This window comes from Triticum aestivum, chromosome 3A (genome assembly GCF_018294505.1).
Source record: "Triticum aestivum cultivar Chinese Spring chromosome 3A, IWGSC CS RefSeq v2.1, whole genome shotgun sequence".
Taxonomy (NCBI): Eukaryota; Viridiplantae; Streptophyta; class Magnoliopsida; order Poales; family Poaceae; genus Triticum; species Triticum aestivum.
Genome location: NC_057800.1, coordinates 663,274,481 through 663,418,659, shown reverse-complemented (window position 1 = coordinate 663,418,659; position 144,179 = coordinate 663,274,481). Strand labels below are relative to the sequence as shown.

The 144,179-nt window shown below is 46.8% G+C and overlaps 2 protein-coding genes and 1 pseudogene across 3 annotated transcripts; 1 reads left to right on the top strand and 2 right to left on the bottom strand.

Moving 5' to 3' along the window:
• Positions 1 to 38,551: 38,551 nt before the first annotated feature.
• Positions 38,552 to 40,811, bottom strand: LOC123063059 (uncharacterized). The gene is made up of 4 exons (XM_044486793.1): positions 40,689 to 40,811; positions 40,386 to 40,609; positions 39,699 to 39,937; positions 38,552 to 39,593 (listed from the first exon to the last, which is right to left on the bottom strand). The coding sequence occupies exons 2-4, from the start codon at positions 40,565 to 40,567 to the stop codon at positions 38,809 to 38,811; spliced, it is 1,206 nt and encodes a 401-aa protein (XP_044342728.1). The 5' UTR covers positions 40,568 to 40,609; positions 40,689 to 40,811; the 3' UTR covers positions 38,552 to 38,808.
• A 60-nt stretch (positions 40,812 to 40,871) lies between these two features.
• On the top strand, positions 40,872 to 43,500 carry LOC123063060 (uncharacterized). The gene is made up of 5 exons (XM_044486794.1): positions 40,872 to 41,292; positions 41,377 to 41,476; positions 41,993 to 42,194; positions 42,875 to 42,946; positions 43,063 to 43,500. The coding sequence occupies exons 1-5, from the start codon at positions 40,946 to 40,948 to the stop codon at positions 43,227 to 43,229; spliced, it is 888 nt and encodes a 295-aa protein (XP_044342729.1). The 5' UTR covers positions 40,872 to 40,945; the 3' UTR covers positions 43,230 to 43,500.
• A 1,840-nt stretch (positions 43,501 to 45,340) lies between these two features.
• LOC123057112 (ras-related protein RABC1-like) lies at positions 45,341 to 125,053 on the bottom strand (annotated as a pseudogene). The gene is made up of 7 exons (XR_006426792.1): positions 124,886 to 125,053; positions 47,648 to 47,816; positions 47,437 to 47,505; positions 46,865 to 46,930; positions 46,362 to 46,483; positions 46,072 to 46,200; positions 45,341 to 45,733 (listed from the first exon to the last, which is right to left on the bottom strand). The product of XR_006426792.1 is annotated as a ras-related protein RABC1-like (transcript).
• Between the last annotated feature and the right edge of the window lie 19,126 nt (positions 125,054 to 144,179).

Sequence of the window (144,179 nt, the reverse complement as noted above, 5' to 3'; positions counted from 1 at the left end):
TCCTGAGGGCCATCCTAAGAGAATTGAGCAAGATTCTCAGAGAATTAATATTGATGCACCTAGTCCTTCTAAGAGGAAGAAAAAGAAAAATGATAGGACTTTGCATGCTTCTAGTGAACCTGTTGTATACACACTGATACGTCTCCGTCGTATCTACTTTTCCAAACACTTTTGCCCTTGTTTTAGACTCTAACTTGCATGATTTGAATGGAACTAACCCGGACTGACACTGTTTTCAGCAGAATTGCCATGGTGTTATTTTTGTGCAGAAATAAAAGTTCTCCGAATGACCTGAAAATCAACGGAGAATTATTTTGGAATATATAAAAAATACTGGAAGAAGAATCCACGTCAGGGGGGCCTCCACCTGTCCACGAGGATGGGGGGCACGCCCCCTGCCTCGTGGGCCCCCTGATGCTCCACCGACCTCAACCTTGACTCCATATATTCACTTCTGGGGAGAAAAAAAATGAAAGAGAAGGATTCATCGCGTTTTACGATACAGAGCCGCCGCCAAGCCCTAAACTCTCTCGGGAGAGCTGGTCTGGAGTCCGTTCGGGGCTCCGGAGAGGGGAATCCGTCGCTGTCGTCATCATCAACCTTCCTCCATCACCAATTTCATGATGATCACCGTCGTGCGTGAGTAATTCCATCATAGGCTTGCTGGACGGTGATGGGTTTGATGTGATTTATCATGTAATCAAGTTAGTTTTGTTAGGGTTTGATCCCTGGTATCCACTATGTTCTGAGATTGATGTTGCTATGACTTTGCTATGCTTAATGCTTGTCACTAGGGCCCGAGTGCCATGACTTCAGATCTGAACCTATTATGTTTTCATGAATGTATGTGAATTCTTGATCCTATCTTGCAAGTCTATAGTCACCTACTATGTGTTATGATCCGGCAACCCCGAAGTGACAATAATCGAGACCACTCTCGGTGATGACCATAGTTTGAGGAGTTAATGTATTCACTATGTGTGTTAATGCTTTGGTCCGGTACTCTATTAAAAGGAGGCCTTAATATCCCTTAGTTTCCAATAGGACCTCGCTGCCACGGGAGGGTAGGACAAAAGATGTCATGTAAGTTATTTTTCATAAGCATGTATGACTATATTCAGAATACATGCCTACATTACATTGATGAACTGGAGCTAGTTCTGTGTCACCCTATGTTATGACTGTTACATGATCGATCACATTCGGCATAATTCTCCTTCACCGATCCAATGCCTATGAGCTTTTACATATATTGTTCTTCGCTTATTTACTTTTTCGTTGCTACTGTTACAATCACTATAAAACCCAAAAATATTAATTTTGCTACTAAATACCTTGCTGCAAGTATTAAGTTTCCAGGTGTGGTTGAATTGACAACTCAGCTGCTAATACTTGAGAATATTCTTTGGCTCCCCTTGTGTCGAATCAATAAATTTGGGTTGAATACTCTACCCTCGAAAACTGTTGCGATCCCTTATACTTGTGGGTTATCAAGACTATTTTCTGGTGCCGTTGCTAGGGAGCATAGCTCTATTCTTTGAGTCACTTGGGATTTATATCTGCTTATCACTATGAAGAACTTGAAAGATCAAAGAACCAAGATTTTCCCCTCAACTACGAGGGGAGGCAAGGAACTGCCATCTAGCTCTGCACTTGATTCACCTTCTGTTTTGAGTAAACTTGCGACACCTGCACATGCTATTGATTCTGATAGGTCGCATGTTATTGATGATTCCACTTCTACTTTGCATGATATTTATGATGAATCTACTTCTATGCTTGATACTATTGTGCCACTTGGTGAATTTCTTGATTAACAACTTGCTAGGGCTAGAGAGAATGAAATTATTGAAACTGATAATATTGATGAAAGTGATGATGAAGATTCTCCCCCTAGATATTAATTGCTTGTTGTGCCTGAGGGTTATGTTATGGATGAAGAAAACTGCTAGAGACTTTCTTGCCTGCAATGATAGAAGTGATCTTAAGAAACTATTAGCAAAGCTTAAAGAAAAGTCTTTGAATGCTAGAATGAAATATGATCCTGCTTATGCTACTTCACCTATCTTTATTATTGATAAGGATTATGATTTCTCAGTTGATCCTGAGTTAATTACTTTGGTTGAATCTGATCCTTTCTATTGCTATGAATCTGAAACTATTGTGGCACATCTTACTAAATTAAATGATATAGCTACCCTATTTACTAATGATGAGAAAACTTGCTACTATTATATCCTTGAATTATTTTCGTTCTCATTAAAGGGTGATGCTAAGATATGGTTTAATTCTCTTGATCCTGGTTAAGTGTGTAGTCCCTAGGATATGATTTATTACTTCTCTGCTAAATATTTCCCCGCTCATAAGAAACAAGCTGCTTTAAGGGAAATATATAATTTTGTGCAAATTGAAAAAGAGAGTCTCCCACAAGCTTTGGGGAGGCTTCTCCAATTACTTAATGCTTTGCCTGATCATCCTCTCAAGAAAAATGAAATACTTGATATTTTTTATAATGGACTAACCGATGTTTCCAGAGACCACCTGGATAGTTGTGCTGGTTGTGTTTTCAGGGAAAGAACTGTTGATCAAGCTGAATTGCTATTGAATAATATGCTGAGTAATGAAAATAATTGGACACTTCCTGAACCAACTCCTAAGCCAACTCCGAAGAAAAGGGGTATTCTATTTCTCAATCCTGAAAATATGCAAGAGGCAAAGAAATCTATGAAAGAAAAGGTATAAAAGCTAAAGATGTTAAGAATTTACCTCCTGTTGAAGAAATAAATGGTCTTGATTCATTACCTATTGAAGAAACACACGGTCTTGATAAACCGACACAGGTAGTAAAGGTAAATTATCTCTATAGATATGATAAAGCTGAAATCCCTCCTGCTAAGTTTGCTAGCCAATGTTTGGATGAATTTGATAACTTTATGGTTAAGCAAGAAGATTTTAATGCTTATTTTGGTAGATAACTGAAACGCACTGCTGTTGGAAATATGCCCTAGAGGCAATAATAAATTAGTTATTATTATATTTCCTTGTTCATGATAATCGTTTATTATCCATGCTAGAATTGTATTGATAGGAAACTCAGATACATGTGTGGATACATAGACAACACCATGTCCCTAGTAAGCCTCTAGTTGACTGGCTCGTTGATCAATAGATGGTTACGGTTTCCTGACCATGGACATTGGATGTCATTGATAATGGGATCACATCATTAGGAGAATGATGTGATAGACAAAGACCCAATCCTAAGCCTAGCACAAGATCATGTAGTTCATATGCTAAAGCTTTTCTAATGTCAAGTATCATTTCCTTAGACCATGAGATTGTGCAACTCCCGGATACCGTAGGAGTGCTTTGGGTGTGCCAAACTTCACAACTGGGTGGCTATAAAGGTACACTACAGGTATCTCCGAAAGTGTCTGTTGGGTTGGCACGAATCGAGACTGTGATTTGTCACTCCGTGTAAACGGAGAGGTATCTCTGGGCCCACTCGGTAGGACATCATCATAATGTGCACAATGTGATCAAGGAGTTGATCACGGGATGATGTGTTACGAAACGAGTAAAGAGACTTGCCGGTAACGAGATTGAACAAGGTATCGGGATACCGACGATCGAATCTCGGGCAAGTATCGTACCGCTAGACAAAGGGAATTGTATACGGGATTGATTAAGTCCTTGACATCGTGGTTCATCCAATGAGATCATCGTGGAACATGTGGGAGTCAACATGGGTATCCAGATCCCGTTGTTGGTTATTGACCGGAGAGTCATCTCGGTCATGTCTGCATGTCTCCCGAACCCGTAGGGTCTACACACTTAAGGTTCGGTGACGCTTGGGTTATAGAGATATTAGTATGCGGTAACCCGAAAGTTGTTCGGAGTCCCGGATGAGATCCTGGACGTCATGAGGAGTTCCGGAATGGTCCGGAGGTAAAGAATTATATATAGGAAGTGCTATTTCGGCTATCGGGACAAGTTTCGGGGTCACCAGTATTGTACCGGGACCACCGGAAGGGTCCCGGGGGTCCACCGGGTGGGGACACCTATCCCGGAGGCCCCATGGGCTGAAGTGGGAAGGGATCCAGCCCAAAGTGGGCTGGGGCGCCACTTCCCTCTAGGGCCCATGCGCCTAGGGTGGGAAAACCCTAGGGGAAGAGTCCCCAAAGGGGAAGGCACCCCCTAGGTGCCTTGGGGAGGAGGGACTCCTCCCTTGGCCGCCGCCCCCCTAGGGGATTGCATCTCCTAGGGCCGGCGCCCCCTCCCTAGGCTCCCTATATATAGTGGGGGAAGGAGGGCCTCTCAGACTACGCCTTGGTGCCTCCCTCTCCCTCTCCAACACCTCCTCCTCCTCCATAGAGCTTAGCGAAGCCCTGCCGGAGTACTGCAGCTCCATCACCACCACGCCGTCGTGCTGCTGCTGGAGCCATCTTCATCAACCTCTACTCCCCCCTTGCTGGATCAAGAAGGAGGAGACGTCGCTGCTCCGTACGTGTGTTGAACGCGGAGGTGCCGTCCGTTCGGCGCTAGGATCATCGGTCATTTGGATCACGACGAGTACGACTCCATCAACCCCGTTCTCTTGAACGCTTCCGCGCGCGATCTACAAGGGTATGTAGATCCACTCCTCCCTCGTTGCTAGATGACTCCATAGATAGATCTTGGTGACACGTAGGAAAATTTTGATTTTATGCTACGTTCCCCAACAGTGGCATCATGAGCTAGGTCTATGCGTAGTTTCTATGCACGAGTAGAACACAAAGTAGTTGTGGGCGTTGATTTTGTTCAATATGCTTACCGTTACTAGTCCAATCTTGATTCGGTGGCATTGTGGGATGAAGCGGCCTGGACCGACCTTACACGTACTCTTACGTGAGACTGGTTCCACCGACTGACATGCACTAGTTGCATAAGGTGGCTAGCGGGTGTCTGTCTCTCCCACTTTAGTCAGATCGGATTCGATGAAAAGGGTCCTTATGAAGGGTAAATAGCAATTGGCATATCACGTTGTGGTTTTTCCGTAGGTAAGAAACGTTCTTGCTAGAAACCCATAGCAGCCACGTAAAACATGCAAACAACAATTAGAGGACGTCTAACTTGTTTTTGCAGGGTATGCTATGTGATGTGATATGGCCAAAAGGATGTGATGAATGATATATGTGATGTATGAGATTGATCATGTTCTTGTAATAGGAATCACGACTTGCATGTCGATGAGTATGACAACCGGCAGGAGCCATAGGAGTTGTCTTAATTTATTTATGACCTGCGTGTCAACATAAACGTCATGTAATTACTTTACTTTATTGCTAACCGTTAGCTGTAGTAGTAGAAGTAATAGTTGATGAGAAAACGTCATGAAGACACGATGATAGAGATCATGAGGATGGAGATCATGGTGTCATGCCAGTGACGATAATGATCATGGAGCCCCGAAGATGGAGATCAAAAGGAGCAATATGATATTGGCCATATCATGTCACTATTTGATTGCATGTGATGTTTATCATGTTTTTGCATCTTGTTTACTTAGAACGACGGTAGTAAATAAGATGATCCCTCATAATAATTTCAAGAAAGTGTTCCCCCTAACTGTGCACCGTTGCGACAGTTCGTTGTTTTGAAGCACCACGTGATGATCGGGTGTGATAGATTCTTACGTTCAATTCAACGGGTGTTGACGAGCCTAGCATGTACAGACATGGCCTCGGAACACACGCGAAACACTTATGTTGACTTGACGAGCCTAGCATGTACAGACATGGCCTCGGAACACAAGAGACTGAAAGATCGAGCATGAGTCGTATGGTAGATACGATCAACATGAAGATGTTCACCGATGTTGACTAGTCCGTCTCACGTGATGATCGGACACGGCCTAGTTGACTCGGATCATGTAATCACTTAGATGACTAGAGGGATGTCTATCTGAGTGGGAGTTCATAAGATGAACTTAATTATCCTAAACATAGTCAAAAAGATCGTTGCAAATTATGTCAAAGCTCGCGCTTTAGTTCTACTGTTTAGATATGTTCCTAGAGAAAATTTAGTTGAAAGTTGATAGTAGCAATTATGTGGACTAGGTCCGTAAACTGAGGATTGTCCTCATTGCTTCATAGAAAGCTTATGTCCTTAATGCACCACTCAGTGTGCTGAACCTCGAACATCGTCTATGGATGTTGCGAACATCTGACATACACATTTGATAACTACGTGATAGTTCAATTAAACGGTTTAGAGTTGAGGCACCGAAGACGTCTTGAAACGTCGCGAAACATATGAGATGTTTCGAGGACTGAAATTGGGATTTCAGGCTCGTGCCCACATCAAGAGGTATAAGACCTCCGACGATTTTTCTTAGCCTGCAAACTAAGGGAGAAAAGCTCAATTGTTGAATTTGTGCTCAGATTGTCTGAGTACAACAATCATTTGAATCAAGTGGGAGTTGATCTTCCAAATGAGATAGTGATGTTTCTCCGAAGTCATTACCACCAAGCTGCTAGAGCTTCGTGATGAACTATAATGTATCAGGGACATATATCATGATCCTTGAGATATTCACGATGTTTGACACCATAAAAGTAGAAATCAAGAAGGAGCATCAATTGTTGATGGTTTGTGAAACCACTAGTTTCAAGGAGGGCAAGGGCAAAAAGGGATACTTCATGAAACGGCAATTCAGCTGCTGCTCTAGTGAAGAAACCCAAGGTTGAACCCAAACCCGAGACTAAGTGCTTCTGTAATAAGGGGAACAGCCACTGGAGCAGAATTACCCTAGATACTTGGTAGATGAGAAGGCTGGCAAGGTCGGTAGAAGTATATTGGATATACATTGTGTTAATGTGTACTTTACTAGTACTCCTAGTAGCACCAGGGTATTAGATACCGGTTCGGTTACTAAGTGTTAGTAACTCGAAATAAAAGCTACGGAATAAACGGAGACTAGCTAAAGGTGAGATGACGATATGTGTTGGAAGTATTTCCAAGGTTGATCAAATATCGTACGCTCCCTCTACCATCAAGATTGGTGTTTGCGTTGAGCATAGACATGATTGGATTATGTCTATTGCAATACGGTTATTCATTTAAGGAGAATAATGGTTACTCTGTTTATTTGAATAATACCTTCAATGGTCTTGCACCTAAAATGAATGGTTTATTGAATCTCGATCGTAGTGATACACATGTTCATGCCAAAAGATAAGATAGTAATGATAGTACCACCTACTTGTGGCACTGCCACGTAAGTCATATCGGTATAAAACGCATGAAGAAGCTCCATGTTGATGGATCTTTGGGCTCACTCGTTTTTTGAAAAGTTTGAGACATGCAAACCATGTCTATTGGTGAAGAAAGTCCATGCAAATGGACCGTTTGGACTCATTTGATTTTGAATCACTTGAGACATGCAAATCATACCACATGGGCAAGATGACTGAAAGCCTCGTTTTCAGTAAAATGGAACTAGAAAGCAACTTGTTGGAAGTAATACATTTTGATGTGTGCAGTCCAATGAGTGTTGAGGCATGTAGTGGATATCGTTATGTTCTTACTTCACAGATGATTTGAGTAGATGTTGAATATATTTACTTGATGAATCACGAGTCTGAATTATTGAAAGGTTCTAGTAATTTCAGGGTGAAGTTGAAAGATCGTCGTGACAAGATGATAGAAGATCTATGATATGATCATAGAGATGAATATCTGAATTACGAGTTTAGCACTGAATTAAGACATTGTGGAAATTGTTTCACAACTAATACAGCCTGGAACACCATAGTGTGATGGTGTGTCCGAACATCATAACTGCACCCTATTGGATATGATGCATACCATGATGTCTCTTATCAAATTACCATGATAGTTTATGGGTTAGGCATTAGAGACAACCGCATTCACTTTAAATAGGGCACCACGTATCGATGAATGACACCGTGTGAACTATGGTTTAGAGAAACCTAAGCTGTAATTTCTTAAAAGTTTGGGGCTGCGACGCTTATGTGAAAAAGTTTCAGGCTGATAAGCTCGAACCCAAAGCGGATAAATGCATCTTCATAGGATACCCAAAACAGTTGGGTATACCTCCTGTCTCAGATCCGAAAGCAATAAGGGATTGTTTCTAGAATCGGGTCCTTTCTCGAGGAAAAGTTTCTCTCGAAAGAATTGAGTGGGAGGATGGTGGAGACTTGATGAGGTTATTGAACCATCTCTTCAACTAGTGTGTGGCAGGGCACATGAAGTTGTTCCTGTGGCACCTACACCAATTGAAGTGGAAGCTTATGATAGTGAGCATGAAACTTCAGATCAAGTCACTACCAAACCTCATGGGATGACAAGGATGCGTACTACTTCAGAGTGGTACGTGATCCTGTCTTGGAAGTCATGTTGCTAGACAACAATGAACCTATGAGCCATGGAGAAGCGATGGTGGGCCCGGATTCCGATAAATGGCTTGAGGCCATAAAATCCGAGATAGGATCCATGTATGAAAACAAAGTGTAGACTTTGGAAGAACTACTTGATGGTCGTAAGGCTATTAGGTACATATGGATTTTAAAAGGAAGACGGACAATGATGGTAAGTATCACCATTAAGAAAGCTCGACTTGTCGTTAAGATGTTTTCCGACAAGTTCAAGGGGTTGACTACGATGAGACTTTCTCACTCATAGCGATGCTAAGAGTCTGTTGGAAATATATTAGCGATTACTGTATTATTTATGAAATCTTGCAGATAGGATGTCAAAACATTGTTTCCTCGACGATTTTCTTGAGGAAAGGTTGTATGTGATACAACCGGAAGGTTTTGTCAATCCTGAAAGATGCTAATAAGTATGCAAAGCTCCGGCTGAAGGAAATATGCCCTAGAGGCAATAATAAAGTTATTATTTATTTCCTTATAACTTGATAAATGTTTATTATTCATGCTAGAATTGTATTAACCGGAAACATAATACATGTGTGAATACATAGACAAACAGAGTGTCACTAGTATGCCTCTACTTAACTAGCTCATTAATCAAAGATGGTTATGTTTCCTAACCATAGACAAAATAGTTGTTATTTGATTAATGGGATCACATCATTAGTTGAATGATCTGATTGACATGACCCATTCCATTAGCTTAGCACCCGATCGTTTAGTATGTTGCTATTGCTTTCTTCATGACCTATACATGTTCCTATGACTATGAGATTATGCAACTCCCGTTTACCGGAGGAACACTTTGGGTGCTACCAAACGTCACAACATAACTGGGTGATTATAAAGGAGTACTACAGGTGTCTCCAAAGGTAGATGTTGGGTTGGCGTATTTCGAGATTAGGATTTGTCACTCCGATTGTCGGAGAGGTATCTATGGGCCCTCTCGGTAATGCACATCACATAAGCCTTGCAAGAATTACAACTAATATGTTAGTTGTGAGATGATGTATTACAGAACGAGTAAAGAGACTTGCCGGTAACGAGATTGAACTAGGTATTGGATACCGACGATAGATTCTCGGGCAAGTAACATACCGATGACAAAGGGAACAACGTATGTTGTTATGCGGTCTGACCGATAAAGATCTTCGTAGAATATGTAGGAGCCAATATGGGCATCCAGGTCCCGCTATTGGTTATTGACCGGAGATGTGTCTCGGTCATGTCTACATTGTTCTCAAACCGTAGGGTCCGCACGCTTAAAGTTACGATGACAGTTATTATGAGTTTATGCATTTTTGATGTACCGAAGTCTGTTCGGAGTCCCGGATGTGATCACGAACATGACGAGGAGTCTCGAAATGGTCGAGATGTAAAGATTGATATATTGGAAGCCTATATTTGGACATCAAAATCGTTCCGGGTGAAATCAACATTTTTCCGGAGTACCGGGGGGTTACCGGAACCCCCCTGGGGGTTTATTGGGCCTACATGGGCCTTGAGGGAGAAGAGAGAAGGAGGCAAGAGGTGGTCGCGCGCCCCTCCCCTTCCTAGTCCGAATAGTACAAGGGAAGGGGGGCGGCGCCCCCCCCCCCTTTTTGTTTCTCTCTTCCACCTCTTTCCCCTCTCTCCTTGTCCAACTAGGAGTCCTACTCTCGGTGGGAGCAGGACTCCCCCTTGGCACGCCCCCCTTGGCCGGCCGCCCCCTCTCCCTGGCTCCTTTATATACTGAGGCAAGGGGCACCCTAGAAGACACACAAGTTGATCCTCGTGATCGTTCCTTAGCCGTGTGCGGTGCCCCCTGCCACCATATTCCACCTCGGTCATATCGTTGTAGTGCTTAGGCGAAGCCCTGCATCGGTAGAACATCATCATCGCCACCACGCCGTTATGCTGACAGAACTCATCCCCGAAGTTTTGCTGGATCGGAGCCCGGGGAGCGTCATCGAGCTGTACGTGTGCTAAGAACTCGGAGGTGCCGGAGTAACGGTGCTTGGATCGGTCGGATCGGGAAGAAGACGTATGACTACTTCCTCTACGTTGTGTCAACGCTTCCGTTGCGATCTACAAGGGTACTTAGATCATACTCTCCCCTCTCGTTGCTATGCATCACCATGATCTTGCGTGTGCGTAGGAAAATTTTGAAATCACTACGTTCCCCAACAGTGGCATTCGAGCCTAGGTTTTATGGTTTGATGTTATATGCACGAGTAGAACACAAGTGAGTTGTGGGCGATATAAGTCATACTGCCTACCAGCATGTCATACTTTGGTTCGGCGGTATTGTTGGACGAGACGACCCGGACCGACATTACGTGTACGCTTACGCGAGACCGGTTCTCCCGACGTGCTTTGCACATAGGTGGCTTGTGGGTGACAGTCTCTCCAACTTTAGTTGAACCGAGTGTGGCTACGCCCGGTCCTTGCGAAGGTTAAAACAGAGTCAAATTGACAAACTATCGTTGTGGTTTTGATGCGTAGGTGAGATTGGTTCTTACTTAAGCCCGTAGCAGCCACGTAAAACTTGCAACAACAAAGTAGAGGACGTCTAACTTGTTTTTGCAGGGCATGTTGTGATGTGATATGGTCAAGGCATGATGCTAAATTTTATTGTATGAGATGATCATGTTTTGTAACCGAGTTATCGGCAACTGGCAGGAGCCATATGGTTGTCGCTTTATTGTATGCAATGCAATCGCGATGTAATGCTTTACTTTATCACTAAGCGGTAGCGATAGTCGTGGAAGCATAAGATTGGCGAGACGACAACGATGCTACGATGGAAATCAAGGTGTCACGCCGGTGACGATGGTGATCATGACGGTGCTTCGGAGATGGAGATCACAGGCACAAGATGATGATGGCCATATCATATCACTTATATTGATTGCATGTGATGTTTATCTTTTATGCATCTTATCTTGCTTTGATTGACGGTAGCATTATAAGATGATCTCTCATTAAATTATCAAGAAGTGTTCTCCCTGAGTATGCACCGTTACCAAAGTTCGTCTTGCCCAGACACCACGTGATGATCGGGTGTGATAAGCTCTACGTCCATCTACAACGGGTGCAAGCCAGTTTTGCACACGCAGAATACTCGGGTTATACTTGACGAGCCTAGCATATGCAGATATGGCCTCGGAACACGGAGACCGAAAGGTCGAGCGTGAATCATATAGTAGATATGATCAACATAGCGATGTTCACCAATGAAACTACTCCATCTCATGTGATGATCGGACATGGTTTAGTTGATTTGGATCACGTGATCACTTAGAGGATTAGAGGGATGTCTATCTAAGTGGGAGTTCTTAAGTAATATGATTAATTGAACTTAAATTTATCATGAACTTAGTCCCTGATAGTATCTTGCTTGTTTATGTTGATTGCAGATAGATGGCTCGTGCTGTTGTTCCATTGAATTTTAATGCGTTCCTTGAGAAAGCAAAGTTGAAAGATGATGGTAGCAATTACACGGACTGGGTCCGTAACTTGAGGATTATCCTCGTTGCTGCACAGAAGAATTACGTCCTGGAAGCACCGCTGGGTGCTAGGCCTGCTGCTGGAGCAACACCAGATGTTATGAATGTCTGGCAGAGCAAAGCTGATGACTACTCGATAGTTCAGTGTGCCATGCTTTACGGCTTAGAATCGGGACTTCAACGACGTTTTGAATGTCATGGAGCATATGAGATGTTCCAGGAGTTGAAGTTAATATTTCAAGCAAATGCCCGGATTGAGAGATATGAAGTCTCCAATAAGTTCTACAGCTGCAAGATGGAGGAGAACAGTTCTGTTAGTGAGCATATACTCAAAATGTCTGGGTATAATAATCACTTGATTCAATTGGGAGTTAATCTTCCAGATGATTGCGTCATTGACAGAATTCTCCAATCACCGCCACCAAGCTACAAGAGCTTCGTGATGAACTATAATATGCAAGGGATGAATAAGACTATTCCCGAGCTCTTCGCAATGCTGAAAGCTGCAGAGGTAGAAATCAAAAAGGAGCATTAAGTGTTGATGGTCAACAAGACCACTAGTTTCAAGAAAAAGGGCAAAGGGAAGAAGAAGGGGAACTTAAAGAAGAACGGCAAACAAGTTGCTGCTCAAGAGAAGAAACCCAAGTCTGGACCTAAGCCTGAAACTGAGTGCTTCTACTGCAAGCAGACTGGTCACTAGAAGCGGAACTGCCCCAAGTATTTGGCGGATAAGAAGGATGGCAAGGTGAACAAAGGGACTACGGATTAAGCGAACACTGGCAAAGGACGAGGTGACGATGCACGTGGGAAATGGTTCCAAAGTCAATGTGATCGCAGTCGGCACGCTACCTCTACATCTACCTTCGGGATTAGTATTAGACCTAAATAATTGTTATTTGGTGCCTGCGTTGAGCATGAACATTATATCTGGATCTTGTTTGATGCGAGACGGTTATTCATTTAAATCAGAGAATAATGGTTGTTCTATGTATATGAGTAATATCTTTTATGGTCATGCACCTTTGAAGAATGGTCTATTTTTGATGAATCTCGATAGTAGTGATACACATATTCATAATGTTGAAGCCAAAAGATGCAGAGTTGATAATGATAGTGCAACTTATTTGTGGCACTGCCGTTTAGGTCATATCGGTGTAAAACGCATGAAGAAACTCCATACTGATGGGCTTTTGGAACCACTTGATTATGAATCACTTGGTACTTGCGAACCGTGCCTCATGGGCAAGATGACTAAAACACCATTCTCCGGTACTATGGAGAGAGCAACGGATTTGTTGGAAATCATACATACAGATGTATGTGGTCCGATGAATATTGAGGCTCGTGGCGGATATCGTTATTTTCTCACCTTCACAGATGATTTAAGCAGATATGAGTATATCTACTTAATGAAACATAAGTCTGAAACATTTGAAAAGTTCAAAGAATTTCAGAGTGAAGTTGAAAATCATCGTAACAAGAAAATAAAGTTTCTACGATCTGATCGTGGAGGAGAATATTTGAGTTACGAGTTTGGTGTACATTTGAAAAATTATGGAATAGTTTCGCAACTCACGCCACCCGGAACACCACAGCGTAATGGTGTGTCCGAACGTCGTAATCGTACTTTATTAGATATGGTGCGATCTATGATGTCTCTTACAGATTTACCGCTATCGTTTTGGGGTTATGCTCTAGAGACGACCACATTCACGTTAAATAGGGCACCATCAAAATCCATTGAGACGACGCCTTATGAACTATGGTTTGGCAAGAAACCAAAGTTGTCGTTTCTTAAAGTTTGGGGTTGCGATGCTTATGTGAAAAAGCTTCAACCTGATAAGCTCGAACCCAAATCGGAGAAATGTGTCTTCATAGGATACCCAAAGGAGACTGTTGGGTACACCTTCTATCACAGATCCGAAGGCAAGACATTCGTTGCTAAGAATGGATCCTTTCTAGAGAAGGAGTTTCTCTCGAAAGAAGTGAGTGGGAGGAAAGTAGAACTTGACGAGGTAACTGTACCTGCTCCCTTATTGGAAAGTAGTACATCACAGAAAACTGTTTCAGTGACACCTACACCAGTTAGTGAAGAAGATAATGATGATGATCATGAAACTTTAGATCAAGATACTACTGAACCTCATAGATCAACCAGAGTGAGACCCGCACCAGAGTGGTACGGTAATCCTGTTCTGGAAGTCATGCTACTAGATCATGATGAACCTACGAACTATGAAGAAGCGATGGTGAGCCCAGATTCCGCAAAATGGCTTGAAGCCATGAAATCTGAGATGGGATCCATGTATGAGAACAAAGTATGGACTTTGGTTGACTTGCCCGATGATCGGCAAGCAATTGAGAATAAATGGATCTTCAAGAAGAAGACTGACACTGATGGTAATATTACTGTCTATAAAGCTCGACTTGTCGCAAAAGATTTTCGACAAGTTCAAGGGATTGACTATGATGAGACCTTCTCACCCATAGCGATGCTTAAGTCTGTCCGAATCATGTTAGCAATTGCCGCATTTTATGATTATGAAATTTGGCAGATGGATGTCAAAACTGCATTCCTGAATGGATTTCTGGAAGAAGAGTTGTATATGATGCAACCAGAAGGTTTTGTCGATCCAAAGGGAGCTAACAAAGTATGCAAGCTCCAGCGATCCATTTATGGACTGGTGCAAGCCTCTCGGAGTTGGAATAAACGCTTTGATAGTGTGATCAAAGCATTTGGTTTTATACAGACTTTTGGAGAAGCCTGTATTTACAAGAAAGTGAGTGGGAGCTCTGTAGCATTTCTGATATTATATGTAGATGACATATTACTGATTGGAAATGATATAGAATTTCTGGATAGCATAAAGGGATACTTGAATAAGAGTTTTTCAATGAAAGACCTCGGTGAAGCTGCTTATATATTAGGCATTAAGATCTATAGAGATAGATCAAGACGCCTAATTGGACTTTCACAAAGCACATACCTTGACAAAGTTTTGAAAAAGTTCAAAATGGATCAAGCAAAGAAAGGGTTCTTGCCTGTGTTACAAGGTGTGAAATTGAGTAAGACTCAAAGCCCGACCACTGCAGAAGATAGAGAGAAAATGAAAGATGTTCCCTATGCTTCAGCCATAGGCTCTATCATGTATGCAATGCTGTGTACCAGACCTGATGTGTGCCTTGCTATAAGTTTAGCAGGGAGGTACCAAAGTAATCCAGGAATGGATCACTGGACAGCGGTCAAGAACATCCTGAAATACCTGAAAAGGACTAAGGATATGTTTCTCATATATGGAGGTGACAAAGAGCTCATCGTAAAAGGTTACGTTGATGCAAGCTTTGACACTGATCCGGACGATTCTAAATCGCAAACCGGATACGTGTTTACATTAAACGGTGGAGCTGTCAGTTGGTGCAGTTCTAAACAAAGCGTCGTAGCGGGATCTACATGTGAAGCGGAATACATAGCTGCTTCGGAAGCAGCAAATGAAGGAGTCTGGATGAAGGAGTTCATATCCGATCTAGGTGTCATACCTAGTGCATCGGGTCCAATGAAAATCTTTTGTGACAATACTGGTGCAATTGCCTTGGCAAAGGAATCCAGATTTCACAAGAGAACCAAGCACATCAAGAGACGCTTCAATTCCATCCGGGATCTAGTCCAGGTGGGAGACATAGAGATTTGCAAGATACATACGGATATGAATGTTGCAGACCCGTTGACTAAGCCTCTTCCACGAGCAAAACATGATCAGCACCAAGGCTCCATGGGTGTTAGAATCATTACTGTGTAATCTAGATTATTGACTCTAGTGCAAGTGGGAGACTGAAGGAAATATGCCCTAGAGGCAATAATAAAGTTATTATTTATTTCCTTATATCATGATAAATGTTTATTATTCATGCTAGAATTGTATTAACCGGAAACATAATACATGTGTGAATACATAGACAAACAGAGTGTCACTAGTATGCCTCTACTTAACTAGCTCATTAATCAAAGATGGTTATGTTTCCTAACCATAGACAAAATAGTCGTTATTTGATTAATGGGATCACATCATTAGTTGAATGATCTGATTGGCATGACCCATTCCATTAGCTTAGCACCCGATCGTTTAGTATGTTGCTATTGCTTTCTTCATGACTTATACATGTTCCTATGACTATGAGATTATGCAACTCCCGTTTACCGGAGGAACACTTTGGGTGCTACCAAACGTCACAACGTAACTGGGTGATTATAAAGGAGTACTACAGGTGTCTCCAAAGGTAGATGTTGGGTTGGCGTATTTCGAGATTAGGATTTGTCACTCCGATTGTCGGAGAGGTATCTCTGGGCCCTCTCGGTAATGCACATCACATAAGCCTTGCAAGCATTACAACTAATACGTTAGTTGTGAGATGATGTATTACGGAACGAGTAAAGAGACTTGTCGGTAACGAGATTGAACTAGGTATTGGATACCGACGATCGAATCTCGGGCAAGTAACATACCGATGACAAAGGGAACAACGTATGTTGTTATGCGGTCTGACCGATAAAGATCTTCGTAGAATATGTAGGAGCCAATATGGGCATCCAGGTCCCGCTATTGGTTATTGACCGGAGATGTGTCTCGGTCATGTCTACATTGTTCTCGAACCGTAGGGTCCGCACGCTTAAAGTTACGATGACAGTTATTATGAGTTTATGCATTTTTGATGTACCGAAGTCTGTTCGGAGTCCCGGATGTGATCACAGACATGACGAGGAGTCTCGAAATGGTCGAGACGTAAAGATTGATATATTGGAAGCCTATATTTGGACATCGGAATCGTTCCGGGTGAAATCGGCATTTTTCCGGAGTACCGGGGGGTTACCGGACCCCCCCCCCCCGGGGATTTATTGGGCCTACATGGGCCTTGAGGGAGAAGAGAGAAGGAGGCAAGAGGTGGCCGCGCGCCCCTCGCCTTCCTAGTCCGAATAGGACAAGGGAAGGGGGGCGGCGCCCCCCCCCCCTTTTCCTTTCTCTCTTCCACCGCTTTCCCCTCTCTCCTTGTCCAACTAGGAGTCCTACTCCCGGTGGGAGTAGGACTCCCCCTTGGCGCGCCCCCCTTGGCCGACCGCCCCCTCTCCCTGGCTCCTTTATATACTGAGGCAAGGGGCACCCTAGAAGACACACAAGTTGATCCTCGTGATCGTTCCTTAGCCGTGTGCGGTGCCCCCTGCCACCATATTCCACCTCGGTCATATCGTCGTAGTGCTTAGGCGAAGCCCTGCATCGGTAGAACATCATCATCGCCACCACGCCGTTGTGCTAACGGAACTCATCCCCGAAGCTTTGTTGGATCGGAGCCCGGGGAGCGTCATCGAGCTGTACGTGTGCTAAGAACTCGGAGGTGCCGGAGTAACGGTGCTTGGATCGGTCGGATCGGGAAGAAGACGTACGACTACTTCCTCTACGTTGTGTCAACGCTTCCGTTGCGATCTACAAGGGTACGTAGATCATACTCTCCCCTCTCATTGCTATGCATCACCATGATCTTGCGTGTGCGTAGGAAAATTTTGAAATCACTACGTTCCCCAACACCAGCAATCCTTCTAAGGACTGGAGTAAGCATCTCGGAGTTGGAATGTACGCTTTGATGAGATGATCAAAGATTTTGGGTTTATACAAAGTTTATGAGAAACTTGTATTTCCAAAGAAGTGAGTGGGAGCACTATAGAATTTCTGATGAGTATATGTTGTTGACATATTATGGATCAGAAATGATGTAGAATTTCTGGAAAGCATATAGGGTTATTTGGAAAGTGTTTTTCAATGGAAAGCCTGGATTGAGCTACTTGAACATTGAGCATCAAGATCTATAAGGATAGATCCAAACGCTTAATGGTACTTTCAAATGAGCACATGCCTTGACATGATCTTGAAGGTGTTCAAGATGGACCAGTCAAAGAAGGAGTACTTGCCTGAGTTGTAAGGTATGAAGTTAAGACTTAAAGCTCGACCACGGCAGAAGAAAGAGAAAGGACGAATGTCGTCCCCTATGCTTTTGTCATAGGCTCTATACGGTATGCCATGCTAAGTACCGCACCTGATGTGTGCCTTGCCACATGTCTGGCAAAAGGGTACAAAGGTGATCCAGGAGTAGATCACCAGATAGCGGTCTAAATTATCCTTAGAGGAATAAGGATATATTTCTCGGTTATGGAGGTGATAAAAGAGTTCGTCGTAAAGGGTTACGCCGATGCAAATTTTGACACTAAATCCAGATTATTCTGAGTAGTAAACTGGATTCGTATAGTAGAATAGTTATTTGGAATAGCTCCAAATAAAACGTGGTAGCTGCATCTAGGAAATGACATAGAGATTTGTAAAGCACACACGAATCTGAAAGATTCAGACCCGTTGACTAAAACCTCTCTCACAAGCAAAACATGATCAAAACTAGAACTCATTAAGTCTTAATCACATGATGATGTGAACTAGTTTAGTGACACTAGTAAACTCTTTGGATGTTGGTCACATGGCGATGTGACCTGTGAGTGTTAATCACATGACGATGTGAACTAGATTATTGACTCTAGTGCAAGTGGGAGACTGTTGGAAATATGCCCTAGAGGCAATAATAAATTAGTTATTATTATATTTCCTTGTTCATGATAATCGTTTATTATCCATGCTAGAATTGTATTGATAGGAAACTCAGATACATGTGTGGTTACATAGACAACACCATGTCCCTAGTAAGCCTCTAGTTGACTAGCTCGTTGATCAATAGATGGTTACGGTTTCCTGACCATGGACATTGGATGTCATTGATAATGGGATCACATCATTAGGAGAATGATGTGATGGACAAAGACCCAATCCTAAGCCTAGCACAAGATCATGTAGTTCGTATGCTAAAGCTTTTCTAATGTCAAGTATCATTTCCTTAGACCATGAGATTGTGCAACTCCCGGATACCGTAGGAGTGCTTTGGGTGTGCCAAACGTCACAACGTAACTGGGTGGCTATAAAGGTACACTACAGGTATCTCCGAAAGTGTCTGTTGGGTTGGCACGAATCGAGACTGGGATTTGTCACTCCGTGTAAACGGAGAGGTATCTCTGGGCCCACTCGGTAGGACATCATCATAATGTGCACAATGTGATCAAGGAGTTGATCATGGGATGATGTGTTACGAAACGAGTAAAGAGACTTGCCGGTAACGAGATTGAACAAGGTATCGGGATACCGACGATCGAATCTCGGGCAAGTATCGTACCGCTAGACAAAGGGAATTGTATACGGGATTGATTAAGTCCTTGACATCGTGGTTCATCCGATGAGATCATCGTGGAATATGTGGGAGTCAACATGGGTATCCAGATCCCGCTATTGGTTATTGACCGGAGAGTCATCTCGGTCATGTCTGCATGTCTCCCGAACCCGTAGGGTCTACACACTTAAGGTTCGGTGACGCTAGGGTTATAGAGATATTAGTATGCGGTAACCCGAAAGTTGTTCGGAGTCCCAGATGAGATCCCGGACGTCACGAGGAGTTCCAGAATGGTCCGGAGGTAAAGAATTATATATAGGAAGTGCTATTTCGGCTATCGGGACAAGTTTCGGGGTCACCGGTATTGTACCGGGACCACCGGAAGGGTCCCGGGGGTCCACCGGGTGGGGCCACCTATCTCGGAGGGCCCCATGGGCTGAAGTGGGAAGGGATCCGGCCCAAAGTGGGCTGGGGCGCCACTTCCCTCTAGGGCCCATGCGCCTAGGGTGGGAAAACCCTAGGGGAAGAGTCCCAAAAGGGGAAGGCACCCTCTAGGTGCCTTGGGGAGGAGGGACTCCTCCCTTGGCCGCCGCCCCGCTAGGAGATTGCATCTCCTAGGGCCAGCGCCCCCTCCCTAGGCTCCCTATATATAGTGGGGGAAGGAGGGCCTCTCAGACTACGCCTTGGTGCCTCCCTCTCCCTCTCCAACACCTCCTCCTCCTCCATAGAGCTTAGCGAAGCCCTGCCGGAGTATTGCAGCTCCATCACCACCACGCCGTCGTGCTGCTGCTGGAGCCATCTTCATCAACCTCTCCTCCCCCCTTGCTGGATCAAGAAGGAGGAGACGTCGCTGCTCCGTACGTGTGTTGAACGCGGAGGTGCCGTCCGTTCGGCGCTAGGATCATCGGTGATTTGGATCACGACGAGTACGACTCCATCAACCCCGTTCTCTTGAATGCTTCCGCGCGCGATCTACAAGGGTATGTAGATCCACTCCTCCCTCGTTGCTAGATGACTCCATAGATAGATCTTGGTGACACATAGGAAAATTTTGATTTTATGCTACGTTCCCCAACAACTGCTTATATGATTGAACACTTGAGTGATTATATGGCTAATGTTAAGGGTGAACTTAAACTTATTAGTAAACATGCTTCTATGGTTACCACTCAAGTAGAACAAGTACTTAAAGCTCAGAATGATTTGCTCAATGAATTGAATAGTAAGAATAATGACTTTGCTGTTAGAGTTGCAACTAGAGGAGGTAAAGTGACTCAGGAACCTTTGTATCCTGAGGGCCATCCTAAGAGAATTGAGCAAGATTCTCAGAGAATTAATATTGATGCACCTAGTCCTTCTAAGAGGAAGAAAAGGAAAAATGATAGGACTTTGCATGCTTCTAGTGAACCTATTGTAGACACACTGATACGTCTCTGTCGTATCTACTTTTCCAAACACTTTTGCCCTTGTTTTGGACTCTAACTTGCATGATTTGAATGGAACTAACCTGGACTGCCGCTGTTTTCAGCAAAATTGCAATGGTGTTATTTTTGTGCAGAAATAAAAGTTCTCGGAATGACCTGAAAATCAACGAAGAATTATTTTGGAATATATAAAAATACTGGAAGAAGAATCCACGTCAGGGGGGCCTCCACCTGTCCACGAGGGTGGGGGGCGCGCCTGCCCCCCTGGGCGCGCCCCCTATCTCGTGGGCCCCCTGACGCTCCACCGACCTCAACCTTGACTCCATATATTCACTTTCGGGGAGAAAAAAAATCAGAGAGAAGGATTCATCGCGTTTTACGATACGGAGCCGCCGACATGCCCTAAACTCTCTCGGGAGGGCTTATGTGGAGTCCATTCGGGGCTCTGGAGAGGGGAATCCGTCGTCGTCGTCATCATCAATGTGACGCCCCCGATTCAATCGTACACTAATCATACACGCAAACGTGTACGATCAAGATCAAGGACTCACAGGAAGATATCACAACACAACTCTACAAATAAAATAAGTCATACAAGCATCATATTACAAGCCAGGGGCCTCGAGGGCTCGAATACAATAGCTCGATCATAGACGAGTCAGCGGAAGCAACAATATCTGAGTACAGACATAAGTTAAACAAGTTTGCCTTAAGAAGGCTAGCACAAACTGGGATACATGTCGAAAGAGGCACAGGCCTCCTGCCTGGGATCCTCCTAAACTACTCCTGGTCGTCGTCAGCAGCCTGCACGTAGTAGTAGGCACCTCCAGTGTAGTAGGAGTCGTCATCGATGGTGGTGTTTGGCTCCTGGGCTCCAATGTCTGGTTGCAACAACCAGGTATAGAAAGGGGGAAAGGGGGAGCAAAGCAATCGTGAGTACTCATCCAAAGTACTCGCAAGCAAGGAGCTACACTACATATGCATTGGTATCAATGAAAGGGGTAGTATATGTGAAATGAACTGCAGAATGCCAGAATAAGAGGGGGATAGCTAGTCCTATCGAAGACTATGCTTCTGGCAGCCTCCATCTTGCAGCATGTAGAAGAGAGTAGATGGTAAGTTCACCAAGTATCATCGCATAGCATAATCCTACCCGGCGATCCTCCCCTCATCGCCCTGTGAGAGAGCGATCACCGGTTGTATCTGGCACTTGGAAGGGTGTGTTTTATTAAGTATCTGGTTCTAGTTGTCATAAGGTCAAGGTACAACCCTGGGTCGTCCTTTTACCGAGGGACACGGCTATTCGAATAGATCAACTTCCCTGCAGGGGTGCACCACATTTCCCAACACGCTCGATCCAGTTTGTCCGGACACACTTTTCTGGGTCATGCCCGACCTCAAAAGATCAACAGTTGCAGCCCCACCTAGGCACAGCAGAGAGGGCAGCATGCCGGTCTAAATCCTATGGCACAGGGGTCTGGGCCCATCGCCCATTGCACACCTGCACGTTGCGTACGTGGCCCGTGAGCAGACCTAGCAACCTCCATTACAAAGGAAGTTGCGTTACGCGGTCCAACCCGGCACGCGCCGCTCAGTCGCTGACGTCACGAAGGCTTCGGCTGATACCACGACATCGAGTGCCCATAACTGCTCCAGCGTAGTTGGTTAGTGCGTATAGGCCAGTGGCCAGACTCAAATCAAGTACCAAGATCTCGTTAAGCGTGTTATTTTGAAGTAATCGCGGACGCCGACCAGGGCCAGGCCCACCTCTCTACTGGGTGGTCTCAACCTGCCCTATCGCTCCGCCACAAAGTAACAGTCGGGGGCCGTCGGGAACCCAGGCCCACCACTACCTGGATGGAACCACCTGCCCCTTCAGCCCCCAACATCGGAATCACTCACGGGTACTCAACGAGCCGACCCGACTTTAGTCATAACATGTATTATGTGTAATATGTATAGCATATACCCGTGATCAACACCCAATGTGATCACGGCCCGATAGTATAGCATGGCAGACTAACAAGAATGTAGGGCCAGTGATGATAAACTAGCATCCTATACTAAGCATTTAGGATTGCAGGTAAGGTATCAATAGCTGTAGCAACAATGACAGGCTATGCATCAGAATAGGATTAACGGAAAGCAGTAACATGCTACACTACTCTAGTGCAAGCAGTAGAGAGAGAATAGGCGATATCTAGTGATCAGGAGGGGCTTGCCTGGTTGCTCTGGCAAGTAGGGGTCATCAACAATGTAGTCGGACGGGGCACCAACAGCGGCGTCAGTCTCGTAGTCTATCGGAGAGAAGAGGGGGAAGAAACAATGAATACAATACAAACAGATGCATAACGATGCATGACACGATGATTAGCGGTGCTAGGTGTGCCCTAACGCGGTATGAGGTGATACCGGTGAAGGGGGGAAACATCCAGGAAAATATCCCCGGTGTTTCGTGTTTTTGGACAGATGAAACGAAGGAGGGAAGTTGCGTGTTCGCTATGCTAGGGATGTGTGGCGGACGAACGGTCTGCGTATCAGGATTCGTCTCGTCGTTCTGAGCAACTTTCATGTACAAAGTTTTTCCATCCGAGCTACGGTTTATTTTATATTAATTTTAAAAGATTTAAATCATTTTTAGGATTTATTTAATTATTTTAAATCAACATTATCCAGAACAGTGCATGCTACTGGTCAACTGACGTGTGGGTCCCGTTCGTCATTGACTAGACTAACTAATCATGATTAATTAGTTTAATTAGTTGTTTAGTTTAATTAATCAAAATTAATTAAGTTAATTAATTCTTTAATTAATTAATTAATTATTTTTATTATTTATTATTATTTTAATTCCCTTTTTTTAACGTTCTGTGGGGTGGGGCCCCCGTGTCATTGGCCCAGAGGGGCCTTAACGGGCGAGTGGGCAAACGGGTGTGGGCGCTGGGCGTCAGGCCCCTGGGTTAACGGGCGGAACAGGGCTGGGCACCCGCGCGGGCGCTTCAGCCAGCAAGCGAAGGGGTGGGCGCACGGCTCGACGCCGACGGCTACAGGTAGCAGGGGGCGGTGGAAGCGCAGCCCCGGCGCGGCACGGGGAGGGGGACCGCGGCGAGCGCGATAGGGGGCGGCGCGTTGGGCATTGCGGAGCGGGCCAGAGCAGGAGGCGCGGTGGCCGGGCGGAGCAGCGGTGGCGCGAGGTCAGCGGCGCGGTGAGCACGATGGCGCGGGGCACGACCGGCGCAGCAGGACGGCGAGGCCAGGGAGCAGCAGTGGGGCGGCGGAGGGCGTGGTCAGCATGGGCGCGTGCTAGGGCAGAGCGGGCAGTGCGGTGGCGCGGAGCAGCAGCAAGTGCAACAGCAGGGGCGGAGGCACACGCGAGCGTGCAGCAGGGGGTCAGGCGGAGCGCGCGGTGAGCGTGCTCGTAGGGGGCGGCCGCGGTGGCGAGCAGCGTGGCAAGGGCGAGGCCGCACGGGACGCAACGCGGGCGCGCGATCTGCCAGGAGAGAAGAGGAAAAGAAGACGGTGGCTCAGATCGAGCATGCAGGGTATGGGGCAGTAGGGCGTGAGGGGGAAGATGGGGACGTCGGTGTTGGGGAGGCAGTCCAGCGGAGAGGTCCGGCGATGCGGCGTTCCGGGCGGAGGTGGAAGGCGAAGGGCGTCCGGGGCAACGGGATCGATCCCGATCCAGATCGGATCGGGAGGGGGAGAGGAACGACGTGGGGGGGGGGGAGTGGAGCGGTTGGGTTGACCGGTGGAGTGGGGAGGGGGGTTATGGAGAGGGAGTGGGGTGGATGGGCCGGCCGGCTGGGCCAGTTGGGCTGGTGCTCAGCTGGTTAGCTGGGCCATTCGGCCCAGGGAGAGGGAGGTTTCTTCCTTTTATTTTTTGTTTTGTTTTTGTGTTTTTATTATTTTCTTTTATTTATTTTCCTTTTATGTGTTAATTCAATTTAAAATATTTATGCATTTTCTAAACATGTGTTCATTATACCATATTTACATAAGCAAAATATGGCACCTCCCGAACATTTTTGTTTTAACTTTAGAAAAGTTTGATGTCTGACATTTATTTAAACATTTGAAATTGAAAAGTTTTGATCCAACGCGAGATTAGCAATAGTAACCGGGGTGACATGGCACTGTTAATGTGGGATTACTGTAGCATGATTATCCGGGCGTTACAAAACTCCTCCACTACAAGAAATCTCATCCCGAGATTTAGGAGGTAGAAGGAAACAGTGCGGGGTATTCATCACGCAGGCGGTCCTCGCGCTCCCAAGTGGCTTCATCATCAGAGTGATGCGACCGCTGGACCTTGAGGAACTTGATCGCTATCTGTCGTGTGCGGCGTTCAGCTTGGTCGAGAATGCGGACCGGATGCTCCTTATAGGAGAGGTCCTGTTGCAATTCTAGCACTTCATGATCCACTGCTCGGATTGGATCCTTGAAGCAACAGCGGAGCTGTGACACGTGGAACACATCGTGAACCCGAGAAGGGTTCGGTGGAAGCTCCAATTGATATGCCACTTTTCCACGCCTTTCTATAATAGTGAAGGGACCGATATAGCAAGGAGCTAGCTTGCCCTTGATCCCGAAGCGGTGAGCACCCTTCATTGGTGTAACACGAAGATAAGCCTTTTTGCCAGGTTGATACACCATGTCTTTGTGATGACGGTCATACTTACTCTTATGACGTGACTGAGCAGTCTTGAGATTCTCACGAATAATGCGGACCTATTCTTCGACATGTTGGATAATATACGGACCGATCGCATCCATAAGCACGTATGACTATATTCGGAATACATGCCTACATTACATTGATGAACTGGAGCTAGTTCTGTGTCACCCTATGTTATGACTGTTACATGATCGATCGCATTCGGCATAATTCTCCATCACCGATCCAATGCCTACGAGCTTTTACATATATTGTTCTTCACTTATTCACTTTTCCGTTGCTACTGTTACAATCACTATAAAACCAAAAAATATTACGTTTGCTACCATTACCACTATTATCATATTACTTTGCTACTAAATACCTTACTGCAGATATTAAGTTTCCAGGTGTGGTTGAATTGACAACTCAACTGCTAATACTTGAGAATATTCTTTGGTTCCCCTTGTGTCGAATCAATAAATTTGGGTTGAATAATCTACCCTCAAAAACTGTTGCGATCCCCTATACTTGTGGGTTATCAAGACTATTTTCTGGCGCCGTTGTCAGGGAGCATAGCTCTATTCTTTGAGTCACTTGGGATTTATATCTGCTTATCACTATGAAGAACTTGAAAGATCAAAGGGCCAAGATTTTTCCCTCAACTACGAGGGGAGGCAAGGAACTGCCATCTAGTTCTGCACTTGCTTCACCTTCTGTTTTGAGTAAACTTGCGACACCTGCACATGCTATTGATTCTGATAGGTCGCATGTTATTGATGATGCCACTTCTGCTTTGCATGATATTTATGATGAAACTACTTCTATGCTTGATACTACTGTGCCACTTGGTGAATTTCTTTATGAACAACTTGCTAGGGCTAGAGAGAATGAAATTATTGAAACTGATAATATTGATGAAAGTGATGATGAAGATTCTCCCCCTAGATATGAATTGCTTGTTGTGCCTGAGGGTTATGTTATGGATGAAGAAAACTGCTAGAGACTTCTTAGCTTGCAATGATAGAAGTGATCTTAAGAAACTATTAGCTAAGCTCAAAAAAGGTCTTTGAATGCTAGAATGAAATATGATCCTGCTTATGCTACTTCACCTATCTTTATTACTGATAAGGACTATGATTTCTCAGTTGATCCAGAGTTAATTACTTTGGTTGAATCTGATCCTTTCTATGGCTATGAATCTGAAACTGTGTGGCACATCTTACTAAATTAAATGATATAGCTACCCTGTTTACTAATGATGAGAAAACTCGCTACTATTATATCCTTGAATTATTTTCATTCTCATTAAAGGGTGATGCTAAGATATGGCTTAATTCTCTTGATCCTGGTTGTGTGCGTAGTCCCCGGGATATGATTTATTACTTCTCTGATAAATATTTCCCCGCTCATAAGAAACAAGCTACTTTAAGGGAAATATATAATTTTGTGCAAATTGAAAAAAAGAGTCTCCCACAAGCTTGGGGGAGGCTTCTCCAATTACTTAATGCTTTGCCTGATCATCCTCTCAAGAAAAATGAAATACTTGATATCTCTTATAATGGACTAACCGATGTTTCCAGAGACCACTTGGATAGTTGTGCTGGTTGTGTTTTCAGGGAAAGAACTATTGATCAAGCTGAATTGCTATTGAATAATATGTTGACTAATGAAAATAATTGGACACTTCCTGAACCAACTCCTAAGTCAACTCCAAAGAAAAAGGGTATTCTATTTCTCAGTCCTGAAGATATGCAAGAGGCAAAGAAATCTATGAAAGAAAAAGGTATAAAAGTTGAAGATGTTAAGAATTTACCTCCTGTTGAAGAAATACATGGTCTTGATTCATTACCTATTGAAGAAACACACGGTCTTGATAACCCGACACAGGTAGTAAAGGTAAATTCTCTCCATAGATATGATAAAGCTGAAATCCCTCCTGCTAAGTTTGCTTGCCAATGTTTGGATGAATTTGATAACTTTATGGTTAAGCAAGAAGATTTTAATGTTTATTTTGGTAGACAACTGAAACACAATGCTTATATGATTGAACACTTGAGTGATTATATGGCTAGTGTTAAGGGTGAACTTAAACTTATTAGTAAACATGCTTCTACGATTACCACTCAAGTGGAACAAGTACTTAAAGCTCAGAATGATTTGCTCAATGAACTGAATAGTAAGAATAATGACTTTGCTGTTAGAGTTGCAACTAGAGCAGGTAAAGTGACTCAGGAACATTTGTATCCCGAGGGCCATCGTAAGAGAATTGAGCAAGATTCTCAGAGAATTAATATTGATGCACCTAGTCCTTCTAAGAGGAAGAAAAAGAAAAATGATAGGACTTTGCATGATTCTAGTGAACCTGTTGTAGACACACTGATACGTCTCCGTCGTATCTACTTTTCCAAACACTTTTGCCCTTGTTTTGGACTCTAACTTGCATGATTTGAATGGAACTAACCCGGACTGACGCTGTTTTCAGCAGAATTGCCATGGTGTTATTTTTGTGCAGAAATAAAAGTTCTCCGAATGACCTGAAAATCAACGGAGAATTATTTTGGAATATATAAAAAATACTGGAAGAAGAATCCACGTCAGGGGGGCTCCACCTGTCCACGAGGGTGGGGGCGCACGTGCCCCCCTGGGCGCGCCCCCTGCCTCATGGGCCCCCTGACGCTCCACCGACCTCAACCTTGACTCCATATATTCACTTTCAGGGAGAAAAAATCAGAGAGAAGGATTCATCGCGTTTTACGATACGGAGCCACCGCTAAGCTCTAAACTCTCTCGAGAGGGCTGATCTGGAGTCCGTTCGGGGCTCCGGAGAGGGGAATCCGTCGCCGTCGTCATCATCAACCTTCCTCCATCACCAATTTCATGATGCTCACCGCTGTGCGTGAGTAATTCCATCATAGGCTTGCTGGACGCTGATGGGTTGGATGTGATTTATCATGTAATCGAGTTAGTTTTGTTAGGGTTTGATCCCTAGTATCCACTATGTTCTGAGATTGATGTTGCTATGACTTTGCTTTGCCTAATGCTTGTCACTAGGGCCCGAGTGCCATGATTTCAGATCTGAACCTATCATGTTTTCATGAATATATCTGAGATCTTGATCCTATCTTGCAAGTCTATAGTCACCTACTACGTGTTATGATCCGGCAACCCCGAAGTGACAATATTCAGGACCACTCCCGGTGATGACCGTAGTTTGAGGAGTTCATGTATTCACTATGTGTTAATGCTTTGGTCCGATGCTCTATTAAAAGGAGGCATTAATATCCCTTAGTTTCCAATAGGACCCCACTGCCACGGGAGGGTAGGACAAAAGATGTCATGCAAGTTCTTTTCCATAAGCACGTACGACTATATTCGGAATACATGCCTACATTACATTGATGAACTGGAGCTAGTTCTGTGTCACCCTAGGTTATTACTGTTACATGATCGATCGCATCCGACATAATTCTCCATCACTGATCCAATGCCTACAAGCTTTTCATATATTGTTCTTCGCTTATTTACTTTTCCGTTGCTATTGTTACAATCACTACAAAACCCAAAATTATTACTCTTGCCATTGTTACCACTACTATCATATTACTTTGCTACTAAATACCTTGCTACAGATATTAAGTTTCCATGTGTGGTTGAATTGACAACTCAGTTGCTAATACTTGAGAATATTCTTTGGCTCCCCTTGTGTCGAATCAATAAATTTGGGTTGAATACTCTACCCTCGAAAACTGTTGGGATCCCCTATACTTGTGGGTTATCAAGACCATTTTCTGGCCCCGTTGCCGGGGAGCATAACTCTATTCTTTGAGTCACTTGGGATCTATATCTGCTTACCGTTATGAAGAACTGGAAAGATCCAAAAACCAAGATTTTCCCCTCAACTACGAGGGGAGGTAAGGAACTGTCATCTAGCTCTGCACTTGATTCACCTTCTGTTTTGAGTAAATTTGCGACACCTAAACCTGCTTTTGCTATTAATTCTGATATGTTGCATGTTATTGATGATGCCACTTCTGCTATGCATGATACTTATGATGAAACTACTTCTATGCTTGATACTACTGTGCCACTTGGTGAATTTCTTGATGAACAACTTGCTAGGGCTAGAGAGAATGAAATTATTGAAACTGATAATATTGATGAAAGTGATGATGAAGATTCTCCCCTGGATATAATTTGCATGTTGTTCCTGAGGGTTATGTTATGGATGAAGAAACTGCTAGAGACTTCTTAGCTTGCAATGATAGATCCGATCTTAAGAAACTATTAGCTAAGCTTAAAGAAAAATCTTCGAATGCTCGAATGAAATATGATCCTGCTTATGCTACTTCACGTATCTTTATTACTGATAAGGATTATGATTTCTCTATTGATCCTGAGATAATTACTTTGGTTGAATCTGATCCTTTCTATGGCTATGAATCTGAAACTATTATGGCACATCTTACTAAATTAAATGATATAGCTACCGTGTTCGCTAATGATGAGAAAACTCGCTACTATTATATCCTTAAATTATTTCCGTTCTCATTAAAGGGTGATGCTAAGATATGGTTTAATTCTCTTGATCCTGGTTGTGTGCGTAGTCCCTAGGATATGATTTATTACTTATTTCATAAATATTTCCCTGCTCATAAGAAACAAGCTACTTTAAGGGAAATATATAATTTTGTGCAAATTGAAGAAGAGAGTCTCCCACAAGCTTGGGGGAGGCTTCTCCAATTACTTAATGCTTTGCCTGATCATCCTCTCAAGAAAAATGAAATACTTGATATCTTTTATAATGGACTAACCGATGCTTCTAGAGATTACCTGGATAGTTGTGCTGGTTGTGTTTTCAGGGAAAGAACTGTTGATCAAGCTGAAATTATATTGAATAATATGTTGACTAATGAAAATAATTGGACACTTCCTGAACCAACTCCTAAGCCAACTCCGAAGAAAAGGGTTATTCTATTTCTCAGCCCTGAAGATATGCAAGAGGCAAAGAAATCTATGAAAGAAAAAGGTATAAAAGTTGAAGATGTTAAGAATTTACCTCCTGTTGAAGAAATAGATGGTCTTAATTCAGCACCTATTGAAGAAACACATGGTCTCGATAACCCGACACAGGTAGTAAAGGTAAATTCTCACTATAGATATGGTAAAGCTGAAATCCCTCCTGCTAAGTTTGCTAGCCAATGTTTGGATGAATTTGATAACTTTATGGTTAAGCAAGAAGATTTTAATGCTTATGTTGGTTGTGATAGCCTGATTTTTGCCCTCTCTATTTTGCCTGAGATTCATTTGGATTTATTTTGAAAGTTGGGTTTTTAAAATCTTTTTGAGGGAGTCCTGGATTATGGGGTGTCCGGATGGCCGGACTATACCTTCAGCCGGACTCCTGGACTATGAAGATACAAGATTGAAGACTTCGTCCCGTGTCCGGGAGGGACTTTCCTTGGCGTGGAAGGCAAGCTTGGCGATACGGATATGCAGATCTCCTACCATTGTAACCGACTCTATGTAACCCTAACCCTACCCGGTGTCTATATAAACCGGAGGGTTTTAGTCTGTAGGCCAACATACACATCAACAATCATACCATAGGCTAGCTTCTAGGGTTTAGCCTCCTCGATCTCGTGGTAGATCTACTCTTGTACTACCCTATCATCAATATTAATCAAGCAGGACGTAGGGTTTTACCTCCATCGAGAGGGCCCAAACCTGGGTAAAACTTCGTGTCCCTTGCCTCATGTTACCATCCGGCCTAGACGCACAGTTCGGGACCCCCTACTCGAGATCCGCCGGTTTTGACACCGACATTGGTGCTTTCATTGAGAGTTCCTCTGCGTCGTCGCCGTCAGGCTCGATGGCTCCTACGATCATCAATAGCGATGCAGTCCAGGGTGAGACCTTCCTCCCCGGACAGATCTTCGTCTTCGGCGGCTTCGCACTGCGGGCCAATTCACTTGGCCGTCTGGAGCAGATCAAAAGCTACGCCCCTGGCCCGAACTGCGTTGAACTTATAGATTGTGGCTCCATTCTTTTACTTGTGAGGCCATTCATTCATGTATCCTTAAAATATTTTACTGGAACATGCATGCATGGCTCTGCCTTTTCATTTCAGTTTCAGTACTAAGAAACACGCATGTCTTGAGATTCAGAGCACGCATGATCTGTGATTGCCGAGGAGGAACATCAGCTACCTGCAAAAGACAAGACCTTCTTATAGTCTTCTTACATGTTACATCAACACCACTGTACCAAATACAAACCGAAACTAGTGAGTTTTTGATCATCCATTCCTTACACACATCAGCTGGCTGGTAGGTAACAAAGCTAGCTAAATCGACACGCACGCTTACAACCAAAGAATTCTGATCAAGTACCTGATACCATCTTCAGCATTTCAGTCAGCACAATAAGCACATGACATGAGCCTTCCGAATTCTGAAGTTTCCATTTAGGCATACTGAGGACATGACATGAGCCTTATGCACCCAAAAGGGATAAGTAAGTTGATCCTGGCTAACCATCGCTGGCTTATCAATACCCATAGACTAGCATAATGTGCCAACGAATCACCAGGTTAATTTGATGTTACAACCTATCAATAATGTCCTCAATGTTTCTTGCTTCTCTAGGATGGTTAACTCTAGTTTTGAATCCATTGAGTCGATAGAGAGACGGCAATCTTTTTTGTCTCCTTGCCATTGGATGACGACGTATTCTCCATTTGCTTTTAACCTATCATCCGGACGGATTTCATAATAGTGGCGCTGCGGATTCAACGTGATAGCTATTGGACCTGAATCGATAATCTTGCACGGCTACTCACGAAATTTCATGACCTTCTCAAACAGCTCACGGGTAGAATCACAGCGAAGCCCTTCAGCAGTTGACTCTTCGGTCCATGGCTCCTTGGTAAGTGGGAGCGTATGGGCCGAGCCATACTTTATCGACAGACCGAGAGCATACGCCCGCTGGTGCGGCTTCAGCACAACATCACTTGGGAGTAATGCTTATTAGTAAATGTGGTCGTATGCATCACGCTGATGTAGAGGCCAGGGATCTTCCCCTTTTTAAAAAAAACCACTTGGGGGTAAGAAAGTTGGGATATTGCTGGCCTCGAATGGAATTCCAATTTGAGTAATCAAAAGGGATATGTTATAAATACTTGCTTCAGTTTCCCTAAGGAACCCTCGGCCAGCAGCAGAGAGAATCAATGCCACTTGTTATCTCGATGCTATGCTAGTTGTCTTGATACTATCGCTATGTCGCGCTACCTACCATTTGTTATCAAGCCTCCCAAATTGCCATGTTAGCCTCTAATCTTTTCACCCATTCTAGCAAAGCGTTGTTTGGCTATGTTATCGATTTGCTCAGCCCCTCTTATCGCGTTGCTAGTTGCAGGTGCAGTTGCAGTTTGTTCCATGTTGGGACATGGATATCATGGGATTTCACAATATTTCTTATTTAATTAATGCACATATATACTTGGTAAAGGGTGGAAGGCTCGGCCTTTTGCCTGGTGTTTTGTTCCACTCTTGCCGCCCTAATTTCCGTCATATCGGTGTTATGTCCCTTGATTTTGCGTCCCTAACACGATGAGGGTTTATGGGCCCCTCTTGACAGTTAGCTTTGAATAAAACTCTTTCAGCAAGGCCCAACATTGGTTTTACCATTTGCCTAATAACAACTAAAACTTGTATAGGGACTTTCCGGACCCCGTGGACTTAATCAACCCCCCAGGCCAGTGCTCCTCATGAGTGTTTGTCCAAACTAGAGCACCTTGCGGCGTCCCTTGGGCAACTTGGGTCTCAGCGACCGTAAGCTTAGCTCATCCGTCGTGGCGTGAGACGAGATACGCGCGGCTACTATCAGGGTGTCGACACGTCAGGAGGTCTTGCTGGTTTTGTTTTACCATTGTCGAAATGTCTTGTGCACCGGGATCCCGAGGTTGATCGGATGTCCCGCGATGGAGGATTGTCTCCGCGGATCATGAGCTTGTCATGAGCTAAGTTGGCACACCCCTGCAGGGTTTAATCTTTCGAAAGTCGTGCCCGCGGTTATGTGGCAGATGGGAATTTTTAATATCCGGTTGTAGAGAACTTGAAATCAGACTCGAATTAAAATACACCAACCGCGTGCGTAACCAGGATCGTCTCTTTTCGAATGAGTTTGAGAAGAGAACACGGTGGGGTTATGTTTGAACGTAAGTAGTCCAGGATCACTTATTGATCATTACTAATTTGCGACTGATTGCGTAGTTTCTCATCTTATTCTTGTACTCGTAAGTTAGTCACCATACATTGCTTAGTCGCTTGCTGCAACCTCACCACTTACCCTTTCCATACCCATTAAGCTTTGCTAGTTTTGATACCCATGGTAATGGGATTGCTGAGTCCTCGTGGCTCACAGATTAATACAACAACAGTTGCAGGTGCAGGTTATGCGATGATCATGACGTGAGAGCGATGTTTACTTGTTTTGGAGTCCTTCTTCTGCTTCTTCTTCGATTGAGGGATAGGTTCCTGGTCGGCAGCCTGAGCTAGCAGGATGGATATTGCTTGAGTTTCTGCTTTGTGTTGCATCCGTAGTCGGATGTGGTTCTCAAGTATGATGTATTGTTGTATTCATGTGGCATTGTGTGCCTTTGTATGTATCCCCAACTATTATGTAATGGTACGATGTAATGATATCCACTTTACAAAAGCGTCTCCAATATACGTTTCTATCCTTGGTGGAACCTTCGAGTTCCTTTAGAATAAGGTTGCATATTGGACGTGACAACTATATTACACCTATTTACATATTATGAAATAAAAATACATGGTGGTTGTCATTTTTAAATATGATTACAAAGTTTCAAATCGGCCGACTTTTCTCAAACTCTGACCGGGTTTTGAAACTCTGACCGAATTCTGCTATTTTTCTCTTCTATTTTATATTTATTTAATTATTTTAAAATGTTCAGTGTGCATTTCAGAATTGTTTAATGTGTATAATAAGTTTCACTGTGTATAAAAAATGTTCATTATTTCATTTAAAAATTTGTGTAGTGTGTTCTCGAAAAAAATGTTCGTCGCATATTAAGAAATGTTAAGCTTATATTAAAAAAATCAGTGTGCAATTGAAAAATTGTTCATGAATAGTTTTTGAATTAGTGAGCATTTTTGGAATATGTGAACTTTTTAAAAAATTTGTGAACTTTCATTAACATTTTTTGAGGAAAATAAAACCAGACTTCAACTATTCTGAATATCAATGCGTGGAAACTCAGAAGAAGCTACGCTATGCTGTTACTAGGACGTCCATTGGCGTGAAGCCGCGAACTGTAGGCGGCCGCTAGGTATTGCTCATAACGTGCGATACATAGCATCGAGCAATCGTGATGTGCGGGGGAGTGAAACTGAGTGATGCGGTCTGGGCTCTGCAATTGGGCCCGTATGTATGTATGGCTCGATCGATTTGCCGCTTCAATCAGTTTGAGAACCTGATTCATACTCCCTTCGTTTCAAATTACTTGTCACAAGTATGGATGTATCTAGATGTATTTTAGTTCTAGATACATCCATTTTTGCGACGAGTAATTTGGAACGGAGGGAGTAAGTAGATTGTGGCTCCCTCCGTTTGTTTTTCAGTACTGAGGTGTCATTTAGTTTTGATTCATAAGTAGATTGTGGCTCCATTTAGTACTCCCTTTGTTTGTTTTTATAAGACATTTCAGGCAGCTTGCTTGCTTTGTACGTACAGTGTCTGGATGTCTAAAACGTTTTATAAAAATGAACGGAGATAGTATTTAGTACTAGTTTCACCTCCTTTTTGAAAAAAGAAGAAACGTTAACTAATTTGCCTAGTGTAGGACCGCCAAACATATTTGGAGGCAGCGCGATGTTTATCCTAGGACCGAAGAAAGTTAACTAATTTGGAATGGATCAACATCAGACGTACACGTACGGACCGACGACTCCGCCGTCGCGGGCAAAGAGAAGAAGGGCATCTCACGTCGACACCACCTTAAGTAGTACCTCTGTTTATTTTTACAAGATGTTTTAGACTTTCAGACACTGTTCAAAAACAGCACAAAGCAAGTTGTCTGAACGTCTTATAAAAACAAACGGAAATATATTGACCCATTCCAGGTCCAGGTGAGCAGCAGTGCGTACTCTTTTGTGTGCTCAAACCATCGAGAAATACAAAGGGTACACTCTCTTATTACAGGCGAAATTGTTCATCTCGTCAGACAGTTCACTCTCTGAATCTGAACAAGCAAATATATACCAAGGTGGCATTGTCTGGGAGCTCAGGCGGTAGTTCGTCTTGGGCTTGAGCTTGGACCCAATCCAATCCAATCCAACTCCATCTATTCAGAGTTAATCGCCAACTGCAACCAACCGTCTTGAGATTCAGATTCAGAGCACGCATGCAACATCAAGACCAGCCCACACTTGTTAGTCTTACTTGTCACATCAACACCACCTTAATTACACTACCAAACTCAAACGAAACTGAGCAATTAATTAATATGCTCCTTCTCAAACCATCCAAGAAATTTACATACAGCAGGTGGAGTCAAGTCCAGAGGGACAGATGAAATTAATTGTAAGTGAGTGAGTTCAAAGCTGCATGCATGCCCACCTGATTCTCTTATAACCAGGAAGGTCTTCTGGGAGCTCAGGCGGCACTTGGTCTTGGCCTTGGGTGTGCACCTGGCATCTGGTCCAGCAACCTCCCAGTGTTCCCAATCCAGCTCCATGCTGTCCAGTGCCAGAACGCCCTCCAGCAGCTTCAGCTTTGGCCTTTGGGCAATCCGCTGATCCGCTTCATCTCAGGGCACTAGTACACATTCAGCTCCACAACCCAAGGAAAGTTCTCCACATATTCTAGGACGCACAATGCATGGTTCTCAGATTATGCCTGCGGTCACTAGCAAGTCCTCGGGGAAGGTGTGTCAGCTTGCAGTCCCTGAGGTAGAGAAGCTCCAGAGCTGGCATGGCTATGACACTGCTCTGCTCTGCTCCTCCTCCCAGCCCCACTCCTTCCATCCGGACAGCCCTCGTAACTCCAATTCTCTCAGACTGGGGAATGCGACACCTCTGTCTCCCCTTGCTGCATCATGGGTCTGGAAGTCAGGCCCGACATGCTCGATGGCTGGAGCATCTATATCCAATACCCGTAGACTAGCAAAATTTGCCAATGAACCACCAGGTTTAATCGAGCTCATAGTCTATCAATAATAATGTCCTCAATGTTTCTTGCTTCTCTAGGATGCTCAACTCTAGTTTGGGATGAAATATACAGAGATGGTGAAATTTTTGGTTTTCCGAAAGAAGATTTCTTGTCACCTTCATCCTTGTGAACCACCAATGCTTCTTCCTTAGCCATAAATTGAGCAAATGAGCGGACGACATCATGCAAGGTGTACTCCCATATGTTCTCATTTGAATCATCGGGCTCCAAAAGATTCCTCGCGACTAACTCCCAATGATAATCAGCCCCAGCCCCTATTTGTTCGACATGATAATAGTAGGTCTGACCCCGACCTACCATCATGTTGAACAAACTCTTCACTTATCCACATGCTAATAACTGTATCCTTTTCAAAACCTGAACCCTTTGGCAAAAGTCAGTAGTACAGAAAGCATTGCTTCCACTTTGGAGATAAATCATCGTAGCTTAAGCTTACTGAGTAGTTTAGTTCCTCTTGTGACCCGTCTTCTTCTTTCCAGCCAAGATTCTTGTGTAAAACAATCTCCGAGTCACGTTCCATAGGATCTCTTCTGCTTAAGACTCCACCCATAACTTTAATAGCAAGTGGTAACCTGCCACATATTTTTACAACCTTCATCCCAATATCTTTCAGCTCATCAAAATCACTTCCACACCAACCTGCCAACAGTATAGGACAACTTAGTACTGATGTATGAGCTACATCTTTTTGGATAGAAAAGAAGAAAATTATCTTTGATCAAAACAACACGTGTAGTACTTCTATAGAAATATAATACCCCATAGTAAAATTTTGAAATTCTGTGGTGTCCATAAATATGAAAATACTACACATTTTAGATGAAAAACAGTGATATGCATAATCAGAATTAAAATTTCAAAATTTAGAAAATCTAGTTACATATTAAGTGCCCCATATTAAGCAGCACATCGACATACTACAAAGTACAAACTAATCTTTCAAAGAAAAAAAAGTATACTAGGAACACAGAACTAGTTGGGGTACTGTACTGATTAATCTGAGATTGACATATTAAGTAGCATAGCATACAAAGAGAAGAGAGGCCATCTCTTCTTACGTCCACACCACCCTAATTACCAAACTCAAACTCAACAAATCAGCAGCATTCAGTTTCAGTTTCAGAACCTGAAACTGACCTCACTGACTGAGGTGTCATTCAGTTTGAAGTCATAACTTATAGATTTTGGCTCCATTTATTTATTTGACCATTCATCTATCCATGTGATGTGCCCAAACGAAGCTTGCTCAAATTAAAATGTGTGTAGGCTGCTTCGCCACAGATTAAAATGGCAGCTAGTTGTCAGCCTTAAAAGATTTTACTGGAACTTGGCAGCTAGTTTGTCAGCCTTAAAATGAACAAACACCACTGTACCAAACTCAAACCATCCGGAAATTGTATTCACATAACCTCCCTTATTACATATCTTACTTGAGCATAGGGACGTCCGATGGCGTTACAGGCGAAAAATTTCATCTCGTCAGTGAGTTAATCGCCAACTGCAACCAACCATAGACGACTGCCCATGTCTTGAGAGTTAGAGCACGCATGCAACAACGGGGTGAGGAGGAACAAGATAGAGCTGACAGATGGGACCCACACCAGCTACCTGCAAAACAGAACACCATCTTAGTCTTGTTACTTCTCACATCAACGCCACTGTACCAAACTTAAACTGAAACTGAAACCGTACAAATCAGCAGCCAAAAGATTAGATTTTTTTTCGAACTACATGCTTAGACTGAACAATAAATCTACTGACCCAGCTGAGCAGCAATCAATCCTCGCGCTCAAACAAGAAATTTACATACAAGTGAAAGGACATTGAACACTCTTACTATAAATTTTTAAGCATACAGACAGCCTCTCGCCGGTGAGTTGAAATTAACGGACCATGGCCCATGGGAGGTTACTGACTAGATGCCAGGTGTACATCCCAAGACCAAGAGATATCAAGCCGTAACACCGGAGGTGTGTCAGTTTGCACTTCACACCAGATAATAAGACATATCATTTCAGGTAATAAGGCATTCCCAGCCACAGATGAGGACAAAATGATTCAATAGCTAAAGATGATGAGCCCACCAAGAAAAACAAAATGCTTCAGGTGTCATCACACATATTGTCCATCCACGTGCATAGCATACTGGAAATGACTGAAATGAAAAATGTGTATTTCCATTACATGTGATGCTTTGCTTTTCATCGACTACCAATGGGTTCAGCTCTACATAGTTCAGCACATACTAGCAAATGTAGCTAAAACGACATAAATAGATCAGGTTCCATCATCCAGAGTAGCTACTTCAGTGTGAATTTGATGTTCTTGAGGCCGCCCGGTGTGTAGTAGCCATAGAACGCATCCGGATCCATTAGATGTCGGCCAGGATTGACTTGGTCTTGTGGCACCGCGGCCTCATCTTGGTTTCGCGCTGGCGCCCTCACTGTATTCTCTTGATAGTTGAGGAGTAAACTCCGCACATCGCCTCCCGGGCATGCGTACCCGTACACTGTTACGACATGCCCTGCCTTTATCTCATTGCCGTTGGGTAACTTGATCATAATGTATTCTCCATTTGCTTTTAACCTGTAAGGCTCATCATCCGAACGGATGTCATAATAGTGGCGCTGCGGATTCAGCGTGACAGCAATGGGACCGGCATCGATGACCTTGCATAGTGACTCGCGAAATTTCATAACCTTCTCAAACAGGTCACGTGTCGAGTCACGGCAAAGCCCTTGAGCAATCGCCTCTTCGGTCCACGGCTCCTGAGTAAGTGGAAGCGTCTGGGCTGAGCCATACGTTATCGACAGACCGTGAGCGTACACCCGATGCTGCGGCTCCAGCACAACATCACTTGGGAATAAGAAAGCTGGGATGCTACTGGGCTCAAATGGAATACCAGTCTGAGCAATCAACAGAGATATGTCATAAATGCTTGCTCCTGTTTCCCTAAGGAATCCCTGGCCAGCAGCAGAGAGAATCAATGCCAAATGATCGACATTGAAGCCCCCGTCTTGACGGTAGACCAACCGTAACAACGCTGTGAGTGTTTCGCCATAGCAGTGCAAGGAGCATACTCCACCTGCAAAGGTTAAACCCGAAAAGAAGTTTGGAGCGGTGTCAGTGTCAATTCATGAAAGAATTTGGACCAAAGGTTTTTCCTTGGGATGGATAATCTGTTACTTACTCCATTTTGTCTTGTGTGGTTGTCTGGGGATGCGAGGCAGACTACTTGCGAGCTGCAATGTTGGTGGAGGTAGAACGTGATCCCAGTTGCGGTAGTAGTAAGACTTCCAATCTCTGTCTGCCTCCGGCAAAGGAGGAAGAACTTGCTGCTGCTGCTCCTCCTCCTCCTCCCCTTGCTCCTCCTGCTCCTCCTTCCCTTCCTCCTGCTCCTCCTTCACCTCTTCAAACTGGCCTTGCAACCTAACAGAGAATAGCACAGAACGGTCATGAAGGACTCACTTGCTCGGCGCGAGGCACTTGAACAAGATGTTAACATCCATTCTTCTGAAAATGGATCTGCACCAAGGCATGTTAATATCCATTCTTGAAGAAATCCTCTATTTCTATTTTCCTGATGAGAATACCCCGTTTCACTGATGAATATGCACTCTATTTACTTGCCGCTAAATGGCTTAGCGGCCGCAATAGCGTTGTAAACAGCATCACAGGAACCCAATGCACAAAGTGAATTCGATCAACCGATCGATCACAGAACTTACTGCCCCAGATCACCACCACCAAGACATCAACTCAATGCTGTTTGCTACCATATATACCACTAAGATGGACAAACACACACATAAGCAGGAAGGAAAATGCACACTTGCATGGAAAAAGAATAAAATCTGGTGGTCGTGTGTGTTCTTACTGTTGCTTGATGATATCCTCCTCCTCCTCCACCTGGACTAGCTTCTTCTGGTGCGCGTTGTAGAAGCGGTAGGCGGCGTAGCCGGCGCCGGCGACGCCCAGCCCCAGCGAGAGAAGCATCTTCCAGCGCTGCCGCGCCCCGAAGCCCTTCCCAGCAAGGGCGGGGGTCGTTGGCTCGAACATGGCGGCGCTCCACTAAGCAAAGCAGCCGCACCACCAGACTCACTGGATGAAATGCAAGGAGTCAGTAGGGCGGAATCAGGCAGGCTAGGGTTGGTCGGCGGAAGAGCTCGAATCGGACGACCTGCAGTCCGGTAAGCGGCGGGGAGGAGGAGGAGGAGGAGACGGAGATGGTGGTCGGCGGCAGGAGCTAGGTCTCGAGTCGTGGGCCGACTCGGGTCGTGGGCCGTCTCGGTCCGTGTGTTGGTTTATTTTGGGCCGACTCGGTCTCCTCCGCCGTGTCGTCTATTTACTTTACTCTGTCTGTCTGTGGCCGAATCGCACGGACGCAAACCCTAGCCAACAAAAAAAAATCCCCAATCCCCAATCGGAGCGAGAGAGATGGCCGGCGCCGCCGCGGAAGGGGAGGCCGTCGTCGGAAGGGGAGCGCGCCAGTCAGCCAAGGTCAAGGCCAAGGCCAAGGTCGCGGCCGCGGAAGGGGAGGCGATGGGGCCTCGCCTCAGCCTTAGCCTTTCTCCGGATGCTCTTGATCTGATTGCCAAGAGGGAGGCCTTGCTCTCGGAGTTGGCCTCGCTCTCGTCGGAGCCTTCGCCCTCGCCGCCGCTCCCTGCAGCTTCGTCGTCGCCCCTCTGGTCCCTCATCTTGTCCCGTTGCCTACCATCATCCCTACAGCCTGAGCCTGCTCCAGAGCCTGAGCAATTCGACAGGTTGGAACACAACTGGAACAGGTAACAAGACATTATTAACCTTCACATCTCCCTACTCCTCCTACCTAACTAACTCATCCGTGTTTATCTTGTAAATCTTGATAGTTCTATGATGATGTTGCCGAGCCCCTCCGAGGTAGCAGCAGCTCAAGATCATCAACTTGTCATGGAGGAATGCCTTCGCCACTATAACCTAAATCATCCGGTATGTATGTATATTTCTACTCCTCTCACTTTGCTCTTTTGCAGCTTGCTGCTTGCTTCCCATCCATGTATCGATACACCCGTATCTAGACAAATCTAAGACAAGAATTTTGGGACGGAGGGAGTATCTATCTATGTGCACACTGATTAAAATGGATAACCTCATTTTGTCGTCTCTAGCATTCGGCAAATTTGTCCCACAACCAAACAACCCCATCCTTATATGCAATCATTAATAACTCTTACAAAATCTCAAGTCAAGCGGCCTTCAAACAATTTCAATTTTGATCTCTCCTACTGTCATATCATATATAAAACAGTTATCCCGACAAGATGATGTTTGTGGCCACTGACTGGCATATACTTACAAGTTTTTTTTTTAAGTAGAAACTGCAAAACTGAACAACTTAACCCTAGTCATTCAGTCATTTTGTTCTGCTTTTGTTTTACCTTACTTATTGCTACATGTACTCATTCCATTTTCCATGGTTGCTTGGTTGGTTCGTTGGTTGCCCAGGAAAATGAGTACGTACCTGCCCCTGGCAAGGTGACCAGGTACAGCAGTCCTCACAATGGCTCTTGCTGGACTCATGGCAACTTCGTCGCTAGCCCCAAGCACTCCAGCTACTTCTCCTTACTGCCCCCTAGACCAACTCTCTTCTTTTATGAGCTTGTTACCAAAGATGGTTTTCAAGGAGTTGTTTCGTGCACCCCGCTAGGTATGTATGTACTATTGCTATCTTCATTCATCACATATCATACATACCACATGTTGGATCTGGAAGCTCAAATCTCTTTCAGTGCTAAAACCCAAACAACCACCATGTGGCATGCATGTCATCATAATCATATACAGGAAGGTAGCTAGTGCTTGATGCCGAAAACCACCTTAGCTTATTGTATATTTATATTCATTAAAATGTGCTCTGGTGACCACTGTTTTGAAACTTGTTTATGTTGTCTTTCTGGGGTGTGGTGAATCTGAGGTACTTGCAATGTTTTTACAATTATTATGCATTTTTTTTAGATTGTTCAATTGGGATAAACTTGTGGTATTTCCCTTTTTCTTCTTCTCTTTTTTGTGCATGAGGTGACTGATACATACTCCCTCCGTCCCACCATATAAGATTTTTTGCAAGCAAAAACGTCTTATATTGTGGGAAGGAGGGGGTACTTGTTTATGGGATCTTTCCTGGTACAATCAAGATGGCTGTTGTTACAAACCTAGCTAGGCTCCTGGTCTTTATTCCATATTGTTCCACTAGCTAGGTTATTACTTTGCTTTATAAAAATATATATTCATGGACCTACCTTGTTAGTGCCTTTGCTGTTACACCATGCATTTTCTATGCTGACTCCGCTTTGTTTATTTCCTTGCTTGTGTTTGTTTTACATACAGATGAGCCAGTTACTGAAGCCTACAGTTTGTTTGGCCTTCATCTTGGGTGGGGAACTCGTCGTGATGGCAGTTGTATGTCCTCGCTTCCTCTTTTTTATATATCCTTTGATTGATGACAGAACACAAGTGCACAATTGTTCTCTTGCTTATTGTGCATGTTTGTTGACTTAGTGTCTTTGTTTTTTCAGCGGATTGCCTTTGCAATACATGCAACCGTCTTGTTGATAGCGAGGTTCCTTGTGTGGGGAAAGCATTTCCGTGTGGACATTACAAGGCAGAGTGTGTTTGTCAAATGTGCTATCTTCAGTCTGAAGTGCTGCATCCATCGCCAGAAAAATTTGCGTTTGGAAAATGATGACCAGAGCTGGCTGAGCACCCAATCTATATATCATTTGTGGATACGAAAGACTTGTAATATGATGACATGCCTTAGGTTGTTGGTTGTGCTGCTGCATATTAATTATGTCTTCCCGGGTGGAATGCCCTATGTTATGCTATGCTATGTAGTAGTATTATGAAACAGATGATGGCTGTGGCGTAAGTACAATAAAATCATGTACGTATTTATGAGATGGTTGATAGCAACGCTGTGGATCTTCTTCTTAATTGGCAACTCAACTTCATCATACCCCGCTTAATTGGATCTTCTTCTTATAGCTCATGTCTTACTTATTCTCTTTGCATTCAGTCCAGGGTGTTGTACCATTCCTGTCAGGGTTGAGCAGCTAGTAAGCCTAGACACATTTCTACTACTATATTTATTAGTTCTATTACTAGTGATTGCAAAGCTATGTGACTTGATAGTTCTACAAGTCTTTCGTTGCTATTTCTGCAATCAGCTGGCTTTATTTTGCTATATGTTTAGAAGAACTGTTATTGTTGATGCACAGAGAGATAAAACGTCCCTGATTTTCCACGGTGTTCCCTACATTGGCACCATCTCGCACATACGTCGTCACTCGGTGTTTGGTCCTCGTCCGTCTGTGATGTCGCCTACATACGGCGTCTTCATGGTCCTCGTCCGTCTGTGATGTCGCCTACATACGGCGTCTTCAGCAGGCTATGTTGGTCGCTATTCGTTGACTCCTCTCGCGGCATCTATTCATGGTGGTAGTGCTCGCTCTACTTCGACTCCTCTTACGGCTTTTGCACGTGGTAGTGGCCGCTTTACGTCGACTCCTCTCGCGGCTTCCGCCCACGGATGTGGCCGCTCTACAACGACTTATTTGATGGCTTCCGCACGTGATGGTGACCGCCCTACATCGAGGAGGACTCCTCTGGCGGCTTCCGTACATGGTGATCGTCAATCTACACCGACTCCGCCGCCGGTGGCTTTAACATGCCGCTCTACGTCGACTCGCTGCTCTTCGTCGACACTACACTCGGCTTCCACGGGTGATGGTGTCCGCTCTTCATCAGCAGATATGTCTCTACCACGATCTCTACCGCTGTGTCTCTGCCTATGAATGAGATTGCGCAGCTGCGAGGCCTGCTTGACTGCTTGGGATTCTTCACTGACAGGTTCTGTAGGTCTTGTGGCTGACTCTTCTGACAATGAGAAACCACCTTCTACTCATTCAGGTACATCCCCATGGGGAGGTAGAAACTGCGGATCATTAAACGCATTTGCAAGCTCCAGTAATATAGTATGTATGAGGTCAAGAACTCCTTGTTGTCCATCAGTTGGGTTGTTATTGTACTTTGTCAGAGTTGTGGAACGGCTTCCTGCGCCAGCGCAGATGGACAAGACACAGGAACGAACGACCTTGGCTTCCTGAAGCAGCTCGTGCCACCCTTCCTCTCATGCAGATGCAGTCCACCTTCTGTGGTCTTGGCAATAATCTGAGCGAGCGTACTGTTTGTCATTTTCATTTGAACCCTAAACTAATGGCAGTTGGTTGAATTGAGCAAAATTGAACTGAGAGCAACTGTTGGTTCATGCACAGTGCTGGAATTGAGCAAAATTGAACTGAGACATGCAAAATGCAGGAATATTCTCTGAGCCATTTTGAAAGGAACTTGTCTGAAGATGCAAAAATCAAGACATGTACTCCCTCCGTCGTCCGGTGAAGAAATATAAGAGTGTTGTTTAGATTACTACTTTAGTGATCTGATCTAAACGCTCTTATATTCCTTTACGGAGGGAGAACTTGTCTGAGCATGCAAAAAAATTCATCTTCTCTGAACGTGTTTGGAGGGAGACATGTACTTGTCCTAACATGCAACTGTCCAAACATGTTCTCAAGGAACAAAAAAATAATGTCCAAGGACAAATAATTCCGAACTGATGGACTTGATGTCTCTCTGCAAGCACGAGTTCAGATTGATAGAGTTGATGCATACAAACTTGATGTAACAGGAAACTGATTAGCCTAGTATAGGAACTCGACCACGTCTGTTTGTATGCACGAGCTCACCTGGATGATTTTATAAACTAAATTTCAGCACAAATCAATTGTTTCCTCGTGACTAAATTTATAGAGCTTTTCTTAATAATACGTACGTACATTATAGAGAGAGCTGAAAGCTGCCAAGGTACTGTGTTTTGTTTTCAGATTCAACTTCAACATGAGGAGCATTGAGCGACCGACCGACTGACTGATTCATATACAGCAACACAAAAGCGAAATAAAACCGGCAGAAACAAACAAGCTGCCTAGATATCATCACTTTCTCCAACAAACGTTGTCATCCATCCTCCACTAAGATAGATCATAGATAGATGTCCGGGATTAGCATGCGTGAATGAAATCAACAGCAGCCGCTCGCCGCAGCATCAGCCTCTGGCGCCTTCTGCTTGAAGATGTTCTTCTTCGCCCCAGAGGATGCATCCGCCAACAGGCTCGGCGTGTCCAATATCTGCACCATCGTGCGGGCAACATTCATGTCAGTTTCAACACATGGGAAAGAAAAACTCCATTCAATACAGAAAATTTATACTGAATCATCTGCACTAGTAAATATTTCTATTCTATCTGTGAGAGTGTTCCACGTGTAAGTAACAAGACCGACCAACAAGAGCTAATTTATACTGGTCCTTTTCTAGACACATAAACAGAACAAGCAGCATTCCACTAGTGTGCACGGACACGCCTTGATGCATGAATAGCCGTTTGAAGTGCAGTTTCACAGTAGTACAACCATGCCAGATACAGAAGGAATCGAGAGCTGGAAGTCACAACATCATGTATACATACCTTGAGCACAAGCTCCTCAAAGCACTGCTCCACGTTCACTTTGGTTTTCGCACTGCATTCCAGAAATAAACACCCATACTCCCTGGCAAAGTCAATGCCTTCCTTCTTGGTGACAGCCCTCTCACTTTCCTGCCAAACCAAGCATTATCCACATTCAGCTCTGCTCTCAAGTCAACTCTAAACACAGACAGGAAAAAAAACATCCACCCGAGAAACCTACTATGCAGCATGCCTCGACACAAATACAGATAAGTGACATAAGAATGTAGAGGTGTGGACAGAAGCGGTACCTTGTCCACTTTGTTTCCGACAAGCATCTTTATACAGTCCTGGTTGGTCGAATACAGGTCAATTTCCTTGGCCCATATGTCAGAGAGATTGGTGAATGTTTCTCGGCGAGTAACATCGTACACTGAAAACAGACGAGACGTTTATTAAGTGGCATTTCTCCAAATTAGACAGCTCGTTAGAACCCAGCAAGGAACACACAAATAAAAGAAACAGCAACAAAAAAAAGAGGCTTTGCGACCCCATGTAGTGAAAAACTGTTGTACCCTCCTTGTATGAGGATCTCAAAAGTTGCAACAAGCCTGAAAGGATGCTCTATAGATGCAGTAATTTTCTGTCACGAAAGTCTTAAGCTGATGTGTAGTTTTGATAATACTGTATAAGGCAATTGACAGAGTAGTTTGGTTGCAAAACTAGGCTATTTAATGTGCCATCAAGTTGCATGAATATACATACATAGGACGGGGAGAAGAAAGGAAGGAGTATGAGACGGTAAACATACTACCCATGATGATCCCTTGTGCCCCTCTGTAGTAAGAGCTGGTCAAGGTCCTAAACCGTTCCTGTCCAGCTGCACAAGAGGCACACGGCATCAGCAGCTAAATCATGAGAACTCAAAAGGGTGAACTGGGGCATTTAAGAAAACGAGAAAAAAACTGAATCGCATTGCACACATAATCTACTCGGAAACAAAAGAAAGGGGAAATTCTACAAAAGCATCAGGCGGTCAAAATTGTCACGTGTTAGATGTGACATAACACTAAAAGCTTGGAACCAGGGACTATTCTTCCTTGCTCTACTTTGTTTAGAGGATAATATCCTAGATGACCCTCCACCCCAATGCGATGCAATGAAATAATTTTACTGAGGAGTGAGGGCAGGGGAGGACAGGACAGGACAGGACAATTTTACAGTATACTAGAATTAAAAAAGCAAGCAGAGAGTAGTGAAGAGATTGGAGAAACAGAGTATATGTAGTGTAGTTTCACATGACATGACATGCGAGCGGAGTGGAGTGGGCCTAAGCAATCGGAGACGGTTCAATGTAAGAAACTAGAGGAGATGGGAGTAGGGTACCGGTGTCCCAGACGGCGAGCTTGAGCTTCTTGCCGGCAATGTTAACCATCTTCACCTTGAAGTCCACGCCTGCAATTGCAATTGCATCTCATCTCATCTCATCTCATCAGGGATCCAATTAGGGATTCCATGGGTTTGATTGGATTGGATTGGATTCGATTCGATTTGATTAGATGGGGGAAAGAAAGAAAGAAATTAGGGATGTGCGTACCGATGGTTGGGGATAGGTCCTCGAATGAGTCGGATGTGAATCGGAGGAGGAGACTGCTCTTGCCGACGCCGGAGTCGCCGATGAGGAGGAGCTTGAACAGGTAATCGAAGTCCGGCTGCGCCTGCGCCTGAGAGGACGACGCTGTCGACGAGAGGGGCTAAGGCCCGAACTGTAAAAATATATGCGGTGGTTATCTTCTCACAAGAAAAAAATGACATATCTATACTATTAAAGTATTTCGGGTCACTTACGACTCGCGGGAGAATTGATCCCCCGCGGACTTTGTGCGGCAACGGCACCCCCTAAGGTAGGACCCTCTGTGGAAGACTTCTTCTCCCGTTTGGAAGCTTCGGCTTCCGAATCCCCGGGCGCAGTCCTTTTTCTCTTCTGCTTGTCTTCCTTCATGGAGACGCTCGCTCCCTCGGCTAGAATGGGCAGCGTTGGGGGCCCGCGTCCGCCCGCATTATCCTCCACAGTATCTTCCTTCAAGGGCTTCGGGCAAGGTGCGGTCTGGAGCATCTTTTCCAATACCGGATTTTCCAAATCCTCAGGAAGGGGGGCCGAACACCGAATCAAGTTCGCCTTTATTAGCCAGTCCTGGTCAAAAAGCAAACTCTCAGAAATAACTCCGTAACAAAGGAGAGATAGTATGTTCGGCCGGAAGATGCCTTACCTGTTCGGCGGCGCGGTTACTATTCAGGCCCACGTCCTCGGTGATTTCCGGACACTCCACCTGAGGTCCGAAGAATGACTTGTACATCTCCTCGTGCGTCAGGCCGAGAAAATTTTGAATGACACGCGGTCCCTCGGGATTGAACTCCCATAGGCGAAGAGGCCGGCGTTTGCAAGGCTGGACTTGACGAACCAGCATAACTTGTATTACCGCAACCAAACTGAAATCTCCATTGATGAGATCGCGAATGTGGCTTTGCAGTATAGGCACGTCCTTGGCCGGACCCCAGCTCAGACCTCTGCTGATCCATGACATCAGTTGTGGTGGAGGGCCCGAGCGGAAAACAGGGGCGACCACCCACTTGGCACTTCTAGGAGCCGTGATGTAGAACCACTCCTGTTGCCACAATTCAGACACCTCTGGGATGGAACCTTTGGGCCACGGAGCTCCTGCCATCTTGCGTATTGAGGCACCTCCACACGCTGCATGTTGCCCCTCGATCGTCTTTGGCTTCACTTCAAAGGTCTTGAGCCATAGGCCAAAGTGAGGGGTAACCCGGAGGAAGGCCTCGCACACGACAATAAATGTCGTGATATGAAGAAAAGAGTTCGGAGCTAGATCATGGAAGTCTAGCCCGTAATAAAACATCAGGCCCCTGACGAAAGGATCCAGAGCAAGGCCTAGACCTCGGAGGAAGTGGGAGACGAACACGACGTTCTCGTTGGGTTCGGGGGTGGGAACGGCCTGCCCTCGGGGAGGCAGCCGATGCAAAATCTCGACGGTCAAATATCTGGCCTCCCTCAACTTTTAGATGTCTTCTTCCATGACGGAGGAAGGCACCCATTGGCCTTGAAGGCTAGATCCGGACATGACTGAAGGTTCGGAGCACCTGACCTAAACTTCGGGCGTTTGAGCTTGAGGTGGGGGAACGAATCGATTGAGCACGGGAGGGAAAAATAAAAGCCTTGTCCCCTTTATAAAGAAGGTGAATATCAAGCGTCCTCTCCGTGTTCGTTTGGACTTGCCTATGATCTAGGAGTCCTAGAAGCGGCTGGGTTACCCACGCCCGCATTGATGAGAATCCCGGAATAAGGGGACATGATCTCTGCTTTAACAAGACGTGCCAAGGAAACCGCCTCGCATGACGCGCTGAGGTGGGATAATGAAACGACTCGAATAAAGGCTTGGCCGTGGTGTGTCACATTACGGAATATGTCAGCAGATTAGATTTGTGTAAATATTATTCTCTCTATGACAATATGTGGAAACTTATTTTGCAGAGCCGGACACTATCTTTGTGTTCAAAATCTTCTATGAAGTATTTGGAGGAGGAACCCGCCTTGCAATGCCGAAGACAATCTGCGCGCCGGACTCGTCGTCATTGAAGCCTGGTTCAGGGGCTACTGAGGGAGTCCTGGAGTAGGGGGTGTCCGGATGGCCGGACTATACCTTCAGCCAGACTTCTGGACTATGAAGATACACGATTTCATCCCGTGTCTGGTTGGGACTCTCCTTTGCATGGAAGGCAAGCTTGGCGATTCAGATATGTAGATCTCCTCCCTTGTAACCGACTCGGTGTAACCCTAGCCCCTTCGGTGTCTATATAAACCGGAGGGTTTTAGTCCATAGGACAACAACAATCATACCATAGGCTAGCTTCTAGGGTTTAGCCTCTCTGATCTCGTGGTAGATCTACTCTTGTACTACCCATATCATCAATATTAATCAAGCAGGATGTAGGGTTTTACCTTCATCGAGAGGGCCGGAACCTGGGTAAAACTTCGTGTCCCTCGCCTCCTATTACCATCCGGCCGAGACGCACAGTTTGGGACCCCCTACCCGAGATCCGCCGGTTTTGACACCGACATTGGTGCTTTCATTGAGAGTTCCACTGTGCCGTCACGGTAAGGCCTGATGGCTCGCCTTGTTGTAAGGGACAACGTTACCTCTGGGGGAGCCCTGGCTGTAGGCCAAACTCTCCGATTAGGCGGCTTTGTCGTGACCGCCCATCGGCCGTCGCGCCGATGATGACTTCTCGGGTCATCAAAAACAGCCTCTACGTCGGCTCGGGATTCACCGAGCAGATGGATCCAATGGAGCTCTCTTCTTTGAATGAGCTCTTGGATCGCATTGCCGCATTGGGAGTCGCTACGGACTATGATCAGATCGGGCTTAAACCCGGCCAAAGGGAGATTAACTCTCCGTCGGTTACCCATCAGATAGCGGTGGTGGAGGAGAGATGCAGCAATTCTTCCTCTATTTTGAGGACAAACTATGTCCGGATTCCCGAGCTCTCCGAGCCGGATACCCGTCTACGGGAGGACATGGCCCAAGCTTCGAACATGGAATCGAACAGCGGGTTAGTACCATTGGGCCATGTCCCAGAGCCCGAACTACCAAGCTCGGAAACTCCTTTGGGTCTCAGACCGGGCCAGGGTTTGGACTTAAATCTACCCACCCCCCCTCACATAAGTGATCTTTCCCATATTAGACAAGAGCCCCAAGAGACAGTACATCACTATTGGGCCAGATTCCTCCTTGCAATAAGCAAGGTGAAGGACTGTCGCGAGGAAGACGCAATTTCATTCTTTTGCAAAAATTGCACGGACAAGGGAATCCTCAACGCCATAAGTCACCGTGATATAACACACTTCGCTGACTTGGCGTCCATAGTACGGAAGTACTGTGTGATGGAAAGCACTTGGAAATCCCAAACACAATTCTGGGATCCTCCGGCTCTACCTAGACCCTCTGTCCGAACTAAAAGGGTGTACTCTCGTAAGTCACCCAATCCAATTACAAAGAAGCCAAAACCCACTACAGAGCGTAGAACCGTATTGGAGGGATGGCTCAATGGGCCATGCAAAATTCAAAGTACATCGGATACCATGCCAACACACAGCCTTAGAGCATGTTGGATACTCCGGCAGGTGGCCAGGAGCGGCGAGGACCTCCTCGTCAATAATACCACCGAGCACCCTCCCGCGGAAAATAACAATACAATACTGACAGTCTTCGAGACTTTCGCCTCAAACAATAGGCGCAAGCGGGCACTTCACAACCTCGCCGAAGTTTGCCACGTTGCAACAATAAATCCATGGAATGACACGGCCATAACCTTCAATGCCAGTGATGAACCTCAATTCTGCACAGCCCGAGCTCCAGCCGCTTTGGTCCTTAGTCCAATTGTGGACGGCTTCCGGCTTACTAAAGTACTCACGGACGGCGGCAGCGGATTAAACCTCATCTATGAGGAGACTCTTCGAAAAATGGAAATAGACAAGAGCCGCATTGAGCAAAGCAGCACGACCTTCAGAGGAATCATCCCTAGTCGGGAGGCACAATGTGCGGGAAAAATCACACTAGATGTGGTATTCGGCACGCCGGAGAATTACAGGTGCAAAGAAATCACATTCCAAGTGGCCCCGTTTAGTAGCGGATACCACGCCCTTTTAAGGCGAGAGGCATTCACGATCTTCCAAGCTATACCCCATTACGGGTACATGAAGCTCAAGATGCCTGGGCCCAATGGAATCATCACTCTAGATAGTGATCCGGACATAGCACTCCGTGCCGAAAACAAAACCGCCGCACTAGCTCTCGAAGCGTTATCCGAAGCCCTCGCGGCCGAAGAACTAACTGCATTGCGCTCTACAGTGGACAGGGACGACGTGATACTCGACAAAAGATCCAAGTACACCTCTTTTAAACCAGCGGACAAAATAGTCAAATTCCAGGTCCACCCAACGGACCCTTCAAAAATAGAATCCATCGGGGCACAGCTGAACCCCACAACAGACGCCGCACTGCGGGAGTTCTTACGCGAGAATTGGGACAACTTTTCCTGGCATCCTTCAGATATGCCAGGCATCCTACGCAGGCTAGCCGAGCATAGCCTAAACATTCTAAAGGGGTACAAGCCGATCAAGCAAACTCTTAGGCGTTTCTTCGAACCCAAGCGACAAGCCATGGGAGAAGAACTAGCCAAGTTACTCGAGGCCAGATTCATTAGAGAAATAAAACATCTGGACTGGCTAGCAAACCTGGTGATGGTACCAAAGAAGGACAAATCCTGGCGCCTATGTGTCGATATTAAGGACCTTAACAAGGTTGCCCCAAGGATCCCTTCCCCCTCCCCCGCATCGATCAAATTATCGATGCTACCGCGGGACATGACTCATTGTGTTTCCTCGATGCATACTCCGAATACCATCAAATCAAGATGGTGGAGCCCGATCAAGCTGCAACGGCATTCATTACTCCATACGGCCCCTTCTGTTTCAACACCATGCCTTTCGGCTCAAAAACGCCGGTGCGACCTATCAACGCATGATTCAGACATGCCTAGAAGCACAAATCGGCAAAACAGTGGAGGCATACATAGACAATGTAGTAATTAAAACCAGACACGTCGAATCTTTGATAGATGGCTTGAGGCTCACGTTCGACAATATCCGAGCATATGCCATTAAGCTCAATCCAGAAAAATGCGTTTTCGGCGTACTCGCCGAAAAGCTCTTGGGCTTCATCATTTCCAATAGAGGAATTGAAGCGAATCCGGCTAAAATCCAAGCTCTGCACAGTTGGCTATCCCAACAAACCTCAAGCAAATCCAGAAATTAACTGGATGCGTGGCTGCCTTAAGCCGCTTTATCTCCCAATTGGGAGAAAAGGCATTACCTCTTTATCGCCTTCTTCGGCACACCGAACACTTTGAGTGGACGGACGCGACTACGACCAGATTGGAAGAAATAAAATCTGCCTTGGCCAGCAACCCAATCTTGGCCGCGCCAAATATCGGCAAACCAATGCTGTTATATATAGCGGCAACACACCAGGTTGTAAGCGCTGTGCTCGTCGTCGAACGAGAAACGGGCGGACATAAGTTCCCGCTTCAAAAGTCGGTATACTACGTATCCACTGTCCTCACTCCATGCAAATCCCGGTACCCACATTATCAAAAGATAGCATACGCGGTCTTCATGGCATCCCAAAAACTACGACACTACTTTCAAGAGTGTTCAATTACGGTGGCCTCCGAGGTTCCACTCAACGACATTATAAACAACCGCGATGCCACGGGCCGGATTGCTAAATGGGCTATTGAGCTCCTCCTGTTCGACATATCATACAAACCATCGCGAGCCATTAAGTCACAAGTAATGGCCGATTTCGTCGCCGAATGGACAGAAGCCGAACTCCCTAAAGAATATGACGCGTACTCCAATTGGATCATGCACTTCGACGACTCTAAAATGCTGACGGGTCTAGGGGCAGGCGTCGTCCTGACATCCCCAACTGGAGATACATTCCAATACGTATTCCAAATATTATACACAGACTCCAACAATGGAGCCGAATATGAGGCCCTGTGCATGGTCTTCGGATGGCAGTCTCCATGGGCATTCAATGCCTAGAGGTGCGTGGGGATTTGAACCTCGCAATATCCCAGATAAATGGAGATTTTGATGCCAAGGACCCAAAAATGGCGGCTTATCGCAATGCCGTCCTCAAAATGTCAGCTCGATTCGAGGGGCTTGAATTCCACCATGTGGTCCAAGAAAACAATCAAGCGACGGATATCCTCGCCCGAATCGGCGCTAAGCGCGACCCTGTCCCACCTAATATTTTCTTAGAAAGGTTGTTCGAGCCATCCGTGGTGTGGGAAGGGGAGACCGGCAACAACAGTCCGGATTCGGCCACAACACCAGCCCTCGAACACTCTGACATAATCGGAGGCTCCGCCACTGAGATAACACATTCTTCCCACGTGATTATGACTGTCATCGCCCCGTGGACAGAACCCTTATTGGCTTACCTAAATAGGCAAGAACTCCCTGAGGACCAAAACGAGGCACATTGCATTGTGCGGCGGTCTAAAGCCTACAAGGTCTACGAGGGAGAGCTTTATAAGAAAAGTGCTACCGGAGTACTGCAAAGGTGCATCTCCGAGGAGGAAGGACGACAAATTTTGGCAGAAATTCATGCTGGACTCTGCGGCCATCACGCCGCAGCTCGGGCCCTTGTAAGTAAGGCCTTCCGTACAGGTTTCTACTGGCCGATAGCTCGAGCAGATGCACAGGACCTCATTCAACATTGCGTCGGTTGCCAGCTCTTTGCAAACCAAAGCCATATTCCACCTACCGCTCTCCAAACGATCCCCATTACTTGGCCATTTGCGGTATGGGGGCTTGATATGGTCGGACCCCTTAAAGGAGGAAGCCATAAGAAAAAGTACCTATTGGTCATGGTGGATAAATTCACCAAATGGATAGAGGCCAAACCAGTTAAAACGGCCAAATCTGGACCAGTGATAGATTTCATATCCAGGGTTGTACACCGCTATGGTGTCCCCCATAGTATCATCACCGATAATGGCTCGAACTTTACAGACGATGAGGTAAAAACTTGGTGCAGCAAAATGGGCATTAAGCTCGATTACGCATCTGTCTATCATTCTCAAACTAACGGTCAAGTCAAACAAGCAAATGGTCTTATAATGAGCGGCATTAAACCCAGACTAGTGCGGTCCTTGAAGGAATCAGATACGCACTGGGTCGAGGAGATCGACTCCATACTATGGGGGATGCGGACCATGCCAAATCGCAGTACCGGATACACACCTTTCTTTATGGTGTACGGCGCAGAGGTGGTACTGCCCTGCGACACCATTCATGACTCACCTCGCGTGCACATGTACGAAGAGAAAGAAGCCGAGCTAGATCGGCAGGATAGTTTGGACGCCCTGGAGGAGGAGCGTGATGTGGCAAAAGCCCGATCTGCATTCTATCAACAACATGCTGGACGATATCAAAGCAGAGAAGTACGAGCCAAAACTTATAATGTTGGCGAACTCGTTCTACGCCTACTAGAGAAGAAAAAGGACAAGCTCAAACCCAAATGGAAAGGTCCCTTTGTTATTGACAAGGTTTTGACTGGTGGAGCGTACCGTCTGTGGGATGCATTGGACAATCGACTCGAGCCAAACCTATGGAACGCGGCTAGACTCCGAAGGTTCTACGCCTAGCGCCGGACTCTGTGTTCGTCTCCTTACCTCCGTCAATTTTTTATATATTCGTTATCTATATTTTTCTGTCTTTCTTCCTTTTCTTCGCAGCCTTCAAAGGTTAAAATGTGTCTTGACTGCACAATTTGTACGCGCTAAGCGCGCTCATTATACCTGGGGGCTTCTTATATAGAAGCTTAATATAATTATGATCTGGGCTCTATGCCTGACGCACATGTGTTATTTTTACACATGCACCTTTTCTTTGCCATTATATGCATCGATATGACTTAAGTTTTGGCCAAGCTAGGTTGCTTGGCTCTTATGTTTATGCCCTACGTTCCCTTAATTCGGCTAGGGCATAAGGGGAGCACCTCTGCGATTGTTACTGCCGGGTCAGCCGGACGTGTACCTCAGACTGGGTGAAGCCGAAAGCTAGCGTTCTTAAGGGAATATTCGGTCGGCAAACAAAGGATGACATTTTTACTTATTAGAATACATACCCCCAGATGTTTATATCCTGCGTCTCTTGTCGCAGTTCGGACATGCACATTAATGCATGCGTACCCAGGGAAAGGAACCCTTAACGGAACTATTCTCCCTGGAAGATGTTTCTTACTATCCATGTAATATAACATAACTAGTTGGGTACTTGTCTGTTCAAGCACTTATGACCCCTACGCCTGGTTTCCAAGCGTACCTCAGTTTTTACATAACTGAGCGGGTATTCGGATACACTCCGGACTGGCAAGTCCGGAGGTTGAAGCGAAAAGGTCCGCCATGACAAATGATTTACAATCTGGCTAGGGACAATATATGTCACTCGAAGTACACAGTCACTTAGACTGACTAAATTCTTCTTCTATACCATCCAACAGGCTGTCTAGCCTACAATCCTGTTGGGAATACTTTGCGGCTAATTTCACTTGGTCATACACCAAGCTGACGGTGATCTCTTTCCCGTCAGGCCCTACAGGTCCGACCTCGGCCATATGGTTTGGGTCAGCCTTGGTATATCGAGTCTTCACCATGGCCCAGGCTTCCCTTGCACCTTGTCGGCAGGCAGATATCTTCCATAATCGGAAGCGCCGCCGCGCTCCCTTGAGTATCTCTACAAGCTCTCCCATGCCTCCTGGCAGGGAGGCAGACGGCCACAAGGCCTGGGAAAGGTCCTGCATCACCTGCCAAACTTGTTCGTGTAGTTGTGAGAGCTCTGGCAGAAGATCTCTTGCAGACCCGGGCATCTCCTCTCCGGGATGGCCCGTCAACATACCTATAGATATAGCTCTGTTAACTAGTTTCTTCACCGAACTCTATAGGAGTTCGCTCAAGCACTTACTGAAAATGCCGCGTCGAAGCCTTTTATTCTCCTTTACGGAGTCAGCCAGCTGGGCCCGAACATCCTTCAGTTCAACATCCAGCCGGGTATTGGCATCTTGGAGATCGTTTTTCTCCCGCCTTACTTGTGTAAGCACGCGCTCGCCAGCCTTCAACTGTCGTTGAGTATGTTGCTCCTCCGAATTCACTCCGGGATCATCTGCAGAATCTATTGATTAGATTAGCATGCAAGCCAAATATTAACTGGTACATCTCGTTCTTTTCGATAGGAACAAGGGTTACTAGATGGGGCCTTTTGGGACTCCTCCATTTTGGCAACTGCGGCCCGTAGCTGGGCTTTGCACTCCTCCAGCTCTTGAGACATCTGGGTATTCTTCTCAGTAAGAACCTATGCAAATAATGATCCTTAAATCAGTTGTGCCAACTGTTTCAAGTCTTAGGGGCTACTGGTATATATATAATTATTAGATTTTCTTACCCGTATATCCTTTACATACTGGTCCGTGGCTCTGGCAAGACCATTTTGAGCAGCTCAGATGTACGCATCCCCCGAGTTGAAGGCATCAAACGCCTCTTTAGAAAAACCGGGGTCGCGGAGTACGGCCCGGTGACGCCTGTGCTTCATGGCACTCTCCACTTCGGAATTTTTGGCGGACAGCCTATCCGCATCCTCGATAGGAGGAATATCCGGCATTGTCCCCATGTTAGCATCTGCGTCCAAGTTCGGCTCTGGAGCCCGACTGGTGGAGGCATGGCCGGCAGGCTCTCCGGATACGGTCTGGCGAGTGTTTTTCCTGGTTTTAACCACGGACATTATTATATTTTAAAGACAATAACCATAGAGCAGGGTTCTTTTTCATACCTCTGCGAAGGCATCTCAGTCCTGACCGCCTTCCTTTTAAGCCTACCCGGTTTCGGTGCCCCTTGTTGGTGAGTCACTGCGGGTTCGGCATGGCGCCCCGAGGGCCTTCCCTGCAAGACACCATACGTGTGCGGTGGGTGAAGTGCAAAAAAGGGGACCTTCTCGGAAGTTGGGACTCCGGTTTTACTTACATGCGATGTAGGGAGCAGTCCAGGATAATCGGCGGTGATGGCCACCAAGGCACCGTCGCAGCTTAACTGATAAAACGTCCTGTCGATGAGCTCCACGAATATGTCCGAATCTTCTTCGAGTCCGGGATCGAGGGCCCGATCAGGGTCCTCTGGCTGTGGAGATGGGCTGTGAATCTCCCTCACAGCTTTTCATAGTTCCTGCTATGAAATAGCAAGGTAAATATTTATGACAAAGAAAGCGGGAAGGTTTGGAGTAAAAAGCAGCAGCTCACCCAGTTTGGGGGGTTGTACATGGAGAATCCATCCCGTGGCTTAATACGGATGAACTCCTCTTCCTCTCCCTTATATAAATCGGACAGTATTTTCGCCAGAGCGGTGGCGGAGTCCGGACCTTTTCGACCGCAGCGGGTGGCATCATCTTCTCCATTGAAGTGCCACATGGGTTGTCCCCGATATTGAAGTGGCTGCACCCCCCGCATTATACATACTGACATAACCTCGATTATTGTCAGTCCTGATTCGACCAGTGTCTTTATCCGGCTCATTAGGTAAAGGACCTCTCTGTTATCTTCCTCCTGGGGGCTCCGAGGGAGCCAGCAATGGTGTTTCTTCAAAGGGGCGTTGTTGAACTCAGGAAGGCCCATCCGAATAGGGTCCGGGAGGGGAACGTCCTCCATATAAAACCACTCCGAGGGCCACTCTTCGGATGTCTTATTCGGAGTACCGGACAGGTATCCGGTCCCGGCGATGCGCCATATTTCGGCTCCGCCCACTTGAAATATTGACCCCTTCTGTGTACGGGGCACGAGGTAGAATAGCCTCTGCCATAGCTCGAAATGAGCTTCACAGCCCAGGAACAGCTCGTAAAAGGCAACATAGCCTGCGATGTGTAATATGGAGACGGGAGTAAAATTATGCAGCTGTAGGCCATACAACTCCAGGAGCCCACAGAGGAATGGATGGATTGGAAATCCGAGTCCCCTCAATAAATAAGGGACGAGGCATACCCGCTCCCCCGTGGATGGGTTGGGGAAGCTTTCCGCTTGCTCCCCGCCATTATAAGTGGCTAGTCTGGCTCGGACGGGGACCATGTACACAGGAGGGAGAAACCCCTAGGTCTGCAACTCCACTAGTTGGCTATGGGAAATAGAACACTTCTCCCAACTACCTGGCTTAGGGCTACGGGGGCGAGAGGAGGAGCTACGGTGGCCGGCCATGATGGGATGGATTTTTCCGGGCACGCTCCGATGGATACTCGCTGTGGGAAGGTGGTGTGATCTGGATCTAAAGATCCCCGACTGTTTAAATAGACGATTCATATACCTGGTTAGGTTGGTAAATGTAAAAATACCCCGACCTCTCACATTCGCTCGACACGTGGAAGATAGCCATCATTAAGACACAGAAGTCGAGGAGTGCAACATTCATGGGAGGCCGGACACAACTCGCTACGACAGGTACTCAGGACTTGGAGGAGAACCCACCTTGCAATGCCGAAGACAATCTGCGCGCCGGACTCGTCGTCATTGAAGCCTGGTTCAAGGGCTACTGAGGGAGTCCTGGATTAGGGGGTCCTCGGACAGCTGGGCTATATACTTTGGCTGGACTGTTGGACTATGAAGATACAAGATTGAAGACTTCGTCCCGTGTCCGGTTGGGACTCTCCTTTGCGTGGAAGGCAAGGTTGGCGATTCGGATATGTAGATCTCCTCCCTTGTAACTGACTCGGTGTAACCCTAGCCCCTCCGGTGTCTATATATACCGGAGGGTTTTAGTCCGTAGGACAACAACAATCATACCATGGGCTAGCTTCTAGGGTTTAGCCTCTCCGATCTCGTGATAGATCAACTCTTGTAATACTCATATCATCAAGATCAATCAAGCATGAAGTAGGGTATTACCTCCATCGCGAGGGCCCGAACCTGGGTAAACATCGCGTCCCCCGCCTCCTGTTACCATCTGCTTTAGATGCATAGTTCGGGACCCCCTACCCGAGATCCGCCGGTTTTGACACCGACAGGTGATGCTAAGATATGGTTTAATTCTCTTGATCCTAGTTGCGCGTGTAGTCCCCAGGATATGATTTATTACTTCTCTGCTAAATATTTCCCCGCTCATAAGAAACAAGCTACTTTAAGGGAAATATATAATTTTGTGCAAACTGAAAAAGAGAGTCTCCCACGAGCTTGGGGGGGGGGGGATTCTCCAATTACTTAATGCTTTGCCTGATCATCCTCTCAAGAAAAATGAAATACTTGATATCTTTTATAATGGACTAACCGATGTTTCCAGAGACCACCTGGATAGTTGTGCTGGTTGTGTTTTCAGGGAAAGAACTGTTGATCAAGCTGAATTGCTATTGAATAATATGTTGACTAATGAAAATAATTGGACACTTCCTGAACCAACTCCTAAGCCAACTCCGAAGAAAAGGGGTATTCTATTTCTCAGTCCTGAAGATATGCAAGAGGCAAAGAAATCTATGAAAGAAAAAAGGTATAAAAGCTGAAGATGTTAATAATTTACCTCCTGTTGAAGAAATACATGGTCTTGATTCATTACCTATTGAAGAAACACACGGTCTTGATAACCCGACACAAGTAGTAAAGGTAAATTCTCTCTATAGATATGATAAAGCTGAAATCCCTCCTGCTAAGTTTGCTAGCTAATGTTTGGATGAATTTGATAACTTTATGGTTAAGCAAGAAGATTTTAATGCTTATTTTGGTAGATAACTGAAATACAATGCTTATATGATTGAACACTTGAGTGATTATATGGCTAGTGTTAAGGGTGAACTTAAACTTATTAGTAAACATGCTTCTATGGTTACCACTCAAGTAGAACAAGTACTTAAAGCTCAGAATGATTTGCTCAATAAATTGAATAGTAAGAATAATGACTTTGCTGTTAGAGTTGCAACTAGAGGAGGTAAAGTGACTCAGGAACCTTTGTATCCTGAGGGCCACCCTAAGAGAATTGAGCAAGATTCTCAGAGAATTAATATTGATGCACCTAGTCCTTCTAAGAGGAAGAAAAAGAAAAATGATAGGACTTTGCATGCTTCTAGTGAACCTGTTGTAGAGACACTGATACGTCTCCGTCGTATCTACTTTTCCAAACACTTTTGCCCTTGTTTTAGACTCTAACTTGCATGACTTGAATGGAACTAACCCGGACTGACACTGTTTTCAGCAGAATTGCCATGGTGTTATTTTTGTGCAGAAATAAAAGTTCTTCGAATGACCTGAAAATCAACGGAGAATTATTTTGGAATATATAAAAAATACTGGAAGAAGAATCCACGTCAGGGGGGCCTCCACCTGTCCACGAGGATGGGGGGCGCGCCCCCTGCCTCGTGGGCCCCCTGATTCTCCACCGACCTCAACCTTGACTCCATATATTCACTTTTGGGGAGAAAAAAAATGAGAGAGAAGGATTCATCGCGTTTTACGATACGGAGCCTCCGCCAAGCCCTAAACTCTCTCGGGAGAGCTGATCTGGAGTCCGTTCGGGGCTCCGGAGAGGGGAATCCGTCGCCATCGTCATCATCAACCTTCCTCCATCACCAATTTCATGATGATCACTGCCGTGCGTGAGTAATTCCATCATAAGCTTGCTGGACGGTGATGGGTTTGATGTGATTTGTCATGTAATCGAGTTAGTTTTGTTAGGGTTTATCCCTGGTATCCACTATGTTCTGAGATTGATGTTGCTATGACTTTGCTATGCTTAATGCTTGTCACTAGGGCCCGAGTGCCATGACTTCAGATCTGAACCTATTATGTTTTCATGAATATATGTGAATTCTTGATCCTATCTTGCAAGTCTATAGTCACCTACTATGTGTTATGATCCGGCAACCCCGAAGTGACAATAATCGGGACCACTCTCGGTGATGACCATAGTTTGAGGAGTTAATGTATTCACTATGTGTGTTAATGCTTTGGTCCGGTACTCTATTAAAAGGAGGCCTTAATATCCCTTAGTTTCCAATAGGACCCCGCTGCCACGGGAGGGTAGGACAAAAGATGTCATGTAAGTTATTTTTCATAAGCATGTATGACTATATTCGGAATACATGCCTACATTACATTGATGAACTAGAGCTAGTTCTGTGTCACCCTATGTTATGACTGTTACATGTTCGATCACATTCGGCATAATTCTCCTTCACCGATCCAATGCCTACGAGCTTTTACATATATTGTTCTTCGCTTATTTACTTTTTCGTTGCTACTGTTACAATCACTATAAAACCCAAAAATATTACTTTTGCTACTAAATACCTTGCTACAGATATTAAGTTTCCAGGTGTGGTTGAATTGACAACTCAGCTGCTAATACTTGAGAATATTCTTTGGCTCCCCTTGTGTCGAATCAATAAATTTGGGTTGAATACTCTACCCTCGAAAACTGTTGCGATCCCTTATACTTGTGGGTTATCAAGACCATTTTCTGGTGCCGTTGCTAGGGAGCATAGATCTATTCTTTGAGTCACTTGGGATTTATATCTGCTTATCACTATGAAGAACTTGAAAGATCAAAGAACCAAGATTTTTCCCTCAACTACGAGGGGAGGCAAGGAACTGCCATCTAGCTCTGCACTTGATTCACCTTCTATTTTGAGTAAACTTGCGACTCCTACACATGCTATTGATTCTGATAGGTCACATGTTATTGATGATTCCACTTCTACTTTGCATGATATTTATGATGAATCTACTTCTATGCTTGATACTATTGTGCTACTTGGTGAGTTTCTTGATTAACAACTTGCTAGGGCTAGAGAGAATGAAATTATTTAAACTGATAATATTGATGAAAGTGATGATGAAGATTCTCCCCCTAGATATTAATTGCCTGTTGTGCCTGAGGGTTATGTTATGGATGAAGAAAACTGCTAGAGACTTTCTTTCCTACAATGATAGAAGTGATCTTAAGAAACTATTAGCTAAGCTTAAAGAAAAGTCTTTGAATGCTAGAATGAAATATGATCCTGCTTATGCTACTTCACCTATCTTTATTATTGATAAGGATTATGATTTCTCAGTTGATCCTGAGTTAATTACTTTGGTTGAATCTGATCCTTTCTATTGCTATGAATCTGAAACTGTTGTGGCACATCTTACTAAATTAAATGATATAGCTACCCTATTTACTAATGATGAGAAAACTCGCTACTATTATATCCTTGAATTATTTTCGTTCTCATTAAAGGGTGATGCTAAGATATGGTTTAATTCTCTTGATCCTGCTTAAGTGTGTAGTCCCTAGGATATGATTTATTACTTCTCTCCTAAATATTTCCCCGCTCATAAGAAACAAGCTGCTTTAAGGAAATATATAATTTTGTGCAAATTGAAAAAGAGAGTCTCCCACAAGCTTGGGGGAGGCTTCTCCAATTACTTAATGCTTTGCCTGATCATCCTCTCAAGAAAAATGAAATACTTGATATGTTTTATAATGGACTAACCAATGTTTCCAGAGACCACCTGGATAGTTGTGTTGGTTGTGTTTTCAGGGAAAGAACTGTTGATCAAGCTGAATTGCTATTGAATAATATGCTAACTAATGAAAATAATTGGACACTTCCTGAACCAACTCCTAAGCCAACTCCGAAGAAAAGGGGTATTCTATTTCTCAATCCTGAAAATATGCAAGAGGCAAATAAATCTATGAAAGAAAAAGGTATAAAAGCTGAAGATGTTAAGAATTTACCTCCTGTTGAAGAAATACATGGTCTTGATTCATTACCTATTAAAGAAACACACGGTCTTGATAAACCGACACATGTAGTAAAGGTAAATTATCTCTATAGATATGATAAAGCTGAAATCCCTCCTGCTAAGTTTGCTAGCCAATGTTTGGATGAATTTGATAACTTTATGGTTAAGCAAGAAGATTTTAATGCTTATTTTGGTAATCAACTGAAACACACTGCTTATATGATTGAACACTTGAGTGATTATATGGCTAATGTTAAGGGTGAACTTAAACTTATTAGTAAACATGCTTCTATGGTTACCACTCAAGTAGAACAAGTACTTAAAGCTCAGAATGATTTGCTCAATGAATTGAATAGTAAGAATAATGACTTTGCTGTTAGAGTTGCAACTAGAGGAGGTAAAGTGACTCGGGAACCTTTGTATCCTGAGGGCCATCCTAAGAGAATTGAGCAAGATTCCCAGAGAATTAATATTGATGCACCTAGTCCTTCTAAGAGGAAGAAAAGGAAAAATGATAGGACTTTGCATGCTTCTAGTGATCCTGTTGTAGACACACTGATACGTCTCTGTCGTATCTACTTTTCCAAACACTTTTGCCCTTGTTTTGGACTCTAACTTGCATGATTTGAATGGAACTAACCCGGACTGCCGCTGTTTTCAGCAGAATTGCAATGGTGTTATTTTTGTGCAGAAATAAAAGTTCTCGGAATGACCTGAAAATCAATGGAGAATTATTTTGGAATATATAAAAAATACTGGAAGAAGAATCCACGCCAGGGGGGCCTCCACCTGTCCATGAGGGTGGGGGGCGCGCCTGCCCCCCTGGGCGCGCCCCCATATCTCGTGGGCCCCCTGACGCTCCACCGACCTCAACCTTGACTCCATATATTCACTTTCGGGGAGAAAAAAATCAGAGAGAAGGATTCATTCCGTTTTACGATACGGAGCCGCCGCCATGCCCTAAACTCTCTCGGGAGGGCTGATGTGGAGTCCGTTCGGGGCTCTGGAGAGGTGAATCCGTCGCCGTCGTCATCATCAATGTGACGCCCCCGATTCAATCGTACACTAATCATACACGCAAACATGTACGATCAAGATCAAGGACTCAGGGAAAGATATCACAACACAACTCTACAAATAAAATAAGTCATACAAGCATCATATTACAAGCCAGGGGCCTCGAGGGCTCGAATACAATAGCTCGATCATAGACGAGTCAGCGGAAGCAACAATATCTGAGTACAGACATAAGTTAAACAAGTTTGCCTTAAGAAGGCTAACACAAACTGGGATACATGTCAAAAGAGGTGCAGGCCTCCTGCCTGGGATCCTCCTAAACTACTCCTGTTCGTCGTCAGCAGCCTGCACGTAGTAGTAGGCACCTCCAGTGTAGTAGGAGTCGTCATCGACGGTGGCGTTTGGCTCCTGGGCTCCAATGTCTGGTCGCAACAACCGGGTATGGAAAGGGGGAAAGGGGGAGCAAAGCAATCGTGAGTACTCATCCAAAGTACTCGCAAGCAAGGAGCTACACTACATATGCATTGGTATCAATGAAAGGGGTAGTATATGTGAACTGAACTGCAGAATGCCAGAATAAGAGGGGGATAGCTATTCCTATCGAAGACTACGCTTCTGGCAGCCTCCATCTTGCAGCATGTAGAAGAGAGTAGATGGTAAGTTCACCAAGTATCATCACATAGCATAATCCTACCCGACGATCCTCCCCTCATCGCCCTGTGAAAGAGTGATCACCGGTTGTATCTGGCACTTGGAAGGGTGTGTTTTATTAAGTATCTGGTTCTAGTTTTCATAAGGTCAAGGTACAACTCCGGGTCGTCCTTTTACCGAGGGACACGACTATTCGAATAGATCAACTTCCCTGCAGGGGTGCACTACATTTCCCAACACGGTCGATCCAGTTTGTCTGGACACACTTTTCTGGGTCATGCCCGACCTCAAAAGATCAATAGTTGCAGCCCCACCTAGGCACAACAGAGAGGGCAGCACGCCGGTCTAAATCCTATGGCACAGGGGTCTAGGCCCATCGCCCATTGCACACCCGCACGTTGCGTACGTGGCCCGTGAGCAGACCTAGCAACCTCCATTACAAAGGAAGTTGCGTTACGCGGTCCAACCCGGCACGCGCCGCTCAGTCGCTGACGTCACGAAGGCTTCGGCTGATACCACGACGTCAAGTGCCCATAACTGCTCCAGCGTAGTTGGTTAGTGCGTATAGGCCAGTGGCCAGACTCAAATCAAGTACCAAGATCTCGTTAAGCGTGTTATTTTGAAGTAACCGCGGACGCCGACCAGGGCCAGGCCCACCTCTCTACTGGGTGGTCTCAACATGCCCTATCGCTCCGCCACAAAGTAACAGTCAGGGGCCGTCGGGAACCCAGGCCCACCACTACCTGGATGGAACCACCTGCCCCTTCAGCCCCCAGCATCGGAATCACTCACGGGTACTCAACGAGCCGACCCGACTTTAGTCATAACATGTATTATGTGTAATATGTATAGCATATACCCGTGATCAACACCCGATGTGATCACGGCCCGATAGTATAGCATGGCAGACTGACAAGAATGTAGGGCCACTGATGATAAACTAGCATCCTATACTAAGCATTTAGGATTGCAGGTAAGGTATCAATAGCTGTAGCAACAATGACAGGCTATGCATCAGAATAGGATTAACGGAAAGTAGTAACATGCTACACTACTCTAGAGCAAGCAGTAGAGAGAGAATAGGCGATATCTAGTGATCAGGGGGGGCTTGCCTGGTTGCTCTGGCAAGTAGGGGTCGTCAACAATGTAGTTGGACGGGGCACCAACAGCGGCGTCAGTCTCGTAGTCTATCGGAGAGAAGAGGGGGAAGAAATAATGAATACAATGCAAACAGATGCATAATGATGCATGACACGACGATTAGCGGTGCTAGGTGTGCCCTAACGCGGTATGAGGTGATACCGGTGAAGGGGGGAAACATCCAGGAAAATATCCCCGGTGTTTCGTGTTTTTGGACAGATGAAACGAAGGAGGGAAGTTGCGTGTTCGCTATGCTAGGGATGTGTGGCGGACGAACAGGCGGCATATCCGGATTCGTCTCGTCGTTCTGAGCAACTTTCATGTACAAAGTTTTTCCATCCGAGCTACGGTTTATTTTATATTAATTTTAAAAGATTTAAATCATTTTTAGGATTTATTTAATTATTTTAAATCAACATTATCCAGAACAGTGCATGCTACTGGTCAACTGACGTGTGGGTCCCGTTCGTCATTGACTAGACTAACTAATCATGATTAATTAGTTTAATTAGTTGTTTAGTTTAATTGATCAAAATTAATTAAGTTAAGTAATTCTTTAATTTTATTATTTATTATTATTTTAATTCCCTTTTTTAACATTCTGTGGGGTGGGGCCCCCGTGTCATTGGCCCAGAGGGGCCTTAACGGGCGAGTGGGCAGACGAGTGTGAGCGCTGGGCATCGGGCCCCTGGGTTAACGGGCGGAACAGGGCTGGGCACCCGCGCGGGTGCTCTGGCCAGCAAGCGAAGGGGTGGGCGCATGGCTCGACGCTGGCGGCTACAGGTAGCAGGGGGCGGTGGAAGGCGCAGCCCCGACACGCCACGGGAAGGGGGACCGCGGCGAGCGCGATAGGGGGCGGCGCGTTGGGCGTTGCGGAGCGGGCCAGAGCAGGAGGCGCGGTGGCCGGGCGGAGCAGTGGTGGCGCGAGGTCAGCGGCGCGGTGAGCACGATGGCGTGGGGCACGACCGGCGCAGCAGGACGGCGAGGCCAGGGAGCAGCAGTGGGGCGACGCAGGGCGTGGTCAGCGTGGGCGCGTGCTAGGGGGCGGAGCGGGCAGTGCGGTGGCGCGGAGCAGCAGCAAGTGCAGCAGCAGGGGCGGAGGCACGCGCGAGCGTGCAGCAGGGGGTCAGGCGGAGCGCGCGGTGAGCGTGCCCGTAGGGGGCGGCCGCGGTGGCGTGCATCGTGGCAAGGGCGAGGCTGCACGGGACGCAACGCGGGCGCGCGATCTGCCAGGAGAGAAGAGGAAAAGAAGACGGTGGCTCTGATCGAGCATGCAGGGTGCGGGGCAGCAGGGCGTGAGGGGGAAGATGGGGACGTCGGCGTTGGGGAGGCAGTCCGGCAGAGAGGTCCGGCGATGCAGCGTTCCGGGCGGAGGTGGAAGGCGAAGGGCGTCCGGGGCAACGGGATCGATCCCGATCCACATCAGATCGGGAGGGGGAGAGGAACGACGTGGGGGGAGTGGAGCGGTTGGGTTGACCGGTGGAGTGGGGAAGGGGGTTATGGAGAGGGAGTGGGGTGGATGGGCCGGCCGGCTGGGCCAGTTGGGCTGGTGCTCAGCTGGTTAGCTGGGCCATTCGGCCCAGGGAGAGGGGGGTTTCTTCCTTTTATTTTTTGTTTTGTTTTTGTGTTTTTATTCTTTTCTTTTATTTATTTTCCTTTTATGTGTTAATTCAATTTAAAATATTTATGCATTTTCTAAACATGTGTTTATTATACCATATTTACATAAGCAAAATATGGCACCTCCCGAACATTTTTGTTTTAACTTTAGAAAAGTTTGATGTCTGACATTTATTTAAACATTTGAAATTGAAAAGTTTTGATCCAACGTGAGATTAGCAATAGTAACCGGGATGACGTGGCACCGTTAACGTGGGATTACTGTAGCATGATTATCCAGGCATTACAAAACTCCTCCACTAACAAAAATCTCATCCCGAGATTTAGGAGGTAGAAGGAAACAGTGCGTGGTATTCATCACGCAGGCGGTCCTCGCGCTCCCAAGTGGCTTCATCATTAGAGTGATGCGACCGCTGGACCTTGAGGAACTTGATCGCTTTCTGTCGTGTGCGGCGTTCAGCTTGGTCGAGAATGCGGACCGGATGCTCCTTATAGGAGAGGTCCTGTTGCAATTCTAGCACTTCATGATCCACTACTCGGATTGGATCCTTGAAGCAACAGCGGAGCTATGACACATGGGACACATCGTGAACCCGAGAAGGGTTCGGTGGAAGCTCCAATTGATATGCCAGTTTTCCACGCCTTTCTATAATAGTGAAGGGACCGATATAGCAAGGAGCTAGCTTGCCCTTGATCCCGAAGCGGTGAGCACCCTTCATTGGCGTAACACGAAGATAAGCCTTTTCGCCAGGTTGATACACCATGTCTTTATGATGACGGTCATACTTACTCTTATGACGTGACTGAGCAATCTTGAGATTCTCACAAATAACGTGGACCTGTTCTTCGACATGTTGGATAACATACGAACCGATCGCATCCATAAGCACATATGACTATATTCGGAATACATGCCTACATTACATTGATGAACTGGAGCTAGTTCTGTGTCACCCTATGTTATGACTGTTACATGATCGATCGCATTCGGCATAATTCTCCATCACCGATCTAATGCCTACGAGCTTTTACATATATTGTTATTCACTTATTCACTTTTCTGTTGCTACTGTTACAATCACTATAAAACCCAAAAATATTACTTTTGCTACCATTACCACTATTATCATATTACTTTGCTACTAAATACCTTACTGCAGATATTAAGTTTCCAGGTGTGGTTGAATTGACAACTCAACTGCTAATACTTGAGAATATTCTTTGGCTCCCCTTGTGTCGAATCAATAAATTTGGGTTGAATACTCTACCCTCAAAAACTGTTGCGATCCCCTATACTTGTGGGTTATCAAGACTATTTTCTGGCGCCGTTGCCAGGGAGCATAGCTCTATTCTTTGAGTCACTTGGGATTTATATCTGCTTATCACTATGAAGAACTTGAAAGATCAAAGAGCCAAGATTTTTCCCTCAACTACGAGGGGAGGCAAGGAACTGCCATCTAGCTCTGCACTTGCTTCACCTTCTGTTTTGAGTAAACTTGCGACACCTGCACATGCTATTGATTCTGATAGGTCACATGTTATTGATGATGCCACTTCTGCTTTGCATGATATTTATGATGAAACTACTTCTATGCTTGATACTACTGTGCCACTTGGTGAATTTCTTGATGAACAACTTGCTAGGGCTAGAGAGAATGAAATTATTGAAACTGATAATATTTATGAAAGTGATGATGAAGATTCTCCCCTAGATATGAATTGCCTGTTGTGCCTGAGGGTTATGTTATGGATGAAGAAAACTGCTAGAGACTTTCTTGCCTGCAATGTTAGAAGTGATCTTAAGAAACTATTAGCTAAGCTCAAAAAAAGGTCTTTGAATGCTAGAATGAAATATGATCCTGCTTATGCTACTTCACCTATCTTTATTACTGATAAGGATTATGATTTGTTAGTTGATCCAGAGTTAATTACTTTGGTTGAATCTGATCCTTTCTATGGCTATGAATCTAAAACTGTTGTGGCACATCTTACTAAATTAAATGATATAGCTACCCTATTTACTAATGATGAGAAAACTCGCTACTTTTATATCCTTGAATTATTTTCATTCTCATTAAAGGGTGATGCTAATATACGGCTTAATTCTCTTGATCCTGGTTGTGTGCGTAGTCCCCGGGATATGATTTATTACTTCTCTGATAAATATTTCCCTGCTCATAAGAAACAAGCTACTTTAAGGGAAATATATAATTTTGTGCAAATTGAAAAAAAGAGTCTCCCACAAGCTTGGGGGAGGCTTCTCCAAATTACTTAATGCTTTGCCTGATCATCCTCTCAAGAAAAATGAAATACTTGATATCTCTTATAATGGACTAACCGATGTTTCCAAAGACCACCTGGATAGTTGTGCTGGTTGTGTTTTCAGGGAAAGAACTGTTGATCAAGCTGAATTGCTATTGAATAATATGTTGACTAATGAAAATAATTGGACACTTCCTGAACCAACTCCTAAGCCAACTCCGAAGAAAAAGGGTATTCTATTTCTCAGTCCTGAAGATATGCAAGAGGGAAAGAAATCTATGAAAGAAAAAAGGTATAAAAGTTGAAGATGTTAAGAATTTACCTCCTGTTGAAGAAATACATGGTCTTGATTCATTACCTATTGAAGAAACACACGGTCTTGATAACCCGACACAGGTAGTAAAGGTAAATTCTCTCTATAGATATGATAAAGCTGAAATCCCTCCTGCTAAGTTTGCTAGCCAATGTTTGGATGATTTTGATAACTTTATGGTTAAGCAAGAAGATTTTAATGTTTATTTCGGTAGACAACTGAAACACAATGCTTATATGATTGAACACTTGAGTGATTATATGGCTAGTGTTAAGGGTGAACTTAAACTTATTAGTAAACATGCTTCTATGGTTACCACTCAAGTAGAACAAGTACTTAAAGCTCAGAATGATTTTCTCAATGAATTGAATAGTAAGAATAATGACTTTGCTGTTAGAGTTGCAACTAGAGCAGGTAAAGTGACTCAGGAACATTTGTATCCTGAGGGCCATCCTATGAGAATTGAGCAAGATTCTCAGAGAATTAATATTGATGCACCTAGTCCTTCTAAGAGGAAGAAAAAGAAAAATGATAGGACTTTGCATGATTCTAGTGAACCTGTTGTAGACACACTGATACGTCTCCGCCATATCTACTTTTCCAAACACGTTTGCCCTTGTTTTGGACTCTAACTTGCATGATTTGAATGGAACTAACCCGGACTGACGCTGTTTTCAGCAGAATTGCCATGGTGTTATTTTTGGGCAGAAATAAAAGTTGTCGGAATGACATGAAAATCAACGGAGAATTATTTTGGAATATATAAAAAATACTGGAAGAAGAATCAACGTCAGGGGGGCTCCACCTGTCCACGAGGGTGGGGGCGCGCGTGCCCCCCTGGGCGCGCCCCCTGCCTCATGGGCCCCCTAACGCTCCACTGAACTCAACCTTGACTCCATATATTCACTTTCAGGGAGAAAAAAAATCAGAGAGAAGGATTCATCGCGTTTTACGATACGGAGCCGCCGCCAAGCTCTAAACTCTCTCAGGAGGGCTGATCTGGAGTCCGTTCGGGGCTCCGGAGAGGGGAATCCGTCGCCGTCGTTATCATCAACCTTCCTCCATCACCAATTTCATGATGCTCACCGCCGTGCGTGAGTAATTCCATCATAGGCTTGCTGGACGCTGATGGGTTGGATGCGATTTATCATGTAATCGAGTTAGTTTTGTTAGGGTTTGATCCCTAGTATCCACTATGTTCTGAGACTGATGTTGCTATGACTTTGCTTTGCCTAATGCTTGTCACTAGGGCCTGAGTGCCATGATTTCAGATCTGAACCTATCATGTTTTCATGAATATATCTGAGATCTTGATCCTATCTTGCAAGTCTATAGTCACCTACTACGTGTTATGATCCGGCAACCCCGAAGTGACAATATTCAGGACCACTCCCGGTGATGACCGTAGTTTGAGGAGTTCATGTATTCACTATGTGTTAATGCTTTGGTCCGATACTATATTAAAAGGAGGCATTAATATCCCTTAGTTTCCAATAGGACCCCGCTGCCACGGGAGGGTAGGACAAAAGATGTCATGCAAGTTCTTTTCCATAAGCACGTACGACTATATTCGGAATACATGCCTACATTACATTGATGAATTGGAGCTAGTTCTGTGTCACCCTAGGTTATTACTGTTACATGATCGATTGCATCCGACATAATTCTCCATCACTGATCCAATGCCTACAAGCTTTTCATATATTGTTCTTCGCTTATTTACTTTTCCGTTGCTATTGTTACAATCACTACAAAACCCAAAATTATTACTCTTGCCATTGTTACCACTACTATCATATTACTTTGCTACTAAATACCTTGCTACAGATATTAAGTTTCCACGTGTGGTTGAATTGACAACTCAGCTGCTAATACTTGAGAATATTCTTTGGCTCCCCTTGTGTCGAATCAATAAATTTGGGTCGAATACTCTACCCTCGAAAACTGTTGGGATCCCCTATACTTGTGGGTTATCAAGACCATTTTCTGGCCCCGTTGCCGGGGAGCATAACTCTATTCTTTGAGTCACTTGGGATCTATATCTGCTTATCATTATGAAGAACTGGAAAGATCCAAAAACCAAGATTTTTCCCTCAACTACGAGGGGAGGTAAGGAACTGTCATCTAGCTCTGCACTTGATTCACCTTCTATTTTGAGTAAACTTGCGACACCTAAACTTGCTTTTGCTATTAATTCTGATATGTTGCATGTTATTGATGATGCCACTTCTTCTATGCATGATACTTATGATGAAACTACTTCTATGCTTGATACTACTGTGCCACTTGGTGAATTTCTTGATGAACAACTTGCTAGGGCTAGAGAGAATGAAATTATTGAAACTGATAATATTGATGAAAGTGATGATGAAGATTCTCCCCCTGGATATGATTTGCATGTTGTTCCTGAGGGTTATGTTATGGACGAAGAAACTGCTAGAGACTTCTTAGCTTGCAATGATAGATCCGATCTTAAGAAACTATTAGCTAAGCTTAAAGAAAAATCTCCGAATCCTCGAATGAAATATGATCCTGCTTATGCTACTTCACGTATCTTTATTACTGATAAGGATTATGATTTCTCTATTGATCCTGAGATAATTACTTTGGTTGAATCTGATCCTTTCTATGGCTATGAATCTAAAACTATTATGGCACATCTTACTAAATTAAATGATATAGCTACCGTGTTCGCTAATGATGAGAAAACTCGCTACTATTATATCCTTAAATTATTTCCGTTCTCATTAAAGGGTGATGCTAAGATATGGTTTAATTCTCTTGATCCTGGTTGTGTGCGTAGTCCCTAGGATATGATTTATTACTTCTCTGATAATACTTCCCTGCTCATAAGAAACAAGCTACTTTAAGGGAAATATATAATTTTGTGCAAATTGAAGAAGAGAGTCTCCCACAAGCTCGGGGGAGGCTTCTCCAATTACTTAATGCTTTGCCTGATCATCCTCTCAAGAAAAATAAAATACTTGATATCTTTTATAATGGACTAACCGATGCTTCTAGAGATTACCTAGATAGTTGTGCTGGTTGTGTTTTCAGGGAAAGAACTGTTGATCAAGCTGAAATTATATTGAATAATATGTTGACTAATGAAAATAATTGGACACTTCCTGAACCAACTCCTAAGCCAACTCCGAAGAAAAGGGTTATTCTATTTCTCAGCCCTGAAGATATGCAAGAGGCAAAGAAATCTATGAAAGAAAAAGGTATAAAAGCTGAAGATGTTAAGAATTTACCTCCTGTTGAAGAAATAGATGGTCTTAATTCAGCACCTATTGAAGAAACACATGGTCTCGATAACCCGAAACAGGTAGTAAAGGTAAATTCTCACTATACATATGATAAAGCTGAAATCCCTCCTACTAAGTTTGCTAGCCAAGGTTTGGATGAATTTGATAACTTTATGGTTAAGCAAGAAGATTTTAATGCTTATGTTGGTTGTGACAGCCTGATTTTTGCCCTCTCTATTTTGCCTGAGATTCATTTGGATTTATTTTGAAAGTTGGGGTTTTTAAATCTTTTTGAGGGAGTCCTGGATTATGGGGTGTCCGGATGGCCGGACTATACCTTCAGCCGGACTCCTGGACTATGAAGATACAAGATTGAAGACTTCATCCCGTGTCCGGGAGGGACTTTCCTTGGCGTGGAAGGCAAGCTTGGCGATACGGATATACAGATATCCTACCATTGTAACCGACTCTATGTAACCCTAACCCTACCCGGTGTCTATATAAACCGGAGGGTTTTAGTCTGTAGGCCAACATACACATCAACAATCATACCATAGGCTAGCTTCTAGGGGTTAACCTCCTCGATCTCGTGGTAGATCTACTCTTGTACTACACATATCATCAATATTAATCAAGCAGGACGTAGGGTTTTACCTCCATCGAGAGGGCCCGAACCTGGGTAAAACTTCGTGTCCCTTGCCTCATGTTACCATGCGGCCTAGACGCACAGTTCGGGACCCCCTACCCGAGATCCGCCGGTTTTGACACCGACATTGGTGCTTTCATTGAGAGTTCCTCTGTGTCGTCGCCGTCAGGCTCGATGGCTCCTACGATCATCAATAGCGATGCAGTCCAGGGTGAGACCTTCCTCCCCGGACAGATCTTCTTCTTCGGCGGCTTCGTACTGCGGGCCAATTCGCTTGGCCGTCTGGAGCAGATCAAAAGCTACGCCCCTGGCCGTCAGGTCAGATTTGGAAGTTTAAACTACACGGCTGACATCCGCGGAGACTTGATCTTCGACGGATTCGAGCCACTGCCGAGCGCGCCGCTCTGTCACGACGAGCATGATTTAGCTCTGCCGCCGAACAGTGCCCTAGAGGCCACACCCGCGTTAGCTCTGATCCCTAATTCGGAGCCGACTGCGCCGATCGAGGATGGGCGGTTGGACGCCACCTCGGGGGCTGCGACCCTAACAGCGATTGAGCCGAACACCAGCCCCGCACTCTACGAGACTCATGACTCCAGGGAGCCGAACTCCTCTCCGGACTCCGTACCCTCTGCGCCCCTACCGATCGAATCCGATTGGGCGCCGGTCATGGAGTTCACTGCCGCGGACATCTTTCAGCACTCGCCTCTCGGCGATATCCTGAAGTCACTAGAGTCTCTCTCTTTATCAGGAGAGCCCTGGCCAGACTATGGTCAGCAAGGTTGGGGTACGGACGATGAAGAAATTCAAAGCCCACCCATCACCCACTTTATAGCCACTGTCAACGACTTAACCGACATGCTCGACTTCGACTCTGAAGACATCGACAGTATGGACGCCGATGAAGGAGATGATGAAGAACCAGCGCCTACTAGGCCCTGGAAAGCCACCTCGTCGTATGACATATACATGGTGGACACCCCAAAAGAGGGAGATGGCGATGGAACAGCAGAGGATGACCCCTCCAAGAAACAGCCTAAGCGCCGGCGTCAGCGGCGCCGCTCAAAATCCCGCCAAAACAAACACGGTGATTCCAGCACGGGAGATAATAATACTCCGGAAAGCACCGAAGAAAACCCCCTCCAGCAAGATTTAGCACAGGAGGATGGAGAAACCAGCCCTCATGAGAGAGCGGCAGACAGAGAGGTCGAGGACGATAATTATATGCCTCCCTCCGAAGACGAGGCAAGCCTCGACGACGACGAATTCGTCGTGCCAGAGGATCCCGTCGATCAAGAGCTTTTTCAACGCAAGCTTATGGCCACGGCAAGAAGCCTCAAGAAAAAACAGCAACAACTTAGAGCTGATCAAGATTTGCTAGTCGACAGATGGACTGAAGTCCTTGCGGCCGAAGAGCATAAACTCAAACGCCCCTCCAAGAGCTACCCAAAGCGTAGGTTGCTACCCCGATTAGAGGAGGAAGCACTTGATGCGGCCGACCGACCACCTCGTGGCCGCGACAGAGAGGCCTCTCGGCCCTCCACTCAAGCCGCACCCCGTACCAAGGCACGGGAATATGCGCCGGACTTACGAGACATGTTGGAGGACAAGGCAAGGCAAACAAGATCAATCTACGAATCGCGTGGGCGGCCCACGGCTCGAGACGGCAACCGTCACGCCGGCCACAAATTCGGCAGGGCCGAACACAATAGACAAGGCTCACTGGAGCTACGTCATGATATAGCCCAGTATAGAGGTGCCACACACCCACTCTGCTTTACAGACAAAATAATGGATCATCAAATCCCCGAGGGTTTCAAACCCGTAAGCATCGAATCATATGATGGCACAATAGATCCTGCGGTATGGATCGAGGATTATCTCCTTCATATCCACATGGCCCGCGGCGATGATTTCCACGCCATCAAATACCTCGCACTCAAGCTTAAAGGACCAGCTCGGCATTGGCTTAGCAGCTTGCCAACAGGATCAATCAGTTGTTGGGAGGACCTGGAAGCCGCATTCCTCGACAATTTCCAGGGCACTTATGTGCGACCCCCAGACGCCGATGACCTAAGTCACGTAATTCAGCAGCCAGAGGAATCGGCCAGGCAATTCTGGTCACGGTTCCTAACAAAGAAAAATCAAATAGTCGACTGTTCGGATGCTGAGGCCCTAGCAGCCTTCAAGCACAATATCTGTGACAAGTGGCTGGCCCGGCACCTTGGTCAGGAAAAGCCGAAATCTATGGCAGCACTCACGACACTCATGACCCACTTTTGCGTGGGAGAAGACAGCTGGCTTGCTCGTAGCAACAATATGACCAAGAACCCTGGTAATTCAGACACCAGGGACAGTAGTGGCAGGTCGCGTCACAACAAGCAGAAGCGCCGCATTAACGGCGACAATGCTGAGGATATGACAGTTAATGCCGGATTCAGAGGCTCTAAATCCGGTCAGCGGAAAAAACCATTCAAAAGGAATCCTAGGGGCCCGTCCAGTTTGGACCGAATACTCGACCGCTTGTGCCAGATACATGGCACCCCCGAAAAGCCGGCCAATCACACCAACAGGGATTTTTGGGTGTTCAAGCAGGCAGGCAAGTTAAACGCCGAAAACGAAGACAAGGGGCTGCATAGCGATGACGACGAGGAGCCCCGGCCGCCGAACAACAGTGGACAGAAGGGTTTTCCCCCACAATCGTGGACGGTGAACATGATATACGCAACCCACATCCCCAAAAGGGAGCGGAAGCGCGCGTTAAGGGACTTATACGTGGTAGAGCCAGTCGCCCCAAAGTTCAACCCATGGTCCTCCTGCCCGATCACCTTTGATCGAAGGGACCATCCCACTAGCATCCGTCATGGCAGATTCGCCGCATTGGTTCTAGACCCAATTATTGACGGATTTCATCTCACTAGAGTCCTTATGGACGGCGGCAGCAGCCTGAACCTACTTTACCAGGATACAGTGCGGAAAATGGGCATAGATCCCTCGCGGATTAAGCCCACCAAAACGACCTTTAAAGGCGTAATACCAGGCGTAGAGGCCAACTGTACAGGCTCAGTCACACTTGAAGTGGTCTTCGGATCTCCGGATAATTTCCGAAGCGAGGAGTTAATCTTCGACATAGTCCTGTTTCGCAGTGGTTATCACGCACTGCTCGAGCGAACCGCATTCGCTAAGTTCAATGCGGTACCGCATTATGCATACCTTAAGCTCAAGATGCTAGGCCCTCGAGGAGTAATTACGGTCATTGGAAACACCGAACGCTCCCTCCGAACGGAGGAGCACACGACGGCCCTTGCAGCGGAAGTACAAAGCAGCCTCTCCAGGCAGTTCTCTAGTCCGGCCACTAAATGACCGGACACCGTCAAGCGCGCCCGGAGTAACCTACAACAAGACCGCCTGGCACGATCCGAGCAAGCATAGCAATGTGGCCCCAACCCCAACCCTCACAAAAAGGCGACGCGAGTACTTCGCGTACATAACTACGCTCTAAAGATACTATGGGCACAGGGGGAGGGGCACCATCACGGCACGCCCAAAACACGGCTTAAACCGTACCAGGGGCTGCCGATTTTTTAATTTTCTCTTACTTTCAGGACTCCACCCTTCGGAAGGCCTGTTCGGCAGCTCAATTGCCGCACAAACGATGCAAGAACCAGGGAAGCAGACAAGCCACGCCGCAGTACGGAACTCCCAGGTGGTCTCTATCACGAGCAGTATACCTGTTCCGCATAATATTCCGCAGCTTGCCCCTGGAACAGACATGTTAACTAGTCCAACCTTCCACTTATCGCATTATTTGTATCGTTCTGCTTTGATCGCAGCCCTTTTTAAACAATGCATAGCTTTCATCTATTTTTGCATTACCTTTTTCCTTTATATATGTTCCTTAACGACATGTTGCACCCGTACACATTGGTACGGCCAAAATACGCCGGGGGCTTTAGTACCCCTCAATATGGTGTGAGAAGTCCGAACACTTCAACAAGTGCGGCACCCCGAACTTATAGCATTATATGCATCGGCTCCGAATCATGTCTTGGGTCAATAGTTGGGTTTGCCCGGCTCCTATGTTTTGGTGCCTTACGTTCCGCTATATCGGCTAAGGTAGCACTAGGAGAACCACTGCAATTGTGCCCCAGTTGAGCTGGGTCGAGCACCTCAGTGGAGAAAGCTAAAACTGACTGTCCTGATGAAGCGAGAGCTGGTCGCTGTTCGAGAGGTTTTTTCGAGTCCCTAAAGACTTATGCCGCTTAGGGCGAGGAGCCGGCTCTGTCCGGCCAAGGCATGGATAGCGCCCCGAACTCGGTCTTCCGAATACTAGGGGCTTCGCCGAAATTTAAAATTATAGAATTCTATGGCTAAGTGAGAGTGTTCACGCATTATAGTCCGATTGCCTTGTTCGTTGGGCTGAGCGCCTCCCTCGAAGGACCCAAACATGGGAAAAAGAGCGCTCAGGTTTATCCCTGAACATCCCAGCACTAGCGGCACGGGGGCAGAAGCCGACGACTCGCCATCTCTCAGAATTGATAAACAGCCGCACAGAAGGTAATATTTTAAATTCCAACAGCATTGCTTAGCGCATATAAACAAGTTTTCAGCGCACAGGGCAAAACGAGCAAGTTTCACTCAAAAATTACATCCCTAGAACATTCATCCGCCATAAGGCAGGCACCCTTCAGAACATCCTTATAGTAATTCTCGGGCTTGCGATGCTCTTTCCCCGATGGTGGCCCGTCCTTCACAAGCTTCTCAGCATCCAGCTTGCCCCAGTGCACCTTAGCACGGGCAAGGGCCCTACGGGCACCCTTAATGCAGACGGAGCGCTTGACGACTTCGAGCCTTGGACATGCCTCCACCAGCCGCCACACCAGCCCGCAATAGCTCCCAGGCAGAGCCCTTCCAGGCCACAGCCGAACAATGAGGCCCTTCATGGCCTGTTCGGCTGCCTTGTGGAGCTCGACCAGTTGCTTCAGCTGGTCGCTCAGGGGCACGGGGTGTCTGGCCTCACCGTACTGAGACCAGAACACCTTCTCCGCCGAGTTGCCATCCTCGGCTCAATAGAATGCGGCGGCATCGGACACACTCCGGGGAAGATCTGCGAATGCTCCTGGAGAGCTCCGGATTCGGGTAAGTAACAAGTAACTCACGTTTATGTATTTGCTTTGCATAAAGGATGCCTTACCTGCCGCTATCTTCTTCACCTCATCCAACTCCTGGAGGGTCTTCTGGGATTTTGCCTTGGCAGACTTGGCATTTTCAATAGCCACCGCGAGCTCGGACGCTCGCATCTTTGAGTCAAGCTCCAAACTCTCATGTTTTTCCATGAGAGCCTGGAGCTCTTGCTGCACTTTGCCAACCTCGGCCTCACACTTCTCCCGCTCGCTGCACTCCGTGGCCGCCCTCTTCTCAGCCTCGTCCAGCGCTTGCTTAAGGGTCGCCACCTCAGACGTGGGCCCTACAATAGCCACGATAATCCTGTCATTTTTTGTAATTGCACCTTATATATATATATATATATTTAAACAAGGTATTTCTTACCTTCATTGTCCTCGAGCTGCTTCTTGTCACGACCGAGCTCTTGCTCGGACTGCTCGAGGTTCTGCTTTAGCGTGTCCACTTCCGCAGTCAGTGCGGCGGACGCAAGCAGAGAAGCCTGCATACGCATATTGACTCCTTTTTGTTAGACTCCTGCGAATTTTATTTGATCCTCTATTCGGCTTTTCTTCCCGAATGCCAAACAGAGCATCAGGGGCTACTGTCTATGCGGTAATATTATTTACACATTCTTTACTTACCTCAAAGCCTGTCAAAAGGCTAGTACAAGCTTCAGTGAGTCCGCTCTTGGCGGACTGAACCTTCTGGATCACCGCACTCATAATAGTGCGGTGCTCCTTGTCGATGAAGGTGCCTTGGAGCGCCTCCAACAGATTGTCCGGTGCCTCCGGTTGGACGGGGGTCGCCGGCACAGTGGGCTGGCTCCTCTTGGAAGGAGGTCGCCCGCCGGACTCTGGAACCTTTGAAGGTTCCGGAGCAGTGTCCGGCCTAGAGCCGGACTTGGAGCCCTGGGGGGTTTCATCCCCTTTACTCCTGGAGTCCGGGAGGTCGCCTTGCGGTGCCTCCAGGACCACCTCCTCCCGGCTTGGAACCTGTTGGGACAACACTTCGGTGTCGTCCGTAGGGCGGGGGGAGGAAGCCATCGGAAGCGAGTTCACATCCGACGAGTCCAGTGAGCCGCTCGATGACGCGTCGAGCCGGTCTTTGGGTGGGCTGCATAAACATATTCGATGTAAGGGAAAGCTGTGCAGTAAACGAATACTATGAATTACTCTGGTATCCGGATACTTACAATTTGGCCAGAGGCTTGGCCCTAGGTGCCCACTCCTCTCCGCCGCCGTCGACGTCGGTGGAGCAGTCCGGAGGAAGGGTTTTCCCTTTCTTGGACCCTTCGGCCTCCCTAGTTGGGGCGGCCTTCCTTTTCTTCCCTTCCCCCGCTGGAGGGGGAGGGGTCTCTTCTTCCTCCTCCTCGTCTTCGCGGGAGGAGTGCGTCTTGGATTCGTCGGATGATGAATCCGACGCCTCCGGGCGTCGGGCACTCTTTCGAGTCCCCGTGGCCTTCTTCTTGACCTTCTTCTCCGGCACGACATAGGGTGCCAGAACCAGCAGCCTCGCCAAGCGAGCGTCCGCTGGGCCTTCGGGCAAAGGAGCCGGATAGTTGATCTGTCCGGACGTCACTTGCCAATCCTGTCAAAGGAAAGGGAGCTTAGATCGCGCATGGAGTCAAACTATGAAAAACCGATACCTTGTAAAAGGAAAAAACAGCTTACCGCGAGAGCGTGACGCTGCGCACTGAATCCGAGATCCTCAGTAGCGGATGCGGGAGCCTCGGCGCCCTTGAAAAGCACCTTCCAGGCATCTTCGTACGTCGTGTCGAAGAGCCTGCTCAGAGTTTGGTGCCACACCGGGTCGAACTCCCACAGGTTGAAGGCCCGTTGTTGGCACGGGAGGATCAAGAGGATAAGTATAACCTGGACTACATTGACAAGTTTGAGCTTCTTGTCCACCATGGTTTTGACGCATGTTTGGAGTCTGGTCAGCTCTCCTTTTTACCCCATGACAGGCCCATCTCCTTCCAGGAGGTGAGCCACGTAGGGGGTCCGGGTCGAAACTCGGGGGGTGCGACCCATTCGGCGTCGCGCGGCTCGGTGATGTAAAACCACCCCGATTGCCACCCCTTCAGGATCTCCACAAAGGAGCCCTCGAGCCATAGGACGTTGGCCATCTTGCCCACCATGGCACCTCCACACTCTGCCTAGTTTCCGCGCACCACCTTCGGCTTGACGTTGAAAGTCTTGAGCCATAGGCCGAAATGGGGGCGGATGCGGAGGAAAGCCTCGCACACGACGATAAACACCGAGATGTTGAGGACAAAGTTCGGGGCTAGATCGTGGAAATCCAGGCCGTAGTAGAACATGAGCCCCCGGACAAATGGGTGGAGAGGAAAGCCCAGTCTGCGGAGGAAATGGGGGAGGAACACCACCCTCTCATGGGGCCTAGGGGTGGGGATGAGCTGCCCCTTTTCGGGAAGCCGGTACGCAATGTCGTTAGACAGGTATCCGACCTTCCTCAACTTTTTGATGTGTCCCTCCATGATGGAGGAGACCATCCACTTTCCTCCCGCTCCGGACATGGCTGGAGAAGGTTGAGGTGGGGAGTGCGGACTTGGGCGCTGGAGCTCGAGTGCGCAAGAATGGATAGGTGAAGGAAGAAGAAGGCGTAGGTGAAAAGATGGATCCTTATCCCCTTATATGGGTGGACGCGACTACGCGTCCCCACCAGCCTGGTAAAACTCGCTTATCTCCCAAGCGCCGTAATAAATGGCGCGGTTGGGTTACCCACGCCCGTATTGATGAGAATCCTGGAATAAGGGGACACGATCTCTGCTTTAACAAGACATGCCAAGGAAACCGCCTCGCATAACGCGCTGAGATGGGACAGTAAAACGGTTCGAATAAAAGCTTGGCCGTGGTGTGATGTCACACTACGGAATACGTCAGCAGATTAGATTTGTGTAAATATTATTCTCTCTATGGCAATATGTGGAAACTTGTTTTGCAGAGCCGGACACTATCTTTGTGTTCAAAATCTTCTATGAAGTACTTGGAGGAGGAACCCGCCTTGCAATGCCGAAGACAATATGCGCGCCGGACTCGTCGTCATTGAAGCCTGGTTCAGGGGCTACTGAGGGAGTCCTGGATTAGGGGGTGTCCGGATGCCCAGACTATACCTTCAGCCGGACTCCTGGACTATGAAGATACAAGATTGAAGACTTCGTCCCGTGTCCGGGAGGGACTTTCCTTGGCGTGGAAGGCAAGCTTGGCGATACGGATGTGCAGATCTCCTACCATTGTAACCGACTCTATGTAACCCTAACCCTACCCGGTGTCTATATAAACCAGAGGGTTTTAGTCCGTAGGCCAACATACACATCAACAATCATACCATAGGCTAGCTTCTAGGGTTTAGCCTCCTCGATATCATGATAGATCTACTCTTGTACTACCCATATCATCAATATTAATCAAGCAGGACGTAGGGTTTTACCTCCATCGAGAGGGCCCGGACCTGGGTAAAACTTCGTGTCCCTTGCCTCCTGTTACCATCCGGCCTAGACGCACAGTTCGGGACCCCCTACCCGAGATCCGCCGGTTTTGACACCGACACTTTTCTTTTGGACTTAAACACTTGGGTAGCCTTGGCTTTCACCCAAGTGCATCATTCCCCTCTCTAATCATCATCCCCCTTCTGATCCACCTCAAAATAATTTTGGGAATATTTTTCTTAAATGAAAAATATTCATTTTCCTCTCTAAAACCATAGCTAGTTCAATTAGCTCCAAAGCAACCCTCATTTTTCTTACCCACAAAAATCTAAGAAAATTCCCAAATATTCTTTGAACCCTAGGGCACCTTCCTGAGCAAAAATATTTCATCACTTCTTGAAATTTTTTGCTACAGAAAATATTTTTTGTTCTGGACAGAAATGGTGGTTTCTACAGCAACTACCATTTTACTTGCTCCATTGTGTCTAAATTTTCTTGTGCATCATCACCTTGATAGATGATGGCTAGCCTCCAAAGCACAGCCCCCAACTCCCAGCCATTTGACCTCAGTAACATCTCAAAGTTACTGATCAGAAACTTACCTGGCGTGTAAAATCTTCTCTACTGCATCTGGAGCCAAACCAAAGCATGGTAATCCTCAAAACTACCATGAACATCAATCCAGGCATGATCTTTGGACGTTGGTCGACCTAAGGGAGGAGTTCGCACGATGACAACGCGTGTCCATGATGCTAGCATGCTTGTCGGCACGCTCTGGTTGCCGCCGAGCGCTCTGTTCACGCGTGCTCGCTTCCCTCGTCTGCCCGAGCGTGCCAAACTCTGCCACAATCCTCGTCTCAACGCCATTAACTCCCCCCTAGCGCTCACCAACACCGGAGCTCGCCGCAGCGAGCACGGGCACGGTCCGGCCAACCCAACAGTGCGGTGCGCACTATGCTCATCGCCTTCTCCTTGTTCCTGTGCTCGTCCCCGTTCACCAACAGTCGCCGCGTGAGCTGTGTCGCCTTCTCCCCCTCTCACTAACGCCGCTCATCACCGGGCGCCGTGGACAGGTGTCCACCGGCAGAGCCCGAACCCCCCTCTCCGCACGCCTATAAATGGAGCCGCCCCTAGCCTCCTCGAGCACCATCCATCACTCCCACACACCCCACAAGCGCGTAGGAAACCGTAGCCCGGCCTGCCAGGCCGCGGGCTGCCGTCCTCGAGCTTGAGCTCGCCGGCGATCCTCTCTGGTCGTCGCGGTAGCTCCAGCCCCTCCCAGGCCAGGGCCTCCGCCTCTCTCCGGTGAAGTCACCCCGTCCCCCTGGAGCCCCCGAAGTTGCCTCTGCTCGCCGTCTTCCTCATCTCGATGACCATCGCCCTCTGCCTTCGCTTGCGAGGTCGATTCCGACGCCATCCGACCACCCCTATCTACGCTACGGGTAAGGGCAGGTGCGCCTCAATCCCCTCTCTCGATCCCCCCTCTCGTTTTGGCCAAGGAGCCCTCGTCGCCGGCAAGAGCTCCGGCGAAGCCGCGACCCCCTCTGTTTCCTTCTCCCCTCCCTCTCACCTGACTAGCGGGGCCCACTAGTCAGCCACTCAGTACGCGCGTGAAGCGGTACGAGTGGTGGCGCCCTGAGGCTTTACGCCTTCGACGTCACCCCCTAGTCTTTTTTATTCAAATTCAAATTCAATCCATTTCTAGAGAGCTTCAAACAGCTATAACTCTTCAACCATAAGTCCAAATGAATTGATTATTTTTGCATTATGTTCTTTGCAAGGAAATCTAGCAGCTCACCAAAAATGAGATTTTTCTGAGTTGTCTAGAATTTCTGGTGATTTTTAGAAGAGTTCTTGATATTTTCTTCTTGTGCTTAAATTTATTTTCAGAGGGTGAGGCTTGTCTTGAGGATCACCAGAAGGCTTGTGAACCTCATCTGCACTAAGGCAAGCCACAACAACATTTTCATGGTGTCATTTCAATATTGATGATTTTCTTATTTGAATGAAATGATTAATCCATGCATTTAAATAACTATTATGTTATTTAAATTCTGTCAAGTATTTGTTAGTCATTATGCTTGATTTACAGAATGTTTGGAACTAGTTTAGTTGGTAAGCAAAAGCTAAGGCCTACTTGTGGTAATGATAAAATAATTTATTATGCATATGAGTAAATACTTAAAGTTATTTTCTTGCATAAATAAAATAGTTAAATTTTCTAGAAAATATTCTGTTAAGTGCTTGTTTAGCCATTTACAAAATGTTTGAACCTAACTTGGTTGGTAAAGAAATTAGGATTTGATTGTGGTGATGACAGTAAATTTTGCTATGCATATGAGATATTAATCGAAGTTATTTTCTTGCTTGAGAAAATAATAATACTTGCTGCAAAATATATTGTTAAAGTGAGAGTTACCCTGTCCAGGAAAGTAATATAAGTTGTTGATGCTTATGCTTAGTGTGAATATGGTTGACATCAGTTATTTTCGTTAATATGTGATGCATGTGTGGTATTGCATTTCATGGCATGCTATGACACCGGTCATTTTAATTTTAAGTTGAACCTGAAAATAACTCAACTTGAATATATCGTTGACTGGGTCATGGTGCCGCTGAATCGAGATTTTCCCAGTGCAACCACATTTGCCTTTGTGGGAAGGCCTTGATTCGGTCCATTGACATGCCTCTGGTCGGTGCCTCCAACTAGGGAAGGTTATGGGCATGCTTAACCTGGCTCGGTAAGCAGGCATAACCTTGTGTGCCTGTTGTTGAGATTATGGTACCGGGTCCTCGAGTGGGATCATTTTGGCCACGACAGTGGTCGTTATGTCTTTGGTAGACACGGGGCCACCCAGGACTAGCCCGTTGGGGAATGGGTCGGAGTGGCCCGGAGAGTGTCATGGCAATGGAAGGGTTTCGTCGAAATGCCGTTGGTCCACCCGAATGGGAGTATGAGGCCATGGGTTCCGTGGTGTGGGTACAATGTGCTACCTCTGCAGAGTGTATAATCTATCGATAGCCGAGTCCACGGTCACGGATGCCTCATAGTAGTTCCCACCATGAGTCAATGTTTAATAAACTTGCACACTAAGTCATGAACTTTGCACTGTTGATGATGGCGGAAAGGCCATCGAGATGTTCGAGACCAAATATTGGTCGTGGTTGTGATCGCCGTAAGGATCACGAGTTACTCTGGTCAAGACCACGATGGTGGTTGGTTTGTGATCCGAGAACAATCACGATTGGTAAGTCGGTCCCGAGGGACGTTTATCACAAGAGCATGATCACAGCATGTTGGAACATTATTGCATTAATAAATGGTTAATGATCATGATATTGTTTGTCATTATGATTATGCCTGTTGTGAGCTTGCAAGTACATTCGATGTACTGACCCGGCGTGTCATGCCAGATTTTAGGAAAGTCATGTTGGAAAGGAGCGCTGCTCGAGTCTAGATCGTGTCCCCATCGGTGTCCTTGTGCTATGGAGTTTCCGCTATGATGTTGTTCTGCTACCGCGTAGTTGTTATGATCGAGGCCCCTTTTATGTTCACTAAATAATGTACATATTGTTCAGCCACATCGTGCATGCTGCTTGGCCTCGACATCTGTTGTAATATAGACTCTGATCCGCTAGCATCAATAAAGCAGTTGTTTTTCTGTACCAAGATGTTGTGTGTTGCCAGAAGACATGGTCTCTGGGCTGGCAATGCAGGCAAAACCGGTCGCTCTGAGCCGGGGTGCCACAACGCTTGGTATTAGAGCCGCGCTGACTGTAGGCCACACTAGACTACGACGTGTTAACTGGACGTTAGATACGAGTTTAAGTTGAGTGCCGGTAGCAATTGTAGCTGGTTGTTGCATTGCATGCACTTGATTTATATTTTTATGCTAACATGCTATGGTTGTGAGTGTAGATGGCTCCGGTGCCGTATCCGTGCTAGTTGTAGCTGATGCCGTACACGTCACCGCACCTCCTTCGCAATGTGTGGCGTCCGTTGTACCCCCTCGGAGACGATCCAGTCTATCGTGTGTACAGTGAGCATCTAGCTGATTCAGTGTATGAGTATCACGAAGTGGTTACTGTGCGCACTAGTTCCGATTCCGGCTCTTACACCTGTACTTCTCAGAGCGGTTACACCTCTACCGCTTCTCAGGCTGTCCAGTTTGCTGCATTCGAGGTCCTTGTCGAGCTTCGCTACAACGAGGTCCGAATGCAGAACCACACATGTTTCTTTTACTACCCTTCTCTGCATGACACTGGTCGTGTTCGTTTCCAGATCATTGATCCGGAGTCTGATAGTGTTGCTAGCCACCTTGCTCGTTATGTCACTCCTAGCTATTTATTGATCCACGAGATGGCTCGAGAGTTGACTTGTGCCCGTACTGCTTTAGCCGCTACTTCGGTCACTAATAGATCTGCCACTACCCCATCTTCTCTGGGATTTACTCCTTATATTCCAGCTAGTTCTAGTTCCCTTGTTTCACCGGTTACTCCCCCGAGTAGCTCTGGCACCTCGGCGGTGAACCCTCTCAGTACTCCTGCCGAGTGGGTTTCACTCTTCACTACTCCTGTAGCCTCGATGCTTCATCCTACCCCTACCCCTGACGGAGAGCCCTCGAGGCAGCGTCGTCGTGTTACCTTTAACCCGGAGGTTTCCGTTAACCTCGTCAGTTCAGGATCCGAGTACGCTTCAGGGGAGGACACTGCAGCACCAGCAGAGCAGTAGTACCTCTGAGTATTCGCAGTCGTCCGGATGATGTACGGATGTAGCCGTACGATTCATGATGTTTCGTTGCATGTATGAGAGTAGTTGAACCTGTCATGTTGTTTATCTTTCATGTATGAGTCTATGTTGGGACTTTATTCACCGTATTTTCTTTGCTTTTTGTTTTCTTCCAGGATTTGTTGTTGGCTTTACCCCAAATTTATTCTTGGATGTTTCTCATCTCGATTGCGTTGTCTTGGGAAAAATCCACAATAGGATGATGCGGGGAGGCAGCAGTAGCAACGTTCGTGAGGGAACTCCTGTTCGTCAATCCGCACGACAGGCAGGACATTCTCCCGAGCCGTACGTTCCGCCACCGCCTCCACCGCCAAATCCGCCCTCCACCGAGCAAATTCTGCGTATGTTTGAGCAAAGAAGGAACAATGATCTGCTTGAAATATTAAGAAGTGTGCAAGCTATGGTTGGACAGAATGGAAATCAGAACGGTCATTACTCAAAGCTGTCAGATTTTCAAAGGACCAAGCCACCCAGTTTCAGTCAGATTCTTGACCCATTAGATGCAGATGATTGGTTGCGTACCATTGAGAAAAAGCTTGAGATTGCTCGTATTGAAGAAAATGATAAAGTTCCATTTGCAACCCATTACCTTGAAGGCGCTGCTGCCATATGGTGGGAAAATGCAAAAGCCATGTGGCCGGCTGTGATAGCCTGGCTTATTAGGGATGATAGACTACTCATAATAATAAGGAATTCCTTCTTTTCCGGGAGCCCATTCGGACAGAACTCCAAAGTTAACCATGCTCAGCTTGGAGTAGCTTCAGGATGGGTGACCGACCGGGAAGTTGCTCCCGGGTGCGCACGAGTGAGGACAAAGTGCGCAAAAAGACTAGTATTGATCTGTGGGGCCAGTCTAGATCCCGCCAGGAATACCGACCACCAGCGGGTGTGTTCGAGGCGTTACAAGTTGGTATCAGAGCCGACCCTCGCGGTTACACGGATGTTTGCGGACAGGTGCACGGTCATGTTGTTCATGACGTTTGTGACCCGTCGTGGCACACGGAATGGCACATGTATAGGACTGGATGCACAGACGTATGTGCCAAGAGGGAACGTTCCTGTGGCCCGACGAGGACGTCGGTTCCTCTGAGTGGGGGTGTATGTGATAGCCTGGCTTATTAGGGATGATAAACTACTCATAATAATAAGGAATTCCTTCTTTTCTGGGAGCCCATTCGGACAGAACTCCAAAGTTAAGCGTGCTCAGCTTGGAGTAGCTTCAGGATGGGTGACCGACCGGGAAGTTGCTCCCGGGTGCGCACGAGTGAGGACAAAGTGCGCAGAAAAGACTAGTATTGATCTGTGGGGCCAGTCTAGATCCCGCCAGGAGTAACGACCACCGGCGGGTGTGTCCGGGGCGTTACACCGGCTGATGAAGAAATCACTTGGGAAAAATTTAAGGACTAGTTCCAGAAATATCATATCCCTACTGGAGTTATGAAGATCAAGCAGCATGAATTTCTTGCACTCATCCAAGGAAGTCAGTCGGTGGGTGAGTATTTGCAAAAAATTAATCATCTGGCCCGTTACTCTCTTTATGACGTGGCCACCGAAGAAAGGAAGATTGAAAGATTTCTTGGAGGCTTAAATCCACAACTCCGGTGTACTCTTAGTATGTTTGATTTCCCAGATTTCCAAACTCTGGTGAACAAGGCTTTCATTGCTGAACGGGAGCACAAGCTTGTATCAGATAGTAGGCCTGTTAACAACAACAACAAGCGTAAGTTTGAGCCAAAGAAGGATGGGCAACCTGTGCAAAAGGCTCGTACCTGGCAGCAGACTCAGGTGGAATACAAGCCCAATTGGCAACAGAATGTTAACAAGACCACCACTCATGTCAGGAATGTCGTGACCAGCCCAGTGCACGAGGAGCGTCAACGCAATAATTCTTGCTTTAGTTGTGGGCAGAACGGACATTATGCCAGACAGTGCCCCAAGAACAACAAGGCAAATGCCCCATTCAGGCTACAAGTCAACTTTATAGAGTCATGCCCGACCCAGCAAAACTTTACTGGGAACGTGCATCATCTCTCAGCCGATGAAGCCCAAGAGAACCCAGAAGTCGTCATTGGTATGTTTTCTGTTAATGGCATACCTGCCGTAATTTTATTTGACTCTGGGGCTTCCCATTCTTTTATTTCTCGGAGTTTTGCTGCCCAAAACAAATTTCCTTGTACGCTTTTGGGCAAAAATATGCTGGTACAAACCCCGGGATCCCTAATCAAGAGCAATCTGGTCTGCCGTGATCTGGAAATCAATATCAACGGAGTCTACTTTCCAACCTCTCTGATAATTATTGAGTCTGAAAAGTTGGATATTATATTGGGTATGAATTGGTTGACCCAATATCAAGTTTGCATAAACTGCGCAACATGAGAAGTCACTTTGACCAGTCTGAATGGGCAGACTACCAAATTCTATGCTCGCAAGAATATACCCAAACAAGAATTGGTTTTCACCGCTGTGGCTGAGTTGGAATTAATTCCTGAGGTCAGCGAGTACCCTGATGTATTTCTAGAAGAACTGCCAGGCATGCCACCAGATCAAGAGCTAGAATTTGCAATAGACCTTGTGCCTGGAACTGCACCGTTATACAAGAAGTACTACCGGATGCCCTCATCAGAATTAGTGGAGCTAAAGAAACAGCTTGATGAACTGCTCCAAAAAGGATATATTGGTCCCAACTCTTCACCATGGGGATCACCTGCTATTTTCGTGGACAAAAAGGATGGCAGCCTCCGCATGTGCGTAGATTACCGCCAGCTGAATGAGGTCACCATCAAAAATAAATATCCGCTGCCAAGGATTAATGATCTGTTTGATCAGCTCAGTGGGGCTAAGGTATTCTCTAAGATCGATTTACGGACTGGATATCATCAGCTCAAGATTAAAAAGGAAGATATTCCTAAGACCGCATTCACTACTCGGTATGGTCTTTATGAATATACAGTGATGTCCTTTGGTCTCACCAATGCCCCTACTTTCTTCATGCATGTGATGAACAAAGTATTCATGGACTTCCTCGACAAATTCGTGGTAGTCTTCATCGATGACATCCTCATTTACTCCAAGGGCGAAGAAGAGCACAAGGATCACCTCCGAGCAGTGCTACAACGACTCCACGACCATCAGCTATACGCCAAATTCAGTAAATGCGAATTTTGGCTCAAGCAAGTTGGGTTTCTCGGACATGTACTATCCGCCGAAGTTATAGCCATGGACCCAAGCAAAGTAAATGATGTGCTCGATTGGTTACAACCCACAACCGTGACGCAGATCTGGGGTTTTCTCGGATTAGCTGGATATTATCATCATTTCATTGAGGGGTTTTCCAAGATTACTAAACCCATGATGGAGCTGCTCAAAAAGGATAAGAAGTTTGAATGGACGAAGGACTGTGACAAAAGTTTCAATGAGCTAAAAATACGGCTGGCAACCGCACCTGTATTGACTCTCCCAGACATCTATCGTAGCTTTGATGTGTATTGTGATGCCTCCAGGCAAGGCGTTGGTTGCATACTTATGCAAGACAACAAGGTAGTAGCATATGCATCGCGATAGCTACGACCCCACGAGGGAAATTATCCTACTCATGATTTGGAATTGGTTCCGGTGGTTCATGCGCTAAAAATTTGGAGACACTACCTCATTGGAAAAAGGTGCCAAATTTTTACCGATCACAAAAGTATTAAATACATATTTACTCAGCCGGATTTAAATCTCCGTCAATGAAGATGGCTAGAGTTGGTCAAGGATTATGATCTTGGAATAAATTATCACCCGGGTAAGGCCAACGTGGTTGCCGATGCACTCAGTCGAAAGCCTGTCAGCTTAAATGTCATATCGAAATCCTTGCCTCCCAAACTCCAAGAGGAGATCGCTCAGCTCAACCTAGTCATAGTGGATGCTGGCCTTGCTAATATTTTGGAAGTTACCCCCACACTTGAGGAAGAGATCCGCAAGGCCCAACCAGCTGACATCAAGCTGCAAAAACGTGCCAAGAGCCAGATGGCAGAGCAGACCCCAGATTTCTCCAAGGACAAATTCGGTATCCTCCGATTCCGTGGACGGGTTTGTGTACCCAATCAGCCAGACTTAAAGAAGAAAATCCTGTCGGAAGCACACGAATCCTCATATTCCATTCACCCGGGAGGTACAAAAATGTATGAGGACCTTAGACAAATATCCTGGTGGGATGGAATGAAGAAAGATATTGCCTATTTTGTGGCCTGTTGCGGCATATGCAACAAGGTGAAGGCAGAGCATCAGAAGCCAGCCGGACTTCTCCAGCCGCTGCCCGTTTTGCAATGGAAATGGGATGACGTTTGTATGGATTTCATTACGGGACTGCCTAAGACTCAGCGAGGCAATGATGCAATCTGGGTCATGGTGAACACCTTAACCAAGGTTGCTCACTTCATTCCGATCAGCACCAGACATCGAGCAAACCAACTTGCACAGCTCTATATGTCCAGAATAGTCAGTCTGCATGGAGTACCCCGAACTATCACTTCTGACTGAGGTTCCCTGTTTACCTCCGCTTTTGGTCACGTCTCCATCAAGCCTTGGGGACAACACTGAAATATAGTACTGCTTATCATCCTCAGACGGATGGACAGACAGAGCGGGTAAACCAAATACTCGAGGATATGTTGCGAGCATGTGCTTTAGCCCAAGGACCTAAATGGGAAGATTGCTTGCCATATGCCGAGTTTTCTTATAACAACAGCTTCCAGACCAGTCTAAAGATGTCACCGTATGAAGCTCTGTATGGCCGTTGGTGACGCACTCCTTTAAATTGGTCTCAAACTGGAGATAGCCGTATCTTCGGAATAGATCTCATGATGGAAGCTGAGAAACAAGTTAAGGAAATCAGAAACAGATTGGAATTGGCCAAATCTCAACAGAAAAGTTATTATGATGCAAAGCACCGACAGATCAATTTTGAACCCGGAGAACACATATACCTTCGAGTCACTCCTATGAAAGGAGTCAAGAGATTTCAGATCCGTGGAAAATTGGCACCCAGATTTATTGGTCCATTTCCAGTCATGTCCTGAGTAGGTACTATTGCATATCAGTTGGAACTATCCACTGAATTGGCAGACGTGCATAACGTGTTTCATGTTTCACAACTAAGACATTGCATATCCCCGCCTGAGAAAAGGACTGCTATGGCTGAGGTAGAATTGGCAAATGATTTTACCTATGAAGAAAGACCGTTTAGAATTTTGGATCAGATGGAAAGGGTCACTCGCAGTAAAGTAAGAAAATTTTACAAAGTTCACTAGGAACATCACACAGAGTCAGAATCAACTTGGGAGCGGGAAGAATTCCTAAGGGCTTATTATCCAGAGTGGTTTTCCCAAGCAACCGAATCTCGAGGACGAGATTCATTGTAAGTGGGGGAGGTTTGTGACAGCCTGTTTTTTGCCCTCTCTATTTTGCCTAAGTTTCATTTGGATTTATTTTGAAAGTTGGGGTTTTTGAATCTTTTCTTTTGGACTTAAACACTTGGGTACCCTTGGCTTTCACCCAAGTGCATCTCCCCCCTCTCTAATCATCATTCCCCTTCTGATCCACCTCAAAATAATCTTGGGAATATTTTTCTTAAATAAAAATATTCATTTTTCCTCTCTAAAACCCTAGCTAGTTCAATGAGATCCAAAGCAACCCTCATTTTTCTTGCCCACAAAAATCTGAGAAAATTCCCAAATATTCTTTGAACCCTAGGGCACCTTCCCGAGCAAAAATATTTCATCACTTTTTGAATATTTTTTCTACAGAAAATATTTTCTGTACTAGACAGAAATGGTGGTTTCTACAACAACTACCATTTTACTTGCTCCATTGTGTCTGAATTTTCTTGTGCATCATCACCTGGATAGATGATGGCTAGCCTCCAAAGCACAGCCCCCAACTCCCAGCCATTTGACCTCAGTAACATCTCAAAGTTACTGATCAGAAACTTACCTGACGTGTAAAATCTTCTCTACTACATCTGGAGCCAAACCAAAGCATGGTAATCCTCAAAACTACCACGAACATCAAGCCAGACATGATCTTTGGATGTTGGTCGCCTAAGGGAGGAGTTCACGCGGTGACCACGCGTGTCCACGATGCCAGCATGCTTGTCGGCGCGCTCTGGCTGCCGCTGAGCGCTCTGTTCACGCGTGCTTGCTTCCCTCGTCTGCCCGAGCGTGCCAAACTTCGCCACAATCCTCGTCTCAACGCCATTGACTCCCCCCCTGGCGCTCGCCGACACCGGAGCTTGCCGCAGCGAGCATGGGCATGGTCCAGCCAACCCAATAGTGTGGTGCGCACTGTGCTCGTCGCCTTCTCCTTGTTCCTATGCTTGTCCCCGTTCACCAACAGTCGCCGCGTGAGCTGCGTCGCCTTCTCCCCCTCTCACTAACGCCGCTCGTAGCCGGGCGCCGTGGACAGGTGTCCACCGGCGGAGCCCGAACCCCCCCTCTCTGCTCGCCTATAAATGGAGCCGCCCCAGTCTCTTCAAGCACCATCCACCACTCCCACACACCCCACAAGCGCGTAGGAAACCATAGCCCGGCCGGGCAGGCCGCGGGCCGCCATCCTCGAGCTTGAGCTCATCGGCGATCCCCTCTGGTCATCGTGGTAGCTCCAGCCCCTCCCAGGCCAGGGCGATCCTTCCAGGGCCTCCGCCTCTCTCCAGTGAAGCCATCCCGTCCCCCTGGAGCCCTTGAAGTTGCCTCTGCTCGCCGTCTTCCTCATCTCCGGTGACCACCACCCTCTGCCTCCGCTTGCAAGGTCGATTCCGACGCCGTCCGACCACCCCTAGCTACGCTACGGGTACGGGCAGGTGCGCCTCAACCCCCTCTCTCGATCCCTCCCTCTCGTTTTGACCAAGGAGCCCTCGTCGCCGACAAGAGCTCTGGCGAAGCCATGACCCCCTCTGTTTCCTTCTCCCCTCCCTCTCACTTGACTAGCAGGCCCACTAGTCAGCCACTCAGTACGCATGCGAAGCGATACGAGTGGTGGCGCCCTGAGGCTTTACGCCTTCGACGTCACCCCCTAGTCTATTTTATTTAAATTCAAATTCAATCCATTTCCAGAGAGCTTCAAACAGCTATAACTCTTCAACCATAAGTCCAAATGAATTGATTCTTTTTGCATTATGTTCTTTGCAAGGAAATCTAGCAGCTCGCCAAAAATGAGATTTTTCTAAGCTGTCTAGAATTTCTGGTGATTTTCAAAAGAGTTCTTGATATCTTCTTCTTGTGCTTAAATTTATTTTCAGAGGGTGAGGCTTGTCTTGAGGATCACCAGAAGGCTTGTGAACCTCATCTGCACTAAGGCAAGCCACAACAACATTTTCATGGTGTCATTTCAATATTGATGATTTTCTTATTTGAATGAAATGATTAATCCATGCATTTAAATAACTATTATGTTATTTATATTCTGTCAAGTATTTGTTAGTCATTATGCTTGATTTATAGAATGTTTGGAACTAGTTTAGTTGGTAACAAAAGCTAAGGCCTACTTGTGGTAATGATAAAATGATTTGTTATGCATATGAGTAATTACTTAAAGTTATTTTCTTGCATAAATAAAATAGTTAAATTTGCTAGAAAATATTCTATTAAGTGCTTGTTTAGCCATTTACAAAATGTTTGAACCTAACTTGGTTGGTAAAGAAATTAGGATTTGATTGTGGTGATGATAGTAAATTTTGCTATGCATATGAGAAATTAATCGAAGTTATTTTCTTGCATGAGAAAATAATAATACTTGCTGCAAAATATATTGTTAAAGTGAGAGTTACCCTGTCCAGGAAAGTAATATAAGTTGTTGATGCTTATGCTTAGTGTGAATATGGTTGACATCAGTCATTTTCGTTAATATGTGATGCATGTGTGGTATTGCATTTCATGGCATGCTATGACACTGGTCATTTTCATTTCAAGTTGAACCTAAAAATAACTCAACTTGAATATATCGTTGACTGGGTCATGGTGCCGCTGAATCGAGATTTTCCCAGTGCAACCACATTTGCCTTTGTGGGAAGGCCTTGATTCGGTCCATTGACATGCCTCTGGTCGGTGCCTTCAACTAGGGAAGGTTATGGGCATGCTTACCCTGGCCCGGTAAGCAGGCATAACCTTGTGTGCCCGTTGTTGAGATTATGGTACCGGGTCCCCGAGTGGGATTGTTTTGGCCACGACGGTGCTCGTTGTTCTTTGGTAGACACGGGGCCACCCAGGACTAGCCCGTTGGGGATTGGGTCGGAGTGGCCGGGAGAGTGTCATGGCAATGGAAGGGTTTTGTCGGAATGCCGTTGGTCCACCCGAATGGGAGTGTGAGGCCATGGGTTCCATGGTGTGGGTACAGTGTGCTACCTCTGCAGAGTGTATAATCTATCGATAGCCGAGTCCACGGTCACGGACGCCTCGTAGTAGGTCCCACCATGAGTCAATGTTTAATAAACTTGCACACTAAGTCATGAACTTTGCACTGTTGATGATGGCGGAAAGGCCATCGAGATGTTCGAGACCAAATATTGGTCGTGGTTGTGATCGCCGTAAGGATCACGAGTTACTCTGGTCAAGACCACGATGGTGGTTGGTTTGTGATCCGAGAACAATCACGGTTGGTAAGTCGGTCCCGAGGGGCATTTATCACAAGAGCATGATCACAACATGTTGGAACATTATTGCATTAATAACTGGTTAATGATCATGATATTGTTTGTCATTATGATTATGCCTGTTGTGAGCTTACAAGTACATTCGATGTACTGACCCGGCGTGTCATGCCAGATTTCAAGAAAGTCGCGTTGGAAAGGAGCACTGCTCGAGTCTAGATCGTGTCCACATCGGTGTCCCTGTGCTATGGAGTTTCCGCTACAACGTTGTTCCGCTTCCGCGTAGTTGTTATGGTCGAGGCCCCTTTTATATTCACTAAATAATGTACATATTGTTCAGCCACATCGTGCATGCTGCTTGGCCTCGACATCTGTTGTAATATAGACTCTGATCCGCTAGCATCAATAAAGCAGTTGTTTTTCTGTACCAAGATGTTGTGTGTTGCCAGAAGACATGGTCTCTGGGCTGGCAATGCAGGGTAAACCGGTCGCTCTGAGCCGGGGTGCCACATTGGTAGACAATTGAAGCACAATGCTGATATGATTGGACACTTGAGTGGTTATATGGCTAATGTTAAAGGTGAACTTAAACTTATTAGTAAACATGCTTCTATGGTTACCACTCAAGTAGAACAAGTACTTAAAGCTCAGAATGATTTGCTCAATGAATTGAGTAGTAAAAATAATGACTTTGCTCTTAGAGTTGCAACTAGAGGAGGTAAAGTGACTCAGGAACCTTTGTATCCTGAGGGCCACCCTAAGATAATTGAGCAAGATTCTCATAGAATTAATATTGATGCACCTAGTCCTTCTAAAAGGAAGAGAAGGAAAAATGATAGGACTTTGCATGCTTCTAGTGAACCTGTTATTGACACACCTGAGAATCCCAATAATATCTCTATCTCCGATGGTGAAACACAATCTGGTAATGAAGATGAACCTAGTGATAATGTTAATGATGATGTTCATGTTGATGCTCAACCTAGTAATGATAATGATGTAGAGGTTGAACCTGCTGTTGATCTTGATAACCCACAATCATAAAATCAACGTTATGATAAGAGAGCCTTTGTTGCTAGGAAGCACGATAAAGAAAGAGAACCATGGGTTCAGAAACCCATGCCTTTTCGTCCTAAACCATCCAAGAAAAAGGATGATGAGGATTTTGAGCGCTTTGCTGAAATGATAAGACCTATCTTTTTGCGTATGCGTTTGGCCGATATGCTTAAAATGAATCCTTATGCTAAATATATGAAAGATATTGTTACTAATAAGAGAAAGATACCGGAAGTTCAAATTTCCACATGCTTGCTAATTATACTTTTAAGGGTGGAATACCAAAGAAACTTGGAGATCTAGGAGTACCAACTATACCATGCTCCATTAAAAGAAACTATGTTAAAACTGCTTTATGTGATCTTGGAGCCGGTGGTAGTGTTATGCCTCTCTCTTTATATCGTAGACTTGATTTGAATAAGTTGACACCTACTAAAATATCTTTGCAAATGACTGATAAATCAACTGCTATACATGTCGGTATTTGTGAGGATGTGCCTGTTGTGGTCGCAAACGTTACTATTTTAACGGACTTTGTTATTCTTGCTATTCCTGAGGACGATAGTATGTCTATTATTCTTGGAAGACCCTTTTTGAATACCACAGGGGCAGTTATTGATTGGACCAAAGGCAATGTCACTTTTCATGTTAATGGTAATGAGCATACGATACACTTTCCGAGGAAACAACCTCAAGTCCAAAGTATCAATTCTATTGGAAAATTTTCAACAATTACTGTCATGGGTTTGTCACGGCAGATGTCCTTGTGAAAGGACTTAGTCGTGGAGCCATCGCAATGGGTTAGCTTAAAGGGGTTAAACCGGACAAGGGGACACGGGGAGTTTATACTAGTTCGGCCCCTTCGATGAAGGTAAAAGCCTACGTCTAGTTGTGATTGGTATTGCTAGGGTTTCGATGACCAGGGAGCGAATCCGCTTTGACTAGCCCTCGAGTTGTTGTGTGTTGTCCCTAAACTGCTGCCGGGTCATCCCTTTATATACATAGGTTGACGCCCGCCAGTTTACAGAGTCCCGAAGCCGTATCATAATCGTGTCCGGTTCGGTCTCTATACTTCCTATCTTACAATGCAAGTTACATAATAAGGTCGGTTTACATCTACATGCCTTAACTCGCCTTTGGGCCTTGGGTCTTCATAAAGCACCATCATTCTTACGTCTTCATGGGCTTCTAACCTTCGTAAAGTTAATCCGGCTACTCCTGGCTGGTTTACGCCCAGCAGTAATATCCCCAACATTAGGCCCCAGATTGGTTTGAACTTGTTCATGTCAATCTTCAATACTTAGAAAAACTCCTCCTTTGCATCTTCACCTTGATCTTGTAAACCGTCGTGACGTCATACTCCAGGATTATGATAAACCGCCCTGACGTCATCTATCCGTTGAAGTTGAAGATTACCTTCATTAATGCATATCCAGTCATCGAGGCGACACCATTATTAACTATCCATTTTTGAGCTCCTCGATTCCCGCACTTATCGCTTTATCGCTTTGCCTTATAAATAGGGCCACGGATCCTTCTCATTTTCCCCCTTCGTCTCCTTTGCTTCTTCTTCCTCCTCGCGACACCTCTGCTCCTGAGCGCCGCCGCCGTCACCGAGCTTCACCTCTGCTTCGACAAAGGCCGTTGCATCAACCTGACCTTTACCAGAGACACGCGGTGACCCTTCGCAGTTTCCTCCTTAATACGTCTATTTTGCATCATGCTTTTATATCGATATTTATTGCATTATGGGCTGTTATTTCACATTATGTCACAATACTTATGGCTATTCTCTCTTATTTTACAAGGTTTACATAAGGAGGGAGAATGCCGACAGCTAGAATTCTGGGCTGGAAAAGGAGCAAATATTAGAGACCTATTCTGCACAACTCCAAAAGTCCTGAAACTCCATGGAATACCTTATAATAAATAATGAAAAATCCTCGCCAAAGATGAAGACCAGGGGGCCCACACCCTGCTCACGAGGGTGGGGGACGCCCCCTAGGGCGCGCCCCCTACCTCGTGGGCCCCCTGGTGGCTCTCCGATAACCATCTTCTCCTATATGAAGTCTTTCATCAAGAAAAAAATAGGAAGCAACCTTTCGGGACGAAACTCCGCCGCCATGAGGCGGAACCTTGGCGGATCCAATCTAAAGCTCCGGTAGAGCTATTCTGCCGGGGAAACTTCCCCCCTGGAGGGGGAAATCATCGCCATCGTCATCACCAACGCTCCTCTCATTGGGAGAGGGCAATCTCCATCAACATCTTCATCAGCACCATCTCATCTCAAAACCCTAGTTCATCTCTTGTATCCAATTCTTGTCTCCAAGTCCGGGATTGGTGCTAGTAGGTTGCTAGTAGTGTTAATTACTCCTTGTAGTTGATGCTAGTTGGTTTAATTGGTGGAAGATCATATGTTCAGTTCCTTTATGCATATTATTACCCCTCTGATTATGAACATGAATATGCTTTGTGAGTAGTTACGTTTGTTCCTGAGGACAAGGGAGAAGTCTTGCTATTAGTAGTCATGTGAATTTTGTATTCGTTCGATATTTTGATGAGATGTATGTTGTCTAGCCTCTAGTGGTGTTATGTGAACATCGACTACATAACACTTCACCATTATTTGGGCCTAGAGGAAGGCATTGGGAAGTAATAAGTAGATGATGGGTTGCTAGAGTGACAGAAGCTTAAACCCTAGTTTATGCGTTGCTTCGTAAGGGGCTGATTTGGATCCATATGTTTCATGCTATGGTTAGGTTTACCTTAATACTTTTGTTGTAGTTGCGGATGCTTGCAATAGAGGTTAATCATAAGTGGGATGCTTGTTCAAGTAAGAACAGCACCCAAGCACCGGTCCACCCACATGTCAAATTATCAAAGTACCGAACGCGAATCATATGAACATGATGAAAACTAGCTTGACGATATTCCCATGTGTCCTCGGGAGCTCTTTTCCTTATATAAGAGTTTGTCCAGGCTTGTCCTTTGCTACAAAAAGGATTGGGCCACCTTGCTGCACTTTATTTACTTTTGTTACTTGTTGCTCGTTACAAATTATCTTATCACAAAACTATATGTTACCACTTATTTCAGTACTTGCAGAGAATACCTTGCTGAAAATCGTTTATCATTTACTTCTGCTCCTCGTTGGGTTTGACACTCTTACTTATCGAAAGGACTATGATAGATCCCCTATACTTGTGGGTTATCACTCCTGCACCAGTAAGTTCCTTTCTCCTCACCCCAGATCCGCCATTAGGGTTCGGTGTTCTTCATAACCTGAAGCTGTTCCTCCTTTAGTAACATCAATGGCCAGTTAGATCTGATTGTTTTCAGCATCCTTTGTAGCTTAAACTCCTTTCTTCTTGTTAAGGCATCTACTTGATATCAAAGCCATCTGAACTTACTGAACTTTTTGAGCACTTGAGATTAGAACAGAATATATTTTGATTATCCAACGCACGGGAGATCTGAAATTCCCATGCCAAACTGTGAAATCTGTTTTTGCCTTACTTAGCCTTTTTCGCCTTAGATCTGTATCCTCTTTACCATGTAGGCGGTTTACCCTTGTAAAAACAATCTTATCTCATATCATTAGTCCCCTGGTAAACCGGCAAACCCCCTTTACATTCATTGTAACAGTCCGGTTTAACAACACATGTATACCCTTGATATGACCTTGTCATTCATTATTGTATCAGTCTTCGGTTTACGTAATTTCACACATCTGTATATCTTTATTCCATTGCATCCTGTGCACCACCATGAATGATTTGTAAACCGATATTTATTTTCCAGCTTTTCATTTCACAATGGCCAAACAGTTTGCCGCTTGCAACTGGGCTCCTTCCCGGATCACCGAAGAACAGTTGAATGGAATGGTCAGTATCGGCACCTTGCCCAAGAAATCGGAAATTCGGTGGCGAGTTCCAGGAACAGAGAATCCTCCTACCCCGAGGCAGGGTGAGGTAGTGGTCTTTGTCGACCACATAGGCCATGGTTTCAAACCGCCTGGGTCGAAGTTTTCTGAGATGTTCTTGCTAGTTTCCAACTCCATCCTCAAGATATCGGACCGAACTCGGTGTCCAATCTATGCAACTTCCAAGTCTTCTGTGAAGTGTACTTACAGGAAGAACCAACCGTTGAGCTATTCCAGGACTTTTTTCATCTGAACCGGCATACATAATTTGTAAATGGTCCCAAGACTGAACTTGGTGGTGTCTCTATTCAAAAGTGGAAGGAAGTTGAATTCCCTCATGCCAAACTGCACAGTCACCCTAAGGAATGGAACCAGATTTGGTTCTACTGCATAGATACCTCTCCTGAAGATGAGAACCCTCTTCCAGGCTACCGTGATCACCGGCTTTCCAACACTCATCCAATGCCGCAACGTTTAAGTTCTGCAGAACGGGCCAAATATGCCCCTCAAGTCACCAAACTCCGGGCCTTTATGGCCAACGGTTTATCAGGCGTTGATTTTGTGCGTTGCTGGATATCTTGGAGTGTCTTGCCACTAAGCCGCCGCCCCGGTTTAATGTGTGAGTATACCGGTGAGGTTGAAGACCCCCAATACCACATCAACATTCAGATAACCGATGAAGAGGTCACTGAAGGCGTTAAGAAAATTTTGAATGAACCGGAATTAGTCTGTCGCCAAACCGGCTTGAACCCCTTCTACACTCAAAAATAAACCGCCTGCTGTAAGCATTATGCTTCCTTTTTATCTTTGATATCTTTTAAATTGTTCAACTTGTAAACTTTCCTCTGTTTGTGTATGAACAGGGTGATGATCCCTTCTGGAAGCGTAAATCCACAGATAAAACGGCAAAGTCATCCCGTCCCAAAACCAAAGCCGTCAAGCGTACCTCAAAGCGTAAAACGGCTGACCGGATCAACATGGAACTTGATGAAGATGCAGATGATCCGGAAGTTGAGGTAGAACTTGACTCACTTGGCTCCCTTTTCATGCACCTCATTAACAATGATCTTTATCAGGAGGATGTAGAAGGCAGCCAGGCTAATGTTGTAGAGGAAATTACCCTTTCCTCCGGTTCAGACTCTATGCCAACACAAAAAACCCGTCAAGCAATCCGGAAAGTAAGCTTTTCTCATCCTCTTGCTTACTTGGATCCAACATTTATTTTGAAGACGCAGCAGCATGAAGCTCGCCGGACGACCCGGCACAGTGGCCAACAGGTCACTTCGGCCAATTTACCGGATACCCCAGTTCGAAAGTGCCAATCTGAGGTCTCCCCCACTTCTAACAATTCTTATCCCCAGGAAGGTTATTTCAGACAACCTCTTAATTCGTCCGATTCAAATTATCAGGTGACACCTGCCTCATCTTCTGGCGAATCAACAGCAACCCAACTACCTCCTCTTAAAACTGTAGCTGGGTAAGCATTCAAACCCTTTCTTCAAATGCATTGCAAATCTTGAATAAGATGCTAAACCTTTTTTTTAATTTTGTTTGCAGAGCCAAAGCAGACTCAGCAAGAAAGCTCAGGTCAACAATCTGTCAGGAGACCAGGCGGTTTTTGAAGAAGAGCAAATAGGAGAACCGGACCAAACTCGTGAACCGGAGGATCCTCATCCTGAAGCTACCTTTGATTAACCGCCCCTTCAAAACCAGAATATTGATGAACAACCAGAAGCTGATCCTGCTATGCCTGACACTGAACCGGCAGCTCCAAACCGGGCTAGTCCGATGAGAGGTACTGATACTCCATCATCACCTGCAAAAACTAATGAAGGCCAAGGAGATGATATTATCATTACTGGCATGGGCCATAGCCCTGCTGGCCATCCTGTAATCTTGGCCCAACATAGTGCCAAAGAAGAGCGTGTTGCGAGGGAGAAGGGTAAATGGAGCACTGACTTATCAAGCTATGCCCATCTCAGTGCTAAAGAGCTTCACTCCGGTTTCTTAAACCGTCTGCACTCAAACCATGACTATGAAGCCGGTTTGGTGAACCTGATGAAGGAACGCTATGAGGTATTTTCATGTCCCTTTATTTCTTGATTCCAAAGTTGAAACACTAGCCCAGGTAGCCCCCAAGGGCCGTTTTATGATGTTAATCTTAAACCGGGACTTTGTAATATTTTAATCCTCTCCTGCTGACCCTCAAAATGTCAGGTCCTTAGTGAAAACAAAACCGATACTTTACCAATCCAATTATGTAGCTTTCCTCAGTGTAGCCCCCAAGGGCCGGTTTAGCTTTGCGAGGTAATCCGGGTCTTGAAATCCATTCGTCCGTTTTGAACAGATGTACATTAGCCCCCAAGTGTCAAGGATAATGCTTGCATTGTTCTGGAGACTTATAAAAGATGTATTGATAATAGAGCAAATTGGCATTAGCCCCCAAGTACGAAGTGGATAACTTGTTATACGGTTAGTACTTAGAAAAAACATATCCTGCTGTTGACATATCTTCGCTGTTACAGGCCGAGCTAAGCAATAGAGACGCCCGAACTGCTGATTTGCAAGAGAACGTGAAGTCCCAACAAGCAGAGGCTGTGAAAGCCAAGGAGGAGCTGACCAAAGCCCTGACAACTATGGAAAAGCTAAAGGAGTCTTTTAACAAAGAACGTGCTGACTGGGAAACCGAGAAGGTCGGTTTAACCAAAAGAGCTGAGGATGCCGAAGCAGCCCTGAAGCCAGTTGTTGATGAACTGACTGGTTTGAAGCGGCAAATCAACGCTACGACGTCCGCTGTATCTGGTAAATATCTCCTTATGCTGTTTGTCCAATTCATGAGACCTTATTGTTTACCAGTCTGGCTGATATTTAAACCATGACAGGTACTCGCATTACTCATCTGGGTGCTGATATGCAGATGAAGCTTAAAGCGGCATATACCTTAATAGAACAACTTTACTCTGGATCCCAGCGTGCTATATGCACTGCATCCTACAATAAACCGGCGCCATCACTGGTAAAAGAAACTCTTGAGAAGCTGGCCATGCTACCAGCCCGGATTACTGAACTGAAGAAGGCAGCCGCAAGAGCAGGAGCGCTGACCGCACTAATTCGGGCCAAAGCATGGATTCCGGATCTTGAAGCGAATGACATCATTAAAGGATATCCTGGTGTGAAGGAAGATGGTTCAAATTTCAACAATGATGATCTCTGAAGGCTGACAAAGGAGATGCGGCCAATAGCCAGCAAACTGGCAGAAGACACCGATTTATCTCATTTCGAGCCGGCTTACGACGCTGAAAGGGAAGAGATAGCCTGCCGAAATTCATGAAGTTGAAGAACTTGTGCCTCCAATCCGTAAGCATACTTATGCTCCTGACATTAACCCCTCCAACCTTATCCATGAAGAAGCCATGTTTCAAGCTTTAACCGGAATCGATTGGTCAAGGGTTGAGTTCCAACATCTGGGGAGGGATGAAAAAGAAGTGATTGCACCAAATGATCCTCAACCGTCAAACCGTCCAGATGAAGCATCTTAAATCGGCCGCCGGTTTACCAGCTATTGTGTGCAACTTCTTAGAAACAATTATTCAATTGGAGCCCGTTTTGAAGCTTCTTGTAATAGGATAGCAAAAAAACCTTTTATCTGTCATGCCGTCGAGCATGTTTTGTGGTGCTTTGACATTGTGAGAACTTGCTCCACTTTTGGAATTCATGTATGCATAATCCTTCATGTTCCTGCACATGAAAACTGAAAAGCATCCTAGTGGTTTACCACTAAACGGGTTATGATGCCCAAAAGCCATACACAACTTGGATGGATAACCAAAGTTTGTAGTAATCCGATAAAATAAGTAATACCTGTGATGTACCTAATTGGCTGAGCAACTGCTTGTATGGTAGAGGTAAAAACATTAATCCGGAGTGTTAATAACTCTTGGCCCTCATGCCGGTTCATGTAGAAATCATATTGGGCTAAAAATCCTTTGATTTGTTTGTATAAGAATGGTGACATCTAGTCAAAACCAGACCGGAGCAGTTTGCTACCGGTTTAGAATCTGATGATGTACTGACAACTAAGCGTTGAAAGTCAAGCCGGGTTTGTAATAAACACCAGTTTATCAGAAAATATTCATAAATCCCTTACCAAAAGATGTTAAAACAACAAATACAAAAGAAATATGCAAGGCTTTTCATGGGCTGCCAGGCCCTAAATCGAGGCTTTTCATGGGCTGCCAGGCCGCTGAGTTAAACCATTTTGCAAAGCCTTTTAAGATGGACCTCAATCTTTAACCAATCACCGTTTTAACTTTGACAAGTTCAGGGTCCATGGGATTGACTTGTCAAACGTTCGATGGGTCATACCAGGTTTACCTGGATGAAGTGGCTTACTTAAAGAGGTGGGATAACCCGGGGTTTTAGGTGAATACACCTGGCTTCCAAGCCTAGCTTTATAGCCTATTACAAGGGTTCAAAACTCATTGTTGTTTTAGAAGCAAAGAGCCCCCAGGTAACATGTGAGTTGTGCTCGATGGTTACCTATGTTTGAGCTGTGCTTAATGCAACAGACCCTCTTTGGCTCCACATAATTTCCTTTTGGCTTAACGCCTATCAAGAGGTGTAGCTATGGTGTGATAACAACCAAGCCCCCTAGTGATATCCCTTGGTGGTGTTAAACCGATCAAGAGGTGTAGCTATGGTGTGACAACAACCAAGCCCCGTAGTGATATCCCTTTGTACCCGTGCGGCTGTAGACACCGGTTTAACAAAACTCCGCTTTGTCAATAGAAACTCTTGTAAGCACACACATGATGTAAAAAGAACAGAGACCCCGCTTTATTCGAGGCTCCGGTTTATTATAAAATATATATATATTATCGTAAATATGTTCATATGAAGAGCCTGCGGCTCAAGTATAGTAAGGCCATAGAAGAGCTATATTCCACGTCCGCTTGGTCTCCTCCTCCGATTTACATGAGTCTCTGTGCTCTCAAACATCAATGAGGTAGTATGACCCATTGTGTAGATTCTTGCTGACCACAAAGGGTCCTTCCCAAGGTGGGGATAACTTGTGCATATCAGTCTGATCTTGGATGAGCCGAAGCACCAAATTGCCCTCTTGAAAGGTTCTGGTCTTAACCCGACGGCTGTGATAACATCGGAGATCTTGTTGATAAATCGCCGAACGTGCTGCTGCAAGATCACGCTCCTCATCTAAGAAGTCCAGTGAGTCCTGACGTGCTGTCTCATTATCAGCTTCAACATAAGTTGCCACACGGGGCGAGTCGTGACGTATGTCACTAGGAAGAACTGCCTCCGCTCCATAAACCATGAAGAAAGGCGTGTAACACGTAGATCTGTTGGGTGTGGTGTTGATGCTCCATAACACAGAAGGTAATTCCTCCACCCAACAACCCGGTGTCTGCTTCAAAGGAACCATAAGCCGGGGTTTAATACCTCTCAAAATTTCTTGATTTGCCCTCTCCGCTTGATCATTAGACTGGGGGTGAGCCACCGATGTTATATCAAGCCAGATGTGCTCATGTTGGCAAAATTCCTTCATCTCTCCCTTTGACAGATTAGTACCATTATCAGTTATAATACTGTGTGGAAAGCCAAACCGGAATATCACCTTTTTGATGAATTGAACCTCCGTGGCCGCATCACACTTACTGGCTGGCTCTGCTTCCACCCATTTGGTGAATTTGTCAACTGCCACTAATAAGTGGGTCTTTTTGTCCTTGGAGTGCTTAAAGGGTCCAACCATATCAAGCCCCCAAGTCACAAACGACCACATTATTGGACTCATCCTCAACTCCTAAGATGGAATATGAGCACGACGTGCGAATTTTTGACAACCGTCACATCTTTTGACTAAGTCCTCCTGAGGGAGTCCTGGATTAGGGGGTGTCCGGATGGCCAGACTATACCTTCAGCCGGACTCCTGGACTATGAAGATACAAGATTGAAGACTCTGTCCCGTGTCCGGAAGGGACTTTCCTTGGCGTGGAAGGCAAGCTTGGCGATACGGATATGCAGATCTAACTACCATTGTAACCGAGTCTATGTAACCCTAACCCTATCCGGTGTTTATATAAACCGGAGGGTTTTAGTCCGTAGGACAATGTACACAACAACAATCATACCATAGGCTAGCTTCTAGGGTTTAGCCTCTCCGATCTCGTGGTAGATCTACTCTTGTACTACCCATATCATCAATATTAATCAAGCAGGACGTAGGGTTTTACCTCCATCGAGAGGGCCCGAACCTGGGTAAAACTTCGTGTCCCTTGCCTCCTATTACCATTTGGCCTAGACGCACAGGTCGGGACCCCCTACCCAAGATCCGCCGGTTTTAACACCGACATTGGTGCTTTCATTGAGAGTTCCTCTGTGTCGTCGCCGTCAGGCTCGATGGCTCCTACGATCATCGATAGCGATGCAGTCCAGGGTGAGACCTTCCTCCCCGGACAGATCTTCATCTTCGGCGGCTTCGCACTGCGGGCCAATTCGCTTGGCCGTCTGGAGCAGATCGAAAGCTACGCCCCTGGCCATCAGGTCAGATTTGGAAGTTTAAACTACACGGCTGACATCCGCGGGGACTTGATCTTCGACGGATTCGAGCCACTACCGAGCGTGCCGCACTATCATGACGAGCATGATCTAGCTCTGCCGCTGAACAGTGCCCTGGAGGCCGCACCCGCATCGGCTCCGACCCTTAATTTGGAGCCAACTACGCCGATCGAGGATGGGCGGTTGGACGCCACCCCGGGGACTGCGACCCCAATGGCGATTGAGCCGAACACCAGCCCCGTACTCTGCGAGACTCGTGACTCCAAGGAGCCGGGCTCCTCTCCGGACTCCGAAGCCTCCGCACCCCTACTGATCGAATCCGATTGGGCGCCGATCACGGAGTTCACTGCCGCGGACATCTTTCAGCACTCGCCTTTCGGCGATATCTTGAAGTCACTGAAGTCTCTCTCTTTCTCAAGAGAGCCCTGGCCGGACTACGGTCAGCAAGGTTGGGGTACGGATGATGAAGAAATTCAAAGCCCACCCACCACCCACTTTGTAGCCACTGTCGACGACTTAACCGACATGCTCGACTTCGACTCCGAAGACATCGACGGTATGGACGCCGATGAAGGAGATGATGAAGAACCAGCGCCCACTAGGCCCTGGAAAGCCACCTCGTCATATGACATATACATGGTGGACACCCCAAAAGAGGGAGATGGCGATGGAACAGTGGAGGATGACCCCTCCAAGAAACAGCCTAAGCGCCAACGTCAGCGGCGCCGCTCAAAATCCCGCCAAAACAAATACGGTGATTCCAGCACGGGAGATAATAACACTCCGGAAAGTGCCGAAGAAAACCCCCTCCAGCAAGACTTAGCACAGGAGGATGGAGAAACCAGCCCTCATGAGAGAGCGGCAGAAAGAGAGGTTCAGGACAATAATTATATGCCTCCCTCCGAAGACGAGGCAAGCCTCGACGACGACAAATTCGTCGTGCCAGAGGATCCCGTTGAGAAAGAGCGTATTCAACGCAGGCTTATGGCCACGGCAAGAAGCCTCAAGAAAAAACAGCAACAACTTAGAGCTGATCAAGATTTGCTGGTCGACAGATGGACTGAAGTCCTTGCGGCCGAAGAGCATAAACTCGAACGCCCCACCAAGAGCTACCCAAAGCACAGGTTGCTACCCCGATTAGAGGAGGAAGCACTTGATGCGGCCGACCGGCCACCTCGTGGCCGCGACAGAGAGGCCTCCCGGCCTTCCACTCAAGCCGCACCCCGTACCAAGGCACGGGAATATGCGCCGGACTTACGAGACATGTTGGAGGACAAGGCAAGGCAAACACGCTCGATCTACGGATCGCCTCGGCGCCCCACGGCTCGAGACGGTAACCGTCATGCCGGCCACAAATTCGGCAGGGCCGAACACAGCTCATTGGAGCTACGTCATGATATTGCCCAGTACAGAGGCGTCGCACACCCACTATGCTTTACAGACGAAATAATGGATCATTAAATCCCCGAGGGTTTCAAACCCATAAACATCGAATCATATGATGGCACAACAGATCCTGCGGTATGGATCGAGGATTATCTCCTTCATATCCACATGGCCTGCGGCGACGATTTCCACGCCATCAAATACCTCCCACTCAAGCTTAAAGGACCAGCTCGGCATTGGCTTAACAGCTTGCCAACAGGATCAATCAGTTGTTGGGAGGACCTGGAAGCCGCATTCCTCGACAATTTCCAGGGCACTTATGTGCGACCCCCAGACGCCGATGACCTAAATCACGTAATTCAGCAGCTAGAGGAATCGGCCAGGCAATTCTGGACACGGTTCCTAACAAAGAAAAATCAAATAGTCGACTGTCCGGACGCTGAGGCCCTAGCAGCCTTCAAGCACAATATCCGTGACGAGTGGCTGGCCCGGCACCTTGGACAGGAAAAGCCGAAATCTATGGCAGCACTCACGACACTCATGACCCGCTTTTGCACAGGAGAAGACAGCTGGCTTGCTCATAGCAACAATATGACCAACAACCCTGGTAATTCGGACACCAGGGACAGTAGTGGCAGGTCGCGTCGCAACAAGCAGAAGCGCCGCATTAACGGCGACAATGTTGAGGATACGGCAGTTAATGCCGGATTCAGAGGCTCTAAATCCGATTAGCGGAAAAAGCCATTCAAAAGGAATCCTAGGGGCCCGTCCAGTTTGGACCGAATACTCGACCGCTTGTGTCAGATACATGGCACCCCCGAAAAGCCGGCCAATCACACCAATAGGGATTGTTGGGTGTTCAAGCAGGCAGGCAATTTAAACGCCGAAAATGAAGACAAGGGGCTGCATAGCGATGACGCCGAGGAGCCCCGGCCGCCCAACAACAGTGGACAGAAGGGTTTTCCCCCACAAGTGCAGACGGTGAACATGATATATGCAACCCATGTCCCCAAAAGGGAGCGGAAGTGCATGTTAAGGGACGTATACGCGGTAGGGCCAGTCGCCCCAAAGTTCAACCCATGGTCCTCCTGCCCGATCACCTTTGATCGAAGGGACCATCCCACTAGCATCTGTCATGGCAGATTCGTCGCATTGGTCCTAGACCCAATTATTGACGGATTTCATCTCACTAGAGTCCTTATGGACGGCGGCAGCAGCCTGAACCTGCTTTACCAGGATACAGTGCGGAAAATGGGCATAGATCCCTCGAGGATTAAGCCCACCAAAATGACCTTTAAAGGCGTAATACCAGGTGTAGAGGCCAACTGTACAGGCTCAGTCACACTTGAAGTGGTCTTCGGATCTCCGGATAATTTCTGAAGCGAGGAGTTAATCTTCGACATAGTCCCGTTTCGCAGTGGCTATCACGCACTGCTCGGGCGAACCGCATTCGCTAAGTCCAATGCGGTACCACACTACGGATACCTTAAGCTCAAGATGCCAGGCCCTCGAGGAGTAATTACGGTCAATGGAAACACCGAATGCTCCCTCCGAACGGAGGATCACACGGCGGCCCTTGCAGCGGAAGTACAAAGCAGCCTCTCCAGGCAGTTCTCCAGTCCGGCCACTAAACGACCGGACACCGTCAAGCGTGCCCGGAGTAACCTACAACAAGACCGCCTGGCACGATCCGAGCAGGTGTAGCAATGCGGCCCCAACCCCAACCCTCGCAAAAAGGCGACGCCAGTACTTCGCATACATAACTACGCTCTAGAGATACCATGGGTACAGGGGGAGGGGCACCATCACGGCACGCCCAAAAATACGGCTTAAACCGTACCAGGGGCTGCCAATTTTTTTAATTTTCTCTTACTTTCAGGACTCCATCCTTCGGAAGGCCTGTTCGGCAGTTCAATTGCTGCACAAACGATGCAAGAACCAGGGAAGCAGACAAGCCACGTCGCAGTACGGAACTCCCAGGTGGTCTCTATCACGAGCAGTATACCTGTTCGGCATACTATTCCGCAGCTTGCCCCTGGAACGGACATGTTAACTAGTCCAACCTTCCACTTATCGCATTATTTGTATCGTTCTGCTTTGATCGCAACCCTTTTTAATAAACAATGCATAGCTTTCGTCTATTTTTGCATTACCTTTTTTCTTTATATATGTTCCTTAACGACATGTTGCACCCGTACACGTTGGTACAGCCAAAATACGCCAGGGGCTTTAGTACCCCTCAATATGGTGTGAGAAGTCTGAACACTTTAACAAGTGCGGCACCCCGAACTTATAGCATTATATGCATCGGCTCCGAATCATGTCTTGGGTCAATAGTTGGGTTTGCCCGGCTCCTATGTTTTGGTGCCTTACGTTCCGCTATATCGGCTAAGGTAGCACTAGGAGAACCACTGCGATTGTGCCCCAGTTGAGCTGGGTCGAGCACCTCAGTGGAGAAAGCTAAAACTGACTGTCATGATGAAGCGAGAGCTGGTCGCTGTTCGAGAGGTTTTTCGAGTCCCTAAAGACTTATGCCGCTTAGGGCGAGGAGCCAGCTCTGTCCGGCCAAGGCGTGGATAGCGCCCCGAACTCGGTCTTCCGAATACCAGGGGCTTCGCCGAAATTTAAAATTATAGAATTCTATGGCTAAGTGAGAGTGTTCATGCATTATAGTCCGATTGCCTTGTTCGTTGGGCTGAGCGCCTCCCTCGAAGGACCCAAACATGGGAAAAAGAGCGCTCAGGTTTATCCCCAAACACCCCAGCACTAGCGGCACGGGGGCAGAAGCCGACGACTCGCCATCTCTCAGAATTGATAAATAGCCGCACAGAAGGTAATATTTTAAATTCCAACAGCATTGCTTAGCGCATATAAACAAGTTTTCAGCGCACAGGACAAAACGAGCAAGTTTCACTCAAAAATTACATCCCTAGAACATTCATCCGCCACAAGGCAGGCACCCTTTAGAACATCCTTATAGTAATTCTCGGTCTTGCGATGCTCTTTCCCCAGCGGTGGCCCGTCCTTCACCAGCTTCTCAGCATCCATCTTGCCCTAGTGCACCTTAGCACGGGCAAGGGCCCTATGGGCACCTTCAATGCAGACGGGGCGCTTGATGACTTCGAGCCTTGGACAGGCCTCCACCAACCGCCGCACCATCCCAAAATAGCTCCCAGGCAGAGCCCCTCCAGGCCACAGCCGAACAATGAGGCCCTTCATGGCCTGTTCGGCCGCCTTGTAGAGCTCGACCAGTTGCTTCAGCTGGTCGCTCAGGGGCACGGGGTGTCCGGCCTTAGTATACTGAGACCAGAACACCTTCTTTGTCGAGCTGCCCTCCTCGGCTCGGTAGAATGCAGCGGCATCGGACACACTCCGGGGAAGATCTGCGAACGCTCCTGGAGAGCTCCGGATTCAGGTAAGTAACAAGTAACTCACGTTTATGTGTTTGCTTTGCATAAAGAATGCCTTACCCGCCGCTATCTTCTTCACCTCATCCAACTCCTGGAGGGTCTTCTGGGATTCGGCCTTGGCAGACTTGGCATTTTCAATAGCCACCGCGAGCCCAGACGCTCGCGTCTTTGAGTCAAGCTCCAAACTCTCATGTTTTTCCATGAGAGCCTGGAGCTCTTGCCATACCTTGCCAACCTTGGCCTCATACTTCTCCCGCTCGGTGCTCTCCGTGGCCGCCCTCTTCTCGGCCTCGACCAGCGCTTGCTTAAGGGTCTCCACCTCAAACGTTGCCCCTACAATAGCCACGGTAATCCTGTTATTTTTTGCAATTGCACCTTTTTATATATATTTAAAAACAAGGTATTTCTTACCTTCATTGTCCTCGAGCTGCTTCTTGGCACGCCCGAGCTCTTGCTCGGACTGCTCGAGGTTCTGCTTTAGCATGTCCACTTCCGCAGTCAGTGCGACGGATGCAAGAAGAGAAGCCTGCATACGCATATTGACTCATTTTTGTTAGACTCCTGCGAATTTTATTTGATCCTCTATTCGGCTTTTCTTCCCGAACGCCAAACAGAGCATCAGGGGCTACTGTCTGCGGTAATATTATTTACACATTCTTTACTTACCTCAAAGCCTGTTAAAAGGCTAGTACAAGCTTCAGTCAGTCCGCTCTTGGTGGACTGAACCTTCTAGATCACCGCACTCATAATAGTGCGGTGCCCCTCGTCGATGGAGGTGCCTTGGAGCGCCTCCAACAGATTGTCCGGCACCTCCGGTTGGACGGGGGTCACCGGCACAGTGGGCTGGCTTCTCTTGGAAGGAGGTCGCCCGCCGGACTCCAGAACCTTTGAAGGTTCCGGAGCAGTGTCCGGCCTAGAGCCGGACTTGGAGCCCTGGGGGGTTTCATCCCCTTTACTCCTGGATTCCGAGAGGTCGCCTTGCGGCGCCTCCAGGACCACCTCCTCCCGGTTTGGAACCTGTTGGGACAACACTTCGGTGTCGTCCGTAGGGCGGGGGGAGGAAGCCGTCGGAAGCGAGTTCACAACCGACGAGTCCAGTGAGCCGCTCGACGACGCGTCAAGCCGGTCTTTGGGTGGGCTGCATAAACATATTCGACGTAAGGGAAAGCTGTGCAATAAAGGAATACTATGAATTACTCTGGTATCCGGATACTTAAGATTTTGCCAAGGGCTTGGCCCTGGGCAGCCACTCCTCTCCGCCGTCGTCGGCGTCGGTGGAGTAGTCCGGAGGAAGGGTTTTCCCCTTCTTGGACCCTCCGGCCTCCCCAGAGAGGGTGGCCTTCCTTTTCTTCTCTCCTCCCGCTGGAGGGGGAGAGGTCTCTTCTTCTTCCTCCTCGTCTTCACGGGAGGAATGCGCCTCGGAACCGTCGGATGATGGATCCGTCACCTCCTGGCGCCGGGCGCTCTTTCGAGTCCCCATGGCCTTTTTCACGGCCTTCTTCTCTGGCACCACATAGGGTGCCGGAACCAGCAGCATCGCCAAGCAAGCGTCCGCTGGGCCTTCGGGCAAAGGAGCCGGACAGTTGATCTGTCCGGACGTCACCTGCCAATCCTGTCAAAGGTAAGGGAGCTTAGATCCCGCATGGAGTCAAACTATGAAAAACTGATACCTTGTAAAAGGAAAAAACAGCTTACCCTTGAAAAATACCTTCCAGGCATCTTCGTACGTCATGTCGAAGAGCCTGCTCAGAGTTTGGTGCCGCGCCGGGTTGAACTCCCACAGGTTCAAAGCCCGTTGTTGACACGGGAGGATCGAGCGGATGAGCATAACCTGGACTACGTTGACAAGTTTGAGCTTCTTTTCCACTAGGGTTTGGACGCATCTTTGGAGTCCGGTGAGCTCTCCTTTTTTACCCCACGATAGGCCCGTCTCCTTCCAGGAGGTGAGCCGCGTAGGGGGTCCGGATCGAAACTCAGGGGGTGCGACCCATTTGGCGTCGTGCGGCTTGGTGATGTAAAACCACCCCGATTGTCACCCCTTCAGGGTCTCCACAAAGGAGCCCTTGAGCCATAGGACGTTGGCCATCTTGCCCACCATGGCGCCTCCGCACTCCGCCTGGTTGCCGCGCACCACCTTCGGCTTGACATTGAAAGTCTTGAGCCATAGGCCCAAATGGGGGCGGATGCGGAGGAAAGCCTCGCACACGACGATAAACGCCGAGATGTTGAGGACAAAGATCGGGGCCAGATCGTGGAAATCCAGGCCGTAGTAGAACATGAGCCCCCGGACAAATGGGTGGAGAGGGAAGCCCAGTCCGCGGAGGAAATGGGGGAGGAACACCACCCTCTCATGGGGCCTGGGGTGGGGATGAGCTGCCCATTTTCGGGAAGCCGGTACGCGATGTCGTTAGACAGGTATCCGGCCTTCCTCAGCTTTTTGATGTGTCCCTCCGTGACGGAGGAGACCATCCACTTGCCTCCCGCTCCGGACATGGCTGGAGAAGGTTGAGGTGGCGAGTGCGGACTTGGGCGCTGGAGCTCGAGTGCGCAAGAATGGATAGGTGAAGGAGGAAGAAGGCGTAGGTGAAAAGGTGGATCCTTATCCCCTTATATGGGTGGACACAACTACATGTCCCCACCAGCCTAGTAAAACTCGCTTATCTCCAAGCGCCGTAATCAATGGCGCGGTTGGGTTACCCATGCCCTTATTGATGAGAATCCCAGAATAAGGGGACATGATCTTTGCTTTAACAAGATGTGCCAAGGAAACTACCTCGCATGACGCGCTGAGGTGGGATAATGAAACGACTCGGATAAAGGCTTGGCCGTGGTGTGTCAGGCTACGGAATACATCAGCATATTAGATTTGTGTAAATATTATTCTCTCTACGGCAATATGTGGAAACTTATTTTGCAGAGCCGGACACTATCTTTGTGTTCAAAATCTTCTATGAAGTACTTGGGGGAGGAACCCGCCTTGCAATGCCGAAGACAATCTGCACACCGGACTCGTCGTCATTGAAGCCTGGTTTAGGGGCTACTGAGGGAGTCCTGGATTAGGGGGTGTCCGGATGGCCGGACTATACCTTCAGCCGGACTCCTGGACTATGAAGATACAAGATTGAAGACTTCGTCCCGTGTCCGAAAGGGACTTTCCTTGGCGTGGAAGGCAGGCTTGGCGATACGGATATGTAGATCTCCTACCATTGTAACCGACTCTATGTAACCCTAACCCTATCCATGTCTATATAAACCAGAGGGTTTTAGTCCGTAGGACAACGTACACAACAACAATCATACCATAGGCTAGCTTCTAGGGTTTAGCCTCTCCGATCTCCTGGTAGATCTACTCTTGTACTACCCATATCATCAATATTAATCAAGCAGGAAGTAGGGTTTTACCTTCATCGAGAGGGCCCGAACCTGGGTAAAACTTCTTGTCCCTTGCCTCCTGTTACCATCCGGCCTAGGCGCACAGTTCGGGACCCCCTACCCAAGATCCGTCGGTTTTGACACCGACACCTCCGCATGAGTGTGAGCTGTTAACCAATAAAAACTGTGGCGAAAAGCTTTAGCTACCAAAGACTATGAACCGGCATGGTGACCACAATCCCCTTCATGGATCTCTTGCAAAATCTCACAACCCTCTTGAGGAGAGGCACAACGCTGAATTGCCCCTGAGACACTGTAACGATGTAACTCTCCGTTGAGTATGGTCATTGACTTGGAATGCCGGATTATCTGTCGGGCCGATGTTTCATCCTCCGGTAACTCGCCCCGGTTCATGTAAGCCAGGTATGGAATTGTCCAATCTAGTATGACATGCAAAGCTGCCATCAATTGAGCCTCCGGGTCAGGAATAGCCAACTCCTCCTCTGTTGGCACCTTGACCGACGGATTATGCAGCACGTCAAGAAAAACATTTGGTGGGACCGGTTTACGCTGAGAACCAAGGCGGCTTAAAGCGTCCGCCGCTTTGTTCTTTCACCGGTCTATATGGTCCACCTGATAACCCTTGAAGTGACCAGCGACTGTGTCCACCTCTTGTCGATATGCAGCCATGAGTGGGTCTTTAGAATCCCAAGTGCCAGACACCTGTTGAGCCACCAGATCTGAATCCCCAAAGCACTTAACCCGGCTTAAGTTCATCTCCTTAGCCATCCGAAGACCGTGGAGTAAGGCCTCATACTCAGCTGCATTGTTAGTACAAGGGAACATTAAACGGAGGACATAACAAAAGTTGTCACCTCGTGGGAAAGTTAGTATGACTCCAGCCCCCGAGCCCTCCAACTGTCTGGATCCATCAAAGTGAATAGTCCAATATGTATTATCTGGCTTTTCCTCTGGTACCTGCAATTCCGTCCAATCATTGATGAAGTCTACGAGTGCTTGGGATTTGATCGCTGTGCGAGGTATGTATTTGAGCCCGTGAGGTCCAAGCTCAATAGCCCACTTGGCAATCCGGCCAGTTGCTTCTCTGTTTTGAATGATATCTCCCAGAGGGGCTGAACTGACCACTGTGATAGGATGGCCCTGAAAATAATGTTTAAGCTTCCGGCTTGCCATAAACACTCCATACACTAGCTTCTGCCAATGTGGATACCTCTGCTTTGATTCAATGAGCACCTCACTGGTATAATAAACCGGCCCTTGAACCAGATACTCCTTTCCAGCTTCCTTGCGCTCCACCACAATAGCCATGCTAACAGCTCGGGCATTAGCAGCCACATATAGCAATAACGGCTCTTTATCGATCGGGGCTGCGAGCACAGGCGGTTCAGCTAACTGCCTCTTCTGATCCTCAAACGCTTTATCAGCCGCCTCGCTCCAGACAAAATTATCTGTTTTCTTTAGCATCTGATATAAAGGGATAGTCTTCTCCCCAAGACGACTGATAAACCGGCTCAAAGCCACAATCCGGCCGGCCAAACGTTGAACGTCATTGATACACGCCTCAATGCCTCTGTTTGATACCAGAAAACCCAAGAGTTTGCCTGCCGGGACAGCAAAGACACACTTTTCCGAATTGAGCATCATCTTGTAAACCCGGAGGTTGTCAAAGGTTTCTCTCAAATCATCTATCAATGTTTCCTCCTTCCAGGATTTTATCACAATATCATCCACATATGCATGAACATTACGCCCAATTTGCTTATGAAGACAATTCTGAACACATCGTTGATAAGTCGCCTGGGCACTCTTAAGCCCAAATGGCATGGAAACATAGCAGAAGGCTCCAAAGGGAGTTATGAAAGTTGTCTTCTCCTGGTCCTTAACTGCCATTTTGATCTGATGATAACCAGAATAAGAATCTAGAAAACACAAACGGTCACAACCCGCTGTAGCATCAATGATCTGATCAATACGAGGGAGGGCAAAGGGGTTTGCAGGGCAAGCCTTGTTCAAGTCTGTGTAATCTACACATATACGCCAAGTGCCGTTTTCTTAAGAACCAGCACCGGATTAGCCAACCACTCCGGGTGAAAGACCTCCACGATAAACCCTGCGGCCAACAACCGAGCTACCTATTCACCAATAGCCTTGCGCCTTTCTTCATTGAAGCGGCGGAAAAACTGTCGGACCAGTTTAAACTTAGGATCAATGTTAAGTGTGTGCTCAGCGAGTTCCCTCAGTACACCTGGCATGTCAGAAGGTTTCCATGCAAAGATGTCCCGGTTCTCACGGATGACCTTGATGACCGTGCTTTCCTATTTGGGATCTAGGTTAGCGCTGATGCTGAACTGCTTGGATGAATCGCCAGGAACAAAATCAACCATCTTAGTATCTATGGCCGATTTAAATTTCAACGTCGGATCGTGTTCCGTAGTTGGCTTTTTCAAAGAGGTCATATCTACCGGATCAACTTGGTATTTATAAAACTTCAGCTCCTCTGTGGCACAAACTGACTCAGCATAAGCCGCATCACCTTCCTCACATTCCAAAGCGATCTTCCTGCTCCCGTGTACTATGATGGTCCCCCTATGACCTGGCATTTTAAGCTGTAGATAAACATAACACGGCCTCGCCATGAACTTAGAATAAGTCGGTCGCCCAAACAAAGCGTGATACGGAATTTTGATTTTCACCACCACAAAGGTCAATGTTTCTAATCTTGAATCATGGTCATCTCCAAAACCCACCTCTAAGGCTATCTTGCCCACTGGATATGCAGACTTGCCAGGTACCACACGATGGAAAACGGTGTTTGACGGTTTAAGATTCTTATCTGTCAACCCCATACGACGGAATGTATCATAATATAGAATGTTGATACTACTTCCCCCATCCATGAGTACCTTAGTGAACTTATATCCCCCAACTTGAGGGGCCACCACTAAGGCCAGATGACCCGAATTGTCAACCCGAAGAGGGTGATCCTCTCTACTCCATAAAATGGGTTGCTCAGACCAGCGCAAATACTGAGGCACCGCCAGTTCAACAGAGTTCACTGCCCTCTTGTGAAGCTTCTGATCATGCTTACATAAGCTAGTGGTGAAGACATGATACTGTATCGGTGTACAAAAAGAGGGGTGCACTTTTGGTACCCCTATAACTGTGCACGGGCAGTCTGAGCCACGGGCACCACCACACTGAGCAAGGCAAGGGAGGTGAGCCAAGGTAAGGCCGAAGCTCAGGAGAAGCAGAACGACGCCAAGACCAAGACCACAAAGAGCAAAGGGGGCGAAATGGACCCCCCGGCAAGATCCTTGCCGGGAGGCGGTTTTAGCAAACCCGGCAAGACCCTTGTCGTGGCAGCTCGCCCCACACCTACGGAGTGAGTCACCCTTGAGTCCACTGCCCCCATGGGGCAAGGATTCGGGAGACATCCCCGTGGTGGCATGCAGATCTTTGTGAAGACATTCGAGATCAGATACACCCTTCAGAAGATGATGATCCTAGCTGGGATCCCAGCCAAAGAGGACCACAAGGCCCCCGGCAAGAGCCTTGCCGGGGATGCCAGCAGGCGCCACGGCAAGACCCTTACCGGGGCCCCGGCAAGGCCGTTGCCAAGAACACCCATTGGGCCACCATCAGGCCCACGCCAATCCAACCTCCACCGTCGTTCGCATGCAGCTGCTGACCCAACAAGCTGGGCAGGCACCTGCATGGCGGCATGCAGATCTTCGTGGAGACCCACCACTGCGCCACCTCAGCTGCCTGCCTACCTACATGGCACCACGGGCGCCACTGGCCAGGGCGCGTGTCGACGCGAGAGGGAGCGGCGACGGACGAGACAGGGCTCTCCCCCGCCCCCGATAAAGCAAGGACACCTGGGCAAGACACATTACATGCGCCTTGTCATGTAATGCGAGGAATAACCTCACATCACTGTACCCTTTCCACCTCCTGTGTGCCACTGTGGCAACCCTTTTCCTATAAAAGGAGGCCCGAGGCGACCAGGAGGGGGATTCGGCTTTTTGGAGCTCCTCACGCCCCATAGCTAGCTCAAGAACACATATATACAATCCACCAAAGGAGGAGTAGGGTTTTACGCATCCCCGCCGCCCGAACCTGGATAAACGAACCATGTGCTATCTGTTTGATCCGCTCTTCTCACGAGCCCGCGCCTCGCAACCGTAGTAGGGATTCTTGTGATCCCATAGGTGTCGTTCCCACCGACATACTGCCCACTATTTAACTGCTTAGGATTGCTCTGATAACCCGACTGCTGCTGTTGCTGGTTCCCCTGATGGTTGTAACCTCCCTGGTTGCCCTGGTCCCCTTGATTATTGTGTCCGGTTTGATTGCCCTGAAATCCTGAACCAGAGCTGCCGCCTCCGTAACCCGGCCTGTGGAAACCACCTCCTGAACCGCCGGGCGGGCCATTATCATACTGAAACATATTGGAGTTCTTGAAATCTCGCATGATATAAAAATCCTTCCAAAGATGCGATGTTGGCTTCTCCTTTGATCCATGCTTTGGACAGGGTTGATTTAACATGCGCTCCAAATTGGGGCCTGAACCTCCGCCCCTCTGGGGCTGCTTGCCCTTATGGCGCTGACCATTCTCTTGAGCATTGGTGTTAGCCACAAAGTCCAAACTGTTGTCGGCCTTGCGCTTACCATTGTTCCCATGTCCTGCCGGATTATGCTGCTGACCCTTGGTGTTGCCGTTCTTTTTCCCTTTCCCCGGTTTGTCCTGCTCTGAGTCAGGGTCTTTGTGTTGGGGAACATAGTAATTTCAAAAATTTCCTACACACATGCAAGATCATGGTGATGCATAGCAATGAGAGGGGAGAGTGTTGTCCATGTACCCTCGTAGACCGTAAGCGGGCGTTAGCACAACGCGGTTGATGTAGTCGTACGTCTTCACGATCCGACCGATCAAGTACCGAACATACGGCACCTCCGAGTTCAGCACACGTTCAGCTCGATGACGTCCCTCGAACTCCCATCCGGCCGAGTGTTGAGGGAGAGTTTCGTCAGCACGACGGCGTGGTGACGATGTTGATGTTCTACCGACGCAGGGCTTCGCCGAAGCACCGCTACAGTATTATCGAGGTGGACTATGGTGGAGGGGGGCACCGCACACGGCTAAGAGACGATCAACTTGATCAACTTGTGTGTCTAGAGGTGCCCCTGTATATAAAGGAGCAAGGGGGGAGGCGGACGGCCTAGGAGGAGGGCGCGCCAAGGGGCGAGTCCTACTCCCACCGGGAGTAGGACTCCTCCTTCCCTTGTTGTAGTAGGAGAGAAGGAAAGAGGGGGAGAGGAACAAGGAAAAGGGGGCTGCACCCCTTGTCCAATTCGGACCAGAGGGGGGCGCGCGCCTCCTTCCTTTTGGCCTCTCTCCTCTATTCCCGTATGGCCCAATATGGCCCATATACTCCCCGGCGAATTCCCGTAACTCTCCGGTACTCCGAAAAATACCCGAATCACTCGGAACCTTTCCGATGTCCGAATATAGTCGTCCAATATATCGATCTTTACGTCTCGGCCATTTCGAGACTCCTCGTCATGTCCCCGATCTCATCCGAGACTCCGAACTCCTTCGGTACATAAAAACTCATAAACTCATAATATAACTGTCATCGAAACCTTAAGCGTGCGGACCCTACGGCTTCGAGAACAATGTAGACATGACCGAGACACGTCTCCGGTCAATAACCAATAGCGGAACCTGAATGCTCATATTGGCTCCCACATATTCTACGAAGATCTTTATCGGTCAAACCGCATAACAACATACGTTGTTCCGTTTGTCATCGGTATGTTACTTGCCCGAGATTCGATCGTCGGTATCTCAATACCTAGTTCAATCTCGTTACCGGCAAGTCTCTTTACTCGTTCCGTAATACATCATCTCGCAACTAACTCTTTCATTGCAATGCTTGCAAGGCTTATAGTGATGTGCATTACCGAGTGGGCCCAGAGATACCTCTCCGACAATCGGAGTGACAAATCCTAATCTCGAAATACGCCAACCCAACAAGTACCTTCGGAGACACCTGTAGAGCACCTTTATAATCACCAGTTACATTGTGATGTTTGGTGGCACACAAAGTGTTCCTCCGGTAAACGGGAGTTGCATAATCTCATAGTCATCGGAACATGTATAAGTCATGAAGAAAGCAATAGCAACAAACTAAACGATCAAGTGCTAAGCTAACAAAATGGGTCAAGTCAATCACATCATTCTCCTAATGATGTGATCCCGTTAATCAAATGACAACTCATGTCTATGGTTAGGAAACATAACCATCTTTGATCAACGAGCTAGTCAAGTAGAGGCATACTAGTGACACTCTATTTGTCTATGTATTCACACATGTATTATGTTTCCGGTTAATACAATTCTAGCATGAATAATAAACATTTATCATGATATAAGGAAATAAATAATAACTTTATTATTGCCTCTAGGGCATATTTCCTTCACTTTGGTATTATCTGAATCGGCGTATTTGACCAAAGCGGTCATAAGCATCGACATATCATTGCAGTGACGTTTGAGCCTTCCTAACTTCTGTTTGAGCAGCAGAAAACAGCAATTGCCCTCCAACGTTAGCACTGCGGTATCTGCATTGATACGAAATGATGAATGCAAAATAGCTGAGACCCGCTTTACCCAATGGGTCGTGGACTCCCCATCCTCTTCTCACGACCCCGCACCCCGCAACCGTAGTAGGGATTCTTGTGATCCCATAGGTGTCGTCCCCACCGACATCTTTGGCGCGCCAGTTAGGGGGGCTCAGTTGTGAGAATCGGCTCTAGCAGTTAGCCCGGCACTCCTTCGCCTTCGTGGCTCTTGGAGAAGGACGGAGGCCGGAAGATCAGCGCTCGAGTGACTGCAAACAGAAGCTAAGTTGCACTGAACCCTTATTTGTGCTACCCTTCTTATTTGAGGTTATTCCCCCGGAGATATTTGCTTTCTATGAGAAACCTGCACGCCAGGGGGCTCTACCACGATCGGCAACGCCCTTGCCCTGTTTCGAGTCCGCTCAACAGCTCAAGCGGCTACGTCGAGAATGGAAGAGTAGCCTTCCGCGATCTGCAATGCCCCCGATTCTGACTCGAGTCAAGCTCGACAGTTCGAGCAGTCGCGTTCAGAACGGAAAGGTGGATCGTCCGGCAGCACGCGTACCCGGCTGGCCATGGGGATCTGTCCCCAAAACGCTGCTAGGGGCTTCCGTGCCGGCAAGCCTTCCTGATCGACGTTGGGCACGCATACAAAGAGGAATCGAACGGGGAAATAACATCCATGAAAATTAAGAGTACTTCAAAGTTATATTACATCACATCATAGCTGCGGTTCTAACTAAAGATAAAATTTGTCTTGGTCGGGAACCCGCAGCGGCGAAGAAGAACAGGATGCCTAATCCCGGCGCTGGCCTTCCACCCTCTTGATTTCGTCGATGCAGTCGGTGATGGGCTTGATGCGCTCCTTGAGCACCGTGAGGTCAGCACCATCCGGCAAGCTCTTCCTCGCGGCCGCGAAGTCAAGACCGGGATTCCAGTATGCCATTTTGGTGAGGACCTTGGTCACGACCCTCCGGCAGAGTCGCCGGGCCTCCTCGGCCAGCGTGGCCGCCCTGTTGGAGTGAAGATACGCCAAGGCTCCGAGGACGCCCTCGAAGAACAGGGTCAACTTGGTGTTGACGGTCCCGCTGCGCTCAGGGGTGTACCTCACGTGTGGCATCCCCATGGTGGCCAACTGCGAGGTGACCCTGCCGGCGACCTCCTCCAGGCGGCTGATCCACATGTTCTCGCCCGCCACATAATCCTGGTGGGAGGCGGCCTCGTTCGCCCGCAGCTGCTTCTCCTCCTCCAGGCTCCTTGTCAAGGTCTCCTCCCGAGCCCTGCTCTCCGACATCATCTTCTCGAGATCCTCCAGCTTCAGCTTGAGGTCTTCGACGGAGTTTTGCGCTTCGGAGAGCTACCCAGCCCTGCTGATGACCGCTCCATGCGCCTCCACCAAGGCGCTATTGAGCATGCTCTTCTCGTTGGACAGCTTGAGGGCCTGCTCCTTCAGCTCGTCCTGCGCCACCTCCAACTCCCTTACCTTGCCGGCATGGGCCAGAGCCTGGGCATCGAGTCCCTCCTTGTGCCTCTGCTCCAGCTCGGGAGTCCGCCACGTGACAAGGGCCTCGAGCTCCTCATCCTTCTCACGGAGCGCTGCAGCAAGCTTCGCCTCGCGCGCGGTGAGGTCCTCTTCCTGGGAATTCAAGGTGGCTTGATGCTGGTTCCGGGCGGCCTCGGCCGCGGCAGCCAAGTTCGCCGCCTTTTCCTGGGCCTTCTCGATGTCGGCCATCTTCATGGTGAGCTCCACATCACGCTCGGCCAATTTCTCCTGGAAGTCCCTCTGCTTCTCGCGAGCCTGGTGGAACCAGGTCTGCGTCTCGGCAACGCGCGCCTTGAAGTCCACCTCCGCGTTGTCCACCGTTGCCATCCTGGACTTGACCTTGTCCAGGCGAGCACGGTAGAACACTTGGAGCTTCCGGAAATTGGCCCCCATGGCACGGAAAAGCTGCTCTTCTGGGGAACCGTTGCCACCAACCCCTGGCTCATCAACCACCTCGAGCCCGGTGGCGGCAAGCACCTCGCCGTCAAAAACTTCCCCTTCGGCGGGCGCCCGGCTTGACGCCCCTGGGAGGTGGATGAAGAGATCGTCGCCCACCTTCAGATACCTGCCAGGGCCCGAGGTTGAGGAGGAGGGAGGCTGGTCACCCACCACCTCTTCCTTGGCGAAGGCCTTGCCGGCCCCACTGGCAGGTCCACCGCTGGTGCCCTTGGCCGAAGCCTCGCCGGTCGCCTTGGCAGCCCCCGCCGTGGTGTCCTCGGCAGCATCCTTGGCGGCCTCCTCGGCAATGTTCCCGGCAACGGTATCCACGTCCTCCATACCTGTTGAAGAAGGGCCTGGGCAGCAACGGGAGCAATGAAGCCAAGAAAAGAATAAGGGAAACAGAGACGAAGGACAGGCGACTCACCAGTGCCGGCCTGAGAAGCAGAAGTCCCCTCTCCGCCAGCATTTGGCGCCATGGCAGAGCCACCAGCGCCCAAGTTCCCCTCTTCCTCCATGGGTGTGGGCTCCGTGCCTGATGCCCTTGCCGGGGACGCCCCTCGCGGCGGCGTAGTTGATGGGGGTGGTGTGTTGGGAGTAGCCCTCTGTGGCTCCTCCTGCTGCCGCTCCCCTCCTGCAAACCCGGCAAGGTCAGCGTCATGGCATCGAGCACCTACCACATGTCGAGTAAGAAGAGGGTGGCGAACTTACGCTGGGGGCTGCACCGGGGGCTGCTGTCCGGGCTACTCAGCACCACTAGTGGTGTCTTTGAAGCCCCAGCCGGGAGCTGGCTGCTCGCCGAGGTCCTCGCCCTCTTCGCCCTCTGGGCCAACGTCTCTGTCTCCCTACGGAAGCAAAAATGGATCAAGACAAGCGACCCAATTCAAGGAAATGGAAATGACAGTAAGGAACGGAGAACTTACTCGTCATCCGTCTCCTCCTCCTCCACCAGTTTCCTTTTCCTCTCTGGGCTGAGAGGCCCGAGATCAAAAGGGAGCTCCGCATCATCATCCGAGTCGACGCCTGCCAGAGGAGGCGAAGGAGGCGGCGGGGTTTGTGCGCGCCCGGATGAGGAAGGGGCTGTTGTCCTCTTCTTCTCAGCAGCCTTCGTCAGCCTCTTGGCTGCCGTATCCCTCGTGTGGTGCCCAGACCCTTCCAGGGTCAATTGAGGCCGCGCAGCCCTGCTGGGCCGGACCGGCTCACCGCAGCCAGCCCGCCGCGGGACTCGCCCTCTTCCCCTGGTTGGCATCGAGCCCGCCGCCGCGTCCTCCTCCTCCCTCGACGACTCGTCGGCCGCGTCTTCGACGAGCGGAGATCCAGTGTTGGCGCTGCTGGCCTCCCCGGAGGCCGCCGCCCACCGGGAGAGCTCCTCTTCCTCCACCGCCGTTGCGGCCATGTCCTCCACGCCCCCGGCGCTGCCGGCCTCCATGGCAAGCTATGCCTCCCTCGCCCTGGTGGCGATGTAGTCCAGCTCTGCCTGGGTGGTGTCCATGATAAGCCACCGCTCGGCGTCGGCATTGATGTACACCTCGATCAGGGTGTCGAAGAATTGCTGCACATCCTCAACCTTCGGCTCCTTCCAGCTCGGGACATGGCCGTGCGCATTACAGTCTGGCATCATGGCGATGATCTCGGACTGACGCGAATTGTTGCACAACGGGACCACCCCCACTGGCAGCTTGAAAAATGGCCCCCTGAGGGCCTTGCCAACCTTTGCGGCAGCCCTCGCGGCCTTGCCGGTCCGCTCGACCTCGCCATCGCGACACACATCAAGCTGGAAAAGCCGCTGGTAGAAGTGGGCATGCGCCAGCACTGTGAAGTTGTGATCGAGGCCGGGGCGGAGTCGCATGATGTCAGCCGGGTTCGTGAAGAGCCAAGCTGGGCCCCCCTTGCTGTGCAACGGGGCGATCCGGCGGCGAATGAAGTCCGCCCCGATCATCTCAAGGGTGAGTCCGGCCTGGGTGAGCTGGAGAATCCTGGTGGTGGCGACGGTGAGCCTCCCATCGGCGGCGTCGACATCGCTCCAATCACTGCCGCGGACCGGCGGCGCTTGGCGGACCTTGCAGAATTCCGGCGGGTTTTCATCTTCAATCCAGCACCACCGGCCATGCCATTCCTCCCACCTCTCCTTCATGGCACCGTCCGGGTACGCCCCCTTGGATCTTGGGATCCAGGTGACGCAACCGGAGACGGCTCCTCCCGGCTGGATTTGAGGGAAGAAGTGATGGCGGAAGAGCGTCGTGTTGGGCTGCACCCCGACAAAGCCTTCACAAAGATGCACGAAGAAAGCCATGCACGCCACCGCATTCGGAGTAAAATCCAAGAGGCGAAAGCCGAAGGTGCGCATAACATCGCAGAACAAATCGGAGAAAGGAGGGCATAACCCGTAAGAAAAGTAATCAACGAAGAAGGGGTACCGATTTGAGGCAGGATCAACGCAAGCGGCAGGAATGATGCGCGTTGCCTGGTGTCCCGAACCCTCTCCCCCTGTCTTCACCCCCCATAGGGGCTTGAAGGAGGCCCGAAGCTCTTGAACATCAACCGTCGAGGGGAAGAAGAAGGCGGACTTCGTCCGGTCCCCCGAAAGCGCGCTCTCCGGTGGCTCCACCGTCCCGGCGCCCTTAGCCACCCCCTTGCCCCTGGCGAATTTGGGAGCCATGGCGACCAAGAAGTTCAGAGGGCTAAGGAAGGGGGATGGCAAAGCAGCGGCGGTGGGCGACAACGAAAGCTTAGGAAGGAAGGAAGAAAGGGAACGGCGGCTCTGAGATCGGCAAAGGCACGAGGGAAGAGGAGAAAGTGAGCAGCGCGCCCACGGTTATTCCTTCTTATGGGGGAAAAACGCGGGCCGCCTCCTTTCACATTAACTGTGATGTGACGCATGCCCGCGGTAAGCAACCCCACGCATGCCGCCCACGTCACACACGCCTCCCCACGCCGCGCCACGCGCGGGAAGCATGGGAAGCGCATCGCGCGAAGAGACTTACCGCGGTAAAAACCGACCCACCTTCCCGCGCACCGTTTTTGGGCCTAGCCCAACGACGCGATTGCGCTTACGTGTGGCCCAGGCCCGGGGGCTCCTATCGGTGTACAAAAAGAGGGGTGCACTTTTGGTACCCCTATAACTGTGCACGGGCAGTCTGAGCCACGGGCACCACCACACTGAGCAAGGCAAGGGAGGTGAGCCAAGGTAAGGCCAAAGCTCAGGAGAAGCAGAACGACGCCAAGACCAAGACCACAAAGAGCAAAGGGGACGAAACGGACCCCCCGGAAAGATCCTTGCCGGGAGGCGGTTTTAGCAAACCCGGCAAGACCCTTGCCGTGGCAGCTCGACCCACACCTACAGAGTGAGTGACCGTTGAGTCCATTGCCCCCATGGGGCAAGGATTCGGGAGACATCCCCGTGGTGGCATGCAGATATTTGTGAAGACATTCGAGATCAGATACACCCTTCAGAAGATGATGATCCTAGGCGGGATCCCAGCCAAAGAGGACCACAAGGCCCCCGGCAAGAGCCTTGACGGGGATGACAGCAGGCGCCACGGCAAGACCCTTGCCGGGGCCCCGGCAAGGCCCTTTCCAAGAACACCCATTGGGACACCATCAGGCCCACGCCAGTCAAACCTCCACCGCCATTGCATGCAACTGCCGACCCAACCAGCTGGGCAGGCACCTGCGTGGCGGCATGCAGATCTTCATGGAGACCCACCACTGCGCCACCTCAGCTGCCTGCCTACCTACATGGCACCGCAGGCGCCACTGGCCAGGGCGCGTGTCGACGCGAGAGGGAGCGGCGACGGACGAGACAGGGCTCTCCCGCGCCCCCGATAAAGCAAGGACACCTGGGAAGACACATTACATGCGCCTTGTCATGTAATGCGAGGGATAACCTCACATCACTGTATCCTTTCCACCTCCTGTGTGCCACTGTGGCAACCCCTTTCCTATAAAAGGAGGCCCGAAGCGATCAGGAGGGGGGTTCGGCTTTTTGGAGCTCCTCACGCCCCATAGCTAGCTCAAGAACACAGATATACAATCCACCAAAGGAGGAGTAGGGTTTTACGCATCCCCGCGGCCCGAACCTGGATAAACGAACCATGTGCTATCTGTTTGATCTGCTCTTCTCACGACCCCGCGCCCCGCAACCATAGTAGGGATTCTTGTGATCCCATAGGTGTCGTTCCCACCGACATACTGCCCACTATTTAACTGCTTAGGATTTCTCTGATAACCCGACTGCTGCTGTTGCTGGTTCCCCTAATGGTTGTAACCTCCCTGGTTGCCCTGGTCCCCTTGATTGTTGTGTCCGGTTTGATTGCCCTGAAATCCTGAACTAGAGCTGCCGCCTCCGTAGCCCGGCCCGTGGAAACCACCTCTTGAACCGCCGGGCGGGCCATTATCGTACTGAAACATATTGGAGTTCTTGAAATCTCGCATGATATAACAATCCTTCCAAAGATGCGATGTTGGCTTCTCCTTTGATCCATGCTTTGGACAGGGTTGATTTAACATGCGCTCCAAATTGGGGCCTGAACCTCCGCCCCTCTGGGGCTGCTTGCCCTTACGGCGCTGACCATTCTCTTGAGCATTGGTGTTAGCCACAAAGTCCAAACTGTTGTCGGCCTTGCGCTTACCATTGTTCCCATGGCCTGCCGGATTATGCTATTGACCCTTGGTGTTGCCGTTCTTTTTCCCTTTCCCCAGTTTGTCCTGCTCTGAGTCAGGGTCTTTGTGTTGGGGAACATAGTAATTTCAAAAATTTCCTACACACATGCAAGATCATGGTGATGCATAGCAATGAGAGGGGAGAGTGTTGTCCATGTACCCTCGTAGACCGTAAGCGGGCATTAGCACAACACGGTTGATGTAGTCGTACGTCTTCACGATCCGACCGATCAAGTACCGAACGTACGGGACCTCCGAGTTCAGCACACGTTCAGCTCGATGACGTCCCTCGAACTCCCATCCGGCCGAGTGTTGAGGGAGAGTTTCGTCAGCACGACGGCGTGGTGACGATGTTGATGTTCTACCGACGCGGGGCTTTGCCTAAGCACCGCTACAGTATTATCGAGGTGGACTATGGTGGAGGGGGGCACCGCACACGGCTAAGAGACGATCAACTTGATCAACTTGTGTGTCGAGAGGTGCCCCTGTATATAAAGGAGCAAGGGGGGAGGCGGCCGGCCTAGGAGGAGGGCGCGCCAAGGGGGGAGTCCTACTCCCACCGGGAGTAGGACTCCTCCTTCCCTTGTTATAGTAGGAGAGAAGGAAAGAGGGGGAGAGGAACAAGGAAAAGGGGGCTGCACCCCTTGTACAATTCGGACCCGAGGGGGGGCGCGCGCCTCCTTCCTTTTGGCCTCTCTCCTCTATTCCCGTATGGCCCAATATGGCCTATATACTCCCCGGCGAATTCCCGTAACTCTCCGGTACTCCGAAAAATACCCGAATCACTCGGAACCTTTCCGATGTCCGAATATAGTCGTCCAATATATCGATCTTTACGTCTCGGCCATTTCGAGACTCCTCGTCATGTCCCCGATCTCATCCGGGACTCCGAACTCCATCGGTACATCAAAACTCATAAACTCATAATATAACTGTCATCGAAACCTTAAGCGTGCGAACCCTACGGCTTCGAGAACAATGTAGACATGACCGAGACACATCTCCGGTCAATAACCAATAGCAGAACCTGGATGCTCATATTGGCTCCCACATATTCTACGAAGATCTTTATCGGTCAAACCGCATAACAACATACGTTGTTCCCCTTATCATCGGTATGTTACTTGCTCGAGATTCGATCGTCGGTATCTCAATACCTAGTTCAATCTCGTTACCGGCAAGTCTCTTTACTCGTTCCGTAATACATCATCTCGCAACTAACTCATTAGTTGCAATGCTTGCAAGGCTTATAGTGATGTGCATTACCGAGTGGGCCCAGAGATACCTCTCCGACAATCGGAGTGACAAATCCTAATCTCGAAATACGCCAACCCAACAAGTACCTTCGGAGACACCTGTAGAGCACCTTTATAATCACCCAGTTACATCGTGACGTTTGGTGGCACACAAAGTGTTCCTCCGATAAACGGGAGTTGCATAATCTCATAGTCATCGGAACATGTATAAGTCATGAAGAAAGCAATAGCAACAAACTAAACGATCAAGTGCTAAGCTAATGAAATGGGTCAAGTCAATCACATCATTCTCCTAATGATGTGATCTCGTTAATCAAATGTCAACTCATGTCTATGGTTAGGAAACATAACCATCTTTGATCAACGAGCTAGTCAAGTAGAGGCATAATAGTGACACTCTGTTTGTCTATGTATTCACACATGTATTATGTTTCCGGTTAATACAATTCTAGCATGAATAATAAACATTTATCATGATATAAGGAAATAAATAATAACTTTATTATTGCCTTTAGGGCATATTTCCTTCACTTTGGTATTATCTGAATCGGCGTATTTGACCAAAGCGGCCATAAGCGTCGACATATCATTGCAATGACGTTTGAGCCTTCCTAACTTCTGTTTGAGCAGCAGAAAATAGCAATTGCCCTCCAACGTTAGCACTGCGATATTTGCATTGATACGATCTGATGAATGCAAAATAGCTAAGACCCGCTTTACCAAATGGGTTGTGGACTCCCCATCCTCTTGGACACAAGCGGCCAGATCCACAATTGACATGGGCTGCTTACAAGTATCTTTGAAGTTCTGGATAAACCGGTGCTTCAATTCGGCCCATGATCCGACAGAGTTAGTTGGTAAGCTCTTCAACCAAGTACGAGTTGTTCCTTCCAACATCATGGTGAAGTATTTAGCACATACTGCTTCATCCACATATAACATCTCCATTGCCATCTCGTAGCTTTCAACTCATACCTCTGGTTGCAGATCGACGGTATAATTGGGTACCTTACGAGGTCCTTTGAAATCCTTGGGCAGTCTCACATTCGCAAAGCGGGGGTAAGACACGGCACCCCTAAGGAACTGAATACCACACCTGGCTCTACTGAAGCGGTAGGGTGAACCAGAGTAGGTTGACGAGCTCCGTGCAGAGCTGCTAACTCGGCCTCTCGACGCGCGCGACCATGGTCCACCACATCCTGCGCATTAGCACCTCCCCCTGCCGGGTTGTGCCCTCGCGGCGAATTACGGCGACGTACACTACTTGATATGGCCGGTTCATCCTCAACGTGCCTGCTGTAGCTCCGGCTTGGACGGGGGGTGGAATGAATCCTCTTACGACTGTGCGAATATGTCTGCTATTGGTTTAGAGCTGTTTGAAGAAGATCCCTGGCCCGTCGTGCCTCAATCGAAACTAGTGACTCGCCGTCGGTTGGGAGGGCTACCAATCGTGAAGCGGCGGCCACAATGTTGTCCAACGGGTAGGAGTAATGCCCGGGAGGTGTTGGAACATGCTGTGGCACAATGTTGTTCTGACGAGGCGGGTCCGTCGCGCGCGGCTGAACCGGCACTCCTGTTCCTGGCGCCTCCGCTCGGTTTAATATTGGCTGGTTACTCGTTCCTGCTCCTGGCGTATTGAAGAGATTTCTTGGCTCATAACTCGGCGGGAGATGCGATCGGTATCTTCTTCTCATGACTTCCTTTGAAGCATTCTGATCCGGCCTAAGCCGGTAGGCTTGAGCTTCCAACTTGGCCCGTTCTGTAGCCATCCTAGCGTTCTCTGCTGCTAGGTCCGCTTTAGCCTGAGTTATCTAATCCTTTACCTTTGCGATATCCGTGTTGTGCTGATCCCGGGCTGCTGCATCCACCTCTGTGACCATCGATGTTGCCAAAGCATCGAACAAGTCAGACAGAACTTGAGCCGGAGGTGGCGCAGAGCCCCCTGCCCACGCCGGCGTGGCTGTTGCTGAACCGGAGAGCATTGCTGCGGCGGTTGATGAGTGGGGCACTGATTGTGTACCGGCCATGAAGATAGCGGCCCTGTTTGGCAGATCAGGGGAGTACGGAATACTGTTGCCCTCGGAACCTCCACCAATCCGGCCATCCTGCAACTGATAGAGCGATTCGGTCTCTCCAGAAGACTCATCGTCGGAGCATACAACGGTTTCTCCATCGGATGCCGGTCCATCCTCATATTCTGCTCCATGGATGACACCTACGAAAACATGCTTCACCACGGGATGAACCGGGGAAGGGCTTGCACACTAAGCCGTCTCGATGATGTCGGTGCAGGTGTCCGACTCAGGGCCCGGTTCGCCAATCTTGTCGATGAAGACGTGAATCCCACCAAAGGGGACACGGTACCCATATTCGATTGAATTGGCCTCAGGGCCCCATCCTGCGTTGTCGATGTAGAGCTTGCTGCGACGACTCTTCATCATCCGGCCCATAGCATATCCCTTGAGTCCATCAAAGCTGCCCTTTAAGAACTCGAAACCATCATGTGATAGCCCCACGGTGGGCGCCAACTGTCGTGGGTTTGTCACGGCAGATGTCCTTGTGAAAGGACTTAGTCGTGGAGCCATCGCAACGGGTTAGCTTAAAGGGGTTAAACCGGACAAGGGGACACGAGGAGTTTATACTAGTTCGGCCCCTTCGATGAAGGTAAAAGCCTACGTCTAGTTGTGATTGGTATTGCTAGGGTTTCGATGACCATGGAACGAATCCGCTTTGACTAGCCCTCGAGTTGTTGTGCGTTTTCCCTAAACTACTGTCGGGTCATCCCTTTATATACATAGGTTGACGCCTGCCGGTTTACAGAGTCCCGAAGTCGGATCGCAATCGTGTCTGGTTCGGCCTCTATACTTCCTATCTTACAATGCAAGTTACATAATAAGGCCGGTTTACATCTACAGGCCTTAACTCGCCTTTGGGCCTTGGGCCTTCATAAAGCGCCATCATTCTTACGTCTTCATGGGCTTCTAACCTTCATAAAGTTCATCCGGCTACTCCTGGCCGGTTTATGCCCAGCAGTAATATCCCCAACAATTACTATTGGATGTTTTGAATTTCCTCTTCCTACAGTCAATAAGAAATATGATATTCTTATTATTGGGGACGTGCATATCCCCGTTGAGGTAACATAGTGTTATTCGAAAATTCTCCGGTTCCATGTTATTTAGAATGAGTTTGTTAACAAGACCTAATCAACCTTGTTAGTGGATTCCTTTTGATGAGCATGAGATGGATGAAGTTAGAAAACACAACTCTCTATACCCACTTTTTACTTTCTGTTATTTATATTAAATAAAGCAAAAATAGTATTTTCTGTCTGTTTCCTGAATTATCCATGCAATAAAAAATACCCCAAAAAATGAAACTTCTCCAAATGCCCTGAAATTTAAATATGTTTTTTCTGGAATATTTGAGAATATTTGGCACTGAGAACACAGCAGGGGAGCAGCACCTGGCCACGAGGGTCCAGGGCAGGCCCGCCTGCCTCGTGAGACCATGGTGGCCCCCCTCCACTTATTCCAGCTACCACACACTCCTTCTTCCTCCCAAAAAAATAACTAGCCAGCTCAAACCCGAGTCCAAGCTCATCTTGCTGCCATTTTCGATCTCCTAGCTCAAAGCTCCATTCACAAAACTGCTTTGGGGGATTGTTCTATGGTATGTGACTCCGCCAATGGTCCAATTAGTTTTTATTCTAGTGCTTTATTCATTGCAATTTTTTGCTGCTTAGGTAACCTTGTTCTTGAGCTTGCATGTCAAATTTATATGGTCAAAAGTAGTTTTAATGCATGATATAGCCTCTAGGCACTTGTAGGAGTAGTTGCTATCAATTTTGTTGAGTATGGTTCACTTTTATTTTGAGTTACTAAAAATTTCAGAAAATTTCAGAAAATAATGAAGAGATTTTTGAGGGGCTCATCGAGCCGAAGCTCGAAGGGCAAACAAAGTGAAGAGAACAAGAAGCCCAAGTATAATCTCCCTCACACCACGGAGGTTCGGCCGTGTGAATGGCCTTGTGATGATTTCTTGAGAGCAGCTGGGATTTATGATGATTTCTATGAGTTGGCTGAGAATGCAGGCCTCACCGCCTTCCTCCACGACCAACGCAAACAGTATCTCTTACTCACCAATATCTTTGTGCAAAACTTTGATTTCGATGCTAGGAGCTCACCACCTATGGTGGAATTTTATTTATATGATGAGCATAAGGAGATGTCACTTCGTGATTTTTGTCAGGTTTGTTTGATCCCTTTTGAGGGAAGTGTAGAGGAACCACATCGTGACGATGTGGAAGGGTTTATTGATACCATTGTTGCAGGGGAAATGAGGAAGGTTTTCGATGCAAGAATTACTAGCATACATTTTCCTGTTTTACGTTACTTTGCAATATTTGCTAGTAGATGCTTAATTGGTCGCAGAAACTGTGGCAACCTTAGTGCCCCTGATATTGTTATTTTGTACCATGCCTTGTTCCGTGATGACACATTTAGTATGGGTGCTATTGTTGCAAAATGGTTAAATCTTAACCGTAATAAGGGCCCCGTCCTTGGAGGCATCTTTGCCTCGCACCTCGCTGCACACTTTAACATACCTATTAGGCATTATGAGAAGGAAGATAAGTTGTTGCCTCCTGTTTTTCTAGACTATAAGAGTATGGTAGCACATGATTTTATCGTTAAGAATAAGGAAAAGATGCTTAAGTACAAGCTGATATTTGATAAAAATCACCCTGAGACTATTACTTTACCTGCTCCTTCCTTGTTTGACTTATCTGCAGGCAAGTACCTTGTTCTACCGGAGGCCGTTCACGCCTACCGAAACCCCACACCAGCTATAGAGCCAGAGCCGAAACCACAATTTGATCCTCACCGGTAGTCTGCTTATCAGTGGAATCCGGAGGAGATTGCCAACCAGTGGCACCAGGGGGGTCCTTCTCAGTACGACCCCAACTATAACTTTGGATATCCGCCAGGCCAACCGTGGCCATAGACCAACTTGGGCCAAAAGCCTAAGCTTGGGGGAGTACGTATTTCTCACCGACATTACATTCCTGTTCACACACCCATGCTAGTTGTCGGTGCTCATACTTTTTCATTGTACTATCCATGATAGTTTATTTTCTGTTTTAAGCTTTCTTCTTGTGTGTTTGATAAACCTTAATAAAAAACAAAAAAATTAGTTGTAGCTTTCAACTAGTTTACTTTCCATGCTTGTAGTAGTAATTAAAAAGAAAAACCAAAAAGATTTCTCGTTCTTCTTTTGCTTGTTGGGAGCTTTCCCGTGTAAATAGTTTTATTTCTTTTCTTGTTTCTTGGGGGTCGAGAGGAGAAGACCATAATGAAAATGATTGAGTGGCTCTCATATGCATTATTGTTGATCTAACAAAGAGCCCATATTACCTTGTATTCTCTCTTGAATTGAACGATTGCAGATTCCAGCTTAGTCCAATGCACATGCACTATTATTATTATCCACACTATTCGGTCATGCAAGTGAAAGGCAACAATGATGATTATATGATGAACTTATTGAGATCAGAAAAGCTAGTATGAACTCGACCTCTCTTGTTTTTGTAAATATGATTAGTTCATCGTTCTTGATTCAGCCTATTATGAATAAACATGTTTGCAATGACAATTAGAGATTGTAGTTGCTTATGCCATGCTTAATTAGCTAGGTGCTTATAATGGTTTACCTTGCGTGCCAACATGCCATTAAAATGGTTCTGATGTGGTATGATAGGGTGGTATCCTCTTTTGAACGATTTGAGTGGCTTGACTTGGCACATGTTCACGCATGTAGTTGAAACTAAATCAACATAGCCTCTACGATATTTATGTTCATGGTGCATTATATCCTACTCATGCTTGCATTCGGTGTTGATTAATTTTAATGCATGTTCATGAATGTTGTCGCTCTCTAGCTGGCCGCTTCCCAGTCTTTTTCTAGCCTTCACCTTTACTAAGCGGGAATGCTGCTTGTGCATCGAATTCCATAAACCCCAAAGTTATTCCATATGAGTCCACCATACCTACCTATATACGATATCTACCTGCTGTTCCAAGTAAATTTGTATGTGCAAAACTCTAAACCTACAAATAAACATTCTGTTTTGTATGCTCAAATAGCTCATGTATCAACTAGGGTTGTCTGTATCTTCCATGCTAGGCGGGTTATTCTCAAGAGGAGTGGACTCTGCTCCTCACTCACAAGAAAATGGCTGGTCATCGGGATGCCCAGTCCCATGCTTTATGCAAATCAAATCAAAATAACTGCAAACAAAACTCCCTCGGGACTCTTGTTAGTTGGAGGCACTCGTTGTTTCGAGCAAGCCATGGATTGATGCTTGTTGGTGGAGAGGGAGTATAAACTTTACCATTCTGTTTGGGAACCGCCTATAATATGTGTAGCATGGAAGATATCGAGATCTCTCAGTTGTTATGTTGACAATGAAAGTATACCACTCAAAATATTATTCATATCTATTTGAAAACCGAGCTCTGGCACCTCTACAAATCCCTGCTTCCCTCTGCGAAGGGCTTATCCATTTACTTTTATGTTGAGTCATCACCCTCTTATTAAAAAGCACCAGTTGGAGAGCACTACTGTCATTTGCATTCATTACTGTTAGTTTACATTGAGTATGACTTGACTGGATCTCTTTTACCATGAATTACAATGTCTAGTCAGTCGTTGATCTTTAAAGATGCTCTGCATTTATGTTTTGCAGCCTTAGAAAGGGCTAGCGAGATACCATCTTGTTATATCATTTATTATGATTTCTCACTAGTTGATTATGCCATTGATATGAGTAAACATGAGACCTAAATGTTATTGTGAATATGGTTAGTTCATAATCTTTGCTAAAAACCTGAATGCTGGCTTTACATATTTACAACAACAAGAGCAAACCGAGTTTGTAAAAGTTTTTCTTTGTCACTTTCAGTTTATCAACTGAATTGCTTGAGGACAAGCAAAGGTTTAAGCTTGGGGGAGTTGATACGTCTCCTTCATATCTAATTTTCCAAACACTTTTGCCCTTGTTTTGGACTCTAACTTGCATGATTTGAATGGAACTAACCCGGACTAACGCCGTTTTCAGCAGAATTGCCATGGTGTTATTTTTGTGCAGAAATAAAAGTTCTCGGAATGACCTGAAAATCAACGGAGAATTATTTTGGAATATATAAAAAATACTGGAAGAAGAATCCATGTCAGGGGGGCCTCCACCTGTCCACGAGGGTGGGGGGAGCGCCCCCTGCCTCGTGGGCCCCCTAACGCTCCACCGACCTCAACCTTGACTTCATATATTCACTTCCAGGGAGAAAAATCAGAGAGAAGGATACATCGCATTTTACGATACGGAGCCGCCGCCAAGCCCTAAACTCTCTCGGGAGGGTTGATATGGAGTCCGTTCGGGGCTCCGGAGAGGGGAATCCGTCGCCGTCATCGTCATCATCAACCTCCCTCCATCACCAATTTCATGATGCTCAGCGCAGTGCGTGAGTAATTCTATCGCAGGCTTGCTGGACGGTGATGGGTTGGATGAGATTTATCATATAATCGTGTTAGTTTTGTTACGGTTTGATCCCTAGTATCCACTATGTTCTGAGATTGATGTTGCTATGACTTTGCTACGCTTAATGCTTGTCACTAGGGCCCGATTGCCATGATTTCAGATCTGAACCTATTATGTTTTCATGAATATATGTGAGTTCTTGATCCTATCTTGCAAGTCTATAGTCACCTACTATGTGTTATGATCCGGCAACCCCGAAGTGACAATAATCAGGACCACTCTCCGTGATGACCGTAGTTTGAGGAGTTCATGTATTCACTATGTGTTAATGCTTTGGTTCGGTACTCTATTAAAAGGAGGCCTTAATATCCCTTAGTTTCCAATAGGACCCTGCTGCCACGGGAGGGTGGGACAAAAGATGTCATGCAAGTTCTTTTTCATAAGCACGTATGACTATATTCAGAATACATGCCTACATTACATTGATGAACTGGAGCTAGTTCTGTGTCACCCTAGGTTATGAATGTTACATGATCGATCGCATCCGGCATAATTCTCCATCACTGATCCAATGCCTACGAGCTTTTCATATATTGTTCTTCGCTTATTTAATTTTCCATTGGTTACAATCACTACAAAACCCAAAAATATTACTTTTGATATCGTTACCGCTACTATGATATTACTTTGATACTAAATACCTTGCTGCAGATATTAAGTTTCCAGGTGTGGTTGAATTGACAACTCAGGTGCTAATACTTGAGAATATTCTTTGGCTCCCCTTGTGTCAAATCAATAAATTTGGGTTGAATACTCTACCCTCAAAAATTGTTGCGATCCCCTATACTTGTGGGTTATCACACACCTGAGAATCCCAATGATATTTCTATTTCTGATGCTAAAACACAATCTGGTAATGAACATGAACCTAGTGATAATGTTAATGATGATGTTCATGTTGATGCTCAACCTAGTAATGATAATGATGTAGAGATTGAACCTGCTGTTGATCTTGATAACCCAAAATCAAAGAATCAATGTTATGATAAGAGAGACTTTGTTGCTAGGAAGCACGGTAAAGAAAGAGAACCATGGGTTCAGAAACCCATGCCTTTTCCTCCTAAACCATCCAAGAAAAAGGATGATGAGGATTTTGAGAGCTTTGCTGAAATGATTAGACCTATCTTTTTGCGTATGCGTTTGACTGATATGCTTAAAATGAATCCTTATGCTAAATATATGAAGGAAATTGTTACTAATAAGAGAAAGGTACCGAAAGCTGAAATTTCCACCATGCTTGCTAATTATACTTTTAAGGGTGGAATACCAAAGAAACTTGGAGATCCAGGAGTACCAACTACACCATGCTCCATTAAAAGAAACTATGTTAAAACTGCTTTATGTTATCTTGGAGTCGGTGTTAGTGTTATGCCTCTTTCTTTATATTGTAGACTTGATTCGAATAGGTTGACACCTACTAAAATATCTTTGCAAATGGCCGATAAATCAACTGCTATACATGTCGGTATTTGTGAGGATGTGCCTGTTGTGGTTGCAAACATTACTATTTTAACGGACTTTGTTATTCTTGACATTCCCGACGATGATAGTATGTCTATTATTCTTGGAAGACCCCTTTTGAATACTGCAGGGGCTGTTATTGATTGCACCAAAGGCAATGTCACTTTTCATGTCAATGGTGATGAGCATACGATACACTTTCTGAGGAAACAACCTCAAGTCCACAGTATCAATTCTATTGGAAAATTTTCAACAATTACTATTGGAGGTTTTGAATTTCCTCTTCCTACTGTCAAGAAGAAATACGATATTCTTATTGTTGGGTATGTGCATATCCCCGTTGAGGTGACCTAGTGTTATTCGAAATTTCTCCGGTTTCATGTTATTCGAAATGAGTTTGTTAACAAGACCTGATCAACCTTGTTAGTGGATTCCTTTTGATGAGCATGAGATGGATGAATTTAGAAAACACAACTCTCTGTACCCTCTTTTTACTTTTTTTATTTATATTAAATAAAGCAAAAATAGTATTTTTTTGTCTATTTTCTGAATTATCCATGCTATAAAAAATACCCCGAAAATAAAAGATCTCCAAATGCCCTGAAAATTAAATATGATTTTTTCTAGAATATTTCAGAATATCTGGCACTGAAAACACAGTAGGGGGAGCAGCCACATGCCCACAAGGGTGGAGGGCGCGCCCACCCCCTGGGCGCGCCCCCTGCCTCGTGGATCCCAGGTGGGTCCCCTCCACTTATTCCAGCCACCACACACTCCTTCTTCCTCCCAAAAAAATCACTAGCCAACTCAAACCCGAGTTCTTGCTCATCTTGCTGCCATTTTCGATCTCCTTGCTCAAAGTTGCATTCACAAAACTACTTTCGGGGATTGTTCTTTGGTACGTGACTCCTCCAATGGTCCAATTAGTTTTTGTTCTAGTGCTTTATTCATTACAAGTTTTTGCTGCTTAGGTGACCCTGTTCTTGAGCTTGCATGTCAAATTTATATGGTCCCAAGTAGTTTTAATGCATGATATTGCTTCTAGGCACTTGTAGGAGTAGTTGCTATCAATACTGTTGAGTTTGGTTCACTTTTATTTTTTAGTTACTAAAAATTTTAGAAATTTTCCAGAGGAATAAATATGTTTAGGAAAATGTACCAAGGTGGTTCTTCAAGGAAGCAAGGACCCAGACCCGCAATACGCGATGCGGATGATGGACTACCGAGGGACGCTCAAGTGCGGCCTTGTGAATGGCCGTCAGAGGATTTCATGGTCCAAGCAGGAATTAAAGAGGAATTTGATGCATATGTGTGTAATGCTGATCTGGAGAGCTTCGAGGCAGATATGTGCCGGCAATACCTCTATTTAACTGATTCATTTGTGAGAAGGTTTAAATTTTCATCCTCGCGCAATTCACAAACTGCCCTGTTTGATCTTTATGATAAATCTTATACCATGGATTTAGAGGATTTTAATACTTCCTGCAAACTCCCACAATGGGGTAGTGCTGGTGAACCTAGCAAATCTGAGCTTAGAGATTTTCTTGCTAGTATTACAGTGGGGGAATCTAGAGATGTAACACAAGCCACCATAGGGAGCATTCATTTTCCCGATATACATTATTTTGCTCTCTTCATAGGAAGGTGCATAAATGGTAAAGATGAAGCATGTCACATGTGTGTACCTTATCTTAGCGTTCTCAGGAGCGCTGTTTTAGGAGATAAACAATACAACTTGGGGGCTATTGTTGCACGCAGGTTGCATAATAATAGTATTCATGGAGATTTTTTTGGTGGAATTTATGCAACTCGTATAGCTAATTTTCTTGAGATACCCATACGTGGAGATGATATTGAGTTGCCTCCTTCTTATCTAGATTATGATGCTATGGTTCATCATCAGTTTGTTGAGAGGAATGACCAGTCCCTCCAATACCGACTAATCTTTGATAGACGACGCACCTATCACGTCGCTCTCCCTGCTCCCGCTTTCTTTGACTTTCAGGCAAAGGGGAGATATGTTATAACCAGGGAGGAGGCGAACAAGTATAAGAGGAGGACGGAGACAGCTCGCCTCCAAGCGGCAACTCATGAGGCAATAGCTGTTGCATCACAGTACGACCCCAACTACAACTTTGGATATCCGCCAGGCCAGCCGTGGCAGTAGACCAACTTAGGCCAAAAGCCTAAGCTTGGGGGAGTACATACTTCTCACCGGCATTACATTCCTATTCACACACTCATGCTAGTTGTCGGTGCTCATACTTTTTCATTGTAATATCCATGCTAGTTTATTTCCCTTTTTATGCTTTCTTCTTGTGTGTTTGATAAACCTTAAGAAAAAACCAAAAAATTAGTTGTAGCTTTTAGTTAGTTTATTTTCCATGCTTGTAGTAGTAGTAACTAAAAAAAACCCAAAAAGATTTCTCGTTCTTCTTTTGCTTGTTGGGAGCTTTACCGTGTAAATAGTTTTGTTTCTTTTCTTTGGGGGTCAAGAGGAGAAGACCATAATGAAAATGTTGAGTGGCTCTTAATATGCATTATTTTTGATCTAACAAAGAGCCCATATTACCTTGTCTTCTCTCTTGAATTGAATGCTTGCAGATTCTAGCTTAGTCCAATGCACGTGCACTATTATTATTATCCACACTATTCGGTCGTGCAAGTGAAAGGCAATAATGATGATTGTATGATGAACTTATTGAGATGAGGAAAGCTGGTATGAACTCGACCTCTCTTGTTTTTGTAAATATGATTAGTTCATCGTTCCTGATTCAGCCTATTATGAAAGAAACATATTTGCAATGATAATTAGAGATTATAGTTGCTTATGCCATGCTTAATTAGCTAGGAGCTTATAATGGTTTACCTTGCATGCCAACATGCTGTTAAAATGGTTGTGATGTGGTATGATAGGGTGGTATCCTCCTTTGAACGATTCGAGTGGCTTGACTTCGCACATGTTCACACATGTAGTTGAAACAAAACCAACATAGCCTCTACGATATTTAGGTTCATGGCGAATTATATCCTACTCATGCTTGCATTCGGTGTTGATTAATTTTAATGCATGTTCATGACTGTTGTCGCTTCCCAGTCTTTTTCTAGCCTTCGCTTGTACTAAGCGAGAATACTGCTTGTGCATCCAATTCCAAAAACCCCAAAGTTATTCCATATGAGTCCACCATACCTGCATATATACGGTATCTACCTGCCGTTCCAAGTAAATTTGTATGTGCCATACTCTAAACCTTCAAATAAACATTCTATTTTGTATGCTCGAATAGCTCATGTATCAACTAGGGTTGTGTGTATCTTCCATGCTAGGCGGGTTATTCTCAAGAGGAGTGGACTCCGCTCCTCACTCACGAGAAAATGGCTGGTCACCGGGATGCCCAGTCCCATGCTTTATGCAAATCAAATCAAAATAACTGCAAACAAAACTCCCCCGGGACTCTTGCTAGTTGGAGGCACTCGTTGTTTCGAGCAAGCCATGGATTGATGCTTGTTGGTGGAGGGGGAGTATAAACTTTACCATTCTGTTTGGGAACCGCCTATAATGTGTGTAGCATGGAAGATATCGAGATCTCTCAGTTGTTATGTTGATAATGAAAGTATACCGCTCAAAATATTATTCATATTTATTTCAAAACCGAGCTCTGGCACCTCTACAAATCCCTGCTCCCCTCTGTGAAGGGCCTATCTATTTATTTTTATGTTGAGTCAACATCCTCTTATTAAAAAGCACTAGTTGGAGAGCACCGCTGTCATTTGCATCCATTACTGTTAGTTTACATTGAGTATGCCTTGACTGGATCTCTTTTACCATGAATTACAATGTCTAGTCAGTCCTTGATCTTTAAAGGTGCTCTGCATTTATGTTTTGCGGTCTCAGAAAGGGTTAGCCAGATACCATCTTGTTATATCATATTATGATTGTTTTGAGAAAGTGTTGCCATCCGAGATTTATTATTATTGCTCGCTAGTTGATTACGCCATTGATATGAGTAAACATGAGACCTAAATGTTATTGCGAATGTGGTTAGTTCATAATCTTTGCCGGAAACTTGAATGCTGGCTTTACATATTTACAACAAGAGCAAACAAAGTTTGTAAAAGTTTTTCTTTATCACTTTCAGTTTATCAACTGAATTGTTGAGGACAAGCAAAGGTTTAAGCTTAGGGGAGTTGATACATCTCCATCGTATCTACTTTTCCGAACACTTTTTCCCTTGTTTTGGACTCTAACTTGCATCATTAGAACGGAACTAACCCGGACTGATGCTGTTTTCCGCAGAATTGCCATGGTGTTATTTTTGTGCAGAAATAAAATTTCTTGGAATGACCTGAAAATCAACGGAGATTATTTTTGGAATATACAAAAAATACTGGAAGAAGAATCCACGTCAGGGGCCCACACCCTGTCCACGAGGGTGGGGGCGCGCCTACCCCCTGGGCGCGCCCCCTGCCTCGTGGGCCCCTTGACGCTCCA

Coding starts and splice junctions, on each gene's coding strand:
- LOC123063059 (XM_044486793.1), bottom strand. CDS start 40,567: ATGTTCGAGCCAACGACCCCCGCCCTTGCTGGGAAGGGCTTCGGGGCG. Junction 39,938..40,385: donor GAGGATATCATCAAGCAACA/GTAAGAACACAC, acceptor ATTCTCTGTTAG/GTTGCAAGGCCAGTTTGAAG. Junction 39,594..39,698: donor ACCACACAAGACAAAATGGA/GTAAGTAACAGA, acceptor TAACCTTTGCAG/GTGGAGTATGCTCCTTGCAC.
- LOC123063060 (XM_044486794.1), top strand. CDS start 40,946: ATGGCCGGCGCCGCCGCGGAAGGGGAGGCCGTCGTCGGAAGGGGAGCG. Junction 41,293..41,376: donor TTGGAACACAACTGGAACAG/GTAACAAGACAT, acceptor AAATCTTGATAG/TTCTATGATGATGTTGCCGA. Junction 41,477..41,992: donor ACTATAACCTAAATCATCCG/GTATGTATGTAT, acceptor TTGGTTGCCCAG/GAAAATGAGTACGTACCTGC.